The sequence below is a fragment of the Cryptomeria japonica genome, chromosome 1 (assembly GCF_030272615.1).
Source record: "Cryptomeria japonica chromosome 1, Sugi_1.0, whole genome shotgun sequence".
NCBI lineage: Eukaryota > Viridiplantae > Streptophyta > Pinopsida > Cupressales > Cupressaceae > Cryptomeria > Cryptomeria japonica.
In genome coordinates this window covers 444,331,786-444,475,964 of record NC_081405.1, presented here as the reverse complement: position 1 = coordinate 444,475,964, position 144,179 = coordinate 444,331,786, and positions in this window count along the sequence as shown.

Below are 144,179 nucleotides of genomic sequence, written 5' to 3'. Positions count from 1 at the left end.
TGCAAAAAGCTTCTTGTATCATGGAAAGAAATAAAAGATTTGTTTTTTTTTATTTTGACTTTAATTATATTTCACTTGTGGCAAATAAAAGATTATTGTTGTTGAAAGATTTCTATGTATTTTTTTTATAAAAAAAAAAGAGTTGTTTTAAGTGAATATTCTATTTTAAAAAAAAAGGAATATATAAATGGATTTCTTTATTTCCAGAAAAAAAGTAAAATGTAGCTTTATAAAATACTTTAAATCGTATTTGTTTTTGTTAAACATTGATTTTAGAAGCTTGTCTTATAGATGCATTTAAATTAATAAATATTTATATATATATATATATATATATATATATAATAATTAAATTCTTGATTTAACTTAAGGTAATCTTTTCCTTTATTTTATTAGCTTAGAATTTTGCATGTAATAATTCTCTTTTAAAATATATATAGATTTTATTTAGAATTTAAATTTATCTTTTATCTATGCTTTTTAATTTACGAATATACACATATATATATATACTTATATATAAATATATGTATATATATATATATATTTATATATATATATATATATATTTATATATATATATATATATATATAAATATAAATATATATATATACTTATATTATTAAATGTTATTGTAATTTTTTTAAAAAAAATTTTTAAAAAAAAATATGATGGGAACCCCGCGGGCTCCACTGTGTGTACACACAGTGGACGACCGCGCGGCGCCCACTGTGTGCACACACAGTGGAGCCGCTTGCGGCTCCCACTGTGTGGGCACACAGTGGACGGCCACGGCCGCCACTGTGTGGCCACACAGTGGTGCCGCCAGCGGCGCCCACTGTGTGGGCACACAGTGGTGCCGCGGCGCCCACTGTGCGCTCACACAGTGGCGCGCGCGCGGCCCAGCATGCCAATAAACCCCCGCGACCTGCTAAAAAAAAAGATGGATTCTTGGCCGCCTAGGGCTTCGGCCCAGCTAAGATGTGTAACAGTTAAAAGAAAAATATAATAATTTATAGGGTTTAAAACCCTAACCGAGTGGAGGTTAGGGCAGTTAATTAAAATCATTATTAAAATAATTACCAGTTTAGTAATATACATATATATATGTTTCCATAAATACATATGGAAATTATATATATATGTATGTAAATGTATGAATTTGAGCATTTTTGTATAAGTAATTAAATTTTAAATATATAAATATATGCATAATCAATTATGTATATATGTATATATTTAATTAATCCCGATTTTAACTTTGGTTATATTATAAAGAGAAATATAAAAGAATTAAAAAGACTATAAAGTCATATTGGAGGATAAATTAAAATATCTCTCCTAATACTTTAAGTATGAATAATTTAATAAAACTATTGATTAAATATCTTTTGGAGATAGAATTTAAACCAGTAGGTTTTTCCGCAATTAGATTGTAACAGATTGTCGATGCTTCGTTCGTTCTAGAATGAGCTCGAATTTATTAATGAAGTTTTCGTTAACGCTTGTCGCAAGAGTGTGCTTGTTAATTAAATTTAGTATCTTTTAAAAAAAAATTTGTTCCGTTTTTGCCCTAAATTTTGGGCATGACATTTTGGTATCAGAGCAGGGTTTCCACACTAGGAGCCTTACTCACTTACGTTTCGCCTTAAATATATTTAAAATTATTTTGTTAAATGGAATTTTGAAATTAAATAAATTTAATTCTAAAAGAAATAAATTATTTGTTTTGTCTTATTTCCTCTTAGGATGCCTCCGTTGACGCGACAAGCTCGCCAGCGCGGACGGGGTCCTAGACGTGAGCGCCTAGCTCGCGATGAGGAAGAGAGGGAGGCATCGGTTCCAGAGGAGAACCCAGGAGCACCTCCCGAACAGCCAAATGAACCTAACCGTGACCTTCTAGCAGCCATTCAGAATCTTATTGGCATTGTTCAGGAAAGGATTCCTGCAGAGAACCCTCCGGTTAGGAGTCATGACTCTGGGAGTCATAGATCTGTTGATAGAGAACGGAGCAGGAGCCCAGCTCCGATTCCTGTAGAGAGCCAGGGTGGTAATGAGCCAGAGTCAGTGCATATGCCAGGACCACCTCCTGCAGTGGAACCAGTTTATTTGGAGAGAGGTCGTCGAGATCCAGGGGATCTCATCAGAGAGGTCATGCGACTCCAACCACCATCCTTCGGAGGTTCTACAGATGGAGTAGAGGCCGAGGCATGGCTTCTGAGTCTTGAGAGGTGCTTTGCGTTGCGTTCTTATGAGAGCAACTTGAAAGCACGTGTTGCGGTTCATCTTCTGAGAGGAACAGCCTCCACCTGGTGGAGACAGGAAGAGTACAAATGCGGATTAGTACCCGATACACTCACTTGGGAGATATTCACCGAGAGGTTCCGTGAGAGGTACCTATCAGAGCACTTCAGGCAGCGTCGTATAGACGAATTTCATGATCTCCAACAAAAAGGCTTGTCAGTAACCCAGTATGAGAGTAAATTCTTTGAGTTGTTGCCATATGTAGATTATCTAAAGGATGAGAAACTTCTTGTAAACCGCTTCATCAGGGGATTGAATGCCGGTATAGCCGGGCCTGTTAGGATGTCCGCTCCAGAGAGCCTTCGGGTTGCTGTAGAGAAGGCACTGATTGCCGAGGAAATTCAGGTTAGACCACAGGATAATAAGGATCGGTATCAGAACCGAAATCCCGCACCTCAGACTTATGGATTTCAGAAACCACATTGGAAGGGGAACAACCGAAATTCTCAGGGGTTCTCCAAACCCCCTCCTCCACAACAGACACCACAGAACCAGAGGCAGAAGCCTCCACAGTATCCGCAGGGCTCCAAGCCCAAGCAGTGGCAGACTCAGGGACAGAAACGTGATCAGAGAGCACAGGGGCAGTACACACAGCCGGCGGGGACTCAGCAGTCCTCCAGGGGTGGGTACAGCGGATCCAGTAGGACAGGAGGTCAGGGTTTTTCTAGGCCTCAGGGTGCCCAGTTCCAGGCACGGGGTGCTTGCTTTACTTGTGGAGCCATGGGGCACTTGGCGAGGGATTGCCCTCAGGGACAGGTAGCAGGGAGTCAGCGGATGGCCGCTTCAGAGCCGACAGTTGGTGATATGGGCAGGTCCCATAGAGTATTCGCAGCGGTTGACAACCGCCAGGCCAATCATCAGGCCACGGTTATCGAATCTTCAGGTATAATCAGAGGTAACAATGTATCTATTTTGTTTGATTCAGGAGCTACTGACTCCTTTATATCTCCATTGGTTGTGGAGCGTTGCGGGCTAGTGGCAACTAGGCAGGGTGTCAGTTGGGAAGTGGAATTAGCTTCGGGGGCTAGAGTGTCAGTGGAATCAGAAGTTAGGGCATGTCAGTTGCAGATTGGCAAGACCACCACTGTAGTAGACCTTAGAGTGACTCCACTTGGATCTTATGGAATCGTACTTGGCATGGATTGGCTTTATGCCCACAGAGCCAAGATGGATTGCCGTCTGAAAAAGATCGAGTGTGAGGATGATCATGGTTCGCCCATAGTTATCACCGGGATTCAGAGGCCCGTGTCTCTTCGGATGATCTCCGCAATGCAGCTCAAGCGGAGCATGCGAAAGGGATGTCAGCTTTTTGCTATCACTATCAGTGACAGAGGAGAAGAGGAGGAAAAGGAAACATCGCTCGATGACCATCCTATCCTTCAGGGATACCCAGATGTATTTCCTTCAGAGTTACCGGGAATGCCTCCCCGCAGAGAGATTGATTTTCATATAGACCTAGTACCAGGAGCCGAGCCAGTTTCCAGAGCACCTTATAGAATGACCACAAATGAGCTTAATGAACTTAAAATTCAGCTTGAGGAACTTCTTGAGAAGGGTCATATCCGTCCTAGCATATCCCCGTGGGGTGCACCAGTTATCTTCGTTAAGAAGAAGGATGGATCTCTCCGATTGTGTATGGATTATCGGCAGCTAAATAAAGTAACCATCAAGAACCGATATCCTTTGCCTAGAATTGATGATTTATTTGACCAGCTTCAGGGTGCCAAAGTCTTTTCCAAAATAGATCTGAAGTCAGGATACCATCAGTTGAGAATAGTGGAAAGTGATATCCACAAGACCGCTTTTCGCACTAGATATGGTCACTATGAGTTTACCGTAGTCCCCTTTGGACTTACGAATGCCCCAGCAGTTTTTATGAGTCTCATGAATGGGGTGTTCCGTACCTTTCTGGACCGTTTTGTTATTGTGTTCCTCGATGATATATTGATATATTCTCGGAATGAGAAGGAGCATGAGGAGCACCTGAAACAGGTATTGCAGTGTTTGCGAGATAACCAGTTGTTTGGCAGCCTATCGAAGTGTGCTTTCTTTCGATCTGAGGTCAGGTACCTTGGACATGTTATTTCCGGTGATGGTATCTCAGTGGACCCATCAAAGATTAGGGCTATTATGGATTGGCCAGCGCCTACCAGTGTGACAGAGGTCAGGAGTTTCATGGGTTTAGCAGGATATTACCGACGTTTTGTCGAAGGTTTCTCTAGAGTCGGACACCCTATTACCTCTCTTCAGCGTAAAGGGAAGAAATTTGAGTGGACAGAGAAGTGCGAGAAGGCCTTTCAGGAACTCAAGAAGGCACTTACTAGCGCTCCTATCCTTGTTGTACCAGATCCTTCAGCTGATTTCATGGTTTGTACCGATGCTTCCTTAGAGGGTTTAGGGGCAGTTCTTATGCAAGGTGGTAGGGCCATAGCTTTCGAGTCTAGGAAACTTAAGACTCATGAACTTAATTATCCCACTCACGACCTTGAGCTCGCGGCAGTAGTGCATGCACTTGTGAGGTGGAGACACTTCCTTTTAGGACATCACTTTGAGTTGCATTCAGATCATCAGAGTCTTCAGTATATCTTCACTCAGCCGAACCTTAATGCACGTCAGAGGAGATGGATGGAGTTTTTGTGCGAATATGATTTTGACGTTCACTACATCAAGGGTAAGGAAAATGTAGTTGCAGATGCCCTGAGTAGGAGACGTCATGAGGTTTGCACCATATCCATGGGCACAGACTTGAGGGACCGCATACTTCGGCATTTGTCAGAGGATGGATGGTATGCAGAGGTTTGTCAGGTGTTACGTTCTCCGGTCACTCTAGAAGGGAAATATGTGGATTATTCCTTGGAGTCCGATGGACTATTACGCCATAGAGGGCGCATTTATGTACCTTCCTCCGGAGGGTTGCGAGAGTTCATTGTCTCGGAAGCTCATAGAGCTCCGTATGCAGCGCATCCCGGGGTTAAGAAGTTGCATGCAGACTTGAGGCAGTTGTATCATTGGCCGGGAATGCGGCAGCTCATTGCTGAGATAGTAGCTCGGTGTCTCGAGTGTCAGAGGGTAAAGGCGGAGCACCGCCATCCAGGTGGGTTGCTTCAGTCTCATGCTATACCAGAGTGGAAGTGGGATACTATATCCATGGATTTCATCATTGGTCTCCCTATGTCTTCTCGTCGCCATGATGCTATCTTGGTGACAGTTGACAAGTTGACCAAAGTAGCTCACTTTTCACCAGTCCGTACTACATTCACAGCTCCTGCAGTAGCACAGGTGTTCTTGCGAGACATTGTTAGACTTCATGGCGTACCCCGCAAGATTATTTCTGACAGGGATTCTCTTTTCACTTCTACCTTTTGGAAGTCATTACAGGCAGCTATGGGCACAAAGCTCAATTTCAGTACAGCTTATCACCTGGAGACAGATGGTCAGACAGAGAGAGTCAATCAGGTGTTAGAGGATATGCTTCGTATGTACGTCATGGATCATCAGACCCGGTGGGAGGAGTATCTTCCCTTAGTAGAGTTTGCCTATAACAATGGGCATCACACTTCTTTGGGAATGCCACCCTACCAGGCATTATACGGCAGGCCTTGCAGGACACCCTTGAGTTGGGATCGCATAGAGGATAGAGTTGCCATTGGTCCTGAGTTAGTTCGAGATATGGAACAGCAGGTGGATTTGATTAGGCAGCGTCTCAGAGAGGCTCAGGATAGACAGAAGAAGTATGCCGATGCAAAGAGGATTGACCGTAGTTACTTGGTTGGAGACAGAGTTTTCTTGAGAGTGCGACCGCATAAGAGTCCGATCCGCTACGGAAAGGGTTCTAAGCTCGCACCTCGCTTTGTAGGACCTTTTGAGATTCTGGAGAGGATAGGCCCAGTTGCCTACCGTTTAGCTTTGCCACCTAGCCTGTCACGCATCCACGATGTGTTTCATGTTTCAGTTTTGAGAAAATATATCTATGATGAGTCTCATATTTTAGATTGGGATGCCTTGCAGGTGGAGTCGGACGGGCAGCTAGCTTTGGAGCCCATTCGCATTTTGGCACGCCGGACATTGGCCCTTCGAGGTCGAGAGCTGGACCAGGTTAGGGTCCAGTGGGATTGTTATGATGAGGTTACGGCTTCATGGGAGGACGCAGCACGTATGAGATCAGAGTACCCTCACCTCTTTGATGAACTCCAGGAGGAAGTTCATGCCTAGAGGGGGAGGATGTGAGGCCTCACCTCGACTCAGTTGGACATTCAGTGGATTTTATATTTTAGACTACTATGGATACTTTGTTTTGATGCTTTTTTGAGATTTAGAACTTTTATGTTTTCAGGATATTGGATAACATTGCTATGAATTGATGTTTTACTTACATGCTTTATGAGATAGAACACTACATGATTATTAGATAGAATGATATTGCAATGATAGATGTCGTTAATGAAGTTGCAGGACCTTACTTTGAATATAGAACTATGATGTATGTTTAGTTTATGTGAATTGGGATGAAAATTGCTTATGTGAATTTGCTTGACAAAAGATGTATTCAATCTGTGCAGATGAAAATTGTATGCAAGTAATGATGTGCATTGTTATATTATTGAATTATATTTTATATGAATATTTGAGAGTACTAATGTGTACATTGAGATGCGCAGGAAATTTACCATGTGACCATGGAAAATTACGGAGAATCAAACCTAGACTTATGTATGTTCATAAAGCCAGGGTTTGTCTATTTGGAGAGACAACACCCCGTTTGTGTTGTATTTTATTCGTATCAGTATATGCTGCATGTGTGTTTTGTGTTATTTAAATTTATTGTGTAAAAACCTCAAGAGACAATTTCGTGTTTATTTTTGTAAAAGTATTTTTTTTAGTGTCACTTGACACATTGAGGTTTTAAATTTTAATATTTTATCTTGTCTCTTGATGGGAAAGTGTTAATTATTATTATTTTTAAATAAAATAATGTGTTGTCAAAAAGATATTTTGAGAATATAATATTTGGTGTGGTCAACTTATGTTTGACCCGAAAATAAACTTCAGAGGGGTTTAAAATGGGTTAAATGAACACCTAGGGGTAGTTTATTAGGGTTTCCTAAAGCCCATAAGGTATACCTAGGGGTTAGGGGTAATTTTAGGCAAGTTTCTACTTTATTATGATCTTTTTAACGCTTTAAAAATTGGCTTTTTTGAGTTGAGCGAAAATTGAAAATTGAAGGAAAATCAAACCAAGATTTTCCCTCTTGGAAGGAAAGTTTTTTTTTGCATTTTGTTTTCTTCCTTCTTTTTGTTGATTTTTTTTAGAATCCTGTGAGAACTCAGTGAGTGAGCTTCTTAAGGAGGATTTTTGGGAATAGCTGGTTAATCACCCACTCTCCATATTTGGAGACAGAAGAAAACTTGGAAGAAAAATAATGTTATGGGTTAAAGAAATTGATTAAGGAAAATAAAGAATTGTGGATTGGGCAGCTCTTCTTCAGATATCATTATAACCTTTGGGCAGATTAAGGTTGGTTTCATTTTTACTTTTAATGACTTGATTTTGTTTATTTCTGGAAGTTGTTGAATAAGAATGTCTGTATTCTTGAAAATGAATTTTTGAAAATCTTTTGGTTTTGTTTTATGAATGAATGTGTTTTGGGAGTTTTCTCAAGATCTCTCTTTCTCTTGGGAGAGAAGAGGATCTTGAGGGTGGTAGCAGTGACAGCCCTCGAGTGAGAGACTCTCTTTAGAGAGCGATCACAAGGGATCTTTGTGTGACCCTTGCTGCATGGCCTGTTTGTGCAATGGGGGTCATAAGGAGGGTTATAAGGCTAGAATGCCTTTGGGGGGCATAAGGAATTATGGGGTTGAGATTTTGATATGTTATTTGTGCCATGAGGTGGCTTCTTGTTATTACATACTTGCAGATTCTCCTCAGGGTATTTGGTCCACTACCACCCTTTGAAATTATTCACCACCAGAGTGTGGTGCTGTGAAAGCCAGGTTGGGAATGTGTCTGGAATATTTGTATGCTTTGTGTTTCTTTGTGTTTGCCTGTTTGTACCCGTCTAGGAATTGGTTCTCCGAGCTCGGGGGTGGCTACCAGTTAGCCTAGGCTGGGAGGTGAGCACTCCGTGGTCAGTTTTGTGTTTTCTATTATGCAGGAAATTCGGAAGAAAGAGGATAGGATTCATGAAAGATATTCAGAAGATTGTATTTGAAGATATTTGAATTCAGTTGCAGATGTATGTTTAAAGTTGTTGTAAATGAATGCCTCAAATTCAAGAGAAAGGAGAAGCAAGTTGAAATTTGTAATAGTAGACTTGAAATCCTTATGTTATGGCTGTTCAGAGAAATCATTCTGTAAATTTGGTAGAACATTTTAGAGATGTATAAAAAGAAGAAAAGCTTGTTATTTCTACTTCTGGTTTATAAAGAAAAAGGGTTTAAATTGTGTTGCATGCAAAAAGCTTCTTGTATCATGGAAAGAAATAAAAGATTTGTTTTTTTTTATTTTGACTTTAATTATATTTCACTTGTGGCAAATAAAAGATTATTGTTGTTGAAAGATTTCTATGTATTTTTTTTATAAAAAAAAAAGAGTTGTTTTAAGTGAATATTCTATTTTAAAAAAAAAGGAATATATAAATGGATTTCTTTATTTCCAGAAAAAAAGTAAAATGTAGCTTTATAAAATACTTTAAATCGTATTTGTTTTTGTTAAACATTGATTTTAGAAGCTTGTCTTATAGATGCATTTAAATTAATAAATATTTATATATATATATATATATATATATATATATATAATAATTAAATTCTTGATTTAACTTAAGGTAATCTTTTCCTTTATTTTATTAGCTTAGAATTTTGCATGTAATAATTCTCTTTTAAAATATATATAGATTTTATTTAGAATTTAAATTTATCTTTTATCTATGCTTTTTAATTTACGAATATACACATATATATATATACTTATATATAAATATATGTATATATATATATATATTTATATATATATATATATATTTATATATATATATATATATATAAATATAAATATATATATATACTTATATTATTAAATGTTATTGTAATTTTTTTAAAAAAAATTTTAAAAAAAAATATGATGGGAACCCCGCGGGCTCCACTGTGTGTACACACAGTGGACGACCGCGCGGCGCCCACTGTGTGCACACACAGTGGAGCCGCTTGCGGCTCCCACTGTGTGGGCACACAGTGGACGGCCACGGCCGCCACTGTGTGGCCACACAGTGGTGCCGCCAGCGGCGCCCACTGTGTGGGCACACAGTGGTGCCGCGACGCCCACTGTGCGCTCACACAGTGGCGCGCGCGCGGCCCAGCATGCCAATAAACCCCCGCGACCTGCTAAAAAAAAAGATGGATTCTTGGCCGCCTAGGGCTTCGGCCCAGCTAAGATGTGTAACAGTTAAAAGAAAAATATAATAATTTATAGGGTTTAAAACCCTAACCGAGTGGAGGTTAGGGCAGTTAATTAAAATCATTATTAAAATAATTACCAGTTTAGTAATATACATATATATATGTTTCCATAAATACATATGGAAATTATATATATATGTATGTAAATGTATGAATTTGAGCATTTTTGTATAAGTAATTAAATTTTAAATATATAAATATATGCATAATCAATTATGTATATATGTATATATTTAATTAATCCCGATTTTAACTTTGGTTATATTATAAAGAGAAATATAAAAGAATTAAAAAGACTATAAAGTCATATTGGAGGATAAATTAAAATATCTCTCCTAATACTTTAAGTATGAATAATTTAATAAAACTATTGATTAAATATCTTTTGGAGATAGAATTTAAACCAGTAGGTTTTTCCGCAATTAGATTGTAACAGATTGTCGATGCTTCGTTCGTTCTAGAATGAGCTCGAATTTATTAATGAAGTTTTCGTTAACGCTTGTCGCAAGAGTGTGCTTGTTAATTAAATTTAGTATCTTTTAAAAAAAAATTTGTTCCGTTTTTGCCCTAAATTTTGGGCATGACACACTACATTTACAAAATGGGGTGAACTTAACAAGGAAACTTTGGATGATGATGTAATAGATTGGCTTTATAAGGATCAAACTGATACACCACCTATCAAGTTGCCAGTGGAGCGGTATGGAAAAGGGTTTACTATACTGTAGAAAAAGGGATATGATAGCTATAGTGGTTTGGGCCCTGACAAGAAAGGAAGACTAGAACCTATTATACCTAAGATGCGACATCCAACTTTAGGGTTAGGTTTTGTACCATTGTGAATTGGAACCTCGTCTACCAAAGTGACCACGTGTAGAAAGGGGCATGACTATGATGATGAAACAACACCTGAGGATACCCAACCTGAAACCGATTCCAATGAATGGGAGTGGAGTTCCTTTTCTTCTAGCTCCTATGCCCTTGAAAATGTTTTCCTTGGCCTTGATGATTTGCCCATGGAAAACAAACATGAAATAACTCCCCCTCCCAAAATGTGTCCTAATGCTTGGATAGAGTCATTCTGGGACCCAAGCTTCAAATCAGATATGAGCAGTTCAGACAGTGATACCACAGACATTCTTATCCTTACCATCTTGGCCCTAACTCTCCTTGAAACTGATGCTTACATGCCCCTTGTCTATCCACAAATTATCCAACATGACGAACAAGAACCACTTAAATTGGATTGTTTTCAAAATGACAAAGCCATTGCAGAATTCCTTGGACTATGGGAAGACATACCATGAGGTGATCATAAGGCAGAGTTTGCTATTGATTTAGATTCCACAACATATTTTGGGGAGTCAACTCCATCTTCTAGTCATAAAAATGAAAAAGAAAAAGAAAAAGTAAAGAATCAAAACAATAGGTCTTTGAGTGAAAACCATAAGGCACTCTCTGACCATGGAAAAGTAAAAATAAAAGACATACCTACGGGTGAAAACCTCTCTGAGGTGCCCAAAGGTGGACGATTAGACATACCCTTGTCAAGTCAGGATAAATCAACATTGCTTGTGGAAATGACTGAAGAGATAAATTCAAGTACACCTGACAACCCTAAGGTCATTCATTTCACTGCTTCTCTATCAAAACAAGAAAAGATAGATTTTGTCAATTTCTTTCTCGAGAAGAAGATCAGTTTTGCATGGTCTTATGCAAATATGTCTGGCCTTGATCTAGAATTAGTCCTTCATCACTTGCCATTAAAACCAGATGCCAAGCCCATCAAACAAAAACTAAGAAAGATGCATGTCCGGGTGGCTCTCTTAGTCAAAGTAGAACTCAAAAAATTATTAGATGTGGGCTTTATCAGACCAATTGATTATGCCGATTGGATTTCAAATTTGGTACCAGTTAGCAAAGTAACTGGGGGCATTAGAATCTGTACGGATTTTAGGGATCTCAATAAAGCATGCCCTAAAGATGACTTTCCACTACCGAATATAGACATCATAGTTGACATGACTACCAGATATGAGATGCTATCATTGATGGATGGTTTTTCTAGATATAATCAAATTCGCATTGCTCCTGAAGATCAACATAAGACTGCATTCACATGTGCTTGGGGTACCTACTGTTGGAATGTGATGCCCTTTGGCCTTAAAAATGCTGGAGCAACATATCAAAGACCTATGACAACAATTTTCCATGATTTTATGCATACTTTGATGGAAGACTATGTTGATGACCTATTATGCAAATCCGTCACAAGAGATAGTCATCTAGCCATCCTTGGCTTAATCTTTGATCGAATGGAAACCTACAAGCTCAGACTCAACCCAAAGAAATGTGTCTTTGCTGTCACAACTGGAAAATTGTTAGGGTACGTTGTTTCTCAAAGAGGCATCGAAGTAGACCCCGAAAAAGTTAAAGCAATAATGGATATGCCTCCTCCTTCCAATCTCCATCAACTAAGAAGTTTGCAAGGGAAGTTATAGTCAATCCGCCGGTTTATAGCTCACTTGGCAAACAAATGTCATCCCTTCCAACATTTATTGCATAAAGGTGTCATTTTTAAATGGACTGAGCAATGTCAATCAGCATTTCAAACTCTCAAGGATTATTTGATGTTGCCACCTATTCTAATGCCTCCTATAGCAGGGAAGCCATTCATATTGTATATCTCTGCAACTAAAACGACACTAGGAGTTCTCTTAGCCCAACAAGATGAGAAAGGCAAAGAACGAGATATTTATTATATCAGTCGGACACTAGTGGGCTATGAACAAAATTATTCAACTATTGAACAAGCATGTTTAGCAGTGGTATTTGCAACACAGAAGCTTTGACACTATATGTTAAATCATCAGACATTGCTAGTTGCAAAAATTGATCCCTTGAAATACTTGCTTAGAAGGGCAGCTTTGACAAGTCGCCTAGCAAAGTGGGTTATGATCCTAAGTGAGATTGATATTGAGTACATTGAGAGAAAGGCAATAAAAGGAGAAATCATAGCAGATCAACTTGCAGAGGCACCTATTCATGATGATCATCCAATGTTGATAGATTTCCCTGATGAATTAGTATTAGCTCTTACTTCTTCTAAGGAATGGCAATTATACTTTAATGGATCTCACACAAAGTATGGCTTAGGAGCTGGTATATTTTTTGTCACCCCTCAAGGAGATGCTATCCCAAAGTCATATAGGATCACTTTCCATTGCACCAATAATATTGCAGAATATGAAGCTTTAGTCACAGGACTCCGAGTAGCAATCCAATGGAACATTACACATTTGCAAGTCTATGGAGATTCCCAGTTAGTCATTCGTCAAGTGAATGATGACTATGAAACAAAGGATGAAAAGCTTCTTCCCTACAAGCATATGGTGGATTTCTTCAAGACAAAATTTACTGATATCCATTTCAGTCAAGTTCCAAGAATACAAAACAAGTCAGCAGATGCTATGGCAACTATTGCTTCCATGTTAAATATGCCCCACAATATGGACAGATGTGAATTTTTGGTCGAACAGTTGCTTGTCCCTTCTTTTGAAATTTTGACAGTAGATGTGATGTGTGTTCTTGTTGGTCCTAATTCCCCATGGTACAATGACATCTATCAGTATTTGAAATCCCACACCTTACCACCTAACCTTTCCTCTAACCAACAGCGAGCCTTCATATGCCAAATTTCCAAATATGTCATCATCGCAGATACCCTTTATCGTCATTCCTTTGATCACACCCTCCTCAGGTGTTTGGATTCTAGCGAGGCACAAACGGCTTTATGTGAGGTTCATGATGGTATATGTGGGGTCAATGGTCTGAGTCTCGCTAAAAAGTTGGTTCGTGCTAGATATTATTGGCCCACCATGGAAAAGGATGCTCATGATTTTGTCAAGAAATGCTACAAATGTCAAATACACGAAAATTACATTCATGCGCCAGCCCAAGAACTTCACTTTGTCATATCTAGGTGGCCCTTTTCTCAATGGGGATTGGATCTTATTGGCAAGATTCACCTGACATCTGCCAACAGACACAAATTCATCATCACAGCCACATAATACTTTATCAAATGGATCAAGGCTATCGGGCTATGACCTATATCACTGGTGTTCAAATTTCAAAGTTTCTATTGAATTATATCATATGCAGATATGGGGTTCCCCTTGCAATAGTCACAAATAATGGCTGTCCATTCAAAAATTAAGATGTCAAGGAACTCTGTGAAAAGTTTTGCATCCAACACCATTTCTCCAGTCCTTACTATCCACAAAGTAATGGTCAAGCTGAAGCATCAAATAAAACCATCATTAAGATCCTGAAAAAGGTTGTCAATGATGTTGGTTGAGATTGGCATGTACAGTTGAATCCAATACTATGGGCTTATCACACTTCCATCCGCACACCTACTGGCGCAACACCTTGTTCCTTGGTGTATGGTGCAGAAGCCATTTTACCCAAAAAATTGTAAAAAACTCAAAATTCCTACAAACTAAAAAACATCAAAATCCAAAACCAATTTCTTTGGCATTTTGCATTTTGCATTTTGTCAATAAATGATCCCCTTGTGCATAGACAGATCGCTAAGCATACATCCAACGACAATCAATCAAACCTTGTGCTTTAATGAAATCACACATTAACAGATGAACTGTCTGACCAAGCAAGCATTCAACCTGATCACAGTTGTCACATCAATCAAAATAGAATCAACATTACCATTCGTCCTTATCAACATTATCATGGGTCTTATATAGGGTGTGGTATACTCAAAACCAGACTGTGTCCTGTCTTAGATAGGGTACTGCATTCCCTGAAACCAGACAACATGATCATTCTTGTTTTCCACTTTTGACAATGACGATCAGTCTATTTGTTTGACTTGGTTGAATTTGTGTCTTATCTTTTTACTGATTTATCTTTGGCTTCGATCATGTTCCTTTGTTGCTCGATGATTTCACTGAGTGATTTAGAGTAACCGGGATAGTTCATGGTCCCTATTGTTTTTTTGTTGTGTTTGTTGTTTGTGGAATGTTTGTCACAAACTAGGGCAACTATATCATTGGGTGTCTGTGATAAGTACGTTCGCTTTGTGAATGTCGCACATACCTTGACCCTTGATGTATGCACCCTAGGATGCTTCACTCATTCTTTGTGTGTGATGTGTCTATCTTTTGCAAAAGTGGTTGTGTTCTAGCTCTGGCCTTCAATGCCATGATGCTCTGCATCCGCTTTGCTACATTAAATAAAGGTTCTCACCTACTCATGTGCATTTGTGAAAGCAAGTTTTCCTTCATCTCTAACTGTCCTCTATCTAATTTTTTCTTACTAAGATTTCTTTCGTCAATCTGGGCAATTTGTTCAGTCTAGTTCTCCGATCTCCAAAAACATAAGCTACATCATGCATTCATTGATTAGTACATTTGCATTATATCAAGTCCATACAAAGAATTTTATCCATTTCATCTTATAAATGCATCAAAAACATAAACACCATTCATACATGTTCCAAAGATAGTACATAGATAGTGCATAAGATGTCCATACATGGAAAGTAAACATAAGCCATAACACATTGCATCCCATCATATAGCTGCATATCATATCATATATCAAAACAATATCGGAGTACAAAATTGGACTGTCTGTCCTACGTATGGCCCACAGGCTGAGTACATAATGTCAAACTATATATGTCTCTATCATAAGGAGCACGTGCCTCTATCACTGGGTGCTCCCTCTATCCTCCTCATCCCTGCCATGTCTCAAGGATGAAGTCCCTCTTGTCCCTAGTCTTGGCTATGGTGGTCTCATAGGTCCACTCACCCCCATGTTGCTCACTGACCTCCGAGAGCATGGCCTGCTCTCTATCCTTGATCGTGATCGATATGACAATGCTCTCTGCTCTGGTGGAACTGCACTCTCATATAGAGTCCTCAAATGGTGCATCTCATCTCCTACCTCTAATAACATTTTTGCCATCTCATGCGCACTAGCATCCCTAATTGACCCAACATACTCGGTCACTCTCTGCTCTGCTTGCTGTGCCTGGGCTATCGCTGTATCTCGAGCCACTATTAGCCTGGTTATCTCTGTCCTCAAGACGACATTCTATCTCTCCAATGTAGCAATGTGATCATGCTGACTCGCTATGGTGGCCCTACATATATGCATCTCCTCTATGCTAGTTGTCTCCTGCCCTATGGGTATATCCTGCAATGACTCATGATCTACTGGATCTGGCTCATCTCTTTGCGTGCACCTAGGACTCTCCTCTCCCTCATCGTCCTCCTCAGCCTCATCCTCATCCCCCTCGTCCTCATCCCCCTCATCCTCATCTCCCTCATCCTCATCATCTCCCTCCTCATCATCTTCCTCCTCATCATCTCCCTCCTCCTCTCCCTCATCGTCATCCTCCTCCTGTCTCCTAGGTATCGTAATATCAGGATCCATCAATGGCACTGGCCGCTGTCATGCAAACCATTGCTCATACCTCTCTATCATCCCGACATCTACAACATCTGATCTCTAATCCCACTATCTCTATTGTAGCTGTGTGAAGTCAGCATATGCTATGTGTGGCTGAATCATCCTCCCCCACTAACTTGTCTCTTTGTGAGATCGGGCAAAGTGTGCAGTCCCTATCTGTACATCCTGCCTCTCTCCAAACTATCATCTGACTCTATCTAGAAGATACATCTCAATCACTCTCTGGTGATTCACTGGTTGCCCAATCAAGTATCTCTCCTGTCTGCAATATGGTAGCTCATCACCATCATCTAACCATACAGGGCAATCATGACATGGCCTCCATGTGAAATCTCTCAATCTGTCTAGCTCATGTTGCCAATACAATATGTATCCGAATGGACCCTGTCTTAGCGCTCCCCTATAGCAGTACACATATGGTTGATGTGGTACTACCCGTCTCTCTGTAATCAGCTGACATATGTCTATGTGCTCAAATGCCCATACTTATAAAAGTGTGACCCCATAACTCAAAGTCTGTACCCTCTGATATGCTATCTGATGCAACTGAAAATATAGCATGGCAAGCACACATGGTCCCCATGCGTATATAGTCCCCTCTGTCACCATCCACTCTAGCACTCTTCCCCATCCAATAGGGAATTCATGTCCTCATCTATCACCTGCTAATAGGCATGCCATAACCACTGCTATCACCACATATCGCTGATCATACTCTGTTGCCATGGTCTCCCAGCGGATCTCCCTCTCTTTGATATCAAGGTCCTTCACATCACACTTGAATAATCTGCACAAAGAGTCTCTCCCTGTCACTAGATCGTACACCACCATCTTCCCATGAATCAGAATGCAGAGGATATGCCACACATCCTCTAGTGTCACAGTCACCTCTCTAGTCGGAAGATGGAAAGAGGAAGTCTCTGAATGCCATCGCTCTACCAATGCAGTGAGCAGTCATGTGTTTTCCCTAATCTTGGGCATGTTCGTAATATAGTATAATCCAAGTCCTACTAAGGTATCTTTGTCCGTACTCCTGAGTTTGTGTCGCAACATGAAGCAGTTGGGTCTATTCTCCCACACGATCAATGGATAATGTCGACTCTGCATCATAATTGGGGCACAATTTGTCAGTTTTAGGGTTTTCTCCTAAGGCCTGCATTTCCTTGTTTCATGCACCAATCAGGGTTTTTCTTATCTATTTTGACCTATCCTACCCTTATCCCTCTTTTCAGGATCATCCGCGCGCTGCTTTCGATCAAATTAGTGTCCTAAGTGCACAATTGTGCTTGTGTACCCTATCTTGCACCTGTGCAGCATCAAGCTGCACCTATGTACCTTACACAAGCATAGAACCTATTTACACAGGCACAGGTCTGCCTTTTTCCCTCCCCTATGGGTCCTACAATGTCCCACAATCAAGAAAAATGCATGAAATTGAACATATGGGTTTTTGAGCTACATACCGCTGCTCCTACATCGTCCGGTCGTCTGTAGGTGCGTACATGTTCCCCAAGGTGATCTGCCATTGGAATGTTCACCATCTCTCTGCAAGGGTCCTTTCTCCTAAGCAACAACTCCTCTACTTTGGCCAGTGCAAATGAACTCTTTTCCTTCTCCTTGTCTCTTATATAGATCTTTGTCAGTACCTAGATGGACGCGCATGCTCTCCATCTCATGATGATCATTTTCTTTTGCGCCTTCCACTACTTGTAATTTGTACATCCCACCTTCGATTTTTGCTCCGTTCGAACCTATCATTTTTTGTCATTCTTATTGATCACTTGGCCTCTTTTCTGGATTTTTCCAGCCAATTCCTCGAGGGGGCATGCATATGTCATTGTTATTGTCTCGGGCATTTTCATTATTGTTCTTTCAAACAACGCTTAAAATCGCATTGTCTCAAAGAGGGGCAAAATGTAGACGTCTAAAAATGGTCAACGCTTGTGAAGTCATACTTTAACATTTGCGCATTGCCTTATTTTAGGGTTCTTGCATCGCATTAACATTTCTTCTATGTTCCACACTTGGTCTTTATCATTTGTGAGCATTGAGTCCTTCTTCTACATTCCTCATTTTTCTCACTTTCAGATTAGGTCTTGTCGATAGCAATCTTCAGTCATGATTTTGGTCGATCTTATCCTATCGCATCATGGTGCATGCTCATTTATCATCATTTTGGACATTGTCAATCCTAATCGATGATAGAATTAGGGTTTTTGTCCTCTTTTCAATCTCGTCATTTTGTGATCGATTCATCATCGATCCTTGTCCTTGTCAATCTTGTCATTTTGCGATCAATTCGTCATCGATCCTTGTCCTTGCCAATTTTGTCATTTTGTAATTGATTCGTCATCGATTCTTGTCCTTTTCAATCATGTCAATTTGGATCAATTAGTCATTGTTCCTCATCAATTGGCGCTTATCAATTTGATCTCCTTGTCAATCTTGGTCAATTTGTCATTGATTTTTGTCAACCAATCTCAATCATTTATCATCATTGATCCTTTGTTAATCAAAATCATGATCGTACCTACATTAATTTCTTGTCGTCTTGACCTAATTCCTTGTCCTCTTATTTCTAGGGTTTTATGATTTGTTCATTTAATCCTTTTTCTTCTTCTTTGTGGGTTAAATAAATCTATTTATTTAGTCCTAGATCTCTTTCATGAATTAATTAATGGATGAAAACCTATTAATTAATTCACCTAATTTCTATTTCATCTTTTTCCTCAATTTTCTAATTTGCTAATTTCTCCTAATTTCTAATTTCTCTTTCTATTTCAATCTTGTCATAATTTGTCATGCATTTTGCATAGCAACTTGTCATAATTTGTCATAATTTGTCATACTCCTTGCATAGCAAATTGTCATTTGTCATAATTTTGCCATTCTTGATTTGAATTTCCTTTAAAATCTCTTCATGCTAATCTTGTCCTCTCTCCAATTTGTCTATAAATTGGATGAGTTTATTCAATCAATATGATCAATCAATCACATTTTTGAGTAGCCTTATGCTGTGAATTTCATCTCTCAACAACTTGCTTTCCATTTGCATTTTGCACTTGTAGGTGAGATCCACATCAAATGTGAAGGTGAAAGAAGAACAATGGAGCCTCATGAAGGAGATATCTACGTCAGTTTGCTTCAATTTCATTTGATTTGAATATCTTGTCTTTATGTCTTCATTGATTGGATTAGGATTTATTTTCATTACAATTTAGCTTTGTGGTTAGCTAATTGATATTGTTTTGTGGGGTCTTTACCTTTGTAATTAGCTCCAGAAGAGCTCCCAAAAGGAGTAGGCTAGGAGCTCCGTTGATTTCTTGTAAGGATTGTACACGCAGGATCTTCAAGAGTTGCCAATATATTACCACCTCTTTCTAAATCTGACTCATAATCAAGGTAGAATGATGTAGAGTCGCCAGGTACCTCTTTAATTTTCTCTACTTCAGAGAACTCACCTAGTTCATCCTTTGTGTTTTTCATTTGAACATGTCTTATCATATCCAGACAAGAACCTCCATCATGGTCTATAGTGAGGTGAAAAGAGAACATAGCACCCTTCTCAAAAGGAGCCTCTATTTGTAAGCTTTGCAGGGCAGTAGGCAACTGCAAAGATCGTCCATAATTATATTGGTTTGGGGTCTTTCTGCTTATATCTTGATAGGGTTGTGGGTAGGAAACTATAGGTTTTAGTATCTACCTCTTCAAAGCAATCATATCATTGACTAGCCTTTGAACAACTAGATCAGTTGAAGAGGTGGAAGCTTGGGGTTGTCCTTGATGAATTTGCACATCCTTTATCCATTTCTCGGTTGTTATTAAGTCATCTTCGAGTTCTATAGCTTCATTTTGTGCAGTCTCAAGATTAGCTGGTTTATTTCTTCTGAGGTGGAAACCAACATCGGGAGGCATGGAGTTTATAAAGAAACATTATTGATTGTCAGCAGTTGGTCTTTTAGCTTGGGGAATTTTATGGATAATCTTATTATACTTGGCTACATAGTCTCTCATTGGCTCATGAATTTCTTTTTTCATTTGTGTGAGCTGAGCCAGTAGTGAGTGTTCATCATCAGCGGTCTTGAACCTTTTCTCAAAAGAGGTTTTCATTGTTTGCCAATCAGTTATAGATCCCACTCATAGATGACTAAACCAATCCGCTGCCCCTTCAGTAAGAGTTTGAGCAAAAAGCCTAACAACCACATCCTCAAATTGTACTGCCAGTATCATAGTAGCTACATTAAAATAATTCAAGTGTTCCTCAACTGAGATGTTTCCATCACCATTAAATCTAGGTAGAACATCCCTTGCTCCTTTTGGAAGTGGATTATGAGCTCTGAGGGCAAGGGGTCTGACTGTGGCACCCCATGGTTGGGCCATAATGAAAATAGGGTAAATAGTTACAAGAGGAGGAGCTTGAACTCAAGTAAGCATTAGTGTCTGCCAATGGCTTGAAGAAGAAGGTATAGGAGTATTCCTGGTAGGAGAGGAAGGCATACTTTTAGCATTTTTTCTGGGAGTGAAATTTGTGGCAAATGGTAACCCTTGGAATTCCTTAAAATAATTATCAATTACTCCCTCTCTCCTTTGTGATCTGGTATAGGGATGAGAATCCAATGTTGTCACCTCTAGGGTTCCTAAGATCTCTAAGCAAAAACTTTCAACCTTAGCGATGTTCCTAAGTTATGGAAATTTGTCTCAAACAAAGCAAAACTGTGGATATTGTTGATTATGAGTTCAATTCTATCATGCCCATGGCATGCCGATCTATTGAATGTTTGACTTATTTCTCCCCAACAGAGTCGCCAAAAATCTGTTAGTCAACGGATTTTGCCTTTCTTTAAATTAATGAATTTTTCACTCTATCGCCTTCTTTTAAAGATAAAAGTTCACCATATAGTTGGGTAAGTGTAACATATACTACTTCCCTCTAAATTTTTTGATAGGTACAACTCCCTTCGTTAGTTATTCAAAGAATAATCTATTTTATTTTCAATTGGTATGCTTTTAACCTGAAAGCACATAAGGCTACCTACCTCATTCTTAGATGAGAGGCTAATGATCTACACATATTTCAAGGAAAAATAAGTTTTTCTTAATGCTTCAATATGAGAAATAAAAGTGGCTGAAACAAAGTTCAGAACACGGGTTTTACAATTCATAAAAATAGATAAGAGAGAGGAAATCTCCTTTCAAAACATGAATCTTTTAAACATTCATAGAAAGGAATCTCAGAAAAATAATAATATTCTACACTCGAAAGGTGATCACTATCATTTGATTTAGATCAACATATGCAAAGATATATCACTATGCAGATTCAAAACTCAAAGGTTTCTCTTTCTCGCAAAATAGTATGATTCTTATATATATATATATATATATATATATATATATATATATATATATATATATATATATATATATATATATATATATATATATATATATATATATATATATATATATATATATATATATATATATATCTTATGTAACAAAGACACAATAAATACATCTATAGAACCATTTTCAATTCCAGATCTTTAAAGTCTGATCACTTCCTTCAGCAAAATAGAACTTTTCAAACCAAAAAGAAACTAAGTAAAAACTAACAAAACTCTAACCAAAATCTAACCCTTATCCCGTCCATCTTCGTCTTATTTATAGTTTTTAAAATAGAGGAGGTCTCCCTGAAAACCCGACTTCCTCTAAATCAGTTATGAAACTAATAGAGTATAATTGAGACAGATGTCCTGAAGTCTTTTGCATAAACATGAAAGATACATAAAAATAGGGCCTTGATCAACGCGTTATGCTGCTTTCCCATCATCATCTTCTTCTTTGCTTTCCTGGGCATCATGGGCAGTTGTGAGTTCTTGGATTATTGATTGGTTCAGAACCTTCATAGCATTGAGTTTTACCTTGGTCGCTTCTTTGTTCCATCTGTGCTTCACCATCTTTTCGGCATGCTTCAGTAACTGATAGTTACCAATAAACGTCATAGACTCGATCCGAGCAACCCGCGTTATATCCTTAGGAGTGAAACTATCCTTGGCTTTGATTTTTTCCTTGTATATCCTAAAAAAATTTATCGCATCCTATGTGTTCAGCCTGCAAATCCCCAACTGCCAATCATGGTCAGGATTAACCACCTTGTTGTCATTAACTAAACTACATTGGAGGTCTTGGAGTTCATACACAGAAGTCTTAGCATCAGAGATCGTAGAGTTGAAGGTGAGCACCCACAACATTATGGTCTTCTTCAGCACAAAGAGTTGACATTCATCTGTTACCAGCTTGATTGAATGTTTTGTCAAAAACTTACTAGCTCTGTATTCTTCTATTTTAGTGAACATAGGCAAGACATTCTCCCATTTGTGTTCCTCTTTCTCCCATGGTGAAACTTGGTTTTGAATCTCCTCTGTATCTCATCACATAATTTCTGGGAGTTCATGATATACTTTTCTCCATCTTTAATTACTCCTTCAATCCATCTTTCAATAGCCTCTGTAATGCTTTTAGATTGTTGAACCTGACTCTTTAGCTTTATATTTTATGGTGAAGTAGGATAAAAGCTCTCTATAGCATGGGATATAGGAAGTGCTCTGAAGAAACCGATGTTGTCAATGAATTGAGCAAGGATGCTTATATGTCGCTTTAGCTCTCTCTTCTCCCACCCATCTTTCTCTGACTTGGTGAGCATTTTCTTTGCGGATACCTAGAAGAAATGGTTATCTGACTCTCTACTTGTGTTTCCCAGCTCCACCTTAGTGACCTCAAAATATTCTGTGCAAACTTCCTTGTCCTCTTCCTTGGGCTTGTATGAAGCAATCTCAGCAACCCACTTTCCAGTCCCTTCATCACTATCTAGTCGAGCAGTTGTTTTGAACCTTCTTGGCTTGGGGCCCTTCTCTATGTACTTAACAACCATATCTTGAGTTAGAATAGTCATGGGAATGGAAGTCCATTTTCTATTCACCAAAGTGGTTAGCCACGTAGGGGTTGCGCTGAAACTAGATGCTCCTTTGATTATTTTGGAGGGTGGTGTCATAGCTATGGTAACAACATGGGAATCCAAGGCATTAACAACGTCATTGTCCAGATCTTCAACCTCAAATATCTGAGCTTGCAAAATCTTATCCTTCACCTCCATATCCTTAGCTTGATCTATCCTTCTCTGAGCAGCACTTCATCACCGGGTATGTTGAGCAATGGAGAAATCCAATGCTAGATTAGACTTTTGCCTAACCTGAAGCGGCTTTTTATCCTTACCTGCATGAACAGGCATAGAAGCATTATTAGAAAAACGCTTTGGTGAACCCAAAGCAACTTCACTTTTTCTCGCAGAGTTAGACTTGGCACCTAATTTCACTGCATTCTTCCTTTCAATCCATTCTGCGGTTCTCTCCAAAACCCTTTTTGTTTTTAGCTATATATCATCCTCTTCTTCCTCACTCCAATTGATACAGGACACTTCGGTTTCGACTTGAGCTAAGTATCCAAGTTCAAACAGTTCTAGATAATATTATTCAAGCCCATCTATGTCAAGCTTTACCTGTAATGAAATGACTTGCTCCAACACCATCCTCATGTTTCCCCTTTTGAACAGGTCGAGTTCATCACTAAAATCCTCCTAGAAGTCTTGTAATTGTGGAATTAGGAGATACGACATTAGACCAAGACTTCAAGAGAAACCCTTATTATCAAAACCTTTCCTTTCATGGTACAGGGGAAAATTGAAATTCTTTAGGTCCGCTCCAATACTCAAAGAATCTGACATTGAACTGCAGGATAGCATACCTAACTGAATTGGAAAATAACCCTTCCACTTGTCTTTGGATTGAGCCTTTTTAATCATAGTAGTCAGCTGCCTACATACCTCTACTAAAACAAAACAATCTGAACAAAAATGAGGAAGCTTGAAGGGCTCTTCCTCAAAACCGCCTATCCTTATATAGCAGAAGTGAGTAAACTAGATAAAGAAACTGCCAAACCTCTTCACCAGTGCCAGTGCATCCTCAGAAATTCTTTTGGTTTTCATATTCCTCAATTCATAGCACAAATCTCCTAGAAAGGCATTGTGTACCCTCCTAACATCTTGCAAGGCATTATTCTTTTGCAACATAGGGTAAAAATCATATACAGGGACCTCCTCCTTAGTGGGTTGTCTAGTTATTCCAATTATCTCCTTAACACATGCCAAATAGTATATATGTTACGAAGAAATAAAGAAATTTTGCTTAAACTATTTGGCCATACTCAGCTGCTCCCTCATTGAATCAACAATCAACTCTGCCCAATCAAGGTATTGCTTCCCTTCTAATACTAGTTGCACATAGCAATAAATCCATTCGTTGAAACTGTAGGCTTCCATAGAGCCTCTGACTCGGTGCAACAATAACATGACATTGTGAATGTGAGGCAACATATGATTCTTATTGGGATTCTTTGGCAATCTGGAACCACCCCTTTGAGGAACCTTCAACCAATATTTTGCTATGTTATTTCAGTGCCTGGTTCTATCTTTGTTGAACTTGGTGATTGACTGGGTGGGAGAAATGTTTGAGAACTGGTAGTCAGGTAGCTTGAAAACAAGGGAAATTACTTCATAGTTAATGGCAAGGAGGGTTTCACCATTGTCTCTCCTGATGATTTCAGAGGCTAGATCATACCTAGCAATACATTGCTTAACCAATTATGGGCAAGGGATAGCTGGGGGAAAGGCTGTCACCTCTATGAGACCACTACTCAAAACTTCCACACCAAAAGAACCATCAATTCCCTTTAACACCCTTTCTTTTAAAACTTCAAGATTTTCCCCTTTAAGGTTGGTATCGCTGACTATGGGCTCTGTAGACGCAAGACTAAAAACATTCCCGAATAGGTGCAACATGGACTTCATAATTCATGAATTACAAGCCTTATTTTCCTTCAACAAACCTTACTACAAGAGAAGAAATGCAGGTAAAAATCACTGGAGAGGACAAGAAATGGACTCACCTTCACAGTTGAGAGCAACCGGATGACTACCAGCAAACAAAACTTCTATCCAAGAAAATAACACCACAGTGACGAGGAACAAATTTTTAGAGAATAAATCCTCTCATACCTTATAGCAAGAGCAATAATATAGACTTATTAAGTGCAATAATTTCAATCGTCAATTTAAGTGTATTGAGCTTGTGGATTGGACATTGCATGCATGCATTGAATGCATGGCAACATTTTTGAAATAACCACTAGTTCCTGAAATGATTACTTGCTTCGAAACTCCAACAATTGATGTCACCCAAGATATGGTTTGCCTTCCTCATACTTGGAAATTAATGCACCATCAAATATTTTAACTCACAGGACCCACCAAATTTGAACACACATAAACATTATGAATAGATTTCATTGAGGTTCAAGTAGTTCAAGTTGTACACCACGCCCAGGAGAAAAATTTTCTGAATGGATTAACTATGTCACGTGTTGTTGACCATTTGAATTGTGTTGAACATATTGAACATGTCTGAACCTTTTGAATTAGGTTCAAAGATTTAAACACCTGGAGAGATGATATAACACGTCACCGAATGAGACCAATAAGGAACCGTTGCAAAACACTTTAAAAAAATGTTAGTATGAAAAACCCAGAAGACACCTAAGAACCCTTGAAACCTAAATGAACCCGGCTCAAAATGGTTCAATGTGTTCACAGAGTTTGACCAATTACTAAAACTTGGCATTTTTGATTTAAAGACAATTTACAAACAAACTAAGGCTTGAGCTGAGGCATTGCAAGAAATACAAGGACTCCAAATGAAATTTTATAGGGTGATTTACTCCTATTATAAAGTATAAATGACACAGTAACATAATGTTACCAAAAATATTAGGGAGAAAGTTTTTTAACATGGTGGATAGGGGCACACTGTAGGGGGTAAAGGGAGCCTCTTCCTTAACTCCCTTAGTCCTACAACAATTTATTAATGACTCCATTCTATTTGGTGTGGCTTTGGTTGTGGAGGCCTAAAAATGGAGTTGTTCCTAAATCAATATACAAATGTGTCAAGGCAACATATAAACTATGTGAAGAGCAACATTTACTTTTTCCATACAAGAGAAGGGCTTCAAAGAAAAATCAAACATACCCTAGGTTGTGAGAGCATGGAACTCTCAAGTATCTATTTAGGCCTACCTCTAACTATTAAGGAGGTGGTTCTTTCTTTCTAGAACTCTATTTTGAAAAGACAAGAAGCTTGTGGGATGGACGGACAAGCTTCTTAGTAGTGTTGGGGAATTGCAACTCTTAGCGGCCTCCCTTCAAGGCATCTTGATTTATTATCTCTCCCTCTTTAAGATCCTAGTCTCTTTTGCTAAAAAATTAGAGAGAATCCAAAGAAAATTTTTATGGACAGGAACAAAGGAAAATAAAAGAATGGCAAAGGTTAATTGGGACATGGTATGTTGCCCCAAGAAATATGGATGTTTGGGTTTAAGGAAAATTAATATTCTCAATAAGGCCCTTCTAGCTAAATTGGGATGTGCTCTCTCACTACATAAGAGTGATTGGTGTAGTATTATAAGTGTCGAGTATCTGAATTCGAGAAATTTTTATAGAAATTTATCCATTACTAGTCTCCCAAGTGGCTCAATAATTTGGAATAATATCATCAAAATAAAAGGGTTAGTCTCCATGGGACTAAGGTGACGAATTGGAAATGGTTGGAATATCTAGTTGTGGGAGGATAATTGGTTGGGGGATGTGCCTTTTCCATCTAACCCCAACTACAAGGATATTAAAGATAGTGCTTAGGCCTTCTTTGGTTCCCAATTGATGGAGTACATTTCACTGCACAGGTCTTGGTTAGACATAACACAATGTTGTCAAACTCAACCCCACCTTCTACATCTGACTACCCAATTAGAACAACTTTTGTAATGGGTTAGACTTACAATCTTCAATTAGGAGGATAATTTTACCTAGAATAAAAATACCAAAGGAAGTTTCTTAATCAAATCAACTTACCATCTACTATTGAAGGACGATACCCTTAGGGATCTTTGGTGGAGAGTCCAGAATCCGTAACTTATCTCAAAACTTAACTTCTTCTAGTGGAAGATGATGCATAGAAAAGTCTTCACATAGGATAACCTCACTTAAAGGATCTTTCAACTCCCAAATAGATGTATCCTATGTAAGCTTTACAAAGAGTCCATTCCCCACATCGTGTTACTTTGCCAATTCACTATTGAGTTTTGGGGTAAAGTTCAACAAAATTTAGAGTTGTCCTGGGTTATGAATAATAATCCCCAAGATCTAGCCCTTGAATGGATAAGCCCTTCCTACCACCCTCTGATTGGAGAATTTTGTGAATAAATCCCACCACACCTCCCTTAGAGCACCTGGAAGGAGATGAATAATAGAATATTTAGGAATGAAGATTGATTTGTCGATGAGGTGTTTAGAAGTTTTGCTAAGCTTCTCTAGGAGAATATTTTAGTCAACAATTGGGCTTATCCCTCCTTTCTCCCCTCATCCTTTGATGAGAAAATTGAAAATAATTAGAATCTTCTCCCTTCATATGTTATATTTGATGATTCAAAAATATTGAAGAGGCAGAATACTAGGTGGGCTCCTCCCATGGAAGAGAAGCACTTGAACTAAATTTTGATGGAGCTGGTAGACATCAGTTGGTTCTTATTGGAGGAGTCATAAGGTCTATTGTAGGAACCCTAGTGGCTACTTACTTAGGTAGTATTATGGAGGGTACAAGCAATCAAGCTGAGGCTATGACTTTATTATGGGAGTTAAAGATTTCCCTCTATATTGGCATCGACAACTTGGAAATTGAGGGAGACTCTAAACTCATTATAGATACACTTAATGGTTGTAATATGAATAGTTTGTCTATTGAAGAATTATAAGTGGCATCCAAAAAATGTTGTTAGGTCTTGATAATTTTTTTATAAAACATATGTACAGAGAAGGAAAAAAAGTGGGTGATTTTATGGCAACTCTACGTCTAGGATTAGGTCATGTCAGATATTGGAGGAAGGGGATCTGCTTGTCGGATAATATCCAAATACTCTTGATTGGGGAGAGTAGGCTCAACCATAATATTGAATGATTTACATAGTTGGTGGGTTTTCTTGTGTGGTTCTCTTCTTGGCGTGGTTAGCTTGGGACTGAGATGGGAGAATTATGATTCAAATTTGAATGTATTCTTATGGGAATGGGTTTTGAATTACCGAATGAATAAAAAAAATGGGATGATTATTTATGGGGAGGGTTTAGTCACCAAGACAAGGTGGACAAGTAGTAAAAGGGCTAAGCCTAAATGGAGAAGAAGGTGGGTCCCTTTATATGGTCATCCAATTGCTTGGTGGTTGTTGGTGGTTATGTTGATTGGGATGCATGTTTCAAAAAGTATGCACAGGTGGAAGAATGGGCAAGACCCCTATGTCACTTTTTTTGCTAAAAGAATTATAATTATGATACAAATAGCATGGACTTTGTGTACATGGGACAGTGAGGATAGATGGAGAATTTTATGGGAATCACATAATATGGTTGGGGTCATGATGATGAGGTGGATTTCCCGTGCATGGCAAGTTTGTGTGGCTTTTATGAAAGACCATTTTATGATAACTATATGTTATCATTTTTCGTGTGGACTTGCTAATAAAAAAGACTACTACCTCTCAAAATAATTTCTATTTAATTGACATTTCATGCGTTAATGATTTGTAGGCTAGAAACTCTTGTCACAATCTACCTTTTGGTACTATCGGAAAAGATTGGAATGCTTGGAATTTACAAAGAGGGGTGTTTAATTATTGTTTCTATTATGTCATGTGGTTTTTAAAGAAAACTATTCCCAAGGACCTAAATGCTTTGTTTTCAGCTAGTTTTGTTCTCGTAAGTGCTTTTAGAGTTAAGTCTTGGGTCTATGTCTGCCTTGTGACTATTGTAACTATGTTGTTTTTCACCATGGGTGGGGACAAAGTTATAATTGAGATTAGTGTTCATGTTGAATTCAAAAATAACCCTATGGTATGACATGTTTGTAATAAGGGTGGGTTTGTCAAGTTTGAATAGGGTATTAATGGTTATGATGAATTTTTTTTGGTTTAATTTGCTAAATCCTAGGATTAGAGGAAGGTCATTGTGGGAGGCATTTTGTTTGAGGTAAATGAAGAATTCATTACTGGTACTATAGGCCTCTTGACCAAGGGAGCCTAGATTAGTTCCTGGGGGAAAATGAGGTACTTGTGAAGCTGCATGGGGGTTTTGTGTGTGATAAACCAATGGAGCCTTGGAACAAGGTGTGTTTAATGATAATGAAGTTTTTTACCCTTGAGGGTAAGTTTAAGGTGTACTATTTTTATCATTTTCCTCTGTTGAATCACTTTTGTCACCATGACCTACTTTATTTTCCTTTCTTCTTGCCAACTTCCCTTGAAATATCTATGCTTGATGCTTTGGAGGTGGCCAAATACCAAGGTAAAAAATCTATACTTCTTCACTAGGGCCTAAGTTTTTGCATTTGTCATTTTCACCTAGCTCTTTGTCTTGTTGTGACTCATTAAATTTCAGTCAATTTTAGAGGCCCATTTCAAAATTTTGCTCTGCATGTCAGAAAAGTACCTAAATGAGTCAGTTTGAAGGGCTTAGTTTGTGAGAGGTCAAAATGGAGCCGATTAATTTTCAGAGGGTAAGGCTCAGGGTTCATGTCCTACACCTTTCATTTGGCCTATGTAGTGATGTGCAACTTTTAGAATTCAGTTTGCAGAAGTTTACTAGGTACCCATTTCGAGGGGTGAGCTGAAAGTGCATTTTAAGCACAAATGCAAATTTTATGGAGTAGCCTAATTTGAGCGATTACATCTTTTGCCCTATTGATCGTCATGGAGAATTTCAAAGTGGATTGGATTCTATGCATAAACATGAGTCATTTGCAAAATTTCAAGTCTTGATGAATCCATTTGCTTAGTTTTCATAGCCAAATCCGTTTGCAGTTTGCGTGTTTTGGCAACTCCCTGTTTCAATAGCTAGTCAGAGCCCTATTTCTCATAAGTGTAAAAGTTGCCTCAATAAGCATCATGTCATAATGTTTGTTCCAGGTTAATGCTGATATAAATGATGAGCTATGTTTCCAGTTTCAGGCTCCTACCAATCTATTTAGTCAGTTTTCAAAAGGGTTCATTTAGCCATCATTTTCAGTCTTCTGCACCTTCAGTGTTGTATCAGTTAATGTAGCCATTTTTGTGAGCGCGCCATTTGCATCCTGTCAGTCTTGTGATCGAACTGAGAAATCAAAGATTTAGTATGTACTTCAAGGTACCTATGTTTCAAATTCAAGGGTCTACGGAGATCATTTGATATTTTTGAGAAAGGCATCATGTGTTGCCAGAACATTGACTTCATCAGGTCCGTAGTGTCGACAAAGCCAGTTTGCCTTTTTTGCCAATTAATACCTCTTTGCTTAGGAATCTTGAGAAACTATTTGGTAGATTTCATACTTGCATATCAGAGTACACGCCTGTCAGAGGGCGAGGTCTAGAAAGGTGTTTTGATAGGTTTGAAAATTACGTCTTCGCGATTAAATGCGAAAATGTGGCGTAATTGCCTGAAGGTTGCAAAATTCAGTCTGATGATCCGAAAATGTTGCCGATCATTTCCAAAGGTGTGTTTAAGGTGTCTAAAGCATTTCGAAGGCCAGTCGCTCGAAAACAAAAAAAAATTTAGTCGAGCCCACTTTGGGCCCTGACCTGGCTCATGCTTGTGCACTAATTTTTGTGGCGAATTGTTCTTACTTCATGGCATGAAATCTCCCCATTTGACAAATGATGATGCTAGAGAAAGTTGCAGATAGTATGTTTGTTATTCTAATAATTGTGAAGAGATTTCAGATAGAGGTATGGAGAGAAGGGATTCAACTTGTTAGGGGGTCAAAGAGCACGATTGGTTCTTGCAAGGGTTTTATACCAAGATTATGATAGTTTACTTGCTTGATGGCGCATTGAGTGTTGTTGATACACAGGTTGCTACTTGGATTTTACCAAATTCCAACTATGTCCTTTGATGGCTCATAAGACACAAATTTTATGCACTCACAATATTCAAGCTACTCATATGGCGAATATGGTCATGGTCAATGTTGGCTCGCTGCGAGAATTCCAGAGTATCTAAATTTTGATTGTGATTATTCAAAGAGGCAAGTGAAATGGGCATCAAACTTCAAACTCCACGACTAAGCCAATATCCCCAAATGGCGTGAGCTACTAGAGTGGAAGCGTGGGAGAGTGTTTTGGGAAGGCTACTAGCAAAGAGAGAATGCTATTGGCAAATACAAATCCAAGCTTCCCCTCCTACGCAATGATGAGGGCAAAATGACTTAATGTAAATTGCATTGAACACGTGTAAAACAAAGCATATGCCGCCCCATTACCCTTGTAGCATCCTTTCCTCACTGCTGTGATTGGGTGCTAATGATTCAGCAGTTGAAACCTTTTTGCAAATATAATTTCCATGATGCCAACATCCTCCCTAAAGATGTATAGCATGGCAAAGGTGTTGAAAGGGCATTGATTAAACTTAAGCAAATAAAACATCAAGTTTTCCCCCTTTGCGTCGATGGTAAATTGACAGATCCCTCCTCCCCCATGTGAAGCTGCTGGCAGATGGTGTTTTGTTGGAGGAAACTACAGAAGGGTTCAACAGTTCTCACATGGTAGTTTGAGATGGTTTGATTTAGGAATTCCTACGTTGTATGAAATGAGTTCCATTCAAAACCCAAGCACTGCAGTTTTGGTAGGTGTGAATGCCAATAAAACCCCCACATTCTTCCTTGATTTTCCTTGCTGGGCGTGGTGTTGGTTGAAGGCACTACATAAAGATTTCAAGCTGAGTTTTGAAAAACCTTTCAGTAAATGCAAGCAACAATCAATTCCTTTGCATGGCATGAGTCCTCCCTCTCTTGCATGATTTTGACCAGTGGAGAAATGCCCCCTATGTGGTGTTTGAAAAGGGAGGCATAAAGGTTTTCAAACAAATGTAAAGGCAGGTGTAAGGTAGATCTCATGGCCCCTGCCAATGTCCTCCTTGGCAAATGAAAGAGCACCAAACTCCACGCCCTTTGCCCAACAAACAACAGCTCCACATGACTTTGCCATCCCTTGCGATGCGGTGTTTGGAAGAACCTCAGAAAATCTCAAGTAAATGCATTTGGAGCTGTGTTGGTCTTTAGCATTCTCCCAGGCAAATCTGGAAATCGCCATTAAAGCTCAAAGAGAACCCTCAAAACTTGCAATCTCAAGAAAATGGCATTATCCCACATTCACTGTTGAGGGAAAAGTTTTGATATTTATAAGCAAGAACACACACATCTATAATGTCAAAGCCTCTGGGCTTTTGACGGACGGTGCCTATGGGCGCCCAAGGTGGACCCACGCGGGGGCACGAATCTTGAGGTGACAGAGGAGGTGACTCAGCGGTGACCAGGTGGACCCCATGTAGGCATCCTTCTCGAGGCAAATAGGCGGAATTTTGTAGAGAAAGGCCGACATAACCAGTGAGCAAGTTGCAGAGGATCCGACGAAGCACGTGATTTCATGGGCCGAAGATGCATGCGAGTTACACCCTACAAAATGGTGAAAAAGGTAAAGATCGTGCATGTTTCAGGAGATCGGACGATCTGCGCTGTTTTACGAAGGAAAGTTGCTCGCGAGTTAAGGTCCGCGAAACAACGAAATGTGAAATGACGAAAATGCAAGGTTAAAGAGTGAGCAAGTCTAGAGTAGATCGACGATATGCGCGGTTTCGTGGAGTGAAGATGCACGTCGGATAAAGGCCGCAAAATGGCAAAAGCCAGGTGGCAGGTCCAGTTAGCGGTCCAGCAGGCGGGCCCCGGTGAGGTGGCAGTCCAATGGTGATGATGTGGCACCTAGGTGGATGACAAGCAAGCGGACACATGGTGGAGTGACGAGGTGTCATCCTAGGTGGTGCCTAGTGGACCCCATCGACCAATTAGGTCCCACCACGTGGCAAGACATCAGGACCAAATGGGAGCAAAAATTAAAAGTAAATGTAGATTAATGATATAGTGCAGACTATATTAAAATTCAAAAAATTTAAATGATGTGCACATGTTGAGGATTAATTTGCCCAGGGTCTCACTTTTGGCCAAAATATGAAGTGTTATATATCGCCGGAAAGCTCTCAGAATGAGGAATTCGATGAGGTAGTTAATTTTGACAAATATGTGATATTTAGAGAGAAATTTCCATGGGAGTGAAATTCAGTTAGAGAGGAGATATTTGGCAATTTTAGTTGCAGATTTGATTTTGTTCCCTCTCCTTATTCCCAATTCTTCTCATTTTGTAAGGGTTCCAAAAATTTGGACAAAGGCTCTAGATTTGATGGCTTCCATTTGTTGAATATCTTGACCCAAGTTTGTAAATGCTTTTGTTTGGTTTCAAGGTATAGAGGATTTGAGTGCAGCATTCAAGATGTGTTTTCTAGTTGCAGGCTTTACTTGTGTCAGGCATGAGTAATTTCCCACCATATTGTCCCTATGTATGCATTCTAGTATTATGAATTCAATCCTCAAGGAGGATGAAATTTTTCAATTTCAAGGAAGTTGTGTGATTGTTTGTGGGTATCCTTCAAGGAAGGTTTTAAACTCTATAATCAATCATAAATAATGGAATGTGCCCTAGATTTGATAATGTTGTGAATGGATCTAAGTAATGCATTAATATAAGGTGTTATTGCAGGGATATTCTATAAGGAAAACAAATTTGCAGTTGTGATTGATATATTTGAAATTTTGTGTGAGACTTTGTTGCCCAATGAACAAGGCACTGGTCTTGCAAGTTTGGGGATGTTTTCAGATACACATTTTAAAAGAAAATATAATTTCCCTTCATGTTTAGGGGTGTGTGTTCCATTCTTTCCAAGCTCTATTCCATCTTATTGTTTGTATAGATCTAGCCAATCTGTAGTGTTTCCTAACCTGTTGAGATTGTGAAATGATCTATCTGCTTAGTGTTGATGCAGTTATGTGTTTGTAATCATTGTATTCAAAGTATCAAAGGGTGTCCCCCACTAGATCTAGCAGAACCTAAAGTGCAGGAGGATCAATTAGGGTCCTATGTTATGTTGTCCAAGCCCTGATGTGTTTTGTAGACTGAAATTGGCCATTTCATGGAAGGATTGCAAGTGTTCTTGGGTTATCACTTTTGGTGAACAACAAAAATGGCGACTCTACTGGGGAACAAATGAACTATTAAGAGCCTTTGGTTAAGAAAGATTTAATTCATATAAGGTTGAGATTATCCCATCCGAGTCACCACAAAAAAAATGGCAACTCTGCTAGGGAAATGAGAATGGAAATTGCCTAAATTCATCCAGTTAGTCTGTCCATTGTGTATGCACAGAGTGTGAAAGTGAATTTATGAGTTAGAAAGTGTTCCTTGTTCTGGATCTACAAGTATCCATGAGTTTCATGTTATATTTTATGAAAGGTAATAGTAAATTGTATTTGTTCAAAGTTGTAAGAAGCTCTTGCAGCTATATACGAACTTTTCCCCAGTTCATACCAGTATTGAACAATTAGGAAGAGATTGAAGGAGTAAAGAGAATTAAATTTGTGATTGAATGGTTCTACTGTTCAAAATATCCTCTATGCAAGAGGTGGCGACTCTGATGTAAAAGACCGTGCTAAAGGTGAAGTAAATCTTCAGATCTACAAGTCTTACAGCTGCAAATCTCCAAGTATTTTCAGAGGTTTAAATGCAAGATATCTCTTCTGAAAATTTGAATGTATAATGTAGTTTTCCCATTTAGTGAACAACACTAGTAAAGAGGGAAAGGGAGGATCTCAAAATTAATTTGCATATCTATGCTGCTAAAATATTCAGTGTATGTTATCTTCCGTAGTATGCAAATGTGGAAGAACCTTATGTCAAGCAATGTCAATGAATAGATTTGAATAAGGATATGTGCTTGAAGTTTTCTATTCAATATTGCATCATCATTTGTGGAAGTAGGAAAAAATGAGCAGTGAAGTTTTCTAGCCTTGTGTATTTCCACATAAAGCCATGCCTAGTAAAGTAGAACAACCATGTAATAGAAAGAGTTTCAGTATGAAGTATTATGCTACTCTAAACTTTGAAGCTATTCCGGGTTACCCAAATCCCATACCCACAAAAATCAGAAAGTATTTGCCTATATTCAGTGGGAAAAAATCAGGATTAACATGTCAACATATGAAAAGAGTTTCAGATTTGATAGGAGAATTTGAAATTTGTTAGGAAGATATATGCATGAAATTGTTTGTTTAGTCATTGAAAGAAGATGCAAGAGATTGGTTTTCTTTTTTGCCAGTGAATTCTATTACCTCATGGGAAGAATTGATTTCAGATTTCATGGATCAATTCGATGAGAAGGTGAGTGATTATGACTTGTTGAAAGAATTCACTTATATACAAATCAGGGAAGATGAATTGGTACCAACATTTAACATCAGATTTTCACAAGCATTGACTAAAATTTCCAGAAAGTATAGGTTTGATGATACAGTATGTCTGGATATTTATATGAGTGCTTTTGGTAAGAAGATGGGTTTCCTATTGAGAAACAAAGAACCTAAGACTTTGTATGAAGCTTTTAACACAGCTAGAGATATGGAAAATAATTTGAAATTTGGGATAACCAAGAAATTTGTGTCTGTTGTAGTTCCTTATCAAAATGTCTTCAATGGTGAAATACCATGTGAAACTCAGCCAATCATTCCTTGTCTAGGTGCATCAAGCTTTGCAGTTCCAAATGGTTTTGTTGATGTATATTTTTCAGATTTGAATGAGAGTCAAGATCCTCTATTGTTAATGTTGGTTGCCTCTCACAGTAATGATGGAATGATTAGTGTGCAATGTTGTGATAATGTTGATACGAAGATTGATATATACAAGGGGTATGTGCCATTTGATTTGTATGCCGATTATGCTAACTATGTGATTGTAAATTACCAAGTTAATCATGCATCTCCTAAGGTTAACAATAATGAAATTTATGGTAATGATGACCATATATCTTTAAATGTTGCTGATGTATTTGATGTTCAAATACCAAATACTAAAGGATCACCAAATGTTGCTGGTTATGTAAGTGAAAATGTGCAATATGATGAAAATTAGATTTTGGTTAAGTCTGATAAATCTGAAAATGAAGTTGTGAATAATGTTGATGATGTGTTCAGTGCAAGTATACCCAGTGATGAATGTGTTTCAGAATGGAGTGGTGTTGCTGATTATGAGGATAATGAGTTCTATTCCGAGCACCTTGAAGGTATGCAAATGAACAATGAAGATCAATTTCAGAATGAGAATGATCTTGGCACAAGTGTTTCACTTTCTTTTGATCAGCAAATGAATGCCAGTCATGCAACTGATGATGGTTATGAGAATTCTTATTATTCATCTTGTGAAGATGATATAATAGAAGACCAAGTTATGTACCTTAGTTATGAATCTGAAAATGAAAGTGTTTTTGAAGATAAGAATGTATGTGACAGTGCTGATAATGTTCTATTTTCAGATTTAAATGAACCCACATTTGAATGCTTTCAGAATTTCAAGTATCATGATGAGGATGTGAATGTTGATAGTATGCTTGAACCGGATTTGGAGTTCTTTGCTTTTGATACAAATATCCATGGTGCTGATTTAATTGATGAGAATGATGAAGTTAACCCTTGTGTGGAACAAATTTGTAATGCTGATAAAGTTCCGAACAGCAGTAACATGGGTTGTAAGAATTTACTTCATGATGAAGACAAGAGGCATGGGTTATGTGATGATGTTTTTAGACCACAAATGGAAATGTTTTAGGTAGATGTAAGCCTGAATGAGGAAGACTTAGCTGAGGATTTGCTTCAGCCAGAGGTATGCATTCTTTTCCATGATTGGAATGTTGAGAATGCGGATGTATTTAGTTTGATAAACAAGGAGAGTATAAAGTGTGATTAGCATAGTGAAGTATCACGTCCAGATTGTACCATGTATGTTCCTTCTTTCCATCAGTTGATTAGTAAAGCCCCTCATTCTATAAATTTAAATGATAATTGGTATATGCTGATGAGTATTACAATATTGAAAATGAATGTTTTAGTTTTGAAGTTCAGCATGATGATGTCCTTGCAAATGGTAGAATTGATTGGGATAGTGAAGTGTATTGCAGCTTGTGGGAAGGCCTCTATGGTGAATTGTCTCATGTTTTTACTTGTGTTGAAGTAGTGTGTGATTACAAAGTTCAAAATTAGACAAGAGGTAAGCACACCAGCTATTCCAGTAATGAGACAACAGAGGTTGATTATAAAAGTTATGCTCAGTTGTTATTCAAAGGTGCCTCTGTTTGGATCAGGATATCAAGAGATGAAAATCAGATTTTTGACAGAGGTGAATGTTTGTAAGTGGAGCAGTTATAATCAGTTGTGAGTTTGTTTGTATATCTTGCATATTCGCTTTGATTTCAGTTGTGTGGTTTTCAATAAAGTGCCCTCCTATTTGGGTAGAATAAGGATGCCCTATTTTTTGAAATGAGATGATAAGAGAAGAATGATTCATTTTTGGGTGGTCTACCTAACCAAAGATATCTAGATTCTTGTGTTGATCTTGCAATCAACCATCCCCAGTCAGAGCCACTATTGGGACTCATTAAATTTGAGTCAATTTTAGAGGCCCATTTCAAAATTTTGCTTTGCATGTCAGAAAAGTACCTAAATGAGTTAGTTTGAAGGGCTTAGTTTGTGAGAGGTCAAAATGGAGCTGGTTGATTTTCAGAGGGTAAGGCTTGGGATTCATGTCCTACACCTTTCATTTGACCTATGCAATGATGTGCAACTTTCAGAATTCAGTTTGGAAAAGTTTACCATGTACCCATTTCGAGGGGTGAGCTGAAAGTGCATTTTAGGCACAAATGCAGATTTTATGGAGTAGCCTACTTTGAGCGATTACATCTTTTCCCTGTTGATCGTCATGGATAATTTCAAAGTGGATTGGATTCTATGCATAAATATGAGTCATTCTGCAAAATTTCAAGTCTTGACGAATCCATTTGCTCAGTTTTCATAGCCAAATCCGTTTGCAGTTTGTGTGTTTTGGCAAGTCCCTATTTCGACAGCTAGTCGGAGCCCTGTTTCGCATAAGTGTAAAAGTTGCCTCAATAAGCGTCATATCATAATGTTTGTTCTAGGTTAAAGTTGATATAAATGATGAGCTATGTTTCCAGTTTCAGGCTCCTACCAATCCGTTTAGTCGGTTTTCAAAAGGGTTCATTTAGCCATCATTTTCAATCTTTTGCACCTTTAGTGTTGTATCAGTTAATGTAGCCATATTTGTGAGTGCGCCATTTACATCCTGTCAGTCTTGTGATTGAACTGAGAATTCAAAGATTTAGTATGTACTTTGAGGTACTTGTGTTTCAAGTTTGAGGGTCTACGGAGGTCATTTGATATTTTTGAGAAAGGCATCATGTGTTGCAAGGACATTGACTTCATCAGGTCCACAGTGTCGACAAAGCCAGTTTGCCTTTTTTGCCAATTAATATCTCTTTGCTTGAGACTCGTCTTGAGAAACCGTTTGGTAGATTTCATGCTTGCATATCAGAGTACATGCTTGTCACAAGTTGAGGTCCAGAAAGGTGTTTTGACAGGTTTGAAAATTACATCTTCGCGATTAAATGCGAAAATGTGGCGTAATTTCCTGAAGGTCACAAAATTCAGTCTGATGATTCAAAAATGATCATTTCCAAAGGTGTGTTTAAGGTGTCTGAAGCATTTTGAAGGCCAGTTGCTTGAAAATGAATTTTTTTTTAGTCGAGCCCACTTTGGGGCCCAACCTGGCTCATGCTTGTGCACTAATTTTTGTGGCAAATTGTTCTTACTTCATGGCATGCAATCTCCCCATTTGACAAATGATGATTCTAGAGAAAGTTGCAGACAATATGTTTGTTATTCTAATAATTGTGAAGAGATTTCAGATAGAGATATGGAGAGAAGGGGTTCAACTTGTTAGGGGGTAAAAGAGCACGATTGGTTCTTGCAAGGGTTTTATACCAAGATTGTGACATTTTACTTGCTTGATGGCGCATTGAGTGTTGTTGATACACAGGTTGCTACTTGGATTTTACCAAATTCCAACTATGTCCTTTGATGGCTCATAAGACATGAATTTTATGCACTCACAATATTCAAGCTACTCATATGGCGAATATGGTCATGGTCAATGTTGGCTCGCTACAAGAATTCTAGAGTATCTAAATTTTGATTGCGATTATTCAAAGAGGCAAGTTTAATGGGCATCAAACTTCAAAATCCACGACTAAGCCAATATCCCCAAATGGCGTGAGCTGCTAGAGTGGAAGCGTGGGAGAGTGTTTTGGGAAGGCTGCTAGCAAAGAGAGAATGCTATTGGCAAATACAAATCCAAGCTTCCCCTCCTGCGTAATGATGAGGGAAAAAGAACTTAATGCAAATTGCGTTGAACAAGTGTAAAACAAAGCATATGCTTGCCCATTGCCCTTAATAGCATCCTTTCCTCCCTGCTGTGATTGGGCACTGATGATTCAGCAGTTGAAACCTTTTTGCAAATATAATTTCCATGATGCCAACATCCTCCCCGAAGATGTATAGCGTGGCAAAGGTGTTGAAAGGGCATTAATTAAACTTAAGCAAATAAAACATCAAGTTTTCCCCCTCTTCATGGATGGAAAATAGACAGATCCCTCCTCCCCCATGTGAAGCTGCTGGCAGATGGTGTTTTGTTGGAGGAAACTGCAGAAGGGTTCAACAGTTCTCACTTGGCAGTTTGAGATGGTTTGATTCAGCAATTCCTACGTGGTATGAAATGAGTGCCATTCAAAACCCAAGCACTGTAGTTTTGGTAGGTGTGAATGCCAGTAAAACCCCTACGTTCTTCCTTACTTTTCCTTGCTGGGCGTGGTGTTGGTTGAAGGCACTGCGTAAAGATTTCAAGCTGAGTTTTCACAAAACTTTTAGTAAATGAAAGCAACAATCAATTCCTCTATGTGGCATGAGTCCTCCCTCTCTTGCATGATTTTGACCAGTGGAGAAATGCCCTCTACATGGTGTTTGAAAAGGGAGGCATAAAGGTTTTCAAACAAATGTAAAGGCAGGTGTAAGGTAGATCTCACAGCCCTTGCCAATGTCCTCCTTGGCAAATGAAAGAGAACCAAACTCCATGCCCTTTGCCCAACAAACAATAGCTCCACGTGACTTTGCCATCCCTTGCGATGCGGTGTTTGGAAGAACCTCAAAAAATCTCAAGTAAATGCATTTGGAGTTGTGTTGGTCTTTAGCATTCTCCTAGGTAAATCTAGAAATTGCCATTAAAGCTCAGAGAGAACCCTCAAAACTTGTAGTCTCAGGAAAATGACATTATCCCACATTCACTATGGAGGGAAAAGTTTTGATGTTTATAAGCAAGAACACACACATCTATAATGTCAAAGCGTCTAGGCTTTTGACAAATGGTGCCTATGGGCACCCAAGGTGGGCCCACACATGGGCATGGATCTCGAGGCGACAAAGGAGGTGACTCAACGATGACTAGGTGGACCCCACAAAGGAACGCTTCCCGAGGCAAACAGGCAGAATTTTGCAAAGAAAGGCTGACTTAACCAGTGAGCAGGTTGCAGAGGATCCGACAAAGCACGTGATTTCGTGGGCTAAAGATGCACGTGAGTTACACCCTGTGAAATGGCAAAAAAGGTAAAGATCCTGCATGTTTCGGGAGATCGGACGATCCGCGCTATTTCACAAAGGAAAGTTGCTCACAAGTTAAGGTCTGTGAAACAGCAAAATGTGAAATGGCGAAAATGCAAGGTTAAAAAGTGAGCAAGTCTGGAGCAGATCGATGGCTTGCGCGGTTTCATGGAGTGAAGATGCATGCCGGATAAATGCCGCAAAATGGCGAAAGCCAGGTGGCAGGTCCAGTCAGCGGTCCAGCAGGTGGGCCCTGGTGAGTTGGCAGTGCAATGGCGATGATGTGGTGCCTAGGTGGACGATGAGCTAGCGAACACGTGGTGGAGTGATGAGGTGTCATCCCAAGTGGCACCCAGTACACCCCATCAACCAATCAGGTCCCGCCACGTGGCAAGGCGTTAGGACCAAATGGGAGCAAAAATTAAAATTAAATGCAGATTAATGATATAGTGCAGACTGTATTAAAATTCAAAAAATTTAAATGATGTGCACATGTTGAGGATTAATTCGTCCATTGTCTCAAGTTTGGCCAAAATATGAAGTGTTATACATCACCAGAAAGCTCTTGGAATGAGGAATCCTGTCAGGTAGTTAATTTTGACAAATGTGGGATATTTTGAGACCAGTTTCCACCGGAGTGAAATTCAGTTAGAGAGGAGATATTTGGCAATTTCAGTTGCAAATTTGATTTTCTTCCCTCACCTTCTTATTCCCAATTCTTCTCATTTTGTAAGGGTTCCAGAAATTTGGAGAAAGGCTCCAGATTTGTGGCTTCCATTTTTTTAATATCTTGACCCAAGTTTGTAAATGCTTTTGTTTGGTTTCAAGGTACAGAGGATTTGAGTGCAGCATTCAAGATGTGTTTTCTAGTTGCAGGCTTTACTTGTGTCAGGCATGAGTAATTTCCCACCATATTGTCTCTGTGTGTGCATTTCAATATTATGAATTCAATCCTCAAGGAGGATGAAATTTGTCAATTTCAAGGAAGTTGTGTGATTGTTTGTGGGTATCCTTCAAGGAAGGTTTTAAACTCTGTAATCAATCATAAATAATGGAATGTGTCCCAGATTTGACAATGTTCTGAATGGATCTGATTAATGCATTAAATAAGGTGTTAATGTAGGGATATTCTATAAGGAAAACAAATTTGCAGCTATGATTGACATATTTGCAATTCTGTGTGAGACTCTGTTGCCCAATTAACAAGGCACTGGTCTTGGAAGTTTGGGGATGTTTTCAGATACACATTTTAAAAGAAAATCTAATTTCCCTTCATGTTTAGGGGTGTGTGTTCCATTCTTTCCAAGCTCTATTCCATCTTATTGTTTGTACAGATCTAGCCAATTTGTAGTGTTTCCTAACCTATTGAGCTTGTGAAATGATTTATTTGCTTAGTGTTGATGCAGTTATGTGTCTGTAATCATTGTATTCAAAGTATCAAAGGGTGTCCCCCCCTAGGTCTAGCAAATCTTGAAGTGCAGGAGGATCAATTAGGGTCTTATGTTATGTTGTCCAAGCCCTGATGTGTTTTGTAGACTGAAATTGGCCATTTCATAGAAGGATTGCAGGTGTTCTTGGGTTATCACTTTTGGTGAACAACATGTCCTCCTAAGAAATTGTCATTAATAGTTTCCATGAATTATCAATCTCTAACTTACCCCCTATGGATACTATTATTCATTCCTCAGGGGGTGGAAAAAGAAACATTTAAAGTTTCCTACCTCTGCCGAAACCCCCTCCCACCTTGGCTTCCCTGTGACCCTTAACCATGTATCTCTCTCACAATTAATCAACAAGCTACCTCCTCTAGGGTAGAGAAGATGATGAAAACCTAGGGACCCTCTCTTGTAGCCATAAAAAAAGATTGAGGTTGACAGTGAGGTTGAAATGAAGGCCAATAAGGACATGAGAAAGAGTGCAAGTGGCAATGATAAACACTCCAACAAGTTGGCTAGGTGCTTGATGGGTATAACTGTTGATAAAAAAATGGTTGGGGTAAGAGGAAGATTCTAAGGAGGAGGACTCTATTGAAAGTGAGGAAGAAACAGATAATGAGGATGCTAAACACGACACATGGAAAGATGAAATTTTGGCTAAATATACCAGTGAGGATTCTGAAGAGAGTGACAAGAATGAACCCTTGGACCTCACCGAGGATGCAATGCCAGAGAAGGTGGACAACAAAGTTGAACGTATGAGTAAATGTGCCATGTGAAAGACAATAGAAGAGGAATTGGATGCCCTAAGAAAGAAGGTGATGGAGATTGAACAAAAGATGGCGAGTGTCTCTAAATTCAACTTGTGAGTCATGCATAGCTCGACTACCTCAATGTGCCTTATGCAGCAAAAGGTTCTTGGCAATGATGTTGACACTGAAGGAAATTACAAGGAACATTTCAAGTTCCTTACTAAAGACTAGAGCAATGTGCTCTAGTTTGTTTTGGCTAGTTCTTGAAGGGTTTTTCATTGTCTCCTACTAGTTCTAAGACTTAATTTAATTTAATATCTACTTCTAAGACTGTTTATGCTATTTGTTTACTTTAAGTATGTTTCTATTAGTTTATAATTAAAGTATTTTTACTGTTGATGTTGCCAATGGCTTGTTAGTGTAAAGGGCCAACACCCTTATTTTTTCTTATTTTTAATATAAAAAAAAATCTAGTTAATTTTTGTACGTTAATCTATAGGTCCTAGGATATATGGTATTTTGATATCCCAGTTTGTAGTGTTTTAATTGCACATCTTGGTGGTTGTAGTGTCTATGATATTTTAAAGCCATATTTTCTCCATTGGCTTGAGGTTGATAAGGACTAATTTTATTGTGGGTGAGCAAAATACATCTAATAGTTCCATAGTTTTCTTGTTTAGAAAATGATTTCCCTAATCATCTTGTTAGACTTAAAATGGAAACCAAGTTAGTTATGGTATTTTAAAACATGAATCTTGTAGTAATTTAAATAAATGGTATATTGATATCCCAATTTGTAGTATTTTTATTGCACATCTTGGTGGGTTTGGTGCTAAAGATTTTGTTTAAATCCACATTGTCTCCATTACCTTGGGGATGATAAGGACTAATTCTATTATGAGTGATCACAAAGATATCCATTGGTTCCATAAGTATTTTATTCATAAAATTCTTTCCCTAATCACTTGTTATACTTTAAGGACACCTAAGTTATGATATTTTGATGTATGATACTTGTGGTAGTTTTATAATACAATCCCTTTTAGCTTAAAATTTACCACATTTAGAAAGATATTGCACTTTTATTATGATAAAAATTACTTTTGATTTATGCAAGAACATCACTAGGTCTAATAAACTCAACTACCATTTTTAAATAGGTCTTGGATATTACTATCCATAGGGGGGCTTTCATAAACCTATTAATATAACTTTTCTTATGAAATCTCTTGTAGAGTTATGTTCTCTAGATATACCTTCATGATCTTGTCTTAATTTTTTTCTCTTTTATTTTCAAACACAACCTTTGTTACAATTTCATTCTATCAGATATAATATATTTCTCCTTCAAATAAAGGATAATTTAGGGACCTTCACAATAGTCTATTCCTTTCATTTTAGAGCTATTTTATAGAAATTTTCCTACAGAGAGTAATTGAGCTACTCTATTAATCTCTTTTGGTATTACATTAACTCTAAATAAGTTTTCATTAGGTAATTATTACTCAATATCCCATGGGTCTTCAAATATCAACTTTACAAAAGTAAGATGTTCCCTAATTAACTTTCTCTAAATTTACCATAATTTTAAATATCAAACTCCTTGAATAGTAGAAACCATTTATATATTTTTCCTTGTATAACTAATATGTTCATCAAATATTTTAGTGACTAATGGTCTATGAATAATATGAATGCATTTTATACAATATAATGTCTTAATGTTTACAAGCATAAACCATGGATAAAGACCCCCTCTCTAATATGGTATAGTTCCTTTCTATTTGAGATAGTTTGTAGCTAGCAAGCACAATTGGGTGGTCCTTTCTTTCTTTTCGTTGGGATAATTTTTTTCTCTAATTTTGGTGTCAAAGGCATCCACATGTAAATGAAAAGGTAATTCCAATTTTGAAACACTAGCATATGAGATTATATTATTTTACTTAGTGTTTCAATTACCTCTTGGAATTGATCTATCAAATGAAAGATGAATATTTATTTTCTTTATCATATTAATATTTTCTACTATTAAGCAATAACTACATATCATTTATGAATTTTATATGATATCTAGTATAATCCAAGAATTTTGTCACTTTAGTACAACTATCTTTGGGCTAGGATTATTACTAATTTTATTAGATTGACCATTAAACCTTATTTGAACATAATATGGCCTAATAATGTGGCAAATGGTCATACAAATAGATATTTATTTAAATTCATATAAATTTGTAATCTTTTGTACCATTCCAGATCATAAAAATAACTTGGACATGATCTTTGATTAATATTGTAGGACATAATGGATCACTGAGAGGGGGGTGAATCAGTGATCGAAACTCTTTTCCTTCAACAAGGAGATACCGGTAATATATAAAACAAACTGAGTTCTAACTGGTAGCTCAAATAGTACAAAATAGGTGTGTGAATGGACTAGCTATAACATTAACTTAACACATGCACAAGGATGCATCACACAACACCAGTTATATACGAGGAAAATGCAACGTGGGAAAAAATTCGGTGAGAATAGCTACTGGAGATCTTCTGCTCCAATCCAACCTCACAATAACTCTTTGATTACAATATTTAGGGAACCAACCCCTGATTTATGAGCACCAACTCAAAGGAGCACCAACCCCTACACAATTTATATGCTACAACCTAAAGGAGCTACAACCCCTGCACTAAGCTTCAACTTAGTGAAAACAATATAAAACTTAGTTATACAAATGAAATCACAGTTGCAAATGAAGTTTTGCAACCTTACAATATTCTCCTTTGCCAGTTTCAACCTTACCAATCTGTATTCTCTCCACCCACTCTGCAACTTGACTTTGCTGATAACTTTTCTAAATACCCTCTCACAATGTCTTCCCTCTTTTGACTCACTCTTGTTCACTCTTAATCAGGCACAACTTATGCCGATTTGTCGCCTCTATGTTCAATTCACACTCCACCGGTTGTTCCTTGCACTGGTTTACTCTGCTTCTCCTTATTGGTCTATACTTCACTCATAAACACTTCAAGTGTTTATCTCTTTGGCTCTCAGACAAAAATTTCACACTTGTCTTCACTCTTCAGCAACAACAATCACAGTCTCAAGTCATCATATTTAAACTTTAGCTTTCTCGCCAAGAATCAATTCAAATTTAGGGAGGTTAGGGTTTCCTTCACTCGACAAAAACTACATGAGATCTAATCCAATCTGCCTTGTATCGATCACCTATACTTGAGCAATGCATCTGTACGCGTTTTTTATTATCCAATGCATATTTGCTAAAGATAGCAATATCGTCCATGATTTTCTACCTTGAAATCTATCGACTCATTTACATTCCAGTTGTTTCCTTCTTGAGGTCATCTTGCAATCTAATTTCTTTGCTTCGATCCAAGCAACAACTACTCCCTAATGTTTCTCTATCATTATTTCTTCCTCAAGCTGCATCAGTCAGTTACCATGCCATGATTTTTGGCTGTTTCATTAATATTGACTAGCTGTTTCAACAACCATGTTGATGGAGGCTTCACCAACCTCTACATGTTTGCCACCTTAGCTCCACATGGCATCATAATGGTCATACACTCAGCTCACCAATACAAGGCCGGTTTACACTTGAAAATTCAGAAAACTCATACCGGTACAAGCCTTTACCGATGAGACTTTCTCCTCTTGCTAATCGGTAGTACACACTACACCCATAGCACATCTTCTCCTTCGGTGGTTTGAGATTACTTTAACATTCTGCCTCTTCATCATAAACAAGTAGCCAACCTCCAGACAGGTTTATGTTCTACTAGTTATCACTCAACACGCTAACACACACATGCATCTCACCTCATACCAGTGAAGTCACTAATAGTCTTAATAACTACTTATCTTCCACCATACCGGTTGACAAGCCTTCATGTTAATCCTCTCAATACCTTATGTGTCTTTCACCATACTAGTACACTCTTCCTTATACCGGATGAAAAACCTCTATCGGTAGCCTGCCTGCAATACTAGTTGACATCAATGACAACTCAATGCCAACAATCTCCCCCTTTGGCATTGATATCAACATTTTATTTTCTATTTTCTCTCCCCCTTTGACAACAATGGCAAAGGGAACCTTAGTCTGACACCAATAATCTCTCCCTTGACTGCATCTGGTTAAGACACACTCTCCCTCGATGTCCATGCTTCATGATTCAAGAGACATAAGATAGTAACAATGGTTGACTCCCCCTGAATCATGCATCTTCTTATGCATATAAGTGTTACCAGATGGTGGGACAACTCCCATCTTTTGTCTCAGGTACTCAAATGGGCCCAAAGGAAGTGGCTTGGTAAATATGTCAACAATTTGCTCACCTGTTGGAACATATTCTATAATGAATTCCTTATCAGCTACCTTCTCCCTCAAGAAGTGATACTTGATTGCAATGTGTTTTGTTCTTGACTGCATTACTAGATTCTTGGAGATATTGATTACACTTGACTTATCACACTAGATTTGAATGGGTTTCGGTATCTCCACCTGTATATCTTTCAGTGTCTTCTTCATCCATAAAACTTGTGAACAACATGTAGCAGCTTCTATATACTGTGCCTCAATGGTAGACAATGACACTGAATCTTGCTTCTTACTGTGCCATGATACTAACTAGTATCTTCAGTAGAAAGCACCTCCACTTGTACTTTTCTGGTCATCAACACTTCCTGCCCAATCTGCATCAGTATAAGCCTACAAAGAGAAATCTCCTTTCTTTGGATACCACAGACCATAGTTGATAGTTCCTTGTAGATACCTGAAGATTCTCCTGACTACATTTAGGAGAGACTATTTAGGAGCAGCTTGGAATCTTACTACCATGTAAACAACTTGTACAATATTTGGTCTAGACGTTGTTAGATATAATAGACTTCCAATCATAGACCTGTTGGGACTCATTAAAATTGAGTCGATTTTAGAGGCCCAACTCAAAATTTTGCTCTGCATGTCAGAAAAGTATCTAAATGAGTCAGTTTGAATGGCCTATTCAGAGAGAGGGTAAAGTGGAGCCAGTTGATTTTCAAGGGGTAAGGCTCAGGATTCATGTCCCACACCTTTCATTTGGCCTATTCAGTGATGTGCAACTTTCAAAATTCAGTTTGGAGAAGTTTATCAAGTACCCATTTTGAGGGGTGAGCTGAAAGTGCATTTTAGGCACAAATGCAGTTTTTATTGAGTAGCCTACTTTGAGCGATTACATATTTTGCCCTATTGATCATCATGGAGAATTTCAAAATGGATTCAATTCTATGAATAAATGTGAGTTATCTTGCAAAATTTCAAGTCCTAACAAATCCATTTGCTCAGTTTTTGAAGCCAAATCTATTTGCAGTTTGTGTGGTTTGACTAGTCCCTGTTTCGACAGCTAGTCGGAGCCCTGTTTCGCATGAGTGTAAAAGTTTCCTCAGTAAGTGTCATGTCAAAATGTTTATTATGGGCTAATTTTTGTATGAATGATGAGCTACATTTCAAATTTCAAGCCTTTGTCAATCTGTTTGATCAGTTTTCAAAAGGGTTCTTTTGGTATCATTTTCAATCTTTCGTACTTTCAGTGCTATATCAGTTAATGTAGCCAATTTTGTGAGCACGCCATTTGCATCCTGTCAGTCTTGTGATCAAACTGAGATTTCCAAGTTTTAATATGTACTTCAAGGTACTTTTTTTTCAAATTTGAGGGCCTACGAAGGTTGTTTGGTATTTTTGAGAAAGGCATCATGTGTTGCTAGAACATTGACTTCATCAGGTCTGCAGTGTCGACAAAGCCAGTTTGTCATTTTCACCAATTAATATTTCTTTTCTCGGGACTCGTCTTGAGAAACTGTTTGGTAAATTTCATGCTTGTATATCAAAGTACATGCCTATTAGATGGCGAGGTCCAGAAAGGTGTTTTGATAAGTTTGAAAATTACGTCTTCGCGATTAAATGCAAAAATGTGGCATAGTTGCCTGAAGGTTGCAAAATATGGATTAATGATCCAAAAACAATGCCGATCGATTCTAGAGGTAATTTTAAGGTTTCTAAGGTTTTTCAGAGGTCAATTGCATGAAAATGAAATTTTTTTTAGTCAAACCCACTTTGGGGCCCGACTTGGATAAACGCCTATGCATTAATTGTGTGACAGAATGTTTTCATTTCATGGCATTTCAACCCCTAGACATAATCGAGGAAGTGATTAATGATATTGGCTTATTCAATGTTGAATGTTCTACAGTAGCATATCAAAGGTTCGAAGCTTTTTTTTTTTTTTTAAAAAAAACTTATGCAATGGCTGGCAAGAGCCAAATTCCACAACTTTGCCAATGTCTTCCCCTGCTGTAGCAAATAAAAAGGATTTAGAAAAAGTCTGCAAATGCAATTAGCAAATACAATTCTTCAACAATGCATTTGGAAAGTGTGTTGCCAATGCCGTGACTTTTCCTGGCATCTTCCCTGTGCATGGTATGTAAAGTGTGGAGCTAATCCTCTCCTTTGCAAGAATGGTGGAGGAGCGGCAGTATGAATTTTTTCATACAATTGCAATGATGGCAGGTAACATGATGGAAGGGGATGATATCAGAAGTCATATAACATTCAACATTCAAAAAAACTCCAAATTAATGCAAGATGAGAGGAGGAAATTAGTGCTGATGGCATTGAAAACCAACAACAAATTGTAACTGTTGCAATTCCCCCTCACCCCACGTGATGCTCAGGCAGCAATTTTTTTTTTTAAAAGAAAACTTCAAAGCTTTTACAATGGAGCTACAATTAGCAATGATCCTCTATGTGGTATGAAGGTTTGAGAGACTGTTAGAAGCTACAACAACATTGAAAACCTTAAGTAAATTGCAAGTGGCATATGGAATGCCAAAAAACTTCCACAGCAAATATTTGCCAGTTTCCCCTCTTGCGTGATTGTTGAAAAGGGGCATTAAAGCAGGTTTATGCAAATGATATTTGGCAAGGTAAGATGCCACAGACTTCCCTTGGGCATGGATGGCCATAAAGGCAGCGTTGAAGTTTTTTTTAAAAACAAATGCAATTTGGTTGCCAATGCTATTTCATTTCCTCCTGCGTGGTGGAATGGTAATTGAAGAGAGCTATAAAAAATGAAAAAAAAGAGCAGTTAAAACAGTCAAAGAAATGCACATTGGCTAGCATGAAGTCTCTGCATGGCTGAAAAGATTTAAAAGGTTTTAAAAGATGCAAATTGGAAGGCATAAGGCCCATTTTCTTCCCTTGTGTGGTGTGGGTAAGGCATTTTACATTAACATTCTCAGACAAAATGCCAAAGAAAAGAGTAAATCCTCGTTGCATGTGAAAATTTCAAGCAAAATGTATTTCTAGGCATGAGGCTTTATCCCACATTCGCTGGGAAATAATATTTTATGGTATTTATATTCAAGTTCACACCCAACTATAATGTCAAAGCCTTTGGGCTTTTGATGGATGATGCCTATGGGCGCCCAAGGTGGGCAAACACACGGGTGCGTATCCTGAGGTGACGGAGGAGGTGATTGAGTGGTGACTAGGTGGACCCCATGTAGGCATGCTTCCTGAGGCAAACAGGTGAATTTTGCAAAGAAGGGTCGGCTTAAGCGGTGAGCAAGTCCGAGATGATCCGGCGAAGCGCGTTGATTCGCATGCCAAAGATGCACGCGAGTTAAGCCCTGCGAAATGGCGAAATGGTCTGGCGAAAATGCAACACCTACCCTGTGAAATGGCGAAATGGTTTGGTGAAAATGCAGCATGGTAAAGGTCGAGCAAGTTTGGAGGATCTGATGGCCTACGTGATTTCGTGACCCGAAGATGCTCACTCGTTAGAGGCTGAGGCCACGAAATGGCGAAATGAGAAATGCAAAATGGAAAAGTCTAGGTGGTGGTGACGTGGCAAGTACAATCAGATGTCTAGTAGGTGGGTCCTATCCCGGTGGCAATGATGTGGCACAGAGGTGGTGCCTAGGTGGTGATGATGTGGCACTAAGGTGGCATACACATGGAGGCCAAGGGGTAGTGACAAAGTGGATGACATGGCAGTGATGAGGTGTCATCCCAGGTGGCATCCAATCAACCCCATCAACCAATCAAGTCCCGACACGTGGCAAAGCGTCAGGACAAAATGGGAGCAAAAATCAAATTTAAAATCAGTTAATGTTATAGTTCTGATTATAGAGAAAATTCAAAAATTTAAATGATTGTGCACATTGGAAGCATTAATTCGCCCAGGGCTGCATTTTTGGTCAAAATGGCAAGTATTATATGTTTCCGAAAAGCTCTTAGAATGGGGAATTCAATTATGGAGTTTGTTTCAATAGAGATTAGATTTTCCAAGAGCAGTTTCCACGGGAGTGAAATTCAGTTAGAGAGGAGACACTTGGCAATTTTCAGTTGCAGATTTGATTTTCTTCCCTCTCTCTTCTTATTCCCAATTCTTCTCAGTTGTAAGGGTTCCAGAAATTTGGAGAATGGCTCCAGTTTGCATGGCTTCCAATTTTGGGCATTCTTGAATATTGTATAGGGCAGGGCTTTTCTTTTGGTAATGGAGTTCAATTCTTTGCTATAGGTGTTCTTAGTTGTAGGTTCTTGTGTATGTAAGGCATGCACAAATTCATGTAGAATTTGTCTCTAAAATGTAATCTCATTTTATTCAAATCTAATTCTTAAGGAGGATCATGTTGGTCATGAGCAGTTGTGTCTGTGAGTGTAATGTTGGTTTGTAGGTAATCTTCAACGAAGATTTTAAACTTTGTGAACAAACTGTAAAGCGGAAAATCGCGATCGAACCCTAGTTGCTCTCCCCTCTTCCAACTCCGAGGAGAGAGAAGGGAGATTCGCTAGGGTTGATGGTTTTCACTTAGGGGAGAGACTTTACATTCAAAAGAGGGGTTGAAACCCACAAGATCCAATCCCACACAATGCAAGATTGGATGCTAAATGAGTTTCAAGGGTTAAGACAGCAAGGCTACCCTCTTTTGTAAAGAATGTGCATAGGAGAATTAAGCTAGGAATGCATAGAAAGTGACAAAGATTCGCTTATAAACTGAGATAGGGATATAGGATGAAGCTGCGGACCTGGAATTAGCAGTAAAATGTCGATATGGCGTTGTCCTGCAAATTTGAGCAAAAGTTGTCGGGACGATGGCGTCCGGCGCCACGGTCCTCCGAAAAATCCATGAAACGAAGGGGGTTTGTTCGTCTCTGCACAAGGATTCCAGATCTTCAATTTCAGCCATGTACCTGCAACCTACACACTGAAAAGTGAAGACGATTGGGGGGTTAGGGATTAGGGGTTTGCCTTTAGGTCAAACCCCGGTTTTGGAATTAACCAAGAAATGAGCAAGTGTTGTAAATGTAAATGACTGTAAAACAAGTACTAATACCTTGTTCTAAGGATGTTTGTATCCTTATGTGCGAAGGTATAGATGTTGTATGTTGTTGTAGTATGTTGTATGTAGTAAGTGATCTCCTCTTCAATGGTTGAATCCTTGTCTTGAATGCAACACTTAGCCTTGAATGGAGACTTGGAATGAATGCTTGAATGTTTGAATGCTTGAATGCTTGAGTATAGTTTCCACGCTTTGTACACATATCCTCTTCATATATTTTTTCTCTCTACCCAAATGAGAGAGAGAAATGTAGTTTATATACTTGTCATTTAGGGCTGATAGACTGATTTTCCTGACCTTAGGCCGACCAGGGAATGTAATTTCCAATTTGCAAACAAAAAGACCCGAGACCCCTTAGGAGACCGGGCCCAAAATAGGACCCAGGGACCAGGGCGCTGGGCGCCATGGTCCTGGGGGACCAAGGCACTGGGCACCCTGGTCTTGAAGGACCAAGGCACTGGGCACTCTGGTCCCACCTCCCGGGACAGCAGGGTGCAAGGAGGTTCAGGCCAGGGTGCTTGAAAAATGCAGTTTTCAGTGTCGTAATCAGGTTTCGGGGTCTCCATTCAGGTTGCATGTTGCGTCGCCATCGTGAAGACCCAAATGCAGTCGAAATTGCAAGTGTCACAATTTTAGGATGCTACATTTAGCCCCCACTTTAGCGGGAGTATGTATGCTCATACTTCCGGTAAAGTACAAGGAACAATCATTGAAAGACTTTCACCACGTCAAGGAGGCAAGATACACCAAGCCCCCAGTGGACTAAGGATCTTATGACTTCGATTGACAAAGTAAAAGGGAAGATCACGAGGGAGAACCATGACTGTCAGTAGTAAGGTTCCCTCACTATGAGTCATGCAAGAAAGATATCAAAAATTTTCAAGGCAAGGTTAAATTTGCCAAGAAATTTTCAAGTATCTTGAAAAGATATGAATGGGATGTATGCCCCCCTACGTTAAAGCGATCGCACACGCCTCACCGGGGGTGATTGCTTTAAGGTAGTGATACATATAAGAATGAGAAAGGAAAGGAGCACGTTATCACAAGGATTTAGCCCCCAAGTGTGAGATAAGCCCAAGGATAATAGACACAAAACACAAAGCACAAGGTGACTTCACTTTCCTCGGGGTTAGTATGCTGTACGATAATTCATGTATATATATCATATGTATGTATGCATAATTGTTCTTCATTCCCCAATCAAGGAAGGTCACCTAGAAGAAGGGAACACATGTGTCTTTTGAGTCAACATGAGAGAGATCGAGAGATCTCAATGCTTTGCATCGTCCTCAAGTAGACAACACTAAGGACAACAAATAGAAGAATGAGAATAACATATAGAAGAAGTAACACAAGAGAGGAGGAGAGAATCTGCTATGCTAATGTAACTAGTCTAGCACGTCATCTACCCCCCGATCTTGCTGATCAATGTTTCGGGAAGGCAAGGAACACGCCAGAGGAGGAACATCCAACACAGCAGATGGAGCTATCACAAGATCCAAACAAGGGCTATGTTCATGTTCCAAGCCACGTTGTTCTTGTCTAGGAGCTAGGATAAGTGCTTTAGAAAATTCATTAGATAAATGGTTATCAATATCAACAAGTTCATATTCACTATCAGAATGAACAAGAGTAACATTTGCATCATGAATAACATTTTCATCTATATCATCATCAAGATTTATAAAAATAGGATCTTTAACTCGCATAGGATCAAGACCATCATGCATCTTATGTTTTGGAGATTTTGGAGAAAATGGAATAATGCTTGTTGAAGGTGTTTTTGGAGATTGCAAAGTTTGAGAAGCAGCTGCTTGAGCTCTAAGATGACGCTTTCGTTGGCGTTCACGTGCAGAACAATTTTGTCTAGTCTTAGTAGGCAGTGAAGAAGATTGAGGAGGAGGAATGTTCTCATCCTTATCACTTGGGTGTTTAGGTTGTGGTCTCTTAGGCTAGATAATAGGAGAAGAAGAAGGTCTCTTCTCTCTATAAAAAGAAGGAGGAGGAACTGCTCCATATAAAGGAGGAATATTTGGTTTAGGAAGAAGACCAAGTCCATCATGATGAGGAGGGATAGGTCTACTTTTAAGAAGTTTATTAGATATAGACATAGTCACATCCATAGGGAGGGGTTGGGAATCTTCTTGAGGAAAGACATTAGTTTTATCTTTCAAAGGAAGAACTTCCTTCTCAAGAACGATAGGAATGTCAAGTTTGGGTGTTCTAGGTTCACTTAGAGATAGGATCATGTCTTTTTTCCACTTTTGATAAGATTTGAAGAGATGATCACTTCAACTAGTTTAAAGAGATTGGAGGAAGAGATTGGAATTGTTTAGGCCAAAAGTAATCAATAGGAACGCTAGAAGTTCTTTCAGCTAGTTTAAAGAGACTATGATTGACAGTAACAACTTCACCATTATGGGGAAATTTCAAATACTTGTGAATAGGAGAAGCAATAGCTTTCATGGAAGATAGCCAAGGATAGCCAAGCTTCACACGAAATTGTTCGAAAGATGAAATAATAGCAAAGTTCACATCAAGGGATTTGTTATGGACCTCAATAGGTAAAGTAATAGAACCAATTGCAGGAGAAGAAAATGCATCAAATAGTTTCACAATCACATCTGTTTTGTCATATATCACTTGATTCAATTGCAAAGTAAAAAGAAATTCTTCAGTAATAACATTAACCATGCACGAAGGATCAATAAGCACTCCACGGCAAGGTGTATTCTTGACTTTTGCAACTATGTATAAAGGACCATCAGGTTCCCTAATGGTTTCACTAGAATCAAACGTGATGGAAGGTTCTTTAGGGATTTCTTGCTGCTCTACAAAGTTAATCACATTCGGAGCCATAGACACAAGACCAGCAGATGAGAGAGAGGAATCATTAGCCTCAATCACATTAGAGGTATGATAAGGTAATGGATCAGTGAAAATCTGAAGATTTTGGTTAGGAGGAGCTACAGATGTATTGCCTTTATCATTCACTCCAGAAACATAAATAGTATTATTATCAATCAAATCTTGAATTTTACCCTTTAAAGAAAAACATTTTTCAGTATCATGCCCAGGCTGACGATGAAATTGACAAAAGGCTTTGTTATCAAAATAAGGTGAAGTAATCTTTGCAGGATCAATTTGCCTTATAGGAGGAAGAGTAAGCACATTTTGTTCCAATAACTTATTCATAATACTATGCAATGATTCATTCAAAGGAGTATACTTTCTTTCTTTCTTGAAAAATTTAGAAATAGGAGGCACACCTGATGCTGCATTCACATTGTTGTTGATGATGTTTTCATTGAATTTGATGGAATCTCTGTTCGGTTTAAACTTCCCAAATGGTTGTTGACTGCTATCACCCTTATCACTTGGAGCCATAGGATGTGATTGTTCCATTTGACTCACAGTCAATTGATAATTATGAAGAGTGGCACACAACTGTTGGAAAGAAGTAAACTCAGAAAACAGAAGTTTGTCTCTAATATCTTTTTGTAAATTAGAAATAAATATTCTTTGAATATCATTGTCAGGCACTGGAAAAGAAATTTGAGCATAAAAATGCTTATATCTACCAATGAAATCAGTCACTTTTTCTTTAACGCCTTGTTTACAATGCATTAAATCAATCAAAGTAACTTTAGGACTTATATTGTTTTGAAATTGTTGAATGAAAGCATTTGCAAGTTGTTCGAAAGAAGTAATAGAATAGGAAGGCAATGAACAATACCATTGTAGGGCTTTGTCTCTTAATGTTCTAGTGAACAATTTTGCAAGCAACCTTGGGTCATAGGCAAAATCAGTAAAAATTGTTTGAAAAGTCTTAACATGTGTTAGAGGATCTCCTTTACCATTATAAAGTTCCAAATGCGGGATTTCAACATGTTTAGGAGGGATAGCTCGAACAATGTCAAGAGAAAGTGGGCTCGCAACATCAAATGTGGGCACACTAAACTTAGATTGATTCATAGAGGCAATTTGTTGCTGTAAAGAAGAGAGAGTTTGTGCAAGATTGTTAATGGTCGCTTTAGTCGAAGAGTTCATATTAGATGTGTTAGATTGAGATGGAGGTGTTATGTTATTGAAAGAAGGTAAAGAGTAAGGTGGTGGGACCCTATGATAATTAGTCATAGGAGATGATTGGACAGGAGGAACACTACAAGGAGGAATGGAATTATTGAATGAATTGCCCCCTTGCATCATGTTCATTTGTGGAGATGTAATAGGAAGACTCATTGAAGGAATGAATGAAGAAGTCAGATTGAATGAAGGAAGAGGGTTAATTGAAGAAGAAGGATTGCCCCCATGACTGGTGATCACAGGAGGAATGTCTTGTGTAGAAGTAGCCATTATGTTTGATGTAAAGGTAGGTATGCTAGCAATAGAAGTCATCAAAGGAATAGAATGATTGTCTTGAGTAGGAGGTTGTGTATAACCTAAGGTTTCGGCACAACTTTTCATAGGCATCACATTTGAATCCACAATGTGTGCAATACCACGCAAAATATCAATTCCATTCTTATCATTTTGAAGCATACGTTTTAGACCCTCAATTAAAGGAAGAGCTTGACTATCGGGATACTCATGAGACATCCATTGGTGAAAATCATCAAATTGGTTATCCAATTTCAAAAGTTGTTCTACAGAAACCTCATGGAGAGCTTCTTCATCATTAGGAGGATTAGAGGAATTACCCATGTCCTCGTTAAAAAGGCTATTCAAATTAGGTTCCATCTCCTCGGTAGTTAAACCTCAGAAAGACTTAATTCTACGGCTTCGTCTAACGGGAATAGTGTAAGTAGGACTTATTGTTGTAAAACTCATGCACTAGAAAGGAAGAGGAAATTTTGAATTTAGAGGTAGCAATTTTCAGTAAAATCAGCCAATCTTCTGGATTTAAGCTGTTAAATGCAATCACGACAGTCTCCCGAAATTTAGGAAAAAATGTCCGGGACCGTGGCGCTCGGAGTGCAACACGGTCCTTGCAACTTTTTTCGAAATTTGCAGGGATGAAAGGTATGATGATTTTAGAGCTAATCTGAAAAAATTGAGTGATTTTACGATCTGTAGGTAGGCCAAATTAAAGTTGCAAATTCAAAATTGAACCCTACCAAGATTGTCGAAAAATGCAAAATTTGAATTTTGAAAAAGAGAGGGAAACTGAAATTTTGAATTTTATGATTTTAGAGGGAATGTCAAAAGCAATGCAGGTTTTGAAATTCAAAGATTGACTCAATTTCACGCAAAATTCAATTTTGAAAGCGGAAATTAAAGTTGTTGTAATTAAGCACTTAATTTCGAAAGTCACAAATTGTAAGAATTTGAATAAAGCACTGAAATTTCGAATGAATGCAAACACACTTTTCAGATTTAGGACACAAAATTTCAGTTTCAATGATTTTTGAATGTTTAAAAGCCTTAATCCAAGCAATCACAAGACCAACTTTGACTGTAATTTTGAAGGTGTTAAAATTGATAAAATCAGCCAAAATTCTAGATTTTAGCATGAAAATACAGTAAGATCTCGCTCCCGAAATTTCAGAAAAAATGTCGGGGACGATGGCGCTTAGAGTGCACACGGTCCTCGCAACTTTTTTCCAAATTTTCAGGGATGAAAGATATTGTGATTTTATTGCGGAATCCAAAGTTACAGCTAATTTGGAGATGTTTTGATCAGTGAAATTATCAGTCAAAGGTTGAATCAAGAAGGTTTCAAAAATTAGGGTTTTGACACTTAACCACTTAATTTTCAAAATCAAAGCACAAATATGAATTGATAATTTGTAATAGAAGGGTAGATCTGAAACAAGCATTAACAATTAAATATTTCACAAGTTTAATTACTAAAAAGAAATTTTAGGGTTTTTATGCAATCACCTCTAAAATTTTGCAAAAGATCAAATATGAAAATGTAATCAATTTTTTCAGATCTAAGCATGAAAAATCAGAAAGGATGTTCACGTCGGGTTCACCAAAATGTAAAACAAAAAATCGTGATCGAACCCTAGTTGCTCTCCCCTCTTCCAACTCCAAGGAGAGAGAAGGGAGATTCGCTAGGGTTGATGGTTTTCACTTAGGGGAGAGACTTTACATTCAAAAGACGGGTTGAAACCCACAAGATCCAATCCCACACAATGCAAGATTGGATGCGAAATGAGTTTCAAGGGTTAAGACAGCAAGGCTACCCTCTTTTGTAAAGAATGTGCATAGGAGAATTAAGCTAGGAATGCATAGAAAGTGACAAAGATTCGCTTATAAACTGAGATAGGGATATAGGATGAAGCTGCGGACCTGGAATTAGCAGTAAAATGTCGATACGGTGCTGTCCTGCAAATTTGAGCAAAAGTTGTTGGGACGATGGCGCCCGGCGCCACGGTCCTCCGAAAAATCCGCGAAACGAAGGGGGATCTGTTCGTCTCTACACAAGGATTCCAGATCTTCAATTTCAGCCGCGTACCTGCAACCTACACACAAAAAGAGAAGACGATTGGGGGGTTAGGGATTAGGGGTTTGCCTTTAGGTCAAACCCCGGTTTTGTAATTAACCAAGAAATGAGCAAGTGCTGTAAATGTAAATGACTGTAAAACAAGTACTAATACCTTGTTCTAAGGATGTTTGTATCCTTATGTGCGAAGGTATAGAGGTTGTATGTTGTTGTAGTATGTTGTATGTAGTAAGTGATCTCCTCTTCAATGGTTGAATCCTTGTCTTGAATGCAACACTTAGCCTTGAATGGAGACTTGGAATGAATGCTTGAATGTTTGAATGCTTGAATGCTTGAGTATAGTTTCCACGCTTTGTACACATATCCTCTTCATATATTTTTTCTCTCTACCCAAATGAGAGAGAGAAATGTAGTTTATATACTTGTCATTTAGGGCTGATAGACTGATTTTCCCGACCTTAGGCCGACCAGGGAATGTAATTTCCAATTTGCAAACAAAAAGACCCGAGACCCCTTAGGAGACCGGGCCCAAAATAGGACCCAGGGACCAGGGCGCTAGGCGCCCTGGTCCTGAAGGACCAGGGCACTGGGTGCTCTAGTCCCACCTCCCAGGACAGCAGGGTGCAAGGAGGTTCAGGCCAGGGTGCTTGAAAAATGCAGTTTTCAGTGTCGTAATCAGGTTTCGGGGTCTCCATTCAGGTTGTGTGTTGCGTCGCCATCGTGAAGACCCAAATGCAGTCAAAATTGCAAGTGTCACAATTTTAGGATGCTACACAAACATTAATAAAATAGGGATTATGTTTTTGGATCTGATACTTTCTGTGGATGAGCTAAGTGATGCATTTATGCAAGGCATTGAATGGAAGAATATTTAAGAATTAAGATGGATCTGTAGTAAGTTCTCATCTATAGTTTGATTTGTGACTCTGTTGCCCTTGGATAAGGCACTGATCTTGCAATTAAGGGGGTTCTCAAACCAATTTAAAATCAAATCAGAATATCTTTTGCTTTGAAATATTTTATCTATCTCATGCTCAAGCATAGCTAGGTTTTATGTGTAGATCTAGCCCATCAGCAATAAACTACTTGTTTTGGAGCCCTAGTGAGATCTATCTATTTATGTTGATGCTATCATAGGTTTGTAATAGGTTTAATTCTAAGCATCAAAGGTATACTCGCCTAGATTTTATAGAGCTTGAAGAGTAGAAGGATTTATATCCTTGTCATGTTGTCCAAGCCCCAAGGTTCTTCATAGATTGAATTGACTACTTCATAGATCAATTGCAAGTGTTCTTGGGTTATCACTTTTGGTGAACAACAAGACCTATACAATGTTTGCTCAACTTCTGGGGACTCGTCTAGTTTTCTCAACTTACAACTGATAACCATGGGAGTACTTACTAGTTTGTTGTCCTCCGTTTGAGATTTCTTCAGCATGTCTTTAGCATACTTGGTTTGGGAGATGAAAATTCCTTTCTCTTACTGTGAGATCTACAAACCAATAAAATAGGACAACTCACCCAGCATGGACATCTCAAATTTTGTCTTCATCTGATCTGTAAATTCTTTTCACATGATGTCTTTGTCTCCACCAAAGATAATATCATCCACATATACAAAACTATAATCATGTGATCTCCAGTTACCTTGACATACAAGTTGTTGTCTGCATTCCCTTTCCAGAATCCTTTCTCCTTCAAGTATTTGTCTAACTGGGAATACCATGCTTTGGAAGCCCGCTTCAAACCATACAGGGCTTTCTTCAATCGACATACAAAACTCTCATCTTCATGCAACAAGTACCCTTCCAGTTGTTCCATATACACCTCCTCTTCAAAATTGTCACTGAGAAAGGCAAATTTTACATCCATCTGATACACTTTATATCCCTTATAGGCTAAGAAAGCTAAAAACATTCTTATTTCCTCTAACCTAGCCACCAATGCAAAGTATTTCTTCAAAATTAATACCTTCCACTTGAGCATACCCTTTGTAGACTAACCTTGCTTAATGCCGAACTATCTTACCTTCTTCATTCATCTTGTTCTGGTAGACCCATTTGGTACCTATGACATTCTTGTCTGTTGGTCTAGGAACAAGTTCCCAAGTCTGATTTTTCTCAGTTTGTCTCAATTCTTCATCCATGGCATCTACCCACTTCTCACTTTTGCTAGTATCATCAAAAGGTTTGGGCTCTACTTTAGTCATGAGGCAGAAATTTACCTGCTCACTTTCCCTGGCTAATCTCCTTTTGGTCTGCACACCTTCATTCCTATCTCCTATGATTTGTTATTCTGGATGATTCTTTTGCACATATTGGTTGGGGATCTTGTTTGGTGCATCTTCTACCAGTCCATTTTCAGATTGTTCTTCATATTCAATATCTGATTCATTAATGTAAGGTTTTGGTGTAGATTTTCCTCTGTGTGAGTGTTCATCTATTCTCACATTTACACTCTCAACCACCCTTCTCAATCTCTTGTTGTAGCACTTGTAGGCTTTACTGTTGGTTAAGTATCCCAAGAAGATTCCTTTATTACTCCGGGAATCAAAACTTCCTAATCCATCAACATCTCTCTTGATGAAACACTTACTTCCAAACACTCTGAAGTGCTTGAATGATGGTTTCCTTTCATACCATAACTCATAAGGTGTCATTCTACTGTTCACTCTTAACTATACCCAGTTTAATGTGTAGACTACAATATGAATTTCTTCCTTCCAGCATATATCCATTATGTTGGCCTCATTCAACATATTCCTAGCCATCTCCTTCACTATTTTATTTTTCCTCTCTACCACCCCATTTTGCTAAGGTGTCCTTGCAGCTGAATGTTGTCTTTGGATTTCATGTTTCTCACAGTAGTTGACAAACTCATTGGAAAAACATTCTCCACCCTAGTTTGATCTTAAGCATTTTACCCGGTATCCACTTTCATTTTCTACCATCTTCTTGAAAATCTTGAATCTCTCAAGTGCTTGTGACTTATCATGCATGAAGGTTACCCAAGTCATTCTTGAGTAATCATCTATGAACAACATGTAATACCTTTCTCTAGCCAATTCTCTTGTCCTTGTAGGCCCACATAAGTCTGTATGTATCAACTCTAGAAGTCTTGAGGTGTTATATTCCTTTGTTTTAAAACTGACCTTTGCTTGCTTACCTCTGACACATTCATCACAAAATGTGCTTGCCAGTTTTATGATTTGAGGTATGTTTCTTACACACCGGTTCTTACTTATCTTAACTAGATTATCAAAATTCACATGGCCTAATCTTCGGTGCCACAACTAGCTTTCATCAACTTGTCCCATAATGTATTGGGACTCGTAGCATTCCTTCAAATTGTAGGCATTACCCTTTGTTCTCTTTCCTTCTACCACCACCTGATCGGTACTCTTCTTTCTTATCCAGACAATTGGTAGAGTCAAATGAGAACTTCTACCCTTTTTCGCACATCTGGCTTATACTCAAAAAGTAATGCTTTAGTCCTTCCACATAGTACACATCATGAGCCTTGACCTTGCCATCAATATTTAGTCTACCCCAACCTTTGATCTTGATGGAGGAGTTGTCACCGAACCGGACTGAACCACCATTCCAATCATCAAGCTTGATGAAATTTTTCTTGTCTCTGGTCATGTGATTTGAGCAACCACTATCAACTACCCATTAAATCCTCCTTTCAGCATGTAGAGCACTCTGCAAAATTAGGCTAGATTTTGTCTTGTTTTTCTCCTTCTCTACCAAAACTGGTTTCTCTTCTTTCTTTCCCTCTTCTGTCACTTTTTGTTCCGGTTTTTTTTCTAAGTTCTCATCCAGTACTTTTTCCTTTTTCTTGTTGGTTCTCAACTTACAATACCTTGCTATGTAACCAAAATTTTGACACTTATAATATTTCACATTAGCATTGTAAGATGTATTCAATGCATTCTTGTAGGACATTTGCATATTACTCCTACATTCATAACTCTTGTGACCAAACTCATTGCAATTATAACATGTGACATTTGTACTTTGTAATGCAGCAAATGAGTTTCTATTCTCAAAACTAGGGTTGACATTCATTTTCCTACAATCTTCCATTCTATGACTGAACTTATTACACTGGTGACAATAACCATGAGAATTTGAAACATACCGGTTAGGTTTTCTTGAACCTGCAAATGTCTGTCTAGCTGGAGGTCTTCCTTTCATGCAGCTAACTCTTGTGAATTCTTCATGATCAATACTTGCATTTCTCCTTAGATCTGCATGTCGGTGCATTGAGTATGGTCTCTGGTTCATTGATTGAGTATACTGGTTTGTGTGGTGATTTCTAGCAGCATTTGCATATGTCTTCTTGCAGGTATCCGTGCTTACCGTAAATGTCTTCTTCTCTGAACCTTCATTTGAAGAAGTGAATTGTATCTCCTTATTGGATGTGTCTTTTTTGTTTGAACTTTGACCTTCTTGAAAACCTAAGCCATCGGTATCTTTAGATTGCTTCTATTTTCTTAGCATCCTGTCCAGGGCTTCAATGTTGCCTTCATATTTTCTTCTCACTTTTATTTCTTCCTAACTTTTCTCTAAGTCCTTCCGAAGTTTCACTATTTCTGCTTCCACATTTTGATGTTCCTTTTCCTCTTCACTCAGATCGGTACTAGTGACTTCACACATCCTCTTGACCTCTTCCAACTGGATTTTTAGATCTGCAATAGTTTTCTTGGACTCTTCAAGAGATTGCTCCAGCAACTCTTGTTCTTCAGCTGCAACCCTTTTTACCTTCTTCAAATATCTTCTTGTTTTCTTTAGTCATCTAAGGCACTCATGAGTTCTGCTTCAAGGTCTACTTCTCCTTCTTGCTCTTCCTCTTCTGCTTCTTTAGGTACCGAAACTTCTTGAGCCATAAAAAAGATTTTCTTTGACTTCATCTCCACTACAGCAGTCATTTGAGGCACTTTCCTCATCCATGGTATCATCTCCATGTGTGTAAAGACTGCTCTACTTCTGGTAGCCTCTTCTACCATTGCGGTAGACATTTTTCTTCCTATCCTTAATATATGATCTGCTACCACTTGATTAATCATCTTCATTATTGTCACCATAAGGACATTTAGTAGCAAAATTTCCAATCTTTCCACAATTGAAACATTTCAAAGGCAGCTTTTTCTATTTGCCTGAACCTATCTTGAGTCTTTTGACAAAGTTTGCCATGATGTCATTAGAGTCTTCATTGATTGCATCATGAGAAGATCCTTCTTTTCCTTCTCTTGATGTCTTGAATGCAGCTTATTTCTTTACAACATTAGTACCAACAATCCTCATCTCATAAGCAGTTAGGGAGCCATACAACTCATCCATTCTAAAGACTTTTAGATATTTTTCTTCTTCTATTGTTGAGAACTTTGTATCATACTTAGATGTAAGAGATCTAAGTACTTTCTTCACTACCACCTCATCTTTTATTTATTCTCCAAACCCTCTAATGGTGTTTGTTGTTTCATCAACCCTTTGGAGATAGTCAACAATCTTCTCTTCATCTCTCATCTTCAAACCCTCAAGCTACGCTCTCAATGTCTACAACTTGGCTTCCTTGACTTTAGAATCGCCTTCAAATATCTTCTGCAACTTATCCCAAGTTTCCTTGGTAGAAGAGCAATGCATAACTTTGACAAACTCATTATCAGACAACCCACTAAAAATGGCATTCTTAGCTTTAGCATTGTTCTCATATTCCCTCTTAGCATCTAGATCAGTAGGGGGATTATTAGGGGCTGTATACCCATTCACAACCGACATCCATACATCACAATCTAGACAGGACAAATATGTTTCCATTCTTCTATTCCAAAAGGAATAGTTGACACCATCAAACATAGGAGCTTTTGAGGAGGCGGATTCATTTCTTGCCATTGTGAACACTTGATAGGATCTACCCAAGCTAGAGAATGCTTTTGACAAAACAGGGTACCTACGCTCTGATACCAATTTTTGGACACAATGGATCATTGAGAGGGGGTGAATTATTGATCTAAACTCTTTTCCTTCAACAAGGAGATACCGGTAATATATAAAAAAAACTAAGTACTAACCGATAGCTCAAACAGTGCAAACAAGGTGTGTAAATGGACTAGCTAAAACATTAACATAACACATGCACAAGGATGCAGGACACAATACCAGATATATACGAGGAAAACCCAATGTGGGAAAAACCTCGGTGAGAATAGCTACTGGAGATCTTCTGCTCCAATCTAGCCTCGCAATAAATTTGATTACAATATTTAGGGCACCAACCCCTGATTTATGAGCACCAACTCAAAGGAGCACCAACCCAAGGAGCACCAACTCAAAGAAGCACCTATGCCTGCACAATTTATAGGCTATAACCTAAAGGAGCTACAACCCCTGCACTAAGCTTCAACTTAGTGAAAACAATATAAAACTTAGTTATGCAAACAAAATCACTGTTGCAAATGAAGTTTTGCAGCCTTACAATATTCTCCTTTGTTGGTTTCAACCTTACCAATCTGTATTCTCTGCACCCACTCTGCAACTTGACTTTGCTGATAAATTTTCTAAATCCCCTATCACAATGTCTTCCTTCTTTCAACTCACACTTGATCACTCTTAATCAGGATAAACTTACACCAGTTTGTCACCTCTGTGTTCAATGCACACTCCACTAGTTGTTCCTTGCACCAGTTTGCTCTGCTTCTCCTTATCAATTTATACTTTGCTCATAAACACTTCAATTGTTTATCTCTTCGACTCTCAGTAAAAATTTCACACTTGTCTTCACTCTATAGTAGCAGCAATCATAGTCTCAAGTCATCATATTTAAACTTTATCTTTCCCGCCAAGAATCAATTCAAACTTAGGGAAGTTAGGGTTTCCTTCACCCGACAAAAACTACATGAGATCTGATCCAATCTGCCTTGGATCGATCACCTATACTCGAGGAATGCATCTGTATGCATTTTTTATTATCCAATGCATATTTGCTAAAGATAGAAATCTCGTCCATGATTTTCTGCCTTGAAATTTGTCGACTCATTTACAGTCCAGTTGTTTCCTTCTCGAGGTCATCTTGCAATCTAATTTCTTTTCTTCAATCCAGGTAGCAACTACTCCCCAATCTTTCTTTGTCATTCTTTCTTCCTCAAGCCGTATCAGTCAGTTACCATCCCATGATTTTTGGTTGTTTCATTAATGTCAACTAGTTGTTTCAACAACCATGTCGATGGAGGCTTCACTGACCTCTGTATGTTTGCCACCTCAGCTCCACATGGAATCACAATGGTCATACACTTAGCTCACATACATGAGGTTGGTTTACACTTGAACATTAAGCAGACTCATATCGGTACAAGCCTTTACCGGTGAGACCTTCTCTTCCTCCTAACCAGTAGTGCACACTACACCGGTAGCACATCTTCTCCTTTGGTGGTTTGTGATTACTTTAACATTTTGCATCTTCATCATAAATAGGCAGCCAACCTCTAGACCGGTTTATGTTCTACCGGTTATCACTCAATATGCTAACACACACATGCATCTCACCTCATACCTATGAAGTCACTGATAGTCTCAATAACAACTCATCTTCCACCTTATCGGTTGACAAGCCTTCATGTTAATCTTCTCAATATGTTATGTGTCTTTCACCTTACTGGTACACTCTTCTTTTTAGAAGATGGCATACCTCTACCAGTAGCCTGACTACAATACCAGTTGACTTTAATGACAACTCAATGCAAACAAATACATCTAGGAAATTATGAATAAAATTCTTAATGTACTTATCACTAGTTTTAAAAATATTTTAGGTGCATTCCTTAGGAAAATACATGAAAAACCATCATTTATTCAAAAATGTGGTTTTAGGTTAATATTCTTTCAAAAAAATCACTTGATTGTATGTTGATAAGATGTTTGTGAAGGGAAAAACTTCCCTAATTGCTAATAGAACCTCCTCTATAAATGGAATGGGGAATGGATCATACACAAATGCCTTATTTATATTCCTAAATTCAATATACACCCTTATCTTACTTATTTATTGTGCTATACAACCATAGGGCTTGTCCACTCAACAACCTCTACCAATTTGATTTTGTCATTATTTAATGACTTATCTAATTTATTATTATCTTTGATTGTTACATTAGGATTGATTTTATAAATTATTTTTCTCTATGTCCGTTTACCTTCTTTCAACTAAACTTTATTTTACCATGATCTACTCCTTAATACCCTCAAGATTAATCACCATATTCTCTTAGCCCCTCTTCAAATTAAATGAATTACTTGTTAGAATGAATAAGGTTATTTTATAACTATTCATTAGTGGGTACCTATTCACATGTTAAGTTAGCTTAAGTCCTAGATTACATTCTATAAGTTAGTTATAATGGGGTCATTTTCACCTCATTTACTTTTAGTCATATGCAAATTTAATATTTGCATCATGCATTTTATATTTGTATCAATGGTATTTTCTCATACTTCATCACACCTTATCTATATATTCAAGGTGATTGTACATTTGTAACATATCTCATATCTCAATTCAATAAAGCTCATTATTGAATACTCTCTTGTCGAATGCATCTTTAATTTTTTCTAGTGATCTTAAAGTTTAACATTTCAACTTGGTATTAGAACCATGGCCATGCAAAACCATTCTTAGATTTGAGGGTAGATCTATATCTAGATGAGAGATTTTTCATTATAAATGAACCTTGGTGTGTGTTAGAAGACATTTGAGCACACCATTGAGTCTAGGTTTGCTAAGAAAGTTATAGTGAATTTTGCTTTATCTAAATTCAACCATTTCTACCAAAGTTACAAGGGTTTTAAGTTTGGGCAAGTTGGTAGATCTTGGAGGTAATTGTAATGCCCCGCTAAGGAACCCCAGAGGAACTAACAATTAACATGCAAAATAACATAGTAATATATATATATTTTTAAACATGATGCATAATATCATCTTACACATTATGATTATAACAACTAATATGCACAAGAAGAAGATAAAAATACATCTATAAACAATGCCCTTTATGGGTTCCCAACATCGCTACAATGCAACACACCCAAACATGAACTAGAATTATGGAAATAATAATGAAACAAATATAATATTTTACAACATAATAAAAATATAACATCTATGTCTAGGTTCATTTTAATCACCAATCCCAAATGTTCCTATGATAACCTTGCTGGTAATATGTTAGATTTGGTTGTGTTGTCATTGATGTCAATGTTGTATCTCGATTGGATATGATTATGCTATCCCGGTTGGACCTATCCCAGTTTGTCTTGGTGTTTATATTGGTTTTGGATTTGATTATGATCCAGTATGATTAGATCCTTGGATGCAGTTTTGGATGCTTATGCTAGATGGTTATATGCTTGCCATATTCCGTTGGTTCATGTTTTGGTGCTTTGGTAACTATTGCTTATGTTCCCGGTTGGTATTTCTTGGTACCGCTTAGCTTTACTGGTAAGTGATATTTGATGTTTTGATTAGACAATTTTGGTCTGGCTTATGGAATCAGTTTCTATCATTATAAGGTGCTTCTTGATTGTATTCTGAGTGTTTGGTGACTTTACATTGGCTGGCATGCTATTATGGTGGTCCTATTTGGATCCAGTTAGACTTTCTATGTTATTTCACTGAGGATTTCTACCGGTTGGTGAGACATGCTGGATTGGTGTCTTAACGGAATTTTTGACAGATATAATTATTTGGATATTTGAATTAGGTCCATGTTATGCAATGTAAATCATAATATTGGTCGGGTGATACCGTGTGATGTATTTTTTGTTATTAAGGGTTTTTGGGTTTAGGGTTTAGCCGACCTTATCATAAGGTTGATGATCTGTATTTATAGGTGACTTATTCATGTAATATGGAAGAGGTGTGGGATCGATGGTTATGTCTACATTATAGGAGAAAGATTTATGTGTGAACAAGTGATATATTATTCGGTAGAAGGTTTTTTCTATTGCAGGGAAAACATCTGTGCTTAACTGGAACTGTATCAAGTATTAGGAGATGCTACTTTTATAGTTCATTCTTTCTGGATTGTAGTCTGATGTTTTGTAAGTCAACAAAACTTCTCTTTTGTGATGAGAAGTGAGCTCTAGGTGGTTGGCCTGATTTCAAGTACAATCCCCATCGTAATTATTTCACATGCTACTACAAAAGTATTATCTGATTGTGGGTAGGGTTTCCCACCATGGTTTTTCCCTTTACTGGGTTTTCCATGTCAAAAATATTGGTGTTGTGTGTGCTATACTTTCATGTTTCATCCTTCATTATGTTGGTTTCTTAATGCTCTGATTTAAAGGTTTTGATATGCAATAGTTCTGATTTATGATAGTAAACTGATTCACTCCCCCTCTCAGTTTACTCTTAGTATCAGATCTGTTTAACAATTGATATCAGAGCATAGGTCCTCTCTGCAAAATCTTAACCACTTGAGAAGATTCGATGGTAACTACATCTAGTTCTACATTAAAGCCCTACTAAAAGGAGAGTCCTAGATTTGATGGTACAAACTACAAAATATGGAAGGAGCGAATGAAGATTCATCTGAGATGTCTTGGAGGTGAAGTTTGGGAGATAGTGGAGAAAGGGTATATACCTCATGATCCTAATTTTGGAACATCGGCTCCTGTTGATGAACACAAGAGAGCTGAAAATGATGTTAGAGAAAAAGAAGCATCGTTAAGCACCCCATCTAATGAAAAGCTATTGAATGTCATAGAGTTGGAGAATGCAAAGCAGATCTAGACAAAGCTCGAAACTCTTTATGAATGTGACCAAATAGTAAAGATTGCAAAACTTGAAGGTTTTTGTGTAAGATATGAAACTTTGAAGATGGAAGAAGATGAGAAGATAAGTTCTTTCATAGATAGAGTAAATAAGATTGTCATGGAAATCAAATGTTGCAGCAGATCAGTTAGTGAGGATACAATTATGTCTAAGGTTCTAAGAGTTCTACCTCTATCTTATAAGATAAAGGCTACTGCAATCAATGAACTCCGGATAATATCAAGTACCCCTATTACTAGAGATACACTACTTGGGAAATTGATTTCTTTTGAACTTGAAGAAATTGGAGATCAGAGTGCCACTAAAACTAAAACTGCATTTAAAGCATCTGCCACCAGTAAGAAAAAGATATATTGGAAGGAATTGTATGTTAAAGATTTGGAGGAAATTGAAAGGGAAGACAAAAAACTTGAAGAGTTGGAAGCCCTGATTGCTAGAATAATTCCTAAAGGACCGACTAGAAGTAAGTGTGAAGGAAAAGTGCCTTTTAAATGTTTTTCATGAAATAAGATTGGTCATTTTGCTTCTAGATGCCCTGAAAGAGCTGCTAGGAACCATGAAAGATTTGTGAAGAGTTATAAGCCTAATTTGGAATATCAGAACAAACCTAGATTTAGAAAGAATAAGGATAAATCATGCTATTATGCTACTGATGATGATTTTGGTATTACTGATGATGATGATGAACTTGTAAGTGGAATCGACAATGGAAGCTCAAGTAAATATGGGGTCTTTATTGCTATCAAGAATGATTCTCTGGAACCTATCATTGAAGCAACTCATACTGAGGAGAAGGCTTTAGTTGCTAAAACTAAAGAAAAGGATGAATGGGTTATAGACAGTGGATGCTCACATCACATGACCGGTGACAAGAGATAATTTATATCACTACAAGAATTTGATGGTGGACTAGTTAGATTTGGAGACAACAAGGTATGTAGGGTCAAAGGAAAAGGAACAATACCATTGGATGGTAAGACTAATACTAATAATATTTATTATGTTGAAGGCTTGAAGCATAATCTGTTACGTGTAGGTCAGATGGTGGATAGAGGATTTCATTTGCATTTCAAGGATGGAAAATGCAAGATCATCAATAGATCTGGATTGGAAATTGCTTCCGAAATCCAAACCAAAGGAAACATTTTTCATTTGAACTCTGGTGAGAAAGCCTATTTGATTGCTCAGATTGATGAAAGTTGTTTATGGCATAAGAGGATGTGTCATGTAAATTTTGATTGCATAGTGAAGATCATTTCAACATAGGTTGTCAGAGATTTTTCCAAGATTGTCAAACTTCATAATCTGGCATGTAGAGAATGTCAAATGGGTAAGCAAGTCAGAACTTCTTTTAGAAGCATCCATGATAAATCTAATGAAATTCATGATCTTATTCATATTGATCTATGTGGACTAGCAAGGACTAAAAGTTTTCAAGGTGATGTTACTTATTGATGACTACTCTAGAATGATGTGGGTTGCATTTTTAAAAGAAAAATCAGAAGCTCTTGAGAAATTTATAATCTTCAAAGCTATGGTTGAGACTGAGATAGGACTGAAGATAAAATACTTAAGATTAGATCAAGGTGGTGAGTTTACATCCAGTGAGTTCAAATTTTTTTGTGAGAATAATGGAATCCGAAGACAAATTTCTGCACCTAGAACTCCACAACAAAATGGATTGGTGGAAAGGAAAAATAGAACCATATTAGATGCGGCAAGGACAATGATGACTGAAGCTAAATTATTTGATATCTATTGGAGAGAAGTTGTCAATACTGTTGTATACACTTTCAATAAAGTACACATAAAAGGTGATACTGGTAAGACTCCTTATGAATTATGGTTTGTTCATACTCCTACTATTAGATATTTCAAAATTTTTGGAAGTAAATGCTACATTAAAAGAGATGATGCATTGGGAAAAATTGATCCTAGAAGTGATGAAGGAATTTTTTGGGTTATTCTACTAAGAGTAAAGCATATAGATGTTATAACAAAATATTGAATAGGATAATGGAGAGAGTAAATGTTAAGGTGGATGAACAAGGCAGTAATCAGATTAGATCATATGACTGTGGACCGGAAGATGAATTTATTAGGCCTAAACTGGTAGTGCAAGAAGCTACCCAGAGCATTGAATCAGCGACTCCAACAACATTAGAAAATTCAATTGTGATTGTTGAACAACATAAAGAGTCATTAAATCAAGACAATTCAAAGACTCCCAAGTATGTGAAACTAAATCATTCTGAAGATCAGATCATTGGAGATAAAAGCAAAGGTGTGATGACTAAAAGAAGGCTAGCTACTGAAGAGGTATGTTTGATTTCTCAATTGAACCAAAATCATTTATTGAAGAAAGTAAAGATGAAAATTAGATGAAAGCAATGGAAGAAGAAATAGATTAGATAGAAAATAATAAGACATGGGAATTAGTTCCCAGACCTAAAGATAAGAATATTATTGGAACTAAATTGGTTTTCAAGATCAAATTAAATGAGGAAGGTCAAGTTGTAAGAAACGAGGCTAGATTGCTTAAGAGATTTGGACTTGAGAATTCAAAACCTGTCTGTACTCCTATGATAACTAGTTGCAAACTGTCAAAGGATGATGAATCTCCTAAAGTGAATTCAAGTAGATACAAATCAATGATTGGTGGATTGTTGTACTTAAATCAGACTAGACCTGATATAATGAATGTTATTTGTATTGCTTCTAGATTTCAGTTAGATCCTAGAGGAACTCATGATATTGTTGTCAGGAGGATATTTGGATATTTGGCAGGTACAACAGACCTTGGGTTATGGTATCCAAAGAATGATGATTTCAGACTATGTGCCTATACATATTGATTGGGTAGGAGATGTGGATGATAGGAAGAGCACCACCGATAGTGCATTCTTTCTTGGAGAGAAGTTGGTTTCATGGATTAGTAAGAAACAATCATGTACTTCATTATCTACTACTGAAGCAGAATATGTAGCTGCTGCTACCAACTGTACTCAGATTTTATGGATGAAATAGATATTGAAAGATATAAGGATAAGTTATGATGAACCTATTGCTATTCACTGTGATAATACTGTTGCTATTGGTATGTCAAAGAATCTGGTATTTCATTCTAAATCAAAACACATTTCTATAATGTATAATTTCTTGAAGGAAAAGGTTGAAGCAAAGGAAGTCAGATTGGTTTATGTGCCTACTAAGGAGCAAATTGTAGATATTTTTAAAAAACCATTTCTTAAAGAAACTTTTGAATATCTTAGAGATCAATTGGGAGTTACCAACCCTCTCAAAGAGACTTAGAGATGTAGGAATGCATCAATCTGGTAACCTTATTAGATATTTTCTTTGATCCATGTTGATGAGATGATGCTACTACTCAAAGGGAGTAGTCACCTGTTTGGTTCAGTATTTTTGGTTTGGTATCTGTCCTTTTTCATTGATGTCAAAGGGGGAGAGATGGTATTCATGTGAAAATCAATCATATCTTTAGGGGAGATTGTTGGCATTCCTTGGCACTTGAATGTTTTTCACATTCAGTGTTGCCATCAATGCCAAAGGGGGAGATTATTGGCAATATGTTGGATTTGGTTAACTATTGTCATTGATGTCAATACTATATCCCAGTTGGATATGGTTTTGCTATCTTGGTTGGACCTATCCCGGTTTGTCTTCATGTTTATATTGGTTTTGGCTTTGATTCTGATCTGGTATGATAAGATCCTTGGATGTGGTTTTGGATTCTTATTCTGGATGGTTATATGCTTGTCATATTATGTTGGTTCATGTTTTGGTGCTCTGGTAACTATCGCTTATGTTCCCAGTTGGTATTTCCTAGTACCGGTTAGCTTTACCGATAAGTGATATTTGATGTTTTGATGAGACGATTTTGGTCTGGCTTATGGAATTAGTTTCTATCATGCTAAAGGTTCTTCTTGATCATATTATGAGTGTTTTGTGACTTTGCATTGGCTGGCGTGTGGTCCTATTTGGATCCGATTAGACTTTCTGTGTTATTTCACTGAGGGTTTCTACCGGTTGGTGAAATGTGCTGGATTTTGGTCTTAATGGAATTTTCAATGCATATAATTGTTTGGATATTTGAATTAGGTCCATGTTATGTAATGTAAATCATAATATTGTTAGATACTTGATCAGTCCCAAAGACACTGAGAAGGGGGGGGGTGAATGTCTTCCTCATTTTGTGAATCTCTTTTTGTGTTTTCCTTATCTCCTCATCAATGTCTTCTCTCAAGTTGTGAGGCTTGCCTGCTTCCTTATACAATTCTTTATTTTCCAAAATGGTGGAATTAAGTACCGGTAATAAGGAATCAATATGCTTAGTGTAGTCCTTGATAGTCTTATCAAAGAATTCACCTTTCTCCTTATTCACCCTTTCCTTAATAGTCTCCTCATTAATCTTATCCACAGTTAGAATATTTGTGTAATACCCTAAAACTGGTCATCTAAACCATGGGCCCCTAATCTCAACAACATCACCAAGGTCCTAACCAAAAACAATTAAATCAATCTTGAGCACATTATTAATTCTTTAATCATCAAAATGTCACATGGCAAATCAATTACTCAATATTAATTAAATATTTATTTAATTAATTGAATCATTCCAAGAAAATCATTTTGATCAATTATCCTATTTTAATTTATTAAATATCCTAGCATATTTAATTAATTAATAAATTTGCCATTTAATCATGTGAAAAAGAATTAATTTAATACAAAAGAGGAATTAATTACAAAGCAAGAGTTGAATTGAAAATAAAATAAAAGAATTGAATTGAGAGAGAAATCGAACTTGAGATATTATTTCTTCTTCTAAATTTAGAACTTGAAATTGGAAAAGCAATTAATTGAATTATTGATCATTCTCTAAAATTGAAACTCAAAGCTTTTCAGAAAAAAAAAGTTCAGTTGCATTGAAAAGACTCTTTTCTTGAATAAATCAAAGAATTATCTATTTTTATCACAAGTGCATGGAATTAATTAAATCTTATTTCCAATGCAACTTGAACTTCTAATTTAGATGCATTTCAATTAAACTGTAATTGGAATCTATCTCAAGGTTAACTGAACCTGATTTCTCAATTAGTTTCAATCAATCCTAAATTGAGCTTTTTTGTAATTCTCTATAAATTCAACCTTCAGCTCTCATTCAAAAGACCTCAGAGATTTTTGAGAACATGCTTGGAGATTATTATTATGCTGATTTTGCTCTGGAGTCATTGAATACATTGTGCTTTTTGAGATTATTTGCATCCATGTTTAGTTTATTCCATTATTGCTTGAATTCGTTATTGCTTGAATCTTTCACCCTTCTTGCATCCATAAGTTTAATATCATGTAGATTAAATCCTTCATCTTGGTGTAGTCTATTCACTGGTATTGCTTATAAAAATCTGAGAGCAATCTTATACTCACATCTTATAGAAGGTAATTAGTCGCTTTGTTATGGTTTATTATTTATTGATTATTGATTTACTAACCATACATTTAATGACTTAATTGAAGTGTTGTGCCTGCAGCTATCAAAATCTTTTCACTTTTTTACACACACATTTTTGGCACCCACCGTGGGGCAGAACACTACATTTTTCGGCCTCCAAGACAAACTTTTTTATTTTTGTTATTTTTTTAGATTTTAAACTTTTCAGATTTTCGGTCATACAGCTTCTGCGTCATATCATATGACATTTCTCACAAGCCAAAATGATAGACTGCAGGTGTCGTACAAACTGAAATCCTGTATCGTACGATCTGGTAAACTCTGTCATATGATTCTGTATTTTTTTGGTTAAAAGGACAAAAAAGCAAATTTTATGATTTTGGTTTTCTATTCAGATTGGTTATATTGATGACTAGCCATGGTTGTTTATCTGTCTATCTTAGAATTTTTTCATAGCCTAATCAGTTTTTGTAGAATGCTTGTCGAAGAATATGCTTGTCGCACAAAGACAATATGACTACTGATTCGTTGTCTTTGTAGGTTGCCTGAAGAGAATCGACCAAACATTGTGTATTCTTTAAATTCATTTTTAGGAACCTAAATTGCTATCTGGTTAAAGAACAAATCTGTATTTCATGTTTTAAGTAAATTCTAAGAGGTAGGAGAGTATGCTCTTGGCTTTTTCTAGACAATAAAAAATCCAGACCCTTGAGGCATTTTCTTTGTTTGAGATTTGTACATCTTTAGTAGGCCTGCCCTCCTAAGGAGCTTAAAAACTCTTAAAGTCATTATGACCGGTGTGAGGGGAATGACCTAAGTGGGAATAGCTAAACACCAAGTACTCCAACCCACAATAAAATAAACGTGATTTGATGAAAATCAAGTCAATGGCAGTGCTCAGGAATAGCTCTTCTCAGTACCTTCGAGTATATTGAACCTTGGTTTTCAAGGCTGGGAGACCTCTTAATTGAGTTTATACCTCAACACGCCTAATGGACCCCTTACTAGATCCAATTAAAATTAGAAGCTACCCAATTCACCTCCAAAAGGGAGATAATCTTTGTGCAAGCGAGATAGTAACTCTCCCAAGATACTTTTCATTTTGTGCCCCCATTAGCATTTGGAGTCGGATAATACGACATTGAGAATCCATTGTGTGAGACTCAGTGGTCATATTCTGATTAGCTATTGGGTGTGTACCTGAGTCTATAAGCAAAGGTTTTCTTCTCTCACCAAATTTCATAGGGCTTGCATGTTGTGATTGGAGTTACTATTCATACTACGTGTTTTCTATGTTTTCATCCCTCAAACTAAAAATGGAATACCAAAATTGGAGAAAACAAGAAACAACTCAGTGATCAAAAACTTTGTCCGTGTCAAAACTAGTCCATCCTAATCCAAAACTAGTCTATCCTAGTCAAAACTCAGTCCATCTCATAATTGGTCATACTTAGTTGTCATACTCATCTATTGAAAAAATTAGAATTTTTGTCTCTATCCTAAGAACAGTCGTACAAATCTAATAATTTATCATCCTACTTCACATCCTATGTCATACAAGTCTGATTATTTGTCGTTTGATCTCAATCCTCTACCATACGAATCCTAATACTCTGTCGTATAAGGCTGAATCATATGTCGTACGATATATAATTGCACAATCTTCTGTCATCCTAGACATACCCATCTATCGTACCGTACTAGGTAGCAACTCGTATGAAACAAAATTGTTGTCGTCTTGAAGCTATTAAATTGTCGTCCTACTCAATGAAACCTATCCTATGAATCTCTGATTTTGTCAGTACAGAGTAGTCAGACTTGCCTAAAATAGTTTACAGTGAACATAATAGTGGTTATCATCATCTTAAGCATAAACAGATCAAGACAGTGTACCTCTGCCATTTGTATTGCATGATTTGGTCGATCATCTTTCAGCTAGTTCAATCAACTACTTATCAAACCTAAGTCACTTAGATAACATCTTATATAGGATAGGAGCAAATATTAGTCACTACTCTCAAATCAACTTAGATAAACATCTTATACATGATAGATCTTTCCTAAAACCAAACTAAATCTTAGTTGCTTCTCTCAAACAAATACGGTAACCGAACAACTAGCTCTAAATTTGATCTTGACCTCTGCATCACAAACAGCTTTAGGTCACACTAATCCATAAAAATTCCTTCTCAAACAAGGAGTTCTCGTAAGAAAGAGGCCAAAGACAAAGGAAAAACCTTCACATATCAAGATAACCCATATTACGTGAAGGACCTGCTCACTAATAAACCTTCATCATTAGGGGTACTAATTTTTGATGAACCTGAATCTCCCACTATACATGAGATGAAATACAATGAAAAAGACAACCTTAGTATTCACAAAACCGATAATGATTCCTCATCAAGTGAAGCTGAAGAAGACACTGAAACTCTAGAAAAAGATATTCATGACTGTCAAAAGGATAAAGACTTCTGAAAAATGATGAAAGCTATCCTGGCTCGAGAAAAGGAAGACTATTTCTTAGAACTTGAAAAACAAGGTGCCAAACTTCCTACTAGATATGATGTTTAGACACTCATTACTAAAAAGGAAGAATCACCTATACTCATGGTACACAAACAATTACTATCTTTATGGACTGAGATCACAAAACTCAAAAACAAGGATAAGTCCCCAACACAATATTCTCTGGAGACAATATGCCCCTTTCCATTTGACAAGAATCTATACATGCCTCCATTTCCTTCACGAGTTGAGATCCCAAAATTTGACAAATATGATGGTACCTCAGATCATCAAGATCATGTTATGGAATTTTGTGCTGCCTATATGGAGTTCATGCATGATCAAACATATCTCATGCACCTTTTTCCAAGGAGTTTGGGAGGACAAGCTATGGAATGGTTCTCAAGTCTACCCAAAGGAATAAAAATGTTTGAAGAACTAATCCAATTGTTTTTACAACAAAACTCATACAACATTCGACATCCTGTGATTATGATCGAGCTTTGCAATACTAAATAGAAAACAGGGGAGCCTTTTCTTACTTTCCTCCAACATTGGAGAAAGATGTTCTCTAGGTATTCATGACCTATCCTAGATTCTAAGAAAATGGATATATTTGTCAACAACTTGGTCCCAGAATTGAAATATAGTATCCAAATGCAAGTACACCCATCATTTAACAAAATGGTAGATAATGTTATTTGATTGGAAGATGTGCTCATAAAGAAGGGGGATATCTCACCTTGGAAAGAAACACAACCAGGATCTAGCTCTAAAGAGAAAAACAAGTATTGGAAGTATGGAAAAGACAACAATAAGAACGTTGTTAATGATGGAGTAGTAGACACTGTTAAAACCAACTCAAAGCCCATGATATTCAACTTGGCTCAAAGCTACTGAAGCTGCATTAGAAAATCCTCCAAAGAAAACAAAAGAATGGTTCAAAGAGAAACCTTGGCTTTCCAAACCTAAACGTGATTTTACTCCTCTTGAAGAATCATACGAATCTACTTTCAAAACTCTATAATCTAGAAGTCAAACCAAAATAGTAGAGAGAAAATGAATACTATGACTACCATCGGAATAAAGGTTATAACACAAACAACTGTATGAAGCTCAAGCATGAGATTCAAGATCTCATAGACACTGGTAAAATTGTTGTCGGGAATCACCCGACCAATGCTGATCACAAAGAATTTAAGGACCCTTTACCTATTTACAAACAAGGTGATTCCTCACAGACCAAAGGAGGTACCAAAGTAAATTATACTTATACCAGCAATGACAACGTCATTAACATGATTGAGCCTTCCCAATCTGAATATTGCAATGTGATTATAGTACAAGATAAACCAAATGAATCACGATATGCAAGAGCTCTGACCCATTCTAAAAATAAAGTCACTCTCCAAGGAGCTAGTTCTTCTAACCCAGCTCAAACAACATCAAACCTACTAGCCCTGTCAAACAAATAAAAAGAATCAACCTTGGATAAATTTAAAAGGCTAACTTCAACATCATCCTCTGGATATAGAATTGTTGAACAATTGAAAAGGACAAATGCTCAAATCTAAATCTTTGAATTGCTAAAAATCTCTTTTGCTCACAAAGAGATCCTGGACAAAGTGTTGCTCACCACTAATGTTCCAAAAGATTTAGATATTTATTGGTTTCAGTCTATGGTGGGTCCTCTAACTTCACCTCACTATCTGACCTTCTCTGAAGAAGATGACAACTCGCTAAATCATCCACATAACCAACCATTTCATATTGAAGCCATGATCCATAAACACAGAGTCAAGCGTGTTTTGATAGATGGAGGCGTGGGGTTGACTTTTTGTACTTACAGTCTACTTACACAATTAGGATTTTCTGAAAATGTCATTGATCCCGCCAAGAAAATAACAATTAAAGCCTATGATGAAGAAGAAAGGAACTCTAAAGGTCTGGTATCTCATTACCAATCAAAGTGGGACCTATAGAAAGATATTTCATTTTCCAAGTACTTGATCTTCCTTTGTCATACAATATCTTATTGGGCAGGCTGTGGATTCATGAAATGAAGGCAGTTCCATCTACATACCATCAATGCTTCAAATTTCCCTATAATGGAGTTGAAGTCAATATTCCTGCTAATACAAATGTCCCCTGTAATCCATTGACAAAAGGTGTTGATACCTTTGTGCCTCATAATAGGATAGCTTCTACAAATGAAAATCCGGAAGCTTTGATGAAAGACTTAGAAAAGAAATTGAAGAATACAAATACCAACATGGATGGCTACAAGATAGAACTGGTACTTTCATTAGTCTCTCTCCCTCCATCACCAAAACAATTGGGCAAACCATCAAAGGCCATGAGAATACAAACTTTAGCTCTGAATATCATATATGATGGTCTTTTTGTACAGTCTTTTACTTCCCTACCAGATGAAATAGAAGAGGATGCAGTTCTTAAATGGCTTTTCAAGGAAGATAGTCAAAATGAGGAAGTACAACATTGTGAGATTTCCTCAACCCAATATGGTCCTGGATACAAGATGATTCAACGCATGGGATATTCAGGTACTGGTCCCTTGGGAAAACATCAAGAGGGTATTATTGAATCAATTCAGCTACAAATGAAATTAACAAATGATAAGGCTAGACTGGGGTACAATCCGAAAAAGACATCAGACCAAAAACATGCTTCTAAGTCTAAGTGGCAGAAAAGGATATTGCCTTCAACATTACAGGAAATAAACACTCAAAAAACTCAAGTAGAGTGTGTAAAAGAGAAAGAGGAATCAACAGTCAAGAAAGAAGAAATAGTCAGCACTCAAGCTTCGATGGTATTAGCTACAACAATAGAAGGAGTTGAAGTCCCAGAGGATATAAGAGATGAAGTAGAAAGTATTAGAGAATTATTTGCACCACTGAAGGTTGCAGTCACATACATTGGTAGGCAACAAGTAGAAGATTAAGAAACTAAATCAAATGAGTATGAATGGGGTCTAGATCACCTCTCAGATACATCCACTACAAAAACTCCAGAAGAGTCTACTAGTACCACAGATGATACTCAAGAATTGATGTGCATAAAACTAGAAAAAGAAATAGAGGACATTAGACAAAAGAGACAAGAAAAATATGAACAAGGACTAAAGGAAGGAAAAATACTAGAAAGCTTTTCATCTATGTACCCCTATGCTAAGACAGAACAAATTAGGTATAGCACTACACAAGAAGAATTGGAAGCAACATAAGCAGAACCAGTCATCAGTCTAGAGGAAGCTGAATGGAGTAAATGATAGGGAATCATAGGAACATCAAGATCATGTCAATAGGTGTGTCAAATACAAATGATAAATGAGATTAATCTTAGAGGAACTTGTAGCATTAAAGATGTTGGTGTTGATACCATACATATACTCACTAAATCACTTAAAGAAGACTTGGAAACTTCATCCAATGACTCTGATGACTCTGACAATAGTCCTATTCATGACAATATCTACTGGCATCAAATTTTGAATCATCTAGTGTAAAGGATGAAAATTTGTCTACTGATCTTATTGTTGTTGAACCATGGTACGAAGTCCAGTCTGGCATAGAGAACGACACTACAAGTATGTCTATTGGATTAGGTCAACTAAATATTAATGTGCACTTTAATAATCATGTTCTGACTTTTCTTGGTCTCGAGACATTTACGCAAGGTATCCTTATGGAACTCACTTTTTGATCAGCAGTTGTGATGACAATACTGTGAACTCCCTTGAACCTGTCCAACATTTATCCTTACTACATCTAGAACTAATTGACTGTACTTTACAAAACCAGCCCGTGAATATTCCTACTTTTTCCAATGACTATACGTTAGCCTATTATCTCAATGCAGTTGAACCTATGGACTCTTCTACCAGTGAACAGAGTGAAAACATGACTCAAAACAAATATCAAGTATCTTAGTCGCAAAAATTAGAAAAATAAAAATAAAAGATCTGATGGCAAAAACCACATTGTGGCGGTGTCAGAATCTAAAAAAGAGAAAATAAAGGACATACCTAAGGGTGAAAACCTCTCTGAGGCACTTGAAGGTGAGATACTTGATATACTACCAAGTCACTTCCAGGAGAGATCTTCTATATTGATTGAGCCAACTCAGCCAGTGAACATTGGGAGTCAAGAAACACCACACATCATTCATGTAGCTCAATCACTATCAGCAAAAGAATTGAAAGATTTCACTCATCTCTTTACAGAAAAGAAGATCAATTTTGCATGGACATACTCTAATATGCTAGGCCTAGATCTTGATCTTATAATGCACCATCTTTTTATCACACCATGAGTTAAACCAGTCAAGCAAAAAATCCATAAAATGAACCCTCATGTGGCACTGCTAGTCAAGGCTGAGCTAGAAAAACTACTAAAAGCTAGATTCATCAGATCTATAGACTATGCCGAATGGATTTCAAACATAGTACCTATGTGAAAGGTAGAGAAATCTATTAGGGTTTGCATAGACTTTAGAGATCTCAACAAAGCTTGCCCGAAGGATGACTTTCCATTACCAAACATTGATATGATAGTCGACATGATTGCTGGGTATGAGATGTACTCACTAATGGATAGATTCTCCAAATATAATTATATCAAAATAGCTTCCGGAGATCAAGAAAAGACAACCTTCACCTGTGCATGGGGAACCTCTTGCTGGAATGTCATGCCATTTGGGTTGAAGAACGCAGGAGCAACCTATCAAAGAGTGGTGACTACTATCTTTCATGACATGATGCATAAGAATATGGAAGATTATGTTGATGACACTTTACTAAAGATTATGAAGAGATCCACGCATATTCAAGAGCTAGGCCCTATACTAGATAGAATGGAAAAATTCAAACTCTGGTTAAATCCAAAAAAGTGTGCATTCGTAGTGACATCTGGTAAACTACTTGGCTACATCATTTAAAAGAAGGGAATCGAGGTTGATCCAGAAAAGGTCCAAGCTATAATGGAAATGCCACCTTCAGAGAACATCAGTCAAATGAGAAGTTTACAAGGACATCTTCAACCAATCAGACGCTTCATTTCTTAGCTGGCAGACAAAGCTCAACCTTTCACAAAAATATTGTGGAAAGGAGTAATATAAAACTGGGATCGAGAATGTGAACAACATCTTTAGTAGATAAAAGAGTACATGTCTAATCCACGAATACTGATGTCGCCAATTTAGGGAAAACCATTGATCTTATACATATTAGTCACTAATTCATCACTGGGGGTACTTCTGGCACAATAGGATTAAAAAAAAAAAGAGACAACTATCTATTACATTAGCAGAACATTGGTGTCTTATGAAATGAACTACACTATAATAGAAAAAGCATGCTTGGCATTAGTCTTTGCATCACAAAAATTGAGACACTACATGCTGGAACATTCCATCAAGCTAGTAGCTAAGATTGATCCGCTCAAGTATCTTCTCAATAAAGCAACACTCACCGAAAGATTGAGAAAATGGGTCATGGTACTTACAGAGTTTGATATTGAATATGTGGAACACAAAGCCATAAAAGGATAGGTAATTGTAGATCAACTTGTTGAAGCTCCACTTGAAGAAACTCAACCGATGCATATAGAGTTTCCAGATGCATCAATAATGCACCTTACTCAACAACCCTGGAAGATGTTCTTTGATGGGTCTTTCACTCAAAATGGTTCTGGTACTAGAATACTATTTATTACTCCTCAAAAGTATTCAATCCCAAAGTATTATAAGATTCTTTTTCCTTGCACAAACAACATTGTAGAATATGAAGCCTTGGTAAATGAGATAAAGCTAGCTATTGAATGGAAGGTTGCAAAATTACACAACTATGGATATTCTCAGTTGATCATTAATCAAATCAATGATGCATATCAGACTCAAGATGAGAAACTGATGCTTTATAAGAGGATGGTGGATGATCTTAAGAAATATTTTTCTTTTGTATCATTCCAATAGATTCCCAGATCCACAAACAGAGCAGCAGATGCTATGTTCACCTTGGCGTCTATACCTGAGTTACAAGAATCCAATTTTTGCTTTGAATTTTTGGTGGAAGAGTTACATTACCCTGCCTATGATTCTCCTGAGACCCAAATAGTCTATTCTATTATTGGACATGACTCATCCCAATACAACCACATTTACTCTTATCTACAAGACCAAATTATCCCTAAAAATCTTACTTGTAATGAGAAAAGGAACTGAACTCGAAATGTCTCATGGTATGTCATCATTGCTAACGATCTGTTTAAGTGAAGTTTGGATGGTACATTGCTTAGGTGTTTAGAAATTGAAGAGTTTAAATGTGCATTATCAGAAGTCCATGAAGGTATTTGTGGATCTCATTCGAATAGTCTTACTTTAGCTCAGAAACTACTAAGGGTTGGCTACTACTGGCCAGACATGGAGAAGGACGCTATCAAGTTTTCTAAAACTTGTGAAAAATGTTAGCTACATGGAAATCTCATACATGCTATAGCAAGGGATCTCATACCTTTCATTACACATTGGCCTTTTCAGCAATGGGCCTTTGATCTCATTGGTCAGATATATCGTGCATCATCTAATGGACATAAATTTATTATAACTACCACTGAGTATTTCACTAAGTGGGTAGAAGCGGTTTCGATCATCAAAGCAACCGACAAACAAGTAGCTCTAATCATCCTAAACCATATCATTTGCAAGTATGGGATACCTTCATCCATCGTGACTGACAATGGAGGACAATTCAAGAATAAAGATCTGGATGAGCTCTGTGAGAAATTCAAAATTAGACAATGCTGGTCATCTATATATTACCCCCAAGGTAATGGACAAGCTGAGGCATCCAACAAAAACCTACTGACTATCTTGCATAGAACAGTGAACAAATTTGGGAAGGATTGGCATCTGCAGCTCAATCCTGCATTATGGGCTTATAGAACAAGTATCAGAACACCTACTAGGGCTACACCTTTCTCTTTGGTGTATGGGTCCGAAGCAGTATTACCTATTGAAGTGGAAATACTATCTCTAAGAGTTTATTTGCAAGGTCTTGTTACTGATGAAGACTATAGAATATCTAGATTGCAAGAACTTGAATTGCTGGATGAGCATCGACAAGTGGCGTTTGATCATCTTAGAGTGTATCAAAAGAGAATGTCCAGAGGATATAACAAGAAGGTTAGACAAAGAGAATTTTAGGTTGGTGACCTATTTCTGAGAGAAAATCCTAAAAATCAGCAGTTTCGAGACAACAAAGGGATGTTTGAGCCCAACCAGCCGGGTCCCTACATCGTTACTTCAGTCTTCGGCTTTGGTGCCTATCAACTCTTAACATCAGAAGGAGAATAGATCCATGAACCAATTAACACCATCCATTTGAAGAAATTCTTCACTTAGCATTCTTTGCTCCAACAATCTGTACAACTGAAAAATATTCTGAAAAAAAACTCATAAAAATCATAAAAAGTCCTGAAGAAAGAAAAAAAAAAGAGAAAAAGAAAAAAAAATGCCTTGGTGAAACCCTGGTAAACAGGAACCTTGGTAAAAAAAAATGATGAATCTATGCCAAGTAGGTGAAAACCAGGCAAATAGGAGCCTCTTGTACTCAACACTCCATCTATCAATGCAACGTTGGCATTTCCCACTTTCATGCATCTTTGTTATCACTTGTACATATATTTCAGCCACTTTTGTGACATCTTGGTTCGTTGGAACCCCCATGGCTTGAAACTGATTAATGTCCTAGTCTTAGGTTAACTGACAGAGCAATTTACATATCCTAAGTAGTATCAACCAAGTCATCTTTCCGTCAGTGAAATCTGGTCATCTACTCTAAGTTAGTCACATGTCTCCTAACCACCGAAGAGTTTTATCACTGAGTACACAAGCAAACAAAAAAATTGAAAACAATCACTAAATAGTTTTGAGCTATGAATGAAAATTTACTTTGTACGCTGTCTTTTATATTGTTTTTTGATTATTATCCCTTTGAGTAACTCGAGGAAGTCTATCTTGACTAAGAGGAGCAAGGATTGGGGGCATAATATTTTCTTTATTTTCTGCTTGTAGGAATGATTCCGATGATATGGAAACATATAATAAGCTGGGTGTCTGTGATAAGAGCCTTCACAACAAGGTGAAATCACCACACATACCTCGACTCCACTTACTTGTATGCTATAGGGAGGTTCCCATCATTTCTTTGTCTATTTTGAGGGAATTTCTTTATCACACAATCTGGGTCCTTGCGAAATCTGTCCAGGGATATGAATGAAAAAAGGGTCATTGCAGACAAGATAATTAATATTGCACATGAAAAGAAAGGAACTCTAATCTTAATGTTATGTTTGTTATGCTCAATGATGAAACTTAGGCATTTTAAATCCAGTGACTAGGTTTAGGTTGCATTTCATTTTGCATCTCATTTTGCATTTCATTTTGTATTTTGTCAATTTAGAGTGATTTCGGTATAATAATAATGATCTCTTTATCTTCTAAATGAGATCTGGAAACATCATCATTTCTTAGCTAAGTGGTCTCTTTTTTCATCATTTCTCTGATCGAGTGCTTGTGTTTTGAGATGTTAGCTGCATACATAAACATCTTATATAGATTCATACTTTTCATTATTACTCATTTGCATTCACCTTATTGCATAGAAAAATAAAATAAATTTTTGTAATGCTCATTACTCATTTTCATAATTTATTTGCATATGAAAAGAAACAAAGACAAACATTCATATTCATTTGCATTACATACATCCATACTGAAAAAAAAATGCATACATATAGAATAAAGCATATAGAAAGAATCTCATAATTGAATCGACACAAATACTATGAAGTCCAATCAGATCTCGTATACATATATATAATCATCAAGTCTCAGAGTAAAAAATGATGTCAACTGATATATACAAACTCCCATCGGAGCAAGAATGGATGTGTCTACAAAACATCTCAGAGCTACAAAAATAATATCTAGCTCTCAACTTCTACCTCATCGTCTAGTGGAGGAGGTGGAGCTTGCTAACCGAGATCCTGACAAGGTGCCCGAGCTCCCTCTGATCATGCCATATACTATGAGTACGGTACAACCTACTGTGCTACAGGAACAACAACATTGTAAGCTACAACGTAATAAGCCACCTGACTAGTCTGGTGCAAAACCTCCTACCGCAAAGCATCTATCTTTGCCCTCCTCTCTGCTCTCATCTCTGAGACCTGGTGATCTCTCTCTTCTCTAAGCTCTACTAGCTATCGGTCTTGCTCTGCTAGCTGAGTCTGTGCCATTGTCAACTGTGACAGCAAATCCGCTAGACATACTCTCATTGACCATGCTACGTCAACTCCCTTCTCTCTCACAGGCTCTCCACCCTACTACTCCTACCTCTGTTGGACCTATCTAGGAGCTACTCGCTTCTCCTCCTCACCTCCACCCAGCCTAACACCAACACTACCTAGGGATTGACCCTCACCCCTCTACTATCTAACTCCAGCTGGAACCCTGATGCTGCTAGCACTAGGATCGCAACATGTCCACCTTTGAGCCTTGACTCTCTGTCCCAGTCCCTATCTTTATCCCTGTCCCTATGTGGGGGCATCATCCTCAATCTCCTCAATACGAGGTGCCTACTATGCCAGATCTATAAATCTAGGGAATGGATGCTACTGGAACCAATCCCTATACTGGGGCAATACCCCTGCATCTGCAATGTCATCCATATAGTCCCACCGGAGTCGCTGCAATCCAGTCACCTCTTGCATACCTAAGGCATAAGATAACCTTATTTCCCATCCCCGCCTCTCCTCATCAACATATTTCACATATGCTATGAACTCCTGTGAGATCCCTTGAGGCCTACCATACTACCTCTTCACTTGAGATACCATGAATCACTCCACCACAGTCTATGATCTGCCAATGAGTGGGCGTGTAACAAACAGATCTCTATGTACAATCCTCCAGTCATCCCATGGCTCTAAACCCCTATAGGGTCTCCATACCATAGCTATCAAGTCATCTAACTACCATCACTAGAAATTAGTCTTGCCCAGATGGGGCTGCGTGACATATCCTGAATATCTATATACAATCGGCTGACCAGGCTCCCTACCGTCATCTACAATCGTCCTACAAACTAGGAGGTGCTCCCGAGCCCATACTTGTAAGATCAAGACTCCTACAACCATGCTCTTCCCTCCTGATAAACAATCTCATGCATCTTGTGATACATGTGGGCCAATATACAAGAACCCCAGTCTAGTCTCTGAGGGGTCTCAACAAGCCTCTCCAGCATCCTGCCCCATCCACAAAGGAATCCCTACTGTCCTCTATCCGACATAAGAAAACAACCAATAAACCCTACTATAACACAAGCCAGAGGAAAAGCCTCACTATACCTACTCATCATAATGTCCCAACTGATAGAACGTGTCAAGATATCTAGATCTCTAAATACACATCTGACAGCTTGTAATCCAGGAAGTTGTGTTGCATCATAGTCTACCTTACCCCCAGCAAAAGGGATACAGAGAATCTTGTAAATGTCCTCGAGAGTGATGGTCATCTCCCCAACTCGCAAATGGAAGGTGTTATGCTCATAATGAAATCTCTCTACTAATGTTGTGAGCATCCCGTGATTCACACAGATATCAGGTAACCTAAGAAGGTGGGTGAAACCGCACAAATCAATATGTGTCTGCTCAACATCTGACAACTGCCAAACTAATGTCATAGTGGGTGAATATACACATTTGAAAAGAACATGAGGCAAATGAACCTGCAAAAAATCAAACAATGAAGCATCAGAAAACATTCCAAATAAGCCTACAAGAGAAGTAAAAAATCATGCAAATTCAACTACGTCAATTGCCAAGTCAAAATTTCAAGTTTACACTTTCAAAAATGCTCACTATTTTCCAAATGATAAAACACATAAGGGCAAAAACTCGTACGAGTCAAGAATAGGACTCATACGACAAAAGACTCCCATACAATATAGGACTAGACCTAGGACAACAAAATGGTTTCTTTTGAATGTTGTCATACATTACATGGGTGAGCTTAGAATGACAAAACTTATAGGTTTAAATGACAAAATACACTTTATTAGTTTGTCATACGAGACATGATCCTGTCTCACACGACAAAATGTGAAAGCCCGACTTCAACATGCCAAAAACTTGAAAAATTAAGAAAAAAATTCAAAATTAAAATGAATAACAGGCTTAAGATCGATCACTTACCATTGGCTCATAGTCCCGAGGTTGATTATGTCATCTCTGGCACTTGAATCGATGCTCACAAGTAGGGACCACCATTTTTCTTCACAGAAGGCTTTTTGAATTTTCAAACTTGGAGGGTTAAAATGAATTGAAAATGACACTTTCACCCGTTATATAGCCAAAACCCTAATTTAACTTGCTCCAATGGACATGAAAATTGTACCCTTAGCTAATTCGCCCATTCTGATTCCATTTTTGGGATAGAAATCAAAATTCAAGATCATTTTGCTAGTCAATTTCATAAAATTTGGACCACTTAGCACTTTTTCATCAAATGCTCATTCTTTCTTCAAATTGCACTCAATTTCTCATGAATCAACGTTGAATCTCAATTTTATTCTACACAACAACTTTGCACTCAACTTCAACATCAATAAATGCCAAATTCTCTATAATCATGTACCCTCGCTATCTTTTGATTTTGCTCCCGAGGGGGCATACTCGTGACCTTATGACCTCACATCTTCAAAGTCGAGAAAAAATATTTCCAAATAAAGAAAATCAAATCAAATTCTTATTGCTAAGGGGCATCTCAGCTTCATCACTTCACATCAAGTTGAGATCTCTCAATCATATGAATGGAATCAATCTCTAGGGGCATATCAATTTCATCGCTTCAAATCAAGATGATATTTGTCTTCGTCTGAATCAATCTCTTAAGATTAATCAGTTTCATCGCTTTACATCAAGTTGATTATTTGTTTAAACTCAATCAAAAGTTTAAAGAGTATCTTTGCTCACATGCTCAATCTAAGCTGGTGTTCAGTTTCATTGCATCAAATCAAGCTGGACAGTTTATCTTCGCTCATCGTACCTTGATCCATCAAGTTCAAGATCAATTTTACCTTCACTCGCTATGCCTAGTTCAATAAAGTTCTAGATTAGTAAGATCTGCTTCTTGATCAATCAAGTTCAAGTTTAGTATCTTTGCTCTCTATCGTTCCTAGTTCAATCAAGTTCAGGATCAATATCACTTTAATCAGACTATGTTCAGCTTCTTTCCTTCAAATCAAGCTAAACACCTTGCTCTTCATCTAGTTCGTGATCAATCAAGTTCAGAATTGGCATCTCCTAGACATCAACTATTCTTTGAACCAATGCGCTGCTCGCACATTAATTCAAAGAGGGGAAAATGTAACACCCTAAAAATGGTCATCTAAACTATGGGCCCCTAATCTCGACAACATCACCAAGGTCCTAACCAAAGACAATTAAATCAATCTTGAGCACATTATTAATTCTTTAATCATCAAATGTCACATGACAAATCAATTACTCAATATTAATTAAATATTTATTTAATTAATTGAATCATTCCAAGAAAATCAATTTGATCAATTATCTTATTTTAATTTATTAAATATCCTAGCATATTTAATTAATTAATAAATTTGCCATTTAATCATGCAAAAAAGAATTATTTTATTACAAAAGAGGAATTAATTACAAAGAAAGAGTTGAATTGAAAATAAAATAAAAGAATTGAATTGAGAGAGAAATCAAACTTGAGATATTATTTCTTCTTCTAAATTTAGAACTTGAATTTGGAAAAGCAATTAATTGAATTATTGATCATTCTCTAAAATTGGAACTCAAAGCTTTTCAGAAAAAGAAGTTCAGTTGCATTGAAAAGACTCTTTTCTTGAATAAATCAAAGAATTATCTATTTTTATCACAAGTGCATGGAATTAATTAAATCTTATTTCCAATGCAACTTGAACTTCTAATTTAGATGCATTTCAATTAAACTATAATTGGAATCTATCTTAAGGTTAACTGAACCTGATTTCTCAATTATTTTCAATTAATCCTAAATTGAGCATTTTTGTAATTCTCTATAAATTCAGCCTTCATCTCTCATTCAAAAGACCCTAGAGATTTTTGAGAACACGCTTGGAGATTATTATTACGTTGATTTTTCTCTGGAGTCATTGAATACATTATGCTTTTTTAGATTATTTGCATCCATATTTAGTTTATTCCATTATTGCTTGAATTCATTATTGCTTGAATCTTTCATCCATCTTGCATCCATATAGTTTAATATCATATAGATTAAATCCTTCATCTTGGTGTAGTCTAGTCAGTAGTATTGCTTATAAAAATTTGAGAGCAATCTTATACTCGCATCTTTTAGAAGGAAATTAGTTGCTTTGCTATGGTTTATTATTTATTGATTATTGATTTACTAACCATACATGTAATGACTTAATTGAAGTGTTGTTCCTGTAGCTATCAGACTCTTTTCACTTTTTCACACACACAATTTGAAGCAATGAATTTGGACAATGTGTCCAATTTATCTAAATATCCATCAATATGATCTATCTTACAAGCTAGTGCAATCATTTTCAATATAGGTAATGTATCATCAATGACCTTAAATGCTAAGGTGTTGCAATCTGTGATCCTCTTTATTGAATCCAAAAGTACATTTATTACATTAGTAGGTCTGTAATCCATGGTGGAAGTGCTAGGCAGAGTGTGATGTTTTGTAGTTGGTTTCTTCTCATCTCTGGATGTCTACACATTAACCACTTTAGCTAACTTACTATTATCATTTACCTCTTCTTTCTTGTTCACTATTTCTTCCTTTTTCTCATTTTGTGTTTCAACTTTGTTTTCAACCTTACTGTCATCATTTCTTTCTACCTTGCTGACTGTCGATTCAGCTATAATCTATTTAGGTTCTTTCTCTGTTGGTTTCTCTACCTTCTGCTGAGTGTCAACATATATAGGTTCAGTTTGTGCTTTTACCTCTACTTCTTCTTGTGCTTTTGCCAGTTTCTTAATGTTAGACTGAGTAGCATCTAGGATGGTATCTGTTTCCTTAACTTCAGTTGGTATCTCAATGTTCTGAGAGTCAACAGTGTTGACCGGTGACTCAGAGATCTCAACATCTTTTACCATTTTTGAAGCATCTTTCATGAATTTGTCTATTTTCTTCCTCTACTTCATCATAGCTACATCACTTTCAATTATTTCAGCACTACCAAATATTTTCTCTGATGGTTCTGGTGGAGCATCTAGGAGTATTTTTGCATATGATTCTAAAATGTGAGAGTCCACCTCATATCCCATTTTAGTAATCCATACAGTTTTGGGTCTAACTACTTCCATCCATATTTCATCTCTCTTCACTACAAAGCATATTTGTTTATCATATTTATCTACAATTCTTTGGTAAATCCTTTCTCTTTGTTTCATTTTGGTTTGGAAATTATTGAATTAGTCTTTAACTAGCTCATCACTATTAGCTCCCATACCGGTGATTGCCTCTTTTATCTGTTTTCCAATAGAAATATCATAGGCAAAATCCTTATGTCCCATACTAGGGATCTCCTTAGAAAAGTAAAGCATTAAACATACTAACAGATTTCCAAATTTGAATGTTCCTTTCTTGTCACCTTTTATCTTATCCAAATTCTCTAGCAATTCATCCTTCAACCATTCACAAATATCAATCTTTGCATTGTTTAAAATCATCTCATGTGCACTGTGAATGCATGAACTTGACACAGAATTTAACCTATTTGTGTGACCAAATTTATATCCAATTATCATGCTAGAAAATTTAACATTTTTATCCTTTATGTCATTAACCCTAAGTGACCAGTTGTAATATGTGGCTCCAGTTAATCTCATAACTTCCTTGTTAGGGATTTTCTTCTTCTTGTCTAGTCTAGAACTGGTGGAAGGTAAACCAGTAACAACTTTGATAGCTTCCTTGATAATCTTAAATTTTGAGTCCAACCACATAAATTCTCTATGAACCATGATAAGGACATAGCGGATGACTTCATCTGTGAATTTTGGCATATGGAGGATGTCTATGAAACCTAAATCCTCAACTACCTTATGTTCTAGTTTCACTATCCCATCCTTGTCAATAATTACATTCATGTACATGTTCATCAAATCTTTAGACCCTAAACTTTCTATGTTTCAATGTATGTATGCCCTAGGGTCTTTAGTAAACGCAACTCCCTTCGGGATTCTAGAAAATGCACCAATAGAATCATCATGTTTTTCTATCTTAGGAATGATCATGAAAATGGGTCTAGGTCGCTTAATGTTCTCCACTATGGTAGGGTTTTCTATGAATTCAGGAACAAAAGATGAAGATGCCATTGCGAAAGATAAATACCTTTTAACTATGAAATCCTTGAATGCCCTGAAAAGACCTTTGTTTATTTTCCTTTAGAATGCTTTTGCTCAATTTCACTTTCTTCGAATGCTTGGATGCTTGGTGAATTGAAATGAAAGGTTACAATGCCTTTAAACCAAAATTTGACTTACAACCACAATAAATGCTTGTCGATGAAGTGAGAAACTCCACATATCTACCGGTAAAGAAGAAATATAACTTCTTACCATCAACCAAGAGTAAATGCATGATTTTCAGTTTGTTGCCTTACCCCTAAGGATTATTCCTTAGTTGGATGAAGAATCTCTTGCCAGTGCAAGATTACATTGTTCTGCCGGTGCAGTGACAGATTCATCACTTCTCTGATCTCTCTTCCTAATCAATTGTTTTAAAAATTATTGCTTGATTTTAGTCACTTTTTCTTTTCCTTTGTTATTGGATCCTTATTGTTCGTCGATATAGTCTTGCTTCTACAAAATTTTGCAATATGCCCAATCTTGTTACATGCATAACAAGTTACATTGTTTCTCTAAATAGCCTTTCCATAGCCTTGACCGGTTTGAGTTCTGTATTGATTAGATAAGTGTCTAAATCTACCACAAACATAGCATTTCACATTCATTCTACAATTGTCTGAGTTATGACCTTTTTTTATTGCATTTGGAACATTGACCGGTGGGTAAGTTTGTATTTTGATTATTCCTAAATTTGCACTGATTTTCTCTATGACCAAATTTGTTGCAATTAAAACATTTCCCCTTAAATTTATAAGCATTAGGTTTTCTTACCAGTTTGTTGTGATAATGATTGTTTTTAGTCCTAGAGCTTTCTCCATGTTCAAATCCAAGTCCAATTGTTTCTCCATCAGGTTTATGACTTTTCAGCATCATCAAGATTATCTGAACTCTTCTTGAATTTGTCTTTGTATTCATTTGCAGTGATCAATTCACTTTCCAAAGTGCTAACTTGTCTCAAAAGTTCCTCTTTGTCATGTTGCATGTGAATGAAATTAGTTTTAAGCATATCATTTTCATAACTAAGCCTCTGAGATTCATCTAATCTTTCATTAAGTCTTCTGGCCAAATCTTCCTCATTCTTCTTTCTATCTTCAATATCTTTGCATAGTCTCATGGTTGAATCTTGCATCTCATTCTTCATGTTATTGTTCTCTTGTCTCAATTTGTTTGCAATATCTCTGAGAGTTTCTTTTTCTTCATCATCTTGATTTTGCAATTGCACATGTAGTTCTTTTCTCTTATTCTTTGCTATAACTAGGTTATCTTGAAGTGCTTTGATAAATTCCCGAGCAGTTTTGAGTTCATCTTCTAGTTTGATATTCTTCAATTTTTCTACATCAAAATCTTCAAGAGCTCCTTCCAACTGTTGTCTCAAACTTTCCATCAGTACCGGTTTCAAAATCTTCCTCAAGGTATTAGTCTTCTACAAATAGAGGACTAGGATATGATACCAATTGTTAGATACTTGATCAGTCCCAAAGACACTGAGAGGGGGGGTGAATCAATGTCTAACCGATAAATGAAATATTTAAACTTGTTTGCAACTTTACAACCCAAATTAATGTACTGATAAACAAGAAATAAAACAATAAAGAGAAATAAGAGAGACAATGTCAATGCACACCATAACACAAGATATTTTGGCAAGGAAACCTAGTAGGGGAAAAACCTTGGTGGGATTTGTGACCCACAATATTTGTTCACTAGCCAATATGAATAAATATTACTAATACAATAGGGGCATGCACATGCAAGAAGGCCAACAGCCTAGAGCGCACTGGTCAATCAGAAAAAGGAGTCACACTGACTACAAAATTGGATGATTAAATCTAATGACAATGTACTACTCAAAATAGCATCTGCAATGTTGGATTTCAGTACCGGTTTAAGCTCTGTCAAATACCTCTGCCATAAACCTTTCTTCGCTCTGCTCTTCTCTTATTTGCTCATAAGATTATTACATCAAAATGCATATACACATATTCACTCTCATATTCATTACGTAATTACATATCTTTTCACACATTTCATAAATACAAAATGACCTATAAGATCTCATACATATATGAGACTTTAAAATACGTCATGTTGGCTATAAAATATAATTACAATACAAAACAATATAATTTCCATGTCAACTGGGAGTGTCGGTAAGATCTTCTGTTGGTGTAGGCTGGGTGCCAGTGTGAATAATCTTCTATGTGCCTGCCGATGGCGGTAGATGATGTCTCTTGCCAGTGTAACCTGTGAACCATGTTACTAGTTGGTTGCCATCAATGACAACATCAACAATTCTCATCTAAGTGTAGAATGCCAACAAATATTGGTCTGGTTATACCATGTGATGTAATTTTTGTTATTAAGGGTTTTGGGGTTTAGGGTTTAGCCAACCTTATCATAAAGTTGATGATCTATATTTATAGGTGACTTATTCATGTAATATGTAAGAGATGTGGGATCTATGGTTATATCTGCATTATCAGAGGAAGGTTTATGTGCCAACAAGTGATATCATTCGACATAAGGTTTTGGGTATTACAGGGCAGACATCTGTGCTTAATTGGAACTGTATCAAGCATTAGGAGATGCTACTTTTGCAGTTCATTCTTTCTAGATTGTAGTCTGATGTTTTGTAAGTCAGTGAGACTTTGCTTTTGTGATAAACAATGAGCTCTAGGTAGTTTTCCTGATTGCAAGTGCAATCCCCATTGTAATTATTTCACATACTATTGCAGAAGTATAATTTGACTGTGGATAGGGTTTCCCACCATGGTTTTTCCCTTTACTAGGTTTTCCACATCAAAAATATTGGTGTTGTGTGTACTTTACTTTCATGTTTTATCCTTCATTGCATTGGTTTCTTTTTGCTTTGGTTTAAAGGTTTTGATATGCAATAGTTTTGATTTCTAATAGTAAACTGATTCACCCCTCTCTCAGTTTACTCCCAGTATTAGATCTATCTAACAAACCTTTCAACATGAAATAAGATAAGACATACCATCACATATTGGTTATCGATACCAACATTGATCCACCTAAACTTTTCCATCATTATATTGAAAAATAATTACATCAATCTCCTTATGGAGTGTCCAAGAAACAATAACAATATAATTACAATGCTTCTCAAAGATACATAATATATATACTGATTACAATTACTGAATAACTTGCAACTAAATAATAAAAGTACTGGGATGAAGAAGACAAAGATATTTTCCAATGCACATGAACAATTCCATCAGTCCCCAATGGAGGTTGGCAAGAAGCACTCGACCATGTGGAAACCTTAGGTCCACCCCACCGTGCTCAAGAGATAGACACAAGGCCCCAAAAAAAATAAAACAAGGAAGGGAAACAAGGTCTACTCTCAAGCACAACACCAAAATCCATGAGAACACAACGCATACACAATTATAAAGCCCAAACAAGGACAAATATGAAACATGACCAAGATCCACCAAAGGATTCTACTCACAACCAAATAGGATAGGATACTAGAGTACAAGAAGGAGAGTTTCATTGTATAGCACAAAATGAGTTACCCTGGCAACCTATTTAGGACCCTGGCCCCCACTCACAACTCATGTAGAATTAAAACAGTCCTTTCATGAAGACAAGGAGGTTTCATTATGCCAGATTAATGCCCCATGAATGGGAAGGCCTTCTTACTCCCATCCTTATTCTATAAAATCACTCAAGACCATGGGTGGTGTTGCACCATATTTATCTTATTAATGTGTTTTACCCTAGTTGATTAATTAGGTTATCACTTGATTAAGAAACTCTCCTGTGAGTTACCTTGGCAACCTCTATAGGGCCCCAGGCCCCATTGAGAGCCACTCTCCCTTAATGCATCTAGTTACCCATACCCTAAGGTTCAATTCAAGGAATAATAAAGAACTAAAGCATATACATCTAATACTAGACATCCATGAATCCATTTTTAAAAGATTGAACACATAATCAAAATTAGGACTTTCATAAGATCCTAACATCAAGGGGTCAACCCTGAAACAACTTATGGATGCAAAATTAACTGATTTATGTAAAGAAAGACGAGTGTGGAAATGCCTTCCAAATGTTAAATTTCTTAGAGGAGAGAAGTAGGGATATATTTCAATTTCAAACTACAATCATGAAGATACACAATGCAGGAAAATAGTGAAACAAGAAAAATACACAATCACACAGAGTACACCAAATTTCACGTGGGAAAACCCTTACGGGTAAAAAACCCACACACCAAAGAAAATAACTTGTATTATAGTAATTTCAAAATTAAATACAAGATATATATTTCATGCTTTGATATAGTCTTTGTTTAGGTAGCAATACAGATGATTACATTCACAATCAGTCTCCAATTCAACATCAAATAAAATCACCAATCAACCATCATTAACCAACCATGACCAACCTCTTTTCCAGAAGTTTATATATTCTAAATAGAAATTGGTTCAATTAAGTTCCCATGGCTTCCAACCATCTGATTCTCAAGCTATCAAACATACATAGAGAACTCACAATGAATTCTCATTGCTCCAGCTTAGACGAATCATTGACATCCAACTCAGTAGGTCAAAATGAGTCATATTATGGTCCCACTAAGTCTCAACAATTATTAGCAAGAGTTCATCACTTCAGACATGACTTAGCATTCTCTTATCAAAAAGTAATGTGACACTAAAACCCTCTTTGTCACCAAGACTTGGTAATGTTATATCAATATTGGATATTGGATTTTTGGTATAAACTATGGCTTTGGCTTTCTTCTTGAAAAGTCTTGTCAAAACCTTAAGTCACACCGAAAATAGTAGTGCATCACCAAGATTCAATATTGTCTCCATGACATGGTCTTATCGGCAAAGACATATAGCTTGAGCTAGCTACTAGAGATATCTTACCGAAACCCTTAAGTCACACCGAAAAATCCATCTTCATCAAGATTGAACACTTGCTACATCAAAAAAATCTTTATCGGCAAAGGGAAGAGCCTTTGATGAACTCCTTCGGATGACTTATCAAAACCCCAAGCTACATTGAAATGATCATCGAAGTATCATGGAAGACATTTTGGACTTGCATATAGAAATGGTTAATATTGCCTGTTTTATGCAAGCAACACTTAGGTCATCTTGGTTCAATTATACCTTGATGCTTGTGCTAACTTGCAATACCAAAACCCATGAAAGTAGTGCTGAGGTCATCATGGTTCAATTATACCATTAATGTTTGCACTCACTTTCCACATTTTAAAGGCTCAAGGATGAAACAAAGCAATGACTCCATGACTGGTCCGATCACTGCATTTCATTTCATTTTTGCATTTGCATTTTAAAATAAATTTCCATTTCATTTTGCATGGGATCACGATGCTCATCCTTTCCAAGGCCAAAGACTAGCATGGTGTTATCTCTCATTACGTGATTAAGTACATTGGACAATAACAAAAATAATCAATTCATTCATCCTGCATGATAAGTTAATTCATTTCATGTAACCATTGCATACTAAGGCATCATTCATATAAAGCATCAAATCATTCATTCATTTAGTTAGATCATTGCATGGCATTCATCTAATCTCAAATCATATAAAGTAGCACCATTGCATTGCATTGCATCCATCTCATATTAACATGCATGAGAAAATCATAAAAGTATCATAAACATAGAAATTATTGCATTGCACATACATCACATAGAAATAATAAGCATCACCCTACATATTTGCATTTGCATAATCATGTAAATACTACATCATCATGTCTACATCATCTAGAATTCATAAGCGTATAGAAATTAAAGCATACATCAAGCATACATCATGAAAGCAACTGCACAGCATAATCATATATCAAATAGAATGCATGTATAATCTCATAGGTCATGCAGAGCAAATAGGATCGACTGCATATCATATCATCAAAACAAGATCAATGTCCAAGGTACAATGATATCACAAAATATATGAGATACATCATAAATATACATCGCGGGAATCATCAATATCTCATCACAAAAAGGTGTGTACATGAATGGATCAATGTCCCATATCAGTGTGACCACTAGGATATAGAGCAGAGCTCTATCCTAATGTGGCAGGTAGAGTAACACTAGCTGGTACCCCTATACCTGAGTCCCCACTTGGGGGGCTCTCTAAAGTGGCCCTGTCACTCCTCAACTCATAGTTTGGCTCTGTCATGATCTCCTGCTCAGATGTGAAAATCCTGGAGCCCTCCGATCAGGAGGAACAGTAGTAAAGTATAAGGTCCTGTAATACTCAGCCTCTCGGATCCCCTAGCACATCATCTTCAGGGTAGTCTTCCCTGAAATAGACTCTCCTAACAATTATACTTGTGCCTTAGCCTGCCGACACCTATCTCTAGTTGTGTCTCTCTCGACTATGAGAGAAGCCATCTGAGTCTCTAGCTGGACCATTTGAGAGTCCCTCTCTTCTAGTCGACTCTCTAGCTGCTAAACCTGAGCCTGTAAGTCCATAATCTGAGCCTGTTACTGATGAGATGACATCCTAATGAGGATTCATTGAGGTGCCTTTGCATGTGGCTGCTTAGCCCGTGATATTGTCATAGGTACCTGCTCAACCAAGGGAACCTCTTGCTCTGGAACCTGATGCCCATGATCCCTTGGACCTGATCTCTTACATCTGACCACCCGGGCCATCCAATCTGTATATACATCTCTGGTAGATCTAGAACTGCTAGCTCCTAGTGTGCCTACTACTGCCATTGCCACTGCTTGACCATCTCCCCCATCATTATCTCCCCCATCCCCCCCATCATCATCTCCTCCATCATCATCTCCAGCACCATGATCTCCTGCATCTCCTCCATATTCATCTCCATCTCCACTATCATCTCTACCTCCACCTCCACCCCCACCATCCCTGCATCGTCTAGGAGCTCTGTGTCATAGCCTCTCATCATCCTTGTCAAAAATGGCTCTAGCTCATCCAGATGTGTCAGCCTCAGAAACCTATGTACAGTACAATGCACGGTGTACTCATTTGTCATCACGCTATCCATCACAGCTGGAAGATAATCCCAATCAAGTGGCCCCAATGATTGATACTATGCATAGACCTGATCATATGAAATAGAAGGCCCCCAAGTAGCCACATCCAATCTCCGGTGAGCATAATGAGTTGTACCCTATAGTATCCCTTGTATCCTACCATACTGTCTCAACACCCTCATATAAAGAAATCATTCGACGACATAGGGTGTTGATCCAATCAAATATCATGTCATGAATACATACAACATCTCTACTGCATCCTTGGGCCAAATCTTGCAATCCCTATATGGCCTCCATATCACAATATCTAGATCATCCAAGGTCCATTGCTAGTACTCCAATTTTCCCATCTTTTGCTAGACAATTATACCTGGATACTCATAAGCATAAGGCCTTCCTATAGGTCTCTCTCTATCAGCCAATGGTCGTGTGATAGGTAGGTGCTCCCAGGCCCATATCTAAAGCACGATCACCCCTGTTAATAATGCAACTGATCTCTGGTACACAACTTGGAGCAGGTCAGGATACAAGTGCACAACATTCATGACTCCATGCAAATCGGGTCCCCTCTATCACCATCTACTCAAGAAGATGGCCCCATCCAATAGATAACCCCCTTGACCTATGATCAGGACAAAGGAAGCCTCTAGTAAATCCTGCAAGCACAGTAGGTAATGTGGCATATCCTAGCTCTAGCATCTCCTGCCACGCAATAATGTATCCACCTATCTGATCATCCTCAAACACTCGACAAAGTGCATCTATCCCACCTTGCACACTGAGATCATAAAAAACTAGCTCACCCATCATAGGGATACGCTATATCTGATAAACATCCTTGGGTGTCATTGTCATCTCACCCATCGACAAATGAAAAGTGTTATGCTCGCTATGCCAGCACTCTACTAAGGCTATCAATAATCCCTGGTTTATCAAAGGCCAAGGCATGTCAATAAGGGAAGATAAACCACACCTACCAATGTGGTCTCGCTCTACCTAGCTAAGGTGGGGTATCAACATCCATGTCTTCGGGAAGTGCTCTCGAGACTGGAGAACAATGAAGTGCTCTTGTAATCAAATCATTTCATCATATCAGCTTCTTGATTTATCTATCTATCAAATCAATCTATCTTTCTCAATTGAGATTTTTATCATATCTTGTTGGGCCCCTATCAATGATTCTCATTAATCATGAGGTCATTATCAATCCTACCTCATCTTGCACGTACATCAAGATAATCAGAACTGATCATCAAATTTATTAATCAGGAGCATCTAATTTTATCAATTAGATAGCTAATCAAATCTTACTCTATCAAAATCAAATCAAATCATCAAAAAAAATAAAAATTGAAACCTCATTGTCAAATCATATTCCAAAATCAAATCAAATCATCAAAAAAATCAAAACCTCATCGCTAAAAATAAAAAAAATTGAAAAATCCAAAAAAAAAAAAAAAAAAAACCCCGTGGTGGTGGCCGCCACCAGGGCACCACCGCCCCTCCACCTGAAAAATGCAAAAAAAAAAAAAAAAATGAAGGCATTTAAATTTTTTTTTATTTATTTTTATTTTTTAAAAATGCATGCATAAATAAAAAATTTTGAGATGCGAATTGAAAATCCAAAAAAACCCATTTCGTAAATTGAAAAACCCATCTCAAAAATACAATTTTTTTCCCAACCCATTTGGCAAAAACACTAAGAAATGATTGTTTATGCAAACAACTAAATTTTTCAAAAATCAACTAAAAATTAACAAAGCTGGGGTTTCTCGAAGTATGTATCGGTGGATTGTATGCTAGAGGACGTTCATATCACCAAACTTGCTCGAACCTATGCTGGTGGTATGGAATCGCCATTTCCTTCTTCTAGAATAAATTTTCTCAAACAACTGAAGTGCACAAATGAGGAGTGGTAAAATGAATTCACCTTTTTAAACTCATAATGGGGCATTTAAGTGGGATTTTTATTCCATTGTTTTTTAATCATCTAATCAACTAATCAACCTGGCAGGGTAGCATTTTCAAATTTCTTATCGGGAAATGAATCGGATTGACTCTAAAAATCTCTAAAAAAAAAATGCAAAATCATTAAATTTATTTTTTAAAAATAAAAAAATCGTAGAAAATTCAAAAACATTTGAAAATTATCCGATTCATCTCCCGAGGGGGAATCCTTGCATCGATATCTATCAATCAACGTCTGGGGGATCATATCAAGATTTATCATCTCAAAGATCGAAACCGCATCAAATCCACATCATATCGAGATTTATCATCTCAAAGATCAAATCCGCATCATATCGAGAATTATCATCTCAAAATCAAATTAGTATCACATCAAAACCAAATCCGCATCAAATCAAGATTGAATCTACTTCCTATTGAAATCAATATCAGCAACACCATCAATTGAGTTTTCTTTGAACCAACGTGTCATCACACATCGCTTCAAAGAGGGGCAAAATGTATACACCTAAAAATGGTCTGAAGATAGTTAATTAAATACGCAGTTATTTGATTAATTCCCCTTCCCAATTAATTAAATTCACAAGCAATTTAATTAATTTCTCTATTCATCTTTTAATAAATAAATCTACATGATTTATTTATATAGTTCATTTCATATCCCCCTTTGATTAATTAATTATAAATTAATTAATGTCTCCCCATATTAATCAATTCTTCTAATCCTTAATTAAAATTAACAAACTCAAGTTTGTTGAGATTAATTATCATTTTCCTTGAATTTCTAAATTCAAATGAGCACATCGCTCCTACCTTTTAACCACCTAACCTAACCATCCCCTAACCTAACCCATTCCACCTAATCTTGGGTTTAACTAACCCTATCCTATCTTGCACATCCTAACCTCCTTATCCTAACCTCCTATGGCGTGGATATTCTCCCCTTGATACACATGGCTTTTTTGCCACATGTCTCCTCCCTTGGACACTTGCCCTCTCATGAGCAAGGCTCCTTGACACTTGTCACCACAGAGATGACAAGTGTCCCTTCCTCCAACCTCTTCTCCAACTTCCTCAATCTTGGTCGTTGATATCTTTAGATCAAATCTGGACTATTGATTCTTGCCACATCAGCTTTGGCCTTGGAATTTCTATAAATATCCCTCATTTTGCAGCAATAAGGATCCCATCTCTTATCAATTTAGGAATTGTTACTATAGGCATATCCATCCCTTGCATTCATAGCTTTAGCATCATTACTATAGGCAATTTTCATTTCAATTATCTAGTAATTAGCATTTGGATTAATCATAGCATGTTAATCTAGTTTCTTAAATCATGCATTTCATATCATCTCCATAGTCAATCATGATAAAATAGCTACTCAACTCTTGAGTTGCCACTTTGGAGGTCATTGCTCTGCTGAGAGCCCATCAATCCAACACCTTCAAGGTCCTCAAGAATAGAGGAAAATGGGGCATTTCAAGGAAGGCTTATGGTTTGCATTTCTAAGCTAGTTTTTAATTAAGCTTTTCAATTACATTTTATTGTCTCATTATATGTGTATGCCTCCTATATACCACATTTTGAGCATCACAGCCACTGGTAAGCAGACCAGAGGAAACCTATTTCAGCTGAATGCCAAGATTAGTCAATGCTTGATGGCAAAATTTGATGACAGTTGGATATGGCATAGTAGGCTTTGTCATATGAATTTTGATAATATTATAAAGGTGAGTAAGATCAAGGTAGTAAGAGGATTGCCTTTACTGAACAAATTGAAGAATGCTTTATGCAGAGAATGTCAACTTGGGAAGATATCTTCCTCAACATTCAAAGGTAAGTCTTTTTCAGTAGAGAACTTACTTGATCTTGTGCACACCGATCTGTGTGGTCCAATGAAAACTAGAAGCATTCAGGGAGATCAGTATTTCATGATTCTTACCGATGACTACTCAAGAATGATGTGGGTCACATTCTTGAAAGACAAGTTTGAGGCGTTTAGAAAGTTCAAAGCTGTTAGAGAATTGGTGAAGGAGAGCAGCAAAAGAATAAAATGTCTAAGAACCGATCAGGGAGGTGAATTCACTTCTGATGATTTCAACAAGTATTGTGAAGAGAACGACATCAAGAGGCAGTTGTCTACCCCAAGGACACCACAACAAAATGGCATAGCAGAAAGGAATAAGAGGATTTTAGTTGAAGTAGCCATAACTATGCTGATCCAAAGAAAGGTTGCTCACACTTTTTGGAGAGAAGTAGTGAGCACTGCAGTCTATACCATGAACTGGGTACTCATCAACAAAGGTAAAAACACCCCCTATGAAAACTGAAATGGGAGAACTCCTAATGTGAGTTATTTCAAAGTGTTTGGCAGTAAGTGCTATATCAGAAGAGGTGAGAATCTAAGTAAGTTTGATGCTACATGTGATGAAGGAATATTTCTGGGATATTCCACTAAAAGCAAATCTCTCAAATGCTACAGCAACAGGACTCAAAAAATTGTTGAGAGTATCAATGTTAGGGTTGATGAATCCCCTGAGGAGCCTGAGAAAACCTATAGCAAGAAAGCAGAAGATGAACCAGGTGTAGCCTTCTGGGAACCGGTTAAGAAGGAAACAAGTTGCAAACACCTGAAAGACCTTAGTGTTCCTATACCAGTAGAAGCTGCAGTAGGTGAAGAAGAAGATGAAGTGGAAGAAGAAGAGGAAAAGCAAGCAGAACCAGCTAGGGTCATTCCTAGGTATGTAAAACTACATCATGATTTGAAGTAGATCATAGGAGATAAATATGCAAGGATACTCACAAGGAGAAAGGTGAAAGAAAACTCTTGCATGATTTCAGAATTTGAGCCTAAGACCACTAGAGAGGCACTTACCGATGAAGACTTGGTAAAGGCAATGGAAGAGGAGTTGGACTAGATAGAAAAGAATGCAACATGGTCCTTGGTACCCAGACTAGAACATAAGAATGTAATGGTACCAAATGGGTCTTCAGAAATAAGGTGAATGAAGAAGGCACAGTGGTAAGGAACAAGGAAAGACTTGTATGCAAGGGATATGCTCAGGAAGAGGGAGAAGACTATGGAGAAACCTTTGCCCCAGTGGCTAGACTGGAAGGTGTTTGAATGCTACTTGCATTTGTAGCATTCAAGGGATTCAAAGTATACCAGATGGATGTAAAGTCTGCATTCTTAAATGGAATCCTAGAAGAAGAAGTGTATATTGAGCAACCAGATGGGTTTGCTTTGTCAGAAGATAGTAACATGGTGTGTAGATCACACAAGGCCTGGTATAGATTGAAACAAGCACTAAGCGCATGGTATGAATGGTTAAATTCTCATCTTATGAAGATAGGATTTTAGAGAACAAGCGAGGACAGTAACATCTACCTAAAATTTGAAGGTGATCAGATTCTGATCTGTGAAGTATTTGTAGATGACATAATCTTCGAAGGAGATGATGAAATGAGCCATGCATTCACAGAAGAAATGAAGAAAGAGTTTGAGATGTCTCTAATTGGAGAGATAAAGTTCTTCATTGGTCTATAGATTCAACAGATGAAGGAGGGTATCTTCATTACCCAGTCCAAGTATATCAAAGAGGTATTGAAGACCTTTGGCATGGAGGAGAGCAAACTGGTTGGAACACTGATGGTGACCACCTACAAACTGACAAAGGAGGATGACTCAACATTGGTGAATGAGAAGGATTACTAGTCAATGATTACTACACTGCACTATGTAGTGCATAGCAGATCAGATATTTCTCATGTAGTAGGCATAGTAGCCCATTTTTCAGAAAAGTCCTAGAGAGTCCCATTTAGTAGTGGTAATGAGGATTCTTAGATACCTAAAAGGGATAGTTGGTTATGGATTGTGGTATCCATACAATGGCAAATTTGGTTTCAAAGTGTTTACCGATGCAGATTGGGCTGGTAATGTGGATGATCGAAAAAGCACAACTGGTGGAGCGTTCTTCCTTGGTGAAAGACTAGTCACTTGGACAAGCAAGAAGCAGAGCTGTATTTCCCTGTCTACAACTGAAGCAGAGTATGTGGTAGCATTTATGAATTGCACTCAGGAAATCTGGATGAAGCATGTACTAAATGGCTTCAAAGTACCTATATCTGAACTGGTGAGTATTTTCTGTGATAATACTAGTGTAATTAATATTTTCAAAAATCTGGTATTGCATGTTAGGACTAAGTATATTGAGCTCAAATATCATTTCTTGAGAGAAAAGGTTCATAATAAAGAGGTTGTATTAGAACATGTTTCCAGTAAGGAGCATTTAGCAGACATATTCACTAAGCACTTACTGAAGACTACATTTACCTATTTGAGAGGTGAATTAGGGGTTCTGCCCCTTCATGAAGTAAATTAAAAATGTGTGCTCCACATCACTCAGGTACTATAGTGACAAAAATTACAAGATTGATGTGTTGAAGGAAGCTACTCCATAGGGGGAGCAACATAGTGGAGCTTGGAAGCTTTTACCTCCACTTTGGCATTGTTGTCAAAGGGGGAGAAGATATCTGATGTATGGGGAAGAAGATATCTAATGATGAAGACATATGGTAGATGGTGGTGGTTGTGATCTTTGAACTGATGTATGAGAATTGGTATATGTTATTTATCATGATGTAGATACTGAGAAATGATACACTTAGTATTTCCATGAATGCCAAATGGGGAGATTGTTGGCATATGATGAAGCGGTGACAATTTATGTTGTCATTGATGTCAATAGGTGAACCAGTATGAACTAATATGAAGATTGGAAGCTGTTATGGTCAACTGGGATGAAGTGGATTGGTGTCGGGGTTCACTAAGTGTGACTATCAGTTGGTAGTCTTTGTTCATCTCTAGGGTTCCCAGTTTGGCTTATGTGGTGAAACCGATGACATTCTATGATGAGTTAGTTAAGAGATAAGGATGAGATCATGGTGTCATGTCAATTATGTGCATGTGAAGGATTTCTTTGAGGATCTTGCGGTGAAGATCAAATGCATTGAATGTCTACCTCAGGAATGCATGATGTTCTGAGTGGTGTATGAAGTGCGCATGATGGGTTACTGATTTCTAGATGCGGTGAAGATCGAATGATGCAGGATGACTTGAGATCTATTTTAGATTGCTTCATTCTATGTAATGGATCTAACAGTCAGGATTGGACCGCTTGTAATTGTAAACTTAAATTGTTTAGGGTTTAGGGTTTATGCTACCGACCTGATTGTTGTCTATAAGGTCGATGATGTTTGTTATTGTTAGTGTTGGCAAATGATATGTTTGTGTGTTAAGATACTTGCCAAACCAGAGTATGGAACCTGCAGAGTGTGATTGCAGAGGAGAGGAGCTGAAAAGGATCTTCCTTAGCAAGTAGTGTTGTTATTAGATCAGAGCTTTACCTGTTGACTTCGAACCATTTCAACAAAAGGAAAATCCCTTGACTGGGTAGCTTTAATAGACTTGTTGCAAATCCTCTAGCCAGGTGACTCAAGTTCATTGAGTTCTTTAAACCCTCTAGCAAGGTAACCTTTAATAGGGTTCCAACCTTTAAAAGGGTTTATAGCCATCCCTTAACCGGGTGATCCCTAACAAGATTGGTTCCTTACAGAACATTATTGTAAAGTCTTTAACTGGACTAAGCTCCTGATAGAGCGGACTTCAAAAGAGTTCAAAAACAAGCTTGTGGGTATTCATCCCCACCGTGGTTTTTCCCATTTGGGTTTCCATGTGAAAAATTTGTGTGTTATGGGTTGTGAGTTTTCATGTGATGATTGAGTAGTTGTTGATTAAGTTTAATATGCATGCAATGCTAAGTGATTGTGGTATTATTGATACAACTCATGCATGACTATACTGGTAAAGTAGACATCAAGAACTAAGATATGTTAAAGTACTTTTTGTTAACCGGTTTAGATGTCTGAAGCATTTTTGTGTTTAACTAATATACCCATGGTTAAGTTCAATGGTGAAGACAACCGATTAGTAGTGTTTTAATATGATAAAGTATTGAGAATTTTTTTGTCTGTGTTGATTCACCCCCACTCTCCGAGTACCGATTAGGATATTAGTTGTTCATCATTATTAATCATCTTCTGCATTATAATTTTTTTCTCAACCTTCATATTATACACACATAGGGACCACAAGTATTACAAAGAGATATAATAAGATGAAAGTTCATTCACTTTGTAATGGTGCAAAATTAGGGTTTCAAAAATTAAGATAATAAAACCACTAATCTTACTAAATTAATCATTACATTAAAAGAGGGGTAAATCTAATAGATCTAGCCAAAATTCAATTAGGAAAAGGTATGGAATACTGATAAGATTTACTTGTTTTTTTGCCTCCTCATTTTGAGTTGAAATTTGATTTGAATTATAAATTTTAAGGAAAAGCAATAGATACTTAAAGTGAAATAGTAATAATAGAATTCTATAGATGTCAGAGAGAGAAACAGACAAAGGTTTGAGTAACAGAAGAGGATCAAAACCTATTGCTTAAAATTTGAGTAGAATTGTTGGAACCGTGGTGGTAGGTCATGCTAATCCTGTAACTCTTTGATGGGCAAGTGGGATCTTTTTTGAATTAGAGAGAAAAATTGGATCCACTATCGGAAGCTTGAACATAATTCTTAGGATAGTGGTGGTAGGTCACCTTGGTCCTCTATTTTTCACTCCTTCAAAATCTGAACCTCTTCATCATAATCTTAGATCATAGCTCTTGAATGAATTTCCTACACATAGAAATAGAGGGAAAGGGGTTTTGGATAGGGGTTTACCTTGGGTCAAACCTTGGTTTAGGAATTAACCTTGAAATTGAAATGATAATTGTAATGGAAATAGAATTGAATAGCAGCCAGGTGCTTTCCTTTTGAATGAAAGGCTAGATTTGAAATTCAATGCTTGTAATCAAAATGTATACTTTGATGAAGCTTGCTTGAATCCTCACACAAGGTTTTTTAGGATGTCATGTAGAATATCTTCATAGAATTTTGATCATAGATGTCATCTTGAATGCTTGAACTTGACTTCACTTCTGCTTCAATGCTTGATTACTTACTCACTTGAATGGAATTTCAAATCTTGATTGAGGTTCTCAGACATCATAGACTTAGACTTCAAATGAGAAGGGTATGCCTCCTTTTATACCTAACAGTCTAAAAATAGTTTGAATTTTTGGAATAGGCTAACACGGGACCTAAATTATTGCTCACTTGAAGTTACCATTATGAGGACTAAATTTGGGTCCTAATTGAGAGGATCAAGGCGCAAGCTTGGTACCATGGCCCACAGAATAAAGACTCAAGTTCGAGGAAGAGGTAAAAGAGAAAGTGAAAATGCAGGTTTGTGGGAGCTGCGAGTAGAATCAAAGTAACCATCAAACATCAAAAGACAAGATGCCAAGGTGAGGTCTATGTGAGTACAAAATTGTATGCAGATACAATTTATGACACTATATTTAGCCCCCACTATAGTAGGAGTATGAGACTACACCCATACTCTTGGTAAAGTATACAGTCACATTGAAAAAATTTCACCAAGATACCAAAGAGACAAGACACACCAAGCCCCCGAGGACTTTAGGATCTTACTGTTGGAATCAAGGGAACACTAAGAGGGGGGGTGAATCAATGTTCAACAAAATTGACTTCAATAACTGGATCATACAACCACATTAAGAAAATGAAGTAAAGTAAATGCAAAAACACAAAGCCAAGATCATTAACACCATAACACCAAGATTTTTACATGGAAACCTAGTTAAGGGAAAAAAAAAATAGTGGGATTGGAACCCGCACTATTATAATATTGTGATAAGTATAATAATATTACAAGAGGGGAATGTACATGCATTCAGGCACACTTCCTAGAGCTCACTACTCAAAAACAAGAAGGGATACAACCCTAAGGAAGGCGCAGTTCCTTACAGGTGATTACAAATAAGAACAAAAATATCTAAACTGAATAGTAGCATCTACATATGCCAAAAAGAAGTTTTGGTTAAGCTCAATTAGTCTTCTTCCACTATTTTGACTTTTTGCTTTGTTTTGTTGCTCTGTCATATACCAAAGCACTAAACTTTCAATCACATTCAAAACTTCACACAATTGCTTATATAATCTTCCTCCATCATCACAAACTCATGCCATTACATAAAAATTCTCAAATGAATCAATTTTTTATTAATATCCGCATCAACAAAATAGATCAATTCCCATGTTGGCTTCCAAAAAACATATAACACATAACATGAAATGTGTAATCCAAGTTGGCTCAATCTGATCCAAAAACAACTATCCAGACCAAAACAAGATGTCCACATGCTTCCCATATGTTGTCTTATCGATCGCAAATGCATAAAAAATTATGAAAATTACTCCGTACGATCCGCACAACAAATCTTTACATGTTACTATACCAAAACACTATTATATCATAAAAACAGTCTACCTGATCTTCTAAATAATACCAAACTGAACACTAGAGGTCACAATTATGGAATAAGGTGAATTGAATGTCAAAAACACACCTCCTAGATCTGCAAAGAAAAATAATTAACCAGAATAATCCACTAACCACAAAATTGTACATTATGTCGGTTACACTGTTCTTCTTACTAGACCTTATTGAACCTCAATCAATCTTCCGAAATGAAGGAATCACAAACTACAGATTGGATATTTGACCCTCTAGATGCTAGTTTCCATCAATGAAAACAACTAATCATAAATGCAATGCCTTATGCCAACAATCTCCCCCTTTGGCATTGATGGCAACACTTAGTGAAAAATGACTAAGTGTCAGATCAAAACCAAAAAAAAACTTCCAAACTCAAAAGAATCAAGAATCTCCCCCTAAGATCAATATTTTTCACTCATTTATTCTTCCCCTTTGAAATCAATGACAAAGGTAGAGTTTCGGAAAACAAAAATTCTATACACATAGTCCTTATACATTCACAAAAAATTGAAGATATCAATATAAGAGGTTTTCAATGAATTTAAGTGGCTATCCCAACCTTTCTAAAAATTCATCAATACAGTTATGAACCCACTAAGAAAGTAAGCTTGTGCCTCTATAGTCTTCACATCACTCGGATCACCACTAGCCAAAGCATCTTGGGAATCTTTGAAAGAACTCTGCATAATGTCCAGCTTAGGAGTAATAAGTCTCCTAACTTCACTAACTCTCCCAATGATATTCTCTTGGTCATGGTTCAGTCTCCTGATTCTCAAGTAGAGATATTACCTAATTCTCATGACTACTCAGTGATCCTGTTAGGGAGTCAATTGACTGAGGTATTTGTTCAAGCTCATTTTCATGCACCTTAGACTTCTGCTCAATATTTGTAGTGAACTTTCTCTAGGATAGACATGACTTGTACAAATTTCCACCTATGAATAATGCATCTTGCATGCTCTTCACACATTCTCCTAATGTGGCTTTATCTTTGAAAATCAATTTTTTCAAGTTTTGAAGCCCTTTTGCATTAAATTCATTTAGAGCCTTTTCTTCAGCCGACTTTTCAAAAGACTCAAATTTTTTGTCAAAGGAATTAATCAAACTCTTCAATCGCCCAGATGGAGTATCTGAGATATCCTTTTGAAATGAGGGCATCAACTTCTCAAGAACACTAGTTGCCAAATTTAGCAACATATTATCCTTGGTATGAAACTTCAAAAGATCTTCATTGGCTTTGGCTTGGGTAAATGATGCAAGTTGTAGCTATCAAATTGGGGACAAGGAATCCAGGTTAATAGGACCTTGAATGAATTATGGATCATCAATGACTATCTTTCCCTTTACTTCCTTTGCAGTTTCAGTTACTTCAGTCTTGATTTCAACCTTGACATCCACTTTTTCTTTTTCTACATTCATTTCAGTGACTGGAGGGTTAGTTGCAATAGCCGAAGGATTCTCATCCTTGTCCTTTCCTTCCTAAGCTTTCCTTGTGTCTTCTAGTTCAACTTCTTCTTGCATACTAACTTCTATATGCTCAAAAGTATCGTTTGTTGTCTGCTCGACTTCCAAGTTGACTTGAGATGCCATCTTCTATTCTTCCAAATGATGTTCTTCTTGCTCTTTTGCCTTATTTACTTCATACTAGTTGTCTAGCAAAATTTTTGTCAAAATCTTTTTAGTCTCCTTAGAAACTTCATCGATATTCCCTAGCATGATTTTTTTTACCTTGTGTTTGCTTTTGAACTCGCTCTTTGTTAGCTTCAACAAGCTATCTATCTCCTCTGTAGTAATGATTGAACATAAGCTAACCAACACATATTCCTTCACTCTTTCATCTTCCTTACTAGCAATTTGTCTTCTGGCATCCAAAATGTCATACAATCTTTTGGGTATGACGAACATTAATTCAATCAATGCTTTACTATACACATTAAGATATTCTACAGTAGCCTCTTCTAGAGTCCTCTTGCTGGAGTCATCAAAATTGTCATACCACTTAGATAGTGGTTTCAAATTGTCATTCTTAACAACCTCATTTACAATATGCTCTAATGTCATAGGAGGAACAATAGTAAATTTTCCTTTCTTTAAAGCTTCATCAAACTCAGATTCTTTAGGTTTCGTCCTAGATCTTTCTTTACCAATAGGCTTCTCCTTGAAGATCTTGGTAACTTTAGGAGTTTGAGCCTTTACTTCCTTCACGGTCTCATCAGATTCAGTTTCTTCTTCATCCACAATCACAAATTCGACTATCTCCCTCTTCTTGTCATCACCAGATGGCTTAATTGAAGATTTAGGTTGGCTTGCTGCCTTTGCAGGACCGAAGAAGGGAGTTGTGCTTTTGACTTGCCTTGGCTTAGGCTTAGATACTTCCAGTTTCACTTCCTTCTTCATAGACTTCTCCTCAGAGAGAATATTTACTTCTCTAGCTTTCCAGACAACTTCCTTAGTTATTCCCATACTCTCTGCAAAAACCTCAACTTCCTTCCCAACCTTCTTCTGAATTACCGGTTTCTTAAACTATTGATGAAGTTTTAGACTTTTCTCCTTGTATGTTCTGAATATTTCCTCATTAGGATCCATCAATTTTCTTAACATATGTTGTTCATACAATTCCAAAATTTTCTCTTTGACCTCATAGCCCATAGGCATGATCCATATGGTTCAGGGCTCTATAGCTTCCATCAAACAATGACCAGTATCTACCATGAAGAAGATAGTATCTTGATGTTTTTCTACAATAGATTTAGGTATCCTTTCTTTGTCATGCATTTCCCTCTGAAATTTATTGAAATAACCCCATTAGTTCTTTCTTCGGACCTTAGAATCACTAGAATTGTACCAAAGTTCCCGGATTTGAACTCCTATAGGTCTATCAATTGCCCATTCCACTAGACCAACACCTGAAACCTCCTTCATAAAGTAGAAAAATAGGCATAGAATCAATATTCCAAATTTGAAAGGATTTTTCTTATTCTCTTGGTCTTCTTAATATTTTTGATAAGGTCACTCCAAAGCAATTCACAAAGATCATATTTCTTCTTTTATCTCATCATCTCATATGCAATATAAATAGCAGTACTGGAAACAAAATTTTCTCTGGAAGAAAAATAGATTCCATACCCAATAACCATAGACATAAACCTGATATCATGTTCCAGAATATCATTGATTGTCGTTGCCCTTTTGTCAAATTTAGATCCAGTTGCATTGATCACAATTTTATTCTTCACAAATTTTAGGGATGGCAGTTCTCTGGTTGCACATAATCTAGTTACGGTTTGAATGACTAACTTCATGATTTTGTAGGGTTTATCCAACTAGATAAATTCATTATTGACTCGGCTCAAGATATACTAGATCCATTCTTGTTCATAGAACATCGTCAATCTGACAAACTATGCAAAACCCTTGCTCTTCAAATCTTGAAATTTAGGTTTTGATACTAAGCTCTTGTCTGCAAGTTGATTGTTGTACAAATTCAGCATTTGTGTGCTACCCAATTTCTCAATGGGATAGTGCATATATACCATGATATCCTCAATATGCAACACTACATAGGGTACATATGAAAATATGCTCTCAGAATCATCTTCCATTGAAATGAATGGATGATTCTTGAAATTTGGATGCACATGCTCAATGATTTCCATAACCAATGGAGTTGTAGTGCCTAACACAACCATTTTTAAGCTTCAACTGAAAATGAGGGTTTCACAGTTAAATACCTTTCAACCGGACTCGAGATCACACACCAAATTTAGATATCGCGTCGGGATCTCTACAAATTATCCTTCACTATGCCTTTCTTCTCTTCTGCTTAGAATGCAAGGTGAGAAATGAATGATTAACTCACCTTTAATCCTTGACAAACCTATCTTTTCACTACAATAAATTCTCTTAACCCTAATACTTCTAGATAACCTGCATTTCACAAGGATCTTCTGGGGACCTACAAATTCTTCCAAAAATCCATCTTAGGTACCTACAATCACCATATATGCCTCTGTAACTAGTTCGAATGAGGCACAAATCTCAGACAGGGGGATATTTTCATGAAAGCTTCCCCTAAGGCCAGATGCCTTATCTTAGTTACTAGATGATGTTCCAGCACCAGAATCAGGTACAAACTCATCACTTACCTCAGAGTCACTCTTCTTGACCCATTTCTTCTTGTACTACTGTTTGATTTCTTCAACTTTTGCCTTCCCCTTATCATCATATTTGTTCTGGTTTGCTAAAGCATTCTTCACATTCCTATTTCTACAATATTTTACAATATGATCGGTTTTGTTGCAAGAATAGCAAGTAATGTTGTTTCTCTGATAAGGCCTAAAATTACTCCAGTTTCCTTTTCATCTGCATTGGTTAGTAATGTGTCCAAATCTTCCACAAAAATAGAATCTTACATTCCTTCTATTTACCATACTTTTGCATTCAACTAACTTGTGACCATATTTATTGTAATTGAAACATTGACTAGTGAATGATGAATTATTCTGATTTCTTCTATATCTACATTGACTTGACATATGACCAAATTTATTTCAAACAAAACATTTACCATTTAATTTATAATCATTAGGTTGTCTTATCAAAGGCCTTTTGATCTTTTGTTGTTTGCCTTGACTAGGTCTGGAGCTTTCTCCCTTCTGAAATCCAAGTCCTCCCATATCACCTTTGTTTTTCTGACTTTGTAGCATTTCATCTAGCTTGGATGAGCTAGCATTGTTTTTTCTTTGTAGTCATTTGCAGTGGTAAGTTTATCTCTCAAAATTTTGATTTGTCTCTCAAGCTCTTGCTCATTATTTTTGGATTGCATCAATTCAAGCTTTAGCATGTCATTTTCATTATTTAGTCTGCAACACTCATCAGATATATCCCTTAGTGAATGAGTCAATCTCTCCTCATTCTTCTTCTTGTCTTCAATATCCTTTGCCAATTTCATCACAATGGCTTCCATCTCATTCTTCTGAAGTGCATTAACTCTTGCAAGTCTATCACATTCTTCTATCTTTTCTTTCAGGGCTTCTTCATCAATTCTTTGAATTTCTTTCTCTTTGAGTTTTTCCATCAACTCCTTTCTCTTCTCTCTAGATGTGTTCACCTGATCTTTTGAAGACTCAATGAAATTTTTAGCATCTTTTAGATTTGTCTTCAATTCCTAGACTTTGGGTTTGGACTGATCAAGATCATCAAGTGCAACAAGCAGTTGTTGTCTCACACTCCTTGAATCCATTAAGACACCTTGCTAGATCTCCCTCAAGTTGTTAGGCTCCTTCCAAGGAACTAGGCTTTGATACCAATTGTTGGAATCAAGGGAACACTGAGAGGGGGGGAAATCAATGTTCAATAAAATTGACTTCAATAACCAGATCATACAACCCCATTAAGAAAATTAAGTAAAGTAAATGTGGAAACATAAAGCCAAGATCATTAACAACATAATACCAATATTTTTAAGTGGAAACCCAGTTAAGGGAAAAACCATGATGGGATTGGAACCCACAATATTATAATTGTGATAAGGAGTATAATAATATTACAAGAGGGGAATGCACATGCATTCAGGCACACTTCCATCTCACTACTAAAAAATAAGAAGGTCTACAACCCTAAGGAAGGCTCACTACCTTATAGGTGATTACAAATAAGAACAAAAATATCTGAACTAAATAGTACCATCTACATATGCCAAAAATCAGTTCCGATTAATCTCAATTAGTCTTCTTCCACTGTTCTAACTTTCTTCTCTATTTTGCTACTTTGTCATATACCAGAACACTAAAACCTTCAATCACATTCAAAACTTCACACAATCGCTCATATAATCTTCCTCCATCATCACACATGCATGCCATCACATAAAAATACTCAAATGAATTAGTTTTTTTAATATCTGCATCAACAAAATAGATCAATTTTCATGTCAGCTTCCAAAAACCGCATAACACGCAACATGAAATGTGTAATCCAAGTTAGCTCAATCTGATCCAAAAACAACTATCCAGACCAAAATAAGATTTCCACATGCTTCCCATATGTTATCTCATAGACCTCCAACACACTAAAAATTATCAAAATTACTCCACACGATCTGCACAACAAATCTGTACACATTACTATACCAAAACGTTGTTATACCAGAAAAATGGTCTATTGGATCTTCTAACTAGTACCAAACTTAACACCGGAGGTCACAATAATGGAATAAGGTGAATTACATATCCACAACACACCTCATATATCTACAAAGCAAAATACTTAACCAGAATAATCCACTGACCACGAAACTATACATTCTGTCGGTTACATTGTTCTTCTTACCGAACCTTACTGAACCTCAATCAATCTTCCAGAATGAAAGAATTATGAATTGAGGATTGGATATCTGACTCTTCAGATGCTAGTTTCCATTAATGAAAATAACTAATAATCAATGGAATGCCTTGTGCCAACACTTACTAATCTAATATCAAGATAAAAGGGACAACACATGAAAGGGAAAGAGAGAGAATAACTATACTAGCCTAGTAAGATTTGTTGAAGACATGGCAGGACTGAGGGGGGGGGTGAATTAGTCTAAAACTTCAAAAAAAATTATTAATAAACAACAATAACTTACTTAGAAATAACACATTAATAATTAGCACATAAACATCAACCATCAACACATGAACACTAGATTTATGTGGAAAACCCAAACGGGGAGAAACCATGGTGAGAATCTAACTCACAATATTAATAACAATGTTTACAATATTTTATCCTTACTGCCAAGGAGCACCAACAACTGTAGGACTTGTAAAACTAAGGTGCACAACCTTAGGCAAGATACAAAGAGGACTTTCTCAACTGAAGATCACCTCTTCGGGACAAGATATAAACTATTGTTGAAGGACTCACTGTCAATCAACAATGAATGAAATAGCTGAATTGAAATTGACAAGGATTATTTTAAACATGAAATTATCCTTGAACAACATAATCAAGTGACCAATATTATGGAAAACATCTCTGATAATCTTCACTATCACAAAACACTGTCTTGTAGAATATATCACCTTCAAAGTTCTTATAAAGCTAACTTTCACATCACCACTAACTCGAATCTGCTTGCAAATAGTTCAGATACACTTCTCACATAATTAAATTCTTATTCACACAACAATTCATCTGCCCACACATCTTATACAACATTGAAATCCTAATAAAGGGTTGGCCAAAATAGAATAAGCAATATTACACAAAATAAGTTGCCTAAACCTTAAATACTAAAATTGGTCCAGTCCAGGAGAAAGAGGGAACTAAAACATATTATAACACATCCTTCCATGATTGATCCAACAATATACACACACTAACACATGCTCCAAAGTTGTTTTTTATTAAGATAAACAGGTTTTGAGGGGACCAAAAATCCCATACAATAGGTTTTGAAGGGACCTGAAACCCTTAGATTTTTACAGATCTAGAACCCAAAAAGAAACACTGCAAAAAGATACATCAAATAAATATAGTAGCCTAGTCACAACTACACCAGACATAATAGTCATTACAAATTTAGTGGTAAAGTTAGCTCTAAAAAACATGACAGCCATTGCCAAACAGATGCTGGCCAAAAAAAACGTAAAACAATACAAGCCAAGCTGGCAGAAATAGAAGATCTAAAACATCAAACTATAGATCTGAAAAAATAGAACATGAGGGTTTAAAAGGAACCCTCAGCCAACAAGTAGGGTTTCCCCAGGCTCCCTTATCCTGTAACAAAGTCTTCAATTTGTTAGGTCCCGAAGACAACTAAGAAGGGGGGGTGAATCAGTTCTCAAAAAAATTCAAACCAAAAACAACTTAACCAACTTAATGCTTAATACTAGTAAACTAGTTTAATATGTCGGTAGACAATTTTAATAGTTACTTGCTATACCGGTAAGGATTAGTGCATGAAACATAAAGACAAAGTCATCCACAACACATAACACCAATATTTGTACATGGAAACCCTGTAAGGAGAAAAACCATGGTGGGAAACCTTACCCACAATCAAATGATACTACTGTAGATAGTAAGTACATAAATGGGGTCTGCACATGTAGAAAAGCCAAGTGCCTAGAGCTCACTGCTCAATCAAAAAATGGGAGTCACACCAACTATAGTTGGATGGTTAAATCCAATAAGAATGTACTGCACAAAATAGCATCTTTATATGCTGGATTCAGTACCGGTGTAGTTCTGTTTGTCTTCACAAAAACCCTCCTTCAATCTTCAAATGATGTCTGCATGTATAGCTCTACTTATTCTTGCATATACCTTCACACAATCCTTTTTTGTATTCCACATTTGATCTTACAAATAAGATCTTACATTTATACCATAACCTAAGACTAATTTTAGTAGGTCGGCTCTACAAGATATTACATTAAAAACATTTTAAAGATAATACAATATCCGATGCAATAACTGATTCAACATGTCGGCTTAATGCATTGACAACAATAATTAATCATCTCCATAGCATGTCGTGCTGATCTAGAAAAGATAAACCTACTGGTGTAACTTGGACCTATTTGCCGGTAACAACAAATATGCAAATGCTAATGTGCCAATAAACAATTCTCCAAGACAAGATGTCCAAATGATGTCTTCAACATTACCAAGTGTTTTCCATATCATTCCACATGTCGGTGATCATTATATCTTGCCGGTGTACCAGATTTCGGTGATTGTGCATGAGTCACTTGCTTGCCAGTGAATGTTGCTGATTCTCCAAAGTGCCAGAGTTGATAAGTGTTTAGTAGGTGTTGACATCAATGACAAAACCATACCAAAATACCAACAATCTCCCCCTTTGGCATTGATGGCAACACAAGATGGAAAAACCATCAAAGTGCCAAAATAGAAATGCCAAATACCAAAAACCAACAATCTCCAAAAAAAGAGATCATAACTAGAAATCAAAATACAAATACAGAGAGTAATAATCTCTCTCAAACAACAACCTCTCCCCCTGGGAGCAACATGTGTTTTCCTTGTGCTTTTCCATACCAATCTCTCCCCCTTTGACATCAAATACCAAAGTTACAACAAAACCAAGTTCATATACAAAATACCAATCAATTTAGTATACCAACTACTCCCCTTGAGAAGTAGCTTCCCATCAAAGCCGAAAAAATAGATTTCTCTGTTAATTCTACCGATTGATGACAATCATCAACTTCCTAAGTCTCTACCGGTGGGGGTATGACCCCAAGCTTATCTCTGAGATATTCAAAAGTCTCCTTAGGTAGAGGTTTAGTAAAGATATCTGCAATCTGCTCTTTAGTATTCACATAAACTAGTTTTATTTCCTTTGCTTCAACATTTTCCCTTAGAAAATTCAGTTTGATAGAAACATGTTTGGTTTTAGAATGTAATAACGGATTCTTAGATATATCAATTGTTGCATTGTTATCACAATAGATAGTAATAGGTTCCATGCATTTTACCTTCATGTCTTTCAACATTTGCTTAAGCCATAGTACCCATGTACAGTTAGTTGCTGCTGCAACATATTCAGATTTTGCTGCTGATAAAGATGTACAACTTTGTTTCTTACTCAACCAAGAAACTAGTCTGTTTCCAAGAAAAATGCTCCACCGGTGGTGCTTTTTCTATCATCCACATCTCCTGCCCAATTTGCATCTGTGTATGCACATAATTCAAATTTTACATCTCTAGGATACCATAATCCAAGATTTATAGTGCCTTGTAAGTACCAAAAAATCCTTTTTACTGCTGATTCATGATTTTCTCTAGGATTACTTTGAAATCTTGAAATAATACATACTGCATTCATAATATCAAGTCTAGTTTGTGTCAATTATAGTATACCTCCTATCATGGATTTGTATCTAGTTGGATTAATAGGTGTAGATTCATCCCTTAGTGATAATTTGTCATTTGTTGTCATAGGTGTGCTTACCGGTTTAGAGTTCTCCATCCCAAATTTCTTTAGTAACTCTTTTAAGTACTTGGATTGATTCAAGAATATACCTTTATCAGTCTGTGAAATCTGCAATCCTAAAAAGAATTTTATTTCTCCAATCATAGACATTTCAATTTCTTGCTGCATTTTAATAGAAAATGCTTTACATAATCCATCTTCTCCTCCAAAGAGTATATCATCAATGAATACTTCTATAATCAAGATATCATCATTAGTCACTTTATAATATAAATTGTTGTCTGCATTTCCTTTAGTAAAACCAATCTTCAAAAGATACTTATCCAATCTTGTGTACCAAGCTCTTGGAGCTTGCTTCAATCCATACAAAGCTTTTCTTAACTTGCAAACCATATCATTGTCATATGTCAAAGAAAATCAATTAGGTTGTTAAATGTAGACTTCCTCTTCAAGATCTCCATTCAAAAATGCACATTTAATATCCATTTGATATACTTTGTAGTTCTTATGTGCTACAAAAGCCAAAAATAATTTGAATGCCTCAATTCTAGCTACTGGTGCAAAGGTTTCATTGTAATCAACTCCTTCCTTCTGAGAATATTCCTTACACACTAGTCTTTCTTTATTTCTAACAACCTTACCATCTTCATTAAGTTTGTTTCTGAATAGACATTTGGTTCCAATTACATTTTTATCTTTAGGTCGGGGAACTAATGTTCAAGTGTTATTTTTCTCAATTTGTTCTAATTCTTCTTCCATAGCTTTAATCCAAAATTTATCTTCACATGCCTCATTAACAGATGATGGTTCAATTTGAGAAATAAGAAATACCTCTTCATTTGCCAATCTTCCTCTTGTCATAACTCCTTTAAACTTGTTTCCAATTATCTAATCTTTAGAATGATTCAGTCTTACATACCGGGGTGTCTTTGTTTGTTGTTGTTCCTCAATTACTATGGAATCCTTAGATGATACCTGGGTAATTAGATCTTCAATCTATACCGGTGGATTCAGAGTAGGTTCATTTGTCAAAATTTCTATTGCCAGTTCAGAGTCTATATACCTTGAAGTTCCTCTGAATTGTTCATCAATCTTTACATTTGTACTTTCAACAATTTTCTACAATCTTTTGTTAAAACATCTATATGCCTTGCTCTTAGATGAATAACCAAGAAATACTCCTTCATCACTTCTAGGATAAAATTTCCCAATATACTCATCTCTTCTAATGTAACATTTGCTTCCAAATATTCTGAAATATTTAAGAGTAGGAGTATTACCAAACCATAGTTCATGAGGGGTCTTACCGGTTTCACCTTTGATGTGAACTTTGTTGAATGTATAGACTGTTATACTAACTGCCTCTCTCCAATATACATGTGGTAGATTTGCTTCTGATAACATACTTCTTGCTACATCCAAGATAGTTTTGTTTTTCCTTTCAACAACTCCATTCTGCTATGGTGTCCGAGGTGTTGATAGCTGTCTTCTGATTCCATTCACTTCATAGAATGTATTAAACTCCTTAGATGTAAATTCTCCTCCTTGATCTGGTCTTAGACATCCGATTTTCTTACTGGTTTCATTTTATACCATTGCTTTGAACAACTTAAACTTTCCAAGTGCTTTTGATTTTTCTCTAAGAAAAGTAACCCAACACATTCTAGAGTAGTCATCAATGATTTGCATGAAATATCTATCACCTTGTAAGATTTTAGTTCTACCTGGACCACATAAATCAGTGTGAATTAAATCAAGAGCATTATTGGATTTTTTTGGAATACTTTTCAAACTAGCTCTAACTTGTTTTCCAAATTGACATTCCTTACATACTGTATTTTGAGGTTTGACAATTTTAGGTAAATCTCTAACTGCCTTAGTAGTACTAATTTTCACCATGCAATCAAAGTTTACATGACAGATTCTTTTATGCCATAGCCAACTTTCATCTATATGTGCAATCAAGCATGTCTTTTCACTATTATTCAAATGAAAGATATTACCTCTAGTCTGATTACCGGTTGCAATTTCCAAACCAGTTCTGTTCATGATTTTGCATTTTCCATTTTTAAATTGTAACTAAAATCCTTTCTCAACTAATTGACCAATAGTCAAAAGATTATGCTTTAATCCTTCAACATAGTAAACATTGTCAGTGTTATGCTTACCATCAAGAGATATTGTACCCTTACCTTTGATTAAACAAGCTTTGTCATCTCCAAATCTCACTAAGCCTCCATTGTATTCTTGAAAGTTCAAGAATTTACCTTTGTCTCCTGTCATATGATGTGAGCATCCTAAATCAATGATTCATTCATCCTTTACTTCAACTTTAGCTGCCAAGGCATGTTCTACTGGTTGAGTAGTAGGTGTTAGTTGATCTTCTGTTATAGCAACAAAAACCCATCCATTGTCCACCGGATCCTCATCGGAATCATCAGTCACACCTTCATTAGAAATATAACAAGATTTGTCTTTATTCTTCTTAAATCTATATCTCTAATATTCAGGGTTAGGCTTGCATGTTCTTCTAGCTTCTTCTCTTAGTCTAGCATGTCTATCAGGGCATCTCGAAGCCATATGACCAATCTTATTATAGTTAAAAAATTTAAATGGTGCTTTATCTTCATACTTACTTCCAATTGGACCAACAACAAAACCTAATCTTAACCAAAAATAGACACTGGGCAAACTGGGCCCTTGAAAATTGCTAGCATTTAGTAGACCTCTAGACCAAGCAAAGAAAAAAGGGTTTTTCCTGACTCCCTCAACCATGAAAGTGTGTTTTCCCAAGATCCCACAACCAAACAAATCTTGAAACTCAACAAAACATCCTAAAAGAACGGTTTGGGAACCCGACTTTTGGAGAGGTACCCAAAACCAACTACATAAGAAACCAAGAGGGTTTTTATAGGCTCCCTCAACCCACAAAACCAATAGCATGAGCAAAAGCAGCCAAAATGCTTCCTCACCCCAACTCTCCACCTCAAAAGGAGATAGGTTCACCTCAATAAGATAAAGAGGAGTGCAAACTGACAGATCAGATAATCCTATCAAAGCCATGAGAAACACCCAACTACATAAGAAAACAAGAGGGTTTTAACGGGCTCCCTCAACCCACAGAGCCAACAGTATGAACAAAAGCAACTAAAATGCTCCCTCACCCCAACTCTCCATCTCAATAGGAGAGAGGTCCTCCTTAATAAGATAAAGAGGAAGGCATACTGACAAATAAAATAATCCTTTCAAAGCCACAAACAACACTAACTAGATCCCTCCCTCATTCCTCATCTCCACCTTGAAAGGAGACAGGACCACCTCAATAGGATCAAAATGAGAGAAAATAGACTACCAAAAAATCCCTTTCTCAACGAGGAGGAAAAACAATCTCTCCAACACCACAAAAGTGCAAACCATCACAGGGAGAGAATCAAGAAAACATGAGAGAGGAGAAGAATAAACCCTAACCAAAGAGAAATCATGAGAAGAATAGAGGGTCTAGTCACACCCAGAACAATAGATCCCCACATAAATAGCCAGATATTATTGTGACCAAGCAAAGCCCTGCAACTAGAAACCAAAGAAAATAGATGAAAGTAGGGGATCTCTCCAAGCCAGCAAAGAAAAGGAAGAGGCGGCCTGGAGCAGCCAACCCCCTATAGTGGAACCTTCAAAACCAAACCCCCTCCACCATAATCACATGACCGAGAAAAGAAAGGCGGGGAGAAGACACTGTCTTTCTCGAGGCCAAACCCACACACTGTCGAAAGAGGCCACACACGCAGATCCAGCATGGCAGATGCCACTACACCCAAAAAAAACCCACACAGACCCTTGAGCTCCCTACAACCGCTCACCCAGAAGAAAACTGAGGAAGCCATGTTTCCCTCATCACCACGCCCATCCTTGACACTCACCCCATCACATGAAGCAACACAAAATAAAGAATGGCAAGAAAAGACCAAACCCACTCCATTTGCCTCACCATCCTCATCATCATCACCTAGGTCTTTGGTCTCTGAAGCCCTAACATGCCTCCTCCCTCCTACACACCCTTTCTCGCTCAATGCCATTATTCATTTTAATTACATGCTCCAAAGTTGTTATCAAACATAACATGTAGAAATAATAACCAGTCGGTCACATAACCTCTTCCGATGCAAAATACTCAAAGTGAATTTCCACATGCCATGGTGAGACCAAAATTGATATCTCAACACATCTTCCAACACATATCTGGACCAAAAGAATATGATCCACTAAACTACAAAACAATTAGAAAAATATCCACAAGGCACCAAAAGCTTTACGGACCACCCTGAATACAAGATGACACAACCAACACCAAAAACATTAACTGCAACATAAAACATGATTCCACATCAACCAAAAGCTTATTTAGACCAACATCCATTTAGATAACCAAGTTTGAAATCAATGACAACCATGCAAGCTCATGTTAAAAACAATCTCCTTCTTTGTCATTGATGGAAGCCCCAATACAATACTTTATAAATGATACAAACACATCACTTGATCATAATAATATCACTACTCTCTCTCCCCACAATCTCACAAAAAAACTCCCCCATCTCACAACAACTCTCTCCCCTTTTGACAACATTGACAAAGGGCACTACAAACCATACTAACCAAATCACACCAAGTGTTGCTCCCCTTAAGAGTGGTAACAACATCAATCCAGGAGACTAGGATAAGAGATAAGTCTCCCCTTCAAATATGCACCACTGGAAATGCATCTAATTAGAAAAAGGGGGGGCAATAACCCCTAACTTCTACTTGAGATCCTGGTGCAATCACAAATAGGAGAGTCCTTAAACAAAATAGTCTGGTTCGTGCAGTAAGAGTCACACAACAAAAACAACACAATATGATGGAGGCAATGAAAAATCAAAATTTTATTATATCAAGGAATTCAAATACAAATTGGCTAGAAACATGTGGGCTTACAGATTCATCACATAGGCCTGATTACAAACATGCTCAAAATACAGTATCTAGGGGCTCAAGCAAGAATGTGAGCCAACTTTGGATCCCCTAACATTTTGATTAATCTCTTATCTTCTATATATTACTTCCATATGATTAATTAAATTGATTTATATTAAATTCATATCTCTAGAATGATCTGTGTGGGCCCAAGATGGAACAATTATTGATGAATAAAGATGTAACATGTAGAACAACAAGGTCGGCCTTCGACAAAAGAATTCCTCTCGAAACAACATAGAATGATGTGCAGACCTAAGAGAAGGTCAACCACAAGCCAAGGAATGTTGGAAGCAATGAAATCAGGCTCTAAAATCTACATAAATGATCTGCAAGATTCTCCATTAGCGGAATGGGTACAAGCAGCTCCGGTGCTCAGGTCAGAAAACTCTCACATTCCAAAAGTGATAACTTGCTAGAAAAAGATCAAAACATCCCACGAACTTAGGATAAGGAAGATGAACATGTCCACCAACAAAATCCATCTCCATAAGATCTGGTGAAAAAATGCGGCAAAACACAGAATGAAATGTTAAAACTACAAGCCGAACTGAATAGAAAACAAAATAGAAAAACAAGCTACAATGTAAATATTTTTGGGTGATGCAAAATTGCCTAGAACCAAAGATGCTTCTGCATCAGACATCTGAGGTTGATAAAAAGTTAGCCCCTCACTTTGTAGGGACTAGATGAAAACCAAGATGGTCTACCTCAGCCTAAGAGATCCTTGAAGAGTTTTCAACTAGTTTGCCCTTCAGCTTAACAAGATACTCTCTATATTGTTTTCCTTGGGTGATATGCCCAATTCTATTATCCAAAATGTCTTCAATATAGTCTGGTACTTTCTAAGGCATCTACTTCTCCAAGTCTGTTTCATTGTATTCACTGAATTATGCTTCTTGATATTGATGTAGGTTTGTAATGTTGAATATAGGTAAAATACCCAAAGTATCAGGTAACTCCACTTCAAATGCATTTTTGGAACTAAATTTCCTCAAGATATTACAAGGTCCAAACTTCCTCATCTGCAACTTTCTATAGGTACCAACTAGGAATCTTTCTTTTTCTTAGATACACCATCACTTCATATCCAACTTCAACTTCCTTGTGTCTCCTCTTTTCATCTACTTTCTCCTTATACTTACTATATTGGCATTTGGCATAATTGATACAGATCAGATGATGCAGTTGAAGTTAGATGATTGCACCAATAAAGGATAAAAGTCCATTTGTGATGAAGAGATTTAGATTCTATGTATAGATGACATGATCAGTTATTTGTGTTGTCATTGCTGGCAATTGATGTTTAATTATGTTCCTGATGTTTTTTTTTGTCATCTAAGTGTTTTGGTTTACCGGAAGATAGGGTTTACCGATAGAGAACCAAAGTTTATGAAATAGGACTTTAACCAATAAAATAGAGTTGTTCTAATTGGATCGGTCGATTGGCGATGATTGGTGATTTGCGGTTTGGATGGTGAACTTGTATCATGGAAAGGTGTATGTGACCAGAACCGAAACTTGTGATGATTATTGGAAGGTATGTTTTGAAGTTCTGATGAAGTTTTGCTAAGGTTTTAGTAGGTTTAAGGACTGGTGATGAAATCTTAAAACCAATAATGATTTTTGTTATGACGGTGATCAATGGAAACTCTACATCAAGTTAGTAACATGACACAACCCACGTGAAATATTTGATAGCTATTTTGGCATGATTCAGGGAAATTTTTTTTGGGAATCAATAAAATGCTTAGTAGAGTGTTTTGTGGATACAGATCAGATTTCCCTGATGGGTTATGATTAACCAATGATTGATATTGCATTGTAATTTTTTGTAATGATCTGTATAACTATCTATGATGATCTCTTATGATTTAATTGTAAATTCAAGATATAATTAGGGTTTTGTGGCCGACCTAGTTGAGATGGCTATTTATATTGACACAGTTGATGTTCATTGTGTCGGTAGTCTTAGAGAATGTGTGCCATCCAAGTGAAGTGTGAGATCTGCCTGAGAGTTCCAGAGTGTTGTATATAACTAGATCTGATCAAGCAAGTAGAGAAGTGAAAGTAACAGATCATTCTTTCACTGTTGCTCCCTAACAGTTGTAGTAGGTTAAATCCCTTAATTGGGTAGCTCCTAATAGGCCTGAAACATTTAAGTCCCCTAATAGTGCAGATTTTAAAAGAGTGTTAAATCCTCTCATGAAGTTGATCCTTATAGATCACCAAGCTCCTAACTAGGCTACAAGGAAAATCCCCTAATTGGGTGACTCCTAATAGGGTTTGCTCCTAAGCAAGCATATTTTAAGCTCCTAACAGGGTGTATTTTGAAAGAGTACAAATATTTGTGGGTGCCAACTCCCACCATGGTTTTTTCCCTATTTGGGTTTCCACATCAAAAACTTATGATTTTCATGTGATGTTCTTGTTTATATTTCATTTCATGCATTATTTCTGAGACACCGATTATGATGTTTTATCATAAGCTTATCAGAGGTTACTGCAACTGATAAAGAAGTTGTTTGAGAAAGAATTTGATCTTATTAATAAGGTTAATGAGTTGGTAAATGATCAAGTTTATATGATTGCTTTGGTGGTGAAAGTTTTGGTAAATGATTTGATTAATGTGTTAAGAAAATTTGATAAAGAGGTTATTAGATCTGATTATAGAAGTTGAGATATTTCAGATCTAAGATAAGTTTGCTTTTAAGTTAAAGTTTCAATTGGTCTTAATATTGATTCACCCCCCCTCTTAGTATATATAGAATCCTCATAGGATTAACAATTGGTATCGGAGCTTTGGTCCTCAGTGTGCATAAAGCCTAACCGCTTGAGGAAAATATTCTAAGAAATTCAAGATGATGAAGAAAGAGGATCGCAAGTTCAACAAGGATAACTACAAGATCTGGAAAGATAGAATGAAGATCTACATCAAAGGTCTTGGTGCATAATATTGGAAGCAAGTTGAAAGAACATATGTTTCTCCTACCACTACTCCCTTGACATTGGATAAACTTAGAGAGGAGCAAGATAACATGCAAGCCCTAGAAGCTATTGTAAGTACTTTATCTGATTTAGAATATAATGATGTTCAAGGATTGGAAACTACAGGTGAGGTTTGGTAAAAGTTAGAGACAATCTATGGAGGAGATGAGAATGTTCAAAGAGCCAAAGAGGAAATATTGAGAGGAAAGTTCGATGATATGAGAATGCTTGAAGGAGAGGATATTGGACAGTATGGTCAGAGAATCAAAGAAGTTGTTGGTAGCGTAAAGAGTGTTGGAGGCAAAATAGAAGATGATACAATAGTAAGTAAAATGCTCAAAACTCTTCAACCTCGGTATTCTATAAGAGTATCAGAAATCCAAGAACTTAGATCTATCTCAAAGGATAATGTAATTGTTGACTCATTGATTGGTAAGCTTACAACTTTTGAATTAAATAGTTTTGACAATAGTGTGACAAAATCTACTGAATCTACCTTTAAAGCTTCTGTTACTGGTTCATCTGCTAGAAAAGGAAAAGTTACATGTCAAAATCATGAGTGCAAGACAAGTCATGAAAGTAATCAGGGAAATGAAGACAATGAAGATCAAGTAATGGAACTTCTCTTTACTGTTAGCAAAGAGATTTCCAAGAGGCACTGGTAAGTATAAAGGAAAGCTAAATTTGAATTATTTTTCTTGTAATAAAATTGGCCATATTGATTCTAACTTCCCTAATACCGATAAGAAAGAAAAGTTTAGAATATTCAAAGGAAAGGGCAAGAAACATTGTTATGTTGTAGTAGATGAAGGTGTGACCGATGAGGAGTTGAAAGAAGAAGATGACAATGAAGAAATTGTGTTTGTAGCTGTGAAGGAGGAACTGTCAGATGAAAAGGCTCTAGTATCTCATATGGAGAATAGTGATGAGTGGATTATAGATAGTGGTTGCTCATAGCACATGACCAGAGATAAAAGTAAGTTCATAACCCTTAATGAATTTGATGGAGGTGTTTTTAGATTTGGAAACAACTCTCCTTGCATGGTGAAAGGTAAAGGTTATATCTCACTAAATGGGAAGAGTAATGTCGATGATGTATTTTGGGTTGATGGTCTTAAGAATAATATTTTAAGTGTTGGTCAACTCAATGATAAAGGCTATTTGCTTGAATTTAAGAGTGGAGTCTGCAGAATACTTGGAGGTAATGGGGAACCGATTTCTACTGGGAAGCAAACTAGAGGTAGCTTATTCAATTTGAATAGTAATATTAATAATTGTCTAGTTGCAAGAATGGAAGACAGTTGGTTATGGCATAAAATATGTTGTCATGTTAATTTTGATAATCTGGTTAAGATAAGCAAGTCAAGTGTTGTAAGAGGATTATCCCAACTTGTCAAACTGGATAGTGCGATATGCAAAGATTGTCAAATCGGTAAGATGACCTTGATTTCTTTCAAGAGAAAGAATGGTATTTATGAGAATGTTTTAGATTTGGTTCATACTGATCTCTGTGGCCCTATGAGAACAAAGAGTTATTATGGTGATAGGTATTTCATGATCTTCATTGATGACTATTCTAAAATGATGTGGGTAACATTTCTGAGAGAGAAATCAGACGCATTTAATAAATTTAAATCATTTAAAGATTTTGTTGAGAAGGAAACCCATAAGAACTTGAAGTCTTTAAGATCAGACCAAGGTGGTGAATTCACATCTGATGAATTTGTTAAGTATTGTGATGAACAGGGTACAAAGAGACAGATGTCAGCTCCAAGGACACTACAACAGAATGGCATAGCATAAAGGATGAACAAAACAATAGTTGAAGTTGCAATAACCATGTTATTGTAGGGTAATGTATCCAAAATGTTTTGGAGAGAAGCGGTCAGTACTATTGTTTACACTTTAAACTAGGTACTGGTAAAAAGAGGTAACAATAAGACACCCTATGAGCTATGGGATGGAAAAAATCCTTGTGTTAGTTATTTTAAACTCTTTGGAAGTCAATGTTTTATTAGGAAAGATAACTACATTGAGAATTTTGATGCAAAATCTGATGAGGGAATTTTTCTTGGTTACTCTTCTAAGAGTAAAGCATATAAATGTTACAATAAGAGAACTAAGAAAATTATTGAAAGTGCTAATGTGAAGGTTAATGATCTATCTAATAAGTCTGAAGGTACAAGCATATCAGAACCTAAAAAAGATGATGATGAGAAAAAGTTTGTGATCATTAAACCAGAAATAAAGAATAATGAAGAACCGACAAATGCAGAACTAGATGCTCAACTGGTAAGCGATGACAGCGAGGAAGAAGATGAAGAACCTGATGCAAAAGATGCAAAACCAACACATGCAATACCTAGATATATCAGATTGAATCATTCACAAGAGAAAATAATTGGTGATAAGTATTCAGGTGTGACAAACTAGGATTAATATCAGAGAGAATTCATGTTTGATATATACAATTGAACCCAAGATAGTTAAGGAAGCACTAAAGGATGATGATTGGGTTAAGAAAATGAATGAGGAATTAGATCAAATTGAGAAGAATCAAACATGGTCACTTTTTCCTAGACTGGAGGATAAGAATGTGATTAGAAAAAAATGGGTCTTCAGGAATAAATTGGATGAAGAAGGAAAGATTGTAAGAAACAAGGAAAGGTTATTCTGCAAAGGGTATGCTCAAGAGGAAGGTGAGGATTATGGTTAAACATTTGCACCTATTGCTAGATTAGAAGGTGTAAGGATGCTACTGGTATTTGCTACTGCATCAAAACTAATTAACCCAAGCACACCTGCAATTGATCTATGAAGTAGCCAATTCAATCTATGAAGAACCTCAGGGCTTGGACAACATGACAAGGATCTAAATCCTTCTACTCTTCAGGCTTTGCAAAACCTAGGTGGGTATACCTTTGATGCTTAGAATTAAACCTATTACACACCTATGACAGCATCAACATAAATAGATAGATCTCACTAGGGCTCTATAAAAGGTAGTTTACTGCAGATAGGCTAGATCTACACATAAAACTTAGCTATGTTTGAGCATGAGATAGAAGAAACATTTCAAAACATAACATAAACTAAAGATATTCTAATTGGATTTTTGATTGGTTTGAGAATCCCCTTAATTATAGGATTAGTGCCTTATCCAAGGGCAATAGAGTCACAAATCAAACTATAGATGAAAACTTATACTATAGATCTATCTTAATTCTTAAGTATTCCTGCATTTAATGCCTTGCATAAATGCATTACTCAACTCATCCACAGAAAATATCAGATCCAGAAACATGATCCCTATTTTATTAATGTTTTCTCACAGAGTTTAAAATCTTCCTTGAAGATTACCTACAAACCAGCATTACACTCATAGACACAGTTGCTCATGACCAACTTGATCCTCAAGAATCAGAATTGAATAAAATGAGATTACATTTCAGAGACAAATTCTGTACGAATTTGTGCATGCCTTACATACACAAGAACCTACAACTAAGAACACCTATAGCAAAGAATTCAACTCCATTAATAAAAGAAAAGCCCTTCCCTATACAATCTTGAAGAGAACTTAGAATTGGAAACCATGAAAATATGGAGTCATTCTCCAAATTTTTGGAACCCTTACAATTTAGAAGAAATTGGAATAAGAAGGAGAGGGAAAAAGATCAGATTTCATCAAAAAAAGCCAAGTGCCTCTTTTTCCAACTGAATTTCATTTCCTCTCACTTTCCCATGGAAACTGCTCTCAAAATATTCAAAATTTGTTAAAATTAACTACATTATTGGATTCCTTATCCTGAGAGCTTTCTAGCAATATATGATACTTGGCATTTTGAGCAAAAATGGACCTCTGGGCGAATTAATTCTGAACATGGATCCATCATTTAAACTTTTTGAAATTCTTATATAGTTTGCACTATACATTTAAATTTGATTTTTCATCCATTTTTGCCTCTGATTTTTGCCTAATGCCCTGCCATGTGGCAGCCTCTAATTTGTTGATAGGATCCATTGGGTGCCACCTCAGATGACACCTCATCACTTTGTCACGTGTCTGCCTCATCACCGCCACTGGGTTACTTGCTCATCAGCACGTGTTTGCCACCTGTGCAACACCTCAGTGCCACATTACCAGGATCAAGACTTCCTTCTGTCTTTCGCCATTTCACAATGGCTGACTAGCGAGCACCTTCGACTTGTGAAATCACGCGCACCGTAGATCACCACCGAACTTGCACAATCTTTACCCTGCTCATTTTCGCGGAATTCTTTTTGTCATTTTGCATAGGGTAACGGACGTGCATCTTTGGCTTGTGAAATCACACACACCATCAATCTTCTCTAAACCTGCTCACTGGTTAAGCCATCTATTTCTTGCAAAACTCGCATGCCATGGGATCCGTACCTACGTGGGGTCCACCTGTCGCCACCAGTCAACCTCCTTGGTCGCCTCAGAAAACATGCCCACACGCGTGGGGTCCATCTTGGGGCCCATTAGCACCATCCATCAAAATCCTCTTGAGGCTTTGACACTATACTAGTGTGGAGCTTTGCATATAAATATCAAAAAGTTACATTCCCCAGCCAATGTGGGATAAAGTGTTTTAGCCTATTTCACTGGTTTGTTCACTTGCCTGGAAGTTTTAATGGATTTCTTGCTTGCTGCATGGGAGGAAGATTTGCCATTCAAAATGACAATGGCACAAGCTATGTTTCAATGCTGCCCTCCACCATACAAACCATGCAAAGGCTGCCATTGAAACTTTTACTTGAAGGTTTTATTGCAGCTACTTAACCATATGCCACGTAGGAGGAGTTTGGAATGGCATCAATGCCACTTGCATTTGTTGATTAGCTTCTTAACCACCCCCTACCAACACCATGTGAGCTTGGGAAGATGGCTTTACATCAGCCAATATGCATTTTCTCTGTTCCTGGCAGCCTTCTCAAATACCACATGACCTGCCATTTTCCATTTTCTTTGTTAATTTTCGGAGCCCTCCAAAGTCCATCTTCAACGTTGCAAAAGGAGATTTAATTTTACACCTTTTGCAAAGCTTGCTGCATTTGCTTGGTTCCTCAAAACTTTAACGCTGCCCTCACTAGTATCATGCAGGGAAAAGCTTTTTGCATTGGCTTTTGATTTAATGTGACCTCCCAATATGCCATGCTGCCTGCAGGAGAGGAGTTTAGAATTTGCATTGAAATTGAAGTTTAAAGTCCTTTCAACCATTATGCAGGGGAGAAGATGGCTTTACACCAGCCAATTGCATTTTCTCTTTTCTGGCAGCCTTCTCAAAGAACTCTCCCATTCTCCCACTCTCCCACTGTAAGTCACGATAGGATGGAGGACATTAGCAGGGGTCAGCATTTGGAACTACACCTGCCAAGAGCTATTGCTAAAGATTTATTATTGTCCATTTCATTTGGTGTTCACTATATTGCCCATGTGCATTTATTTTTTGAAAATTTTGGCATTTACTCCAGCCCTTTCAACACACCAATCCATGTGAAAAAGGAATTTTGGCAGAGGTCATGGAGTTAAGATCAACATTTTCCACTTGCCTTTTCTTTGAAATTATTTGATTTTATGCCAATTGCATAGCTTCAGATTCAATAAAGCTTTCTCAACACCATGGTTGGGAGTGAAGAATGCTGGCAATTGTCATGGAAAGTGAACTTTACACCTGATAATTGCATCTTGTTGAAGTTTAAATGCCTCCCAACTCCATGCTGTCAATTGCAAATTGGCTTGCAACTTATGTTGCCCTTTCTTCAACACCACTTCCAGGGAGAATGCTTGCATTTGCTTTGAAGTTTTGAACCATTTTAAAATTTTCCACCCATTTGCCTGAAAGTTTCTTAATACCTTCTCTGAATACTAACTTATACATTTTCATTTCAAACATAGACGACAAGTAAACTGAAGTTTCCCCTCACCATCTTACTGGTGAATCATAGTCGAGCTGACATTGATATACATTGTCATGAATTCTAAGACCATTTCACCATAAAAAATTAATGCACAAGCATGAGCCAAGTCGGACCCCAAAGTGGGTCCGACTAAATTTTTTTTTCGTTTTCATGCAACTAACCTCTGAAAAACCTCTGGAACTTTAAACTTACCTTTGGAAATGATCGACACCATTTTCGGATCATCAAACTGAGTTTTACAACTTTCAAGCACTTACGCCACATTTTCACATTTAATCACAAAGACATAATTTTCAAAGTGGTCAAAATACCTTTCTGGACCTCGCCATCTAATAGGTGTGTACTCTGATATACAAGAATGAACTCTACCAAACGGTTTTCCAAGAGGAATCCCGAGTGAAGAGATATTAATTGGCAAAAACGACCAACTGGCTTTGTTGACACCGCGGACCTGATGAAGTCAATGTTCTGGCAAGACATGATGCCTTTCTTAAAAATATCAAACGACCTCCATAGACCCTCAAATTTGAAACACAGGTACCTTGAAGTACATATTAAATCTTTGAATTCTCAATTCGACCAAAAGTCTGACTGGGTGCAAATGGTGCACTCATGAAAATAGCCACAATCTACTGATTCGTCAATGAAAGTACGGATCATTGAAATAGATGGCTCAAGAAACCCTTTTGAAAACTGATCAAACGGATTGGCAAGAGCTTGAAATTGGAAACATAGCTTGTAATTTATACCAACCATAGCTCGAAAAAGACATTCTGACATGATATTCATTGAGGCAACTTTTACACTTATGCAAAAAATAGGGACTTGTCAAACCACACAAACTGCGAAGAGATTGAGCTTGGAAAACTAAGCAAATGGATTGCTAAAGACTTGAAAATTTGCACGGAGGCACACTTTTATGCATAGAATTGAATCCAATTTGAAATTATTCATGATGATCAATAGGGAAAAATATATAAACACCCAAAGTAGGCTACTTAGTAAAATATGAATTTGAGCCTAAAATGCACTTTCAGCTCACCCCTTGAAATGGGTACCTCATGAATTGATCCAAACTGAATTTTGAAAGTTGCACATCACTGTATAGGCCAAGTGAAAAGTGTAGGACATGTTTCGAAAGCCTTACCCTTTGAAAATCAACCGGCTCCATTTTACCCCCTCTCTAACTAGGCCACTTGAATGAGATTAGGTGCCTTTCTGAAAATGCAATATCAAAATTTTGAAATGGGGCTCAAAACTTGACTCAATTTAAATGAGTCCCAACAGTGGCTCTGATTGGGGATGGTTGATTTCAAGATCAACACAAGAATCCAGAATCTATGGCAGAGCAGACCACCCAAAAACGGATCACTCTCTTCTCTTCTCAAAAACAAGGCTTCCTTATTCCACCCAAACAACAGGGCACTTTATTGAAAACCACACAACTGAAACAAAGAAACTGTACAAAATATACAACTTATTCATAAAATGGCTCCCAGCCACTAAAGTTGGAACCAACTCTTTCCCTTATCAAAAATCTGATTCTCATCACTTAATAATGTAAACAATCTGAAGCAAACACTGGTCATCAAAGAAATGTTTCTATTATGACACACATCTTTTAGCATGCTTTTCCAATCAGCATTATATGCATACCCATCATGAACACAATTTTGAACCTTACTTTCGTGATCAACCACTGAAACGTATTCATTCTTTTCATCATCTACTAAGTGAAATAAATCAGCATCTTTAACATCCCACTCTTGAAAAAATGAACATACCTCTGGCTCAAGCATATAATCTAAAGTAAGATTTGCACATTCACTCATCTTCGCATGAAAAAATTCAATATGGGGTTCAAACACACTAGCAAGCAACCCATTACAAAAATCTCCATCCTGGTACATGTCACTATTGCACGGAATGGTATCAGCATCATGGACTGGTTAATCATTTACAACATCTGGCTGATCAATTATTTCTTCATACAAAGGGTTAAAAACCAAATGAAGAATCCCCTTATGAACATTATGACAATGAAGTGGTTGGTCCATATCTATATCAACATTGAATAAAACATTAGGAAAATTGATAAAGATACCATCCATTCGATCATCATAATCATCTTCATCAGACAAAGAAGAAAATGAAACTTGGCTGGAACTATCCTCAGTGTTCCATGTTTCACAACCACAAGATTTCATCCTATGATCATCATTTTGAGAATCAAAATAGTCATACTTATCTTGCCACTACTGATCCTTTTTACCAATAGAACACTCATCATCAGTCAAAGAATAAAGATGAATACCACTACCATTTACTTCATCTGATGGATATCCAGCATGTTCACTTAAATTTTCTATCATAAAACCATCTGTTAGATCAACATGTTGTTCATCAAATGTATAAGCATTCAGTTCACGGTCCTTTTTTGGAGAATCCTATTCACCATATTGTAGAAGGTCTTTATCAATAACTCTAAGGCTCTCCAACATTTGAACCTTCTTGTCCACAACTTCAAGAGCTTTCCTAAGTTCTTCAATCTTCTGGAATTGCATTGCACTTTGCTGTTCCATGTGACATTCTTTAAAAATTTGTTCATCAATGGGTGCTATATTTTCATTACAATCATGTGTACCATTGAGATTTTATGAATTAACTTTGTGCATAACTTTCAAATTAGAAAGATCATCAACATGATTATAAGAAGTGAAATCTGAAAATACTTTTACTTCATCCTCAACACAAGTGACATTATTAATATCTAAGTGAGGATCAACCATTTTTTGCACCAAACAACTCTGATTATCAAAGGGAATTAAATTATCATGGTTGCCAACACAAGTATGAACACCAAAACTCGGAACATTATTCCTTACTTCACACTTAGTTGCAGCATTACAAACACTATGACAATAGACACTGGTGGATACAATTCTTTTAGGAATACCATATCTTAAGTTTTTCTCTATGTCCATGGCTGTCTCAAATGCCTTATGCAATGTCTTTGGCTCTTTATCCCTCAACTTGTAACTCATCTTACTTCCAAAGGCATCCAAATAAATCACTAAAGACACTTTGTCATTTAGTTTATACCCTTGTGGGATCTCAGCCAATGCTTTGGAGAATCTGACATTGAAGGTCGGCACTAACTCACCTTCCTCAATTCTGATCTCCATCAATTTCCTTAGTGCATCATTAAAGTTTATTCTCTCAACAAACTGCTCAAGAAAAGATGTAACTAATTCTTCCCATGAGGGGATAGAAGCTTCTTGTAAAAATGAGAACCAAATCCTGGCATCCCCTTTCAAGCTCTACACAAACAACTTCATGGAAACATCCTCATGACAGATCTCATAATCATTCATTAAATCAACAAAATTTTGCACATGCACTCTTGCTGATTGTAACTAGTCCCCATTAAACAATGGTAAATGCTTCCTAATATCACTTGGAATCTGATTTGGGTAACCAGGTTTGCCATCAAAACAAAATGGCACATAACCTTTAATAGAAAAATTTCTATAGCAATCCATTACTAGCTGCAATCTCTATTACTCAAAATACTTCATCCATGCTTTAACTGAAATTTTTCAAAATAGGAAATATGTGAAGTATGAATTTCTTTTAGTTTTTATGGTGGCTTTTTCACCTAGTAAGGAACAAATAACTACCTCAACAATGAGGAATACCTCAAGTAAATTTGTTGCTGCTGTTCACTTCACTTCTAACTGGAAATTTGAAGAACTCCTCCAAATCTTAGGTTCGTTCTTACAGAGTCGCCACCTCCTTGAAGAGGAAAAATTTAACCAATGATCTTCACTCTGAAACACTTTCAAATTTCTGGGTCTCACCACAAACAGCAGATTCACATAATAATTTTCTTATTTTCAAAGCAACAAAATATCCAGGACACACTTTCAAATCTGAAAATGACTTTCAGATTTGTACACTTCTAAGACTCTTCCCCAAATGAATTTTGGCTAGACTCATGGGTTTCACTTAACAAAATTTTTACATCTTTCTCCCTAGCAGAGTCACCTTTTTTGTTGTTCATCAAAACTGATTAACCCAATCACACCTGCAATTGATCTATGAAGTAGCCAATTCAATCTATGAAGACCCTCAGGACTTGGACAACATGACAAGGATATAAATTCTTCTCCTCTTCAAGCTCTGGAAAACCTAGGCGGGTATAACTTTGATGCTTAGAATTAAACCTATTACACACCTATGACAGCATCAACATAAACAGATAGATCTCACCAGGGCTCTATAACAAGTAGTTTACTACAGATAGGCTAGATCTACACATAAAACTTAGCTATGTTTGAGCATGAGATAGATGAAACATTTCAAAACATAACATAAACTAAAGATATTCTAATTGGATTTTTGATTGGTTTGAGAATCCCCTTAATTGTAGGATCAGTGCCTTATCCAAGGGCAAAAGAGTCACAAATCAAACTATAGATGAAAACTTATACTATAGATCTATCTTGATTCTTAAGTATTCCTGCATTTAATGCCTTGCATAAATGCATTACTCAGCTCATCCACAGAAAATATCAGATCCAGAAACATAATCCCTATTTTATTAATGTTTGCTCATAGAGTTTAAAATCTTCCTTGAAGATTACCTACAAACCAACATTACACTCATAGACATAGCTACTCATGACCAACTTGATCCTCCTTAAGAATCAGAATTGAATAAAATGAGATTACATTTCAGAGACAAATTCTGTACGAATTTGTGCATGCCTTACATACACAAGAACCTGCAACTAAGAACACCTATAGAAAAGAATTGAACTCCATTACTAAAAGAAAAGCCCTTCCCTGTACAATCTTGAAGAGAACTCAGAATTGGAAACCATGAAAATATGGAGTCATTCTCCAAATTTTTGGAACCCTTACAATTGAGAAGAAATTGGAATAAGAAGCAGAGGGAAAAAGATCAGATTTCATCAGAACAAGCCAAGTGTCTCTTTTTCCAACTGAATTTCATTTCCTCTCCCTTTCCCATGGAAACTGCTCTCAAAATATCCAAAATTTGTAAAATTAACTACTTTATTAGATTCCTTATCCCGAAAGCTTTCCGGCGATATATTCTACTTGGCATTTGGAGCAAAAATGGACCTCTGGGCGAATTAATTCTGAACATGGATCCATCATTTAAATTTTTTGAAATTCTTATATAGTTTGCACTATACATTTAAATTTGATTTTTCATCCATTTTTGCCTCTGATTTTTGCCTAATGCCCTGCCATGTGGCAGCCTCTAATTTGTTGATAGGATCCATTGGGTGCCACCTCAGATGACACCTCATCACTCTGCCATGTGTCCACCTCGTCACCGCCACTGGGTTACTTGCTCATCACCACGTGTTTGCCACCTGTGCAACACCTCAGTGCCACATCACCAGGATCAAGACTGCCTTCTGTCTTTCGCCATTTCGCAATGGCTGACTAGCGAGCACCTTCAACTTGTGAAATCACGTGCGTCGTAGATCACCACCGAACTTGCACAATCTTTACCCTGCTCATTTTCACAGAATTCTTTTCCCCATTTCACATAGGGTAACAGACGAGCATCTTTGGCTTGTGAAATCATGCGCACCATCGATCTTCTCTGAACCTGCTCACTGGTTAAGCCGTCTGTTTCCTGGAAAACTTGCATGCCTCAAGATCCATGCCCACATGGGATCCACCTGTTGCCACCTATCAGCCTCCTTGTTTGCCTCAAGAAGCGTGCCCATATGTGTGGGGTCCACCTTGGGTGCCCATCAGCAGCATCCGTCAAAATCCTCTTGAGGCTATGACACTATACTAGTGTGGAGCTTTGCATATAAATATCAAAAAGTTACATTCCCCAGCCAATGTGGGATAAAGTGTTTTAGCCTGTTTCACTGGTTTGTTCACTTGCCTAGAAGTTTTAATGGTTTTCTTGCTTGTTGCATGGGAGGAAGATTTGCCATTCAAAATGACAATGGCACAAGCTATGTTTCAATGCTACCCTCCACCATACAAACCATGCAAAGGCTGCCATTGAAACTTTTACTTGAAGGGTTTACTACAGCTGCTTAACCACATGCCACGCAGGAGGAGTTTGGAATGGCATTAATGCCACTTGCATTTGTTGATTAGCTTCTTAACTGCTCCCTACCAAAACCACATGAGCTTGGGAAGATGGCTTTACACCAGCCAATATGCATTTTATCTGTTCCTAGCAGCCTTCTCAAATACCACGTGACCTGCCATTTTCCATTTTCTTTGTTAATTTTCTGAGCCCTCCAAAGTCCATCTTCAACGCTGCAAAAGGAGATTTAATTTTACACCTTTTGTAAAGCTTGCTGCATTTGCTTGGTTCCTCAAAACTTTAACGCTGCCCTCACTGGTGTCACGCAGGGCAAAGCTTTTTGCATTGGCTTGGGATTTAATGTGACCTCCCAATATGCCATGTTGCCTGCAGGAGAGGAGTTTAGAATTTGCATTGAAATTGAAGTTTAAAGTCCTTTAAACCATTACGCAGGGGAGAAGATGGCTTTACACTAGCCAATTGCATTTTCTCTTTTCTGGCAGCCTTCTCAAAGCACTCTCCCATTCTCCCACTCTCCCATTGCAACTCACGGTAGGATGGAGGATGTTAGCAGGGGTCGTCATTTGGAACTACACCTGTCAAGAGCTATTGCTAAAGATTTATTATTGTCCATTTCATTTGGTGTTCACTATATTGCCCATGTGCATTTGTTTTTTGAAAATTTTGGCATTTACTCCAGCCCTTTCAACACACCAATCCATGTGAAAAAGGAATTTCGGCAGAGGTCATGGAGTTAAGATCAACATTTACCACTTGCCTTTGCTTTGAAATTATTTGATTTTATGCCAATTGCATAGCTTCAGATTCAATAAAGCTTTCTCAACACCATGGGTGGGAGTGAAGAATGCTGGCAATTGTCATGGAAAGTGAACTTTACACCTGATAATTGCATCTTGTTGAAGTTTAAATTCCTCACAACTCCACGCTGTCAATTGCAAATTGGCTTGCAACTTATGTTGTCCTTTTTTCAACACCACTTCTAGGGAGAATGCTTGCATTTGCTTTGAATTTTTGAACCATTTTAAAATTTTCCACCCATTTGCCTGAAAGTTTCTTAATACCTTCTCTGAATACTGACTTATACATTTTCATTTCAAACATGGACAATAAGTAAACTGAAGCTGCCCCTCACCATCTTACTGGCGAATTGCAGTCGAGCTGACATTGATATACATTGTCATGAATTCTAAGACCATTTCACCATAAAAAATTAATGCACAAGCATGAGCCAGGTCAGGCCCCGAAGTGGGTCTGACTAAAAAAAATTTATTTTTCATGCAACTGACCTCTAGAAAACCTCACAAGCTTTAAACTTACCTTTGGAAATGATCGGCACCATTTTTGGATCATCAAATTGAGTTTTACAACTTTAAGGCACTTACACCACATTTTTGCATTTAATCGCGAAGACGTAATTTTCAAAGTGGTCAAAACATCTTTCTAGACCTCGCCATCTGTCAGGCGTGTACTCTGATATACAAGCATGAACTCTACCAAACGGTTTTCCAAGACTAATCCCAAGTGAAGAGATATTAATTGGCGAAAATGACCGACTGGCTTTGTCGACACTGCGGACCTGATGAAGTCAATGTTCTGGCAACACATGATGCCTTTCTTAAAAATATCAAACGACCTCCGTAGACCCTCAAATTTGAAAAATAGGTACCTTGAAGTACATATTAAATCTTTGAATTCTCAATTTGACCAAAAGTCTGACTGGGTGCAAATGGTGCGCTCATGAAAATAGCCACAATCTACTGATATGACAATTAAAGTACGGATCACTGAAATAGATGGCTCAAGAAATCCTTTTGAAAACTGATCAAACGGATTGGCAGGAGCTTGAAACTGTAAACATAGCTTGTCATTTACACCAACCATAGTGTAGAAAAGACATTCTGACATGACATTCACTGAGGCAACTTTTACACTTATGCAAAAAATAGGGACTTGTCAAACCACACAAACTGCGAAGAGATTGAGCTTGGAAAAATGAGCAAATGGATTGCTAAAGACTTGAAAATTTGCACGGAGGCACACTTTTATGCATAGAATTGAATCCATTTTGAAATTATTCATGAAGATCAACAGGGAAAAAGATATAAACACCCAAAGTAGGCTACTTAGTAAAATATGAATTTGAGCCTAGAATACACTTTCAACTCACCCCTTGAAATGGGTACCTCATGAATTGATCCAAACTGAATTTCGAAAGTTGCACATCACTGCATAGGCCAAATGAAAGGTGCAGGACATGTTTCCTGAGCTTTACCCTTTGAAAATCAACCGGCTCCATTTTACCCCCTCTCTAACTAGGCCACTTGCATGAGATTAGGTGCCTTTCTGAAAATGCAATATCAAAATTTTGAAATGGGGCTCAAAACTTGACTCAATTTAAATGAGTCCCAATAGTTGCATATAAGGGATTCAAAGCCTACCAAATGGATGTCAAGTCAGCCTTTCTAAATGAGATTCTAGAAGAAAAATTATACATTGAACAGCTAGATGGATTTTCCTTGACTGATGATAAAGATATAGTGTGTAAATTACACAAATCTTTGTATGGTCTTAAGAAGGCACCGAGGGCATGGTATGAGAGATTACATGCACATTTGATTAAGATTGGATTCCAATGTACTAGTGAGACAGTAACATTTTTTTGAAGACTGATGGAGACAAGATGTTGATAGCAAAAGTGTTCGTTGATGTCATAATTTTTGGTGGCAATAATGATATGTGTATGGAATTTGCTGATATTATGAAAAAGGAATTTGAATTGTCTCTAATTGGTGAAATTAAGTTCTTTATTGGCTTACATGTTCAACAACTAGATGGTGGTATCTTTATTTGTCAGACTAAGTATATCAAAGAGGTGTTGAAGACTGCAAACTAGTAGGTACACCGATGGTGACTGGTTGCAAGTTGTCTAAGGAAGATGATTCTCCTAATGTTAGTGAAAAAGAGTATAGATCTATGATTGTCAAGCTACACTATGTTGTCCATAGCAGACTGAACATTGCACATGTTGTTGGATTAGTGGCTAGATTTCAAAAAGAGCCTAAAGAAAGTCACATGGTGGTTATGAAAAGAATTTTTTGGTAACTCAAAGGCACAATAGACTATAGTTTATGGTATCCCTATAAAGGAGATTTTACTTTGGATGTCTTTATTGATGCTGATTGGGTAGGTAATGTGGATGATCGAAAAAGCACAACCGGTGGAGCTTTTCTACTTGGAGGAAGATTAGTGGCATGTAAGAGTAAGAAACAAACTTGTGTTTCTCAATCCATTGCTGAAGCTAAGTATGTAGCTACATCCATGAATTGCAC